General features: G+C 42.7%; 1 protein-coding gene and 1 pseudogene across 2 annotated transcripts; both read left to right on the forward strand.

Annotated features, from left to right (window-relative positions):
- The first annotated feature begins 32,947 nt into the window (after positions 1–32,947).
- Lrp12 (LDL receptor related protein 12) lies at positions 32,948–120,827 on the forward strand. 2 transcript variants are annotated; one of them, XM_075961087.1, is made up of 7 exons: positions 32,948–33,371; positions 84,858–84,914; positions 107,219–107,354; positions 110,636–110,838; positions 112,162–113,266; positions 114,812–114,944; positions 118,114–120,827. In XM_075961087.1, the coding sequence occupies exons 1-7, from the start codon at positions 32,954–32,956 to the stop codon at positions 118,975–118,977; spliced, it is 2,916 nt and encodes a 971-aa protein (XP_075817202.1). In that variant the 5' UTR covers positions 32,948–32,953; the 3' UTR covers positions 118,978–120,827. The 2 variants fall into 2 exon arrangements, with proteins under 2 accessions (XP_075817202.1, XP_075817203.1); XM_075961088.1 differs by lacking the exon at positions 84,858–84,914.
- On the forward strand, positions 69,140–69,933 carry LOC142845208 (NADH dehydrogenase [ubiquinone] 1 alpha subcomplex subunit 6 pseudogene; annotated as a pseudogene).
- Positions 120,828–121,896: the final 1,069 nt, after the last annotated feature.

Here is a 121,896-nt window from a genome sequence, read left to right on the forward strand (position 1 = left end):
TCGCCTCCTTCTTGGCCCTTATATAAATACCAGGTATTCTGCTATATCTTGCTTCTCTAACTTCATATTGTATTTTGAATAGTTTATAGATGCAAGTTGTTCACTGTGAATGGCGAATTCTAAACACGACTTAATAAAAGTTATACATGCATTCATCATTTTGGACATGTTTTCTGTTTACATTTTGAGATTTACAAAACTGAAACTGTGTGGGTATTTGGGGCAACAAAGCAGTATCAGTCAGAAATACTGTACAACACACTCAAACTCCACTGGCCTTAGCCTCTCGAAGACAGAGCAAATATTAGCACCATTGCTAAGAATATACATCTTACATCCTTGTGTATTATATGAGGAATATATTAACTCCTTGTGCATGTATCTATTTTTTCTTTTTTCTTTTTTTTTGGTTTTTTTTTCGAGACAGGGTTTCTCTGTGGCTTTGGAGCCTGTCCTGGAACTAGCTCTGTAGACCAGGCTGGTCTCGAACTCACAGAGATCCACCTGCCTCTGCCTCCCGAGTGCTGGGATTAAAGGCGTGCGCCACCGCCGCCCGGCCTTGTGCATGTATCTAAATGTGTAAGTGGTGAAGAGTTCTGTAGTCACAGGGTACACGTGGCCTCAACTTCCCACAAATGATACCAAAGTGTAATACTAACTTATACACTTATTGCAGTTCAGTAGGTCTCCATTGCTCTTTATCCAGGTCTCAGCTGGAATTTGATGTCCTGTGGGTATCCTCGTTTCAGAACACCCAAGCACTACTCCTCCAATACCGTCTTGTCTACTGCTCTTAACAATTTTCTCTGAGTCCCTGCTCCCTATTTGATATCACGTTTTTTGTCACTGTGCAATTCCAGTTAAAGGCAAGATTCAAGCAAGCAGGAACACCCTCTTGCCTAAGGAGACAAGGAGCTCACCTCGAACAAAAAAGGTTCCCTACAACTCTTTGCTAAGTGCCTGTGTAGATATTCACAATAATGCCAACAGAAAAGATGTCGCAGAATACAAACTTTGAATATCCTACTGAAAGGAGCAATACTTTTTGAATGGGAATTTCACAATCCTTGAAATATGTATAACAGTGAGCATTTAAAAATAATTAACCATTTAAAATATCCTGTAACACGGGGAGCATGAATATTGCCTATCCCGTGTGAGCAAGCAGGTGCCTGCAAATGAAGACTTCTTGTCTTTTAGAGCAGAGCCCGTAACAATCGATTGACATGCCTGCCATCAGTAATAACGTGTGGCTTCTCAAGGAATCCAGCACTTAATTGATGACTTGGTCTGCATTGTTTGATGCCTACGGAATCCTCCAACCAACTTTATTGTCTTGATTTTAGCCAGCACTTGGAATAAATATTCATGAGTTTTTATTTTCCCTTCAATCTCTGTAAAATAGAAAACTGTAGTGCATGACTCTGGCAATATGCTGAGGCCTGTCATGGCCCTTCAAGGACACAGTGACGAACAGTCCGTCAGGGAGCAAGGAGTCAGTTCCTTGCAGGAACAGGACCAGCCTCCCAGTGAGCCTAAATATTCAAGTCAGGCAATAATAAATTAAACTATAGTTGATGACAGACCACTTCCCAAAGCCCAAATCACTAAATATTAGTATGACAACAGAGTGGATGGAGATTTTCAGTGTTTGAACTTCTTGCCTGGTCCATGGTTTCCTTTGTTTTAAGAGTGTTCTGGGCATGTGACTTTACCAACCTCTGACCATGGTTAACTGGCCCCGGGATGAGTGTCAGACTGAAATCTAGTGATGGTCTTGTGTGGTGGTACCTCCACCAGCACTACCGCTCCACCCAGAAAAGTAACTAAGTCATCTCCCGTAGGGAGTCTAAACTCAGGACATAAACAGCACTAGAGGAAAAAGTGGGGGAACAGAAAGGAAACATGATAGACTCTGTGGTTTTCACTATAAAACTCAGGATATACAAATCACAGTTTTATTTCTTCTGTAATCCTACAAATATTAAAATTATTCATGAGGCTAGAAAATAAAAACAAATAAAAGCTGCGAGAATTATCTTGTGCAGCAGCCTGCTAATCTTTGATTTAAACCCTTGCACGCCAGCTGCTTTGCAGACGACAGAATCACAGAGCAGGCAGAACTCCAGAGAAAAGGGAGTCGGTAGAAACCGTGTGGCAACAGAGCCTGTGCTGTAGGAGAAAGCAAACTCTGGAGGTAGCAAACAGAAGGGCAGAGAACAAGAGCTGTGACCTAGAGAGGTGGTAACCTTGAATAAAAAGTAAAATCATTATACACTCGCTGGGATTTTATAATAATGATAATAAAGAATAACAATAATGCTAAAAATTATTGTTAGGATCAAGTGAATTGCGAGAGTTTTTATGATTTTGAGAGATGGCTAAGTGATGAACACTCATTGTCTTCCTCTTTTTTTTTAAACTTTGGTGTGAGAATTCAAGCCTGAGATTCGAATTCAAAGTGAATTACTTCTAATGCCAGAGAGTTTCTATTTTGGTAGATCTGAGGTATACCCTAGGAATCTTCAGTGTATACATCTAAGCTTGATATAAAAAAAAAAACCTCATCTCTTGAAAAACACTATTCTAAAATACCCTGTGATTGCTATGCCTTTCTTAAAACTGGAAGAAGAGTCTACCCAAAACAGACACCACATGACTCCAGCTTCTCAGGTATAGCCCAGGCTTGACGCATCCAAGCTGTATTGCTTTTAAAATTATATGTCTATTAAATATGATTTCTCAAATTGGCGTATTTTTGGATATTTCATGGTGAAAGTCCTTCTGTATACTGATCCCAGTGAAACACAGCAAGCTTATCTTCTCGTTACTCTGCTCCAGCCAAACTCATTGATTCCCTAATGAGCCAATTATGTTTATGTCTGAACCCATCAGTGCACCCTAAGGCTTTGTGAATGAGAAATGGTCCCCAAAGGCTGATGTATTGAACATTTGGTCTCCACCTGATGATGCCGTCTGGGGAGCTTATAGAACCTCTAGAAGACAGAGCCTTGATGGAGAAAGACTATCACTGGGGTGGGCTTTGAAGATTTATAACCTTGTCCTGCTTTCTTCTTGCTCCCTCAGCTTCCTGTGTGCAGCTGAAATGTCATCTTTCTGTTTCCTATCCCTACCACCATGTCCCACTGTTCCCCACTAGGATGGACTCTGTCCCTTTGGAACCAGGAGCCCAGATAGACCCTTTCTTCCTTAAGTTCTTTTGGGTCATAGCATTTCATCACAGTAGCAGAATACATACCCACCTACCCAACTTTACCCTGGGGGAAAGTGAGGAAAGAGCTCTAAAACAGACTTGTGGGGGATATTGGGTGATGACCATGCTGGGTCCTACAAGACTTGGTTTGGGGATGGGAATAAAAATTGGAATTCATTAGAGATAGTCTAAACAAAAGCCAAAATGAAGTCTACTGGTGAATATTAAGTCTTAAGACTAGAGGAAACAAACCCAAGGACCATTGCAGTAGCTGGAGGCAGGAATCAAGACCAAGATCTCAGAGATAGAAGAATAAAGCAGGAAAAAAAATAGAGTCCAAGTGAAAGGTGTCAGACTGTATCATGTCAAACGATGTGAATGCCATTTAGTGGCTGCAGCTTAAGTTCAGGAGCTGGTGAATGAAAAGTGGTGAATGGAGACTCACGTCAGCTTAAAAGTTCCTATAAACCCAGTCTTCTAACAGCTCCTGTCTAATTCTTAGATTCTCAGAGGATACAAAGTTGGCAATAGTGCCTCTTCCTAGATACTGAAGTATGTGCGGATAGAACTCCCTATGCCACTAGACTAGAAGATGCTAATGACTTGCAAATTAATATCATGATATCCTTGATAGCCTACCAAATGGGAAATATAATATCTAACCCACAAATTAATGAAGATTAGAAATATTAATACGTAAGATAATAGGTAAGTGCCTGGCGGTTGGCTGGCACTCCAACGTTCTTGGTCGTTGCCGCCACCAGTGCAGCTACAATACATCATTGCTGTTATGATTTATTATTACTTCTGATCAAGCAATTATGCTGACATCTTTCTCCTTTACGCTGGATTTCTCCTTGATGCTGCCTGCCTGCCCAGACTATGTCACGTGTTATTGGCTGTCAGTAATGAATCTGCCTTGTTCTGATGTGTACCCTATTATCTACCACCCCCCCTTTAGGGTTACAGGTCCCACCACGTAACAAATAAACAGCACTTGTGTCCCAGGTAAAAGCAATTCCTTCTCGTTTACCAGTTGTTTTGAAAGCCTAATTCAATACTTCCTCCTTCACAATGCTCTCTCATCTCCAGAATGCCTAGTACGAGTAGTCTCAATAATTAATCTGTCAATTAATCACTTAGTAAAATTCTTCCCGTCATCTCTTGAATTGTTATTTAAATCGTGTACTATTATTTAATTTATCATGCATCTGTCTTGTGTGGTTAGTAAAATAGCCCCTTTTGATGATAGTAACTATGTCTTGCTTGTCTTTGTGTGCCCCACAGCTAAGTGCCACGCTTTGCAAAGAGCTCAATAAATACATGTGATTTGATTTGAAATGCTTAGTTAGACTACCAGAAAAGACGGGACCATTCTGCATTCTGGGGCAGTCATTAAGATTTAAAGAGGCCATTGAGGACCACTCCAGTAAGGGAGAGGAGAGTAAATTGCTTACCTTTAGGATGACGTGCAAACTTTCTAGGCCACTCTAGTTCTATTTAAGCAATTTACGAAGACTAAATTACCAGATGGTCCGGGTAACTCAAAAAGTTAATACCTGCTACTTCCCACAAAGAGGTGAGCCATGCCTCCCTTCCCAGCCAAGTCCATCTGTTGTTTACAGTATATTGAGAAATATGTTTAAGTGGCCATTAGAACTGAATTTAATAGCTAAAGGAAACAATCCTGCAAACTGTAAAAGTATGGTGGTGTGCTGATATTAGGAATGACTGAGCTGTTACAATGTTGCCAGGACTCCTCTTATCCCATATTCCAAAACGCCTATAGGCACTAGGGATGAGGGAGAGAAATAATTAATTCAGTTGTGTTCGCTGTTAATTGACAGGAGAATTATGCTCAATACTAGCAACATAAAGTATGAAAACATAATGCCCACTTCATAGAGCTACTATTCAAGCTGGGAGTGAATGGGTAGAAGGGAAGCAGAACAGGAAATGCATAGAGAGTCACGACACACTCGGGTGTCTGTTACAGTAGTGATATTCTCAAGTGCTCTGGGAAGATAGAGGAGCAATGAGGAATGTCTGTGGCTTTGGGGTAGACATGGGAGCAGCAGATATCTGGGCTGTGCCTTAAGGGGTTGCTAAGCATTCTCCCAACGCTGCAGGGGAAGGGAAGACATTCCCAACAGACAGAGATGCAGAAACAATGAAACAATTTGACTGGGGAATAGCAAGAACCATGGAACTATAGCCAGATGGAGATTCCCGGAATATTTTCATCCAAACCATGGGTTTTATAAACCAAAAGCAAATAAACATGGATAATTCCAGAGCGTGTTGAGTGACAGCCACACAACTAGGGTGGATAAACAACCTGAATCTGCCTGACTTTTGTCAGAGTCTGTGAGTCTGTGTGTGTTTTACTGTCGTAAGTTTCATATTTAACAGAAAGTCAATAAAAATGCAGGCTTGGCAAATGAATTTTACTCCATTTGAAATTTCAGATGTATCCATTTTATTACCTACTCAACAAGTCCGTATTAGTATCAACCCTGTGCCAGGTGTTCTAAAAAGACTACAGGAAGCCAAGACTGCAGTAATAAGTAATTCTGGCATGCACCATGACTTCACAGAATTAGCATGTTGGTGCAGAGCACACAGGCAGTTAAGTCCGATGCAAGTGTTGTAACAAGGAAGTAGAAGAGGCTGTGGAAACACAAAGGCCTTGGGAGAAGTTCTAGAACAGAGAAGGACAATTCTCCACAGGGTAAAATCTGAAGGATGGGAAAGGGTTGGCAAGGTATTCCAAAAAGATGTGATAGGCCCCGAAGGAGTAGAATATCCAAAAAGATGTGATAGGCCCGGAAGAAGCAAAATATCCAAAGGAAAAGTCAAATTTCGATAGTCAAAAGTGTCATATTACTCTGTGTGGCATTTATAAAAAGCAGATCCCCTTGGCACCATTGGCTGTCTTCTCATTACAAACTTCAATGCTGACTTCCCTCCTAACTTTCCTATTATATCCTATGCTCTGTACATTCAAATACGATGCACTGGATCTCTGTTGCCTCTCTGGCAATGTACACATGGTTTGGTACAAGCATGCAAAGGGATTAACGTATGTGAATTGATGTAGATTGAACCATGGCTCCCCTGAAGATATGCAAGTTCTAACCTATGGAATTTGTGTCTTCTTGTGGACTAGAGGGGGGGGGGCATGGATTGTAGATGTGACTTGATTAAATGATTTGAGAGAAGACGGGTACCCTGAATTATGAGGGCAGGCCCCAAACACAGTCATGTGTGTGTTTGTTGGGATGCTGCAACCACACACACTGATAAAGACCAGTAGCCAGCACAAGCTGGAAAAGGCAAGGCATAGTGACTCACTTTTGAGGAGGACATGGAACCTTTGAGAGGCAGGGTCTGCTGGTGGCTCTTGAGGTCTGTAGCACAGCCTTATTTTGTGTGTGTGTGTGTGTGTGTGTGTGTGTGTGTGTGTGTGTGTGCTCTCTCGGTGCTTTCTGGCCTACCCAAATGTAAATAAACTACTTCATGCTCCTTCATAGCCACAAACTGTCCCTAGTGTCTTCCTGTCGCCTTCCTACTGGGCATCTGGGGAGGCTAGATATACCCTCAAACCAAAGGCCAAAGTAAATCTCTCACTTCTTTCAGAAATTTCCACACAATTAAAATAGAATACTAATACCAAGAAGTAAGGCCATTGCTTTAATAAACACAATGAAGTGGTTCTTAAGCCTTTGAAAATGTCAGCGGTATGAATGGCACAAAGAAACCCTGGAATTCTGTAGACAGTTTCATGAGGAATTCTGGATGGAACGTGGAGGATGAGAGTGTTGAAATAATGACAGTGAAGACTAGGCTCATGAGACTTCAGAAGAGAGCATGAACTCTGCCCAGAACTAGGAACGGTCACTCATGTCCCGCTCCGGCAAAAGGGCTGTTCCCCTTTATCCATGTTCTGAAAATGTGAATGAAGCTGAATGGAAAGGCAATGGGCTAATTTGTTAGGCGAAGGAAACTTCAAGATAGTGTGACCTTCAGACTGTGATGCAGCTACTGCCCACTGCGTTTACCTGGCTTACAGAGCAGAGAGATGAGAACAAAATCGAACAAAAATGCAGTGTGGTGTGGAAAGGAGCTTGAACTGTAAAAGTCGCAGGCAGGATAGACAAAGATGAGGGCATTGTTAAAGAACTTAGTCTCACTAGAGAGGCCTCAGACTTTGCACGGGGACAATAAGAGAGACATCGTGGAAGTAGGGCATCCCCCACCCCTGCCCAGGGTGTCACAATGCAAACTCATTTGAGAATTTGTCATCAGAAAATAGAGGGAGGGCCTGGACAAAGGGAATTTGTAGGGTGCTGCCTTATGTCAGTAGAGTAAGCAACTTCAGTGTTGCCCAGATCTCAGCCACGAAAGCAGACAGAGCCATACCAACTGTGGGCCACGGGGGCCCAGGTACCTATCATGTTGGCGGTTGAACTTGTTCTCATCCACATGGTGTTGGTTTGGTAGTCAGGCAATATACAAGACTTACCCAGTCATGGAAGCTCATTATGAAGCCCCAGAATTCCACTAAAGACAGACACTATATAGTAGGGTTATACTCGCTGCATGGAGGCCCTGGTGTGTCTGGAGGTGGGGCTGTAAAAGTGAAGCTTACATTGCAACAGAGACTTTAAGGTATTGTTCATGCCAACAACATGGGATACCACCGAGCAGAGTTCAAAGTCTAAGTGAATTATTACAGGACAGAGGCCACCTCTCTCAGAGGGAAAGGGACTTGTGATGCAGGGCCACCTAGGTCCTTTGGCTCACAGATGGAGTCAGCATGTGTCTGAGATGCTGGCCACGGGGCTATTGGGTTTGACATTTGTCCTGTTGGGTCTCAGTCTTACCTTGGTCTGTTCTTTCATTGATGTGAAATGTTTGTCCCTCTCGAAATGGGGGTGTTCAATCTGCACCATTGAATGTTGGAAGTACATAATAGTTTTATTTTAGTTTATTATTTTATATGGGCTTGTAGTTAAGAGATTGCCTTAAATTTCATAAAAAGTTTTAGATGTAGGGCTTTTGAGATGAGTCGGGACTACTGGAGACTGCAGACTTTAGGACTGACTTGACTATATCTTGCATCATGAGAGGGCCAGGAGCCTCTGGGGACAAGGGTAGACTATCAGGTATGAATGAGAAATATCCCCACAGGTTCACCTGTTTGCATGTTCAATCCCGTCTCAGGTGATGGTTCTTGATGTGGTTGCACTGTTTGGGGGAGATGTGGTGGCTTCAGGACATAGTGCCTAGAAAAGAAAGCGGATTTCTGGGGACAGATGTGTACAATCTGGTCCTGCTTCCTGTCCTGCCTCTACATTCTGAGCTGCTCAAATTTGAGCAGGCAGCCTCCTGCTCCTGCTAGCACAAATCGCTGGCTCCTGTGATGACCCCTTCCCTGCCATGATGGTCTGTATCCACAAACGTGAACCAAAATAACCCTTCCTCCCTCTGTTACTTCTTTCGGTACTTCATCAGAGCAATGAGAAAAGCAGCTCATACAGAGTCCTAAAAGCCACCTGTGCACAGCAGTGAAAGGTAGGAACAGGCTGGGAGCATAACCCAGTGGCGGAGCCCTGACCTACTAACAGTCAAGGCCCTAGATTAGAGCCCAGAACCATAAAATATCACCTGCAAAGCTAGGCTGATGGTAAACTTTGGTGCGAGAAAACACTAGGTCTGCATGCAAAAAACGATGTTTACTCAAAATAGTTACACAGATGGCTTTTTAAAATCTTCTTGTCATATATAAACAAAGCCAATTTTTAAAGATTATTTAAGCAGTTAAATATCACTGTGTGCATGTGTGTTGTGTGTGTATGTGTGTGCATGCGTGTGTTGTATGTGTTCTATGAACAAGTTCTGGCAATACAAAAATTAACAAGACATTGAGCGAGCCATGAAGAAGCTCAGACAGCAAGGGGAGCGACAGGTAAACAGGGAGGCCGGGGCCCTGAGTTCTACCTCACTACTCTCCAGCGAGGTCGCCAAAGCTTTCATCCTGTGGTTGAAGCAGACTAGAAACCACAGGACTCCCTTTCCTTAGCCGACTTCATTTACTTTGAAATAACAACTGACACCTCCTATGAAGACAGCACAATGGGACGAAAATTGTGACCATAGACGATGAGGACATTTACTGAGCAGAGTGTGCTTAAACTCTGTCCTTCAACGTAAGTGTTCTTCTTTGAATACAGAAAAACGACAGAGACTACTTCAGGGAAACTGACCGTGTTGCAAGAACATGGCATGTCCTGGGGAAAGGAAGTGCTTCCATAAAAGCAGAATTTCAGTTATGAACCAATGTGGGAAAGGAAAATACAGTGTGAAGGGGTGGGGGGGTGGGTGTGGCGGGGGGGAACCCTCCAAAAGTTAAGCCCAAGCTGAGTGCAAAGTTCCTGCAATGCTGTGGTCTCTGTGCATACCGCTGAGTTCTCCAGGAACTGTGCTACACAGCCCGGTCCTTTCGGGACCTTGTTAGCACCGTGTCATTAAAACCAAGTGCTTTTAAATGGTGATGCTGAGAGGTGTATAAAAAGCTGACGGAACACAGACCAAGACTGTGACAACAGAGTCACAAGTCAAGCAGGAACTGATGGGGAACTGAGAGAGAAACTGGCAAGGGCACGTTGCTTAATAGGATGGCTGGCGCAGAGAAAAGGGAGAGGTCTGTGTGCCTTGGTGAGGAACCCAGGATCCTCTAGCAGTTTCTAGCTTAGCTCGTTTACAGGATGACTTCCAGCGTTGGCGATGTCGAGTTTGAGTTGACTCTGGGTCACCAGGGAAGGCAGTTCAAAGCAGAAATGCGAGTGTTGGTTAAAACTAAGATAGGGGTTTGTGACGTGGATTTGGAGAATTTCTGAATTTGCCTGTCATTGGTCTTTCTTTCTAATCCTAGTCTTTTTCTAACCTGTAGGCTCAAAGGTCTGATCACCTTACAGCCATAATGCAAACAGACTTCAGAGTCACAAGTCGAGAATAGAGCTGGAGAACGCCTGTCACCTGATGGCATTGTCACATAGAGATGCAGTTCAGGGCATGCTTCGTGTGATTGCGATGGAAGCAAACCTATTGTTCTAAGAGTTGCATGAATCATTCACCCTACGAATGCTGGAGAGTCATTATTACTGTTTATTCTACTGATTTATGCATTAGTTATACTCAACTGTTTAATCACCAGTTTGGAGTATACTCCCACCCATTTGCAAAACGTTGGCCTTCTTGACATTTACCACAAAGGCTTGCGTGAGTTGTGTTCACACAATGAGACCACCTAATGATGCATTCCTCAGAATGCACTGTCATTGGGGACTGTGTGACTGTACCTGATTTGCGACCATCCACTATTATTATAGTCTAATTTACTTGAGTCATTCATAAAATGTAGTGCTGAGCCAGGATGCAGAGAAAGGGCTATGATCTCATCAGGACTACTCACCGTAGTCAGAAGGGAGATGGTAAGTGCTCCCTGTCACAAGCTCTTGTGGCTATGACCTCAAACGGTAAAAACACATGTTCATGTCCTTCTCTTCTATGTCTAATTGTGATACTTGAAAAGACAAATGAACTTTAGCTGAGAGAGGTATATGGGCTCAATCGGCATACTAGCACGGCTTCCACTGCCACCGCTCCATGGAAGTCATCATTGTTGGGGTCTCCGACACTCGTATTGCAGGATCAGTAGGTACTTTCTGCCCTCCTCTTAAACAACCACTCCTAGGTTTCCACAGAAAAATGCTTCTTTTTCTTGGCACATTCTTCTTGCAAGGCCTGGCTTGGCTTGCTGTTCCTCTGACTACTCCATTTCAATCTCCGTGGCCAGATCCTTCTCGAAGGCTTGACCTCCAAACAATGTATTTCTTCAGACCTGAGTTTCAGAGCTTCTTTTCTCTTATCGTAGTGCATGTTCCTCTGAGTCATCCCAGTGATTTCATGTACTTTCAATTCTTTATGACATTCAATTTACATCTAAAGGACTTGGGTACCAGGCACACACATCCATCTGCTGGCTGGATGCTGGCCTAGGCTTTGGGAACTTCCAATCTAATCCCCCATACTTCCTCTAATAAATTCAAATACATGAGCCCAAAAGGCGCCTCTTCGTTCAGTCTCCCACACCCACAACTACAACTGTTTTCTGCTCACTTCATCCATCACTTCTTCCTCCAAAATGTGCAGTACTTTGAATATCTTCTGCTCCTATCTTCCCGGCCATCTTCACTTCTAAAGCCCCACCCTTTCTCACCTGAACTAATTCTTTCAACATCTGATTGATTCTTCTGTTTTTCAATATGCGACTTCCCAATCATTCTATAGGTCAAATATTCTTTAAATGCATACATAGATGAACAGAATCTCTCCACCATGTGAGGACACATTCAATGTAAAGGATCCTCTCTGCAAGACAGGAGGAGGGTCTTCTCAAGAATCTAGCTGTTTAGAGACACGCAGAGAGACAGAAAGACATTACATAACTGTTGGGGGGGTATTATTTTAAGGTGTGTTACTTTTATTGATGCTGCCTTTGATTAACTGTGAAGCTGTCTAAAACACCTGATGGTCCTAATTAAGAGCTGAACAGCCAATAGTGAGGCAGGAGCAAAGATAGGTGGGGCTAGCAGGCAGAGCATATAAATAAGAAGAAGGAGAACAAGGAGAGAAGGATGTCAGAGGCCAGCCACTCAGCCATCCAGCCACCCAGTTAGCCATGGAGTAAGAAGGGAAGTAAGATAGAAAAACTAAGAAAGATAAAAGCCCAGAGGGAAAAGGTAGTCAGGATAATTTAAAATAAGAAAAACTGGCTAGAAAGAAGCCAAGCTAAGGCCAGGCATTCATAACTAAGAATAAGCCTCTGTGTGTGATTTATTTGAAAGGTGGGTGGTGGGATCCACCGAAAAGTCAAAAGAATAAAACATCACAAAATATATAACTCCCTATACTAAAAATGAAAACACAAACAAACAAAGCCTTTACTTTTCAGAGCCTGTGGATCTAAGCCAAACTTTCAAATCCCACCTTTTCTCTTAACCTACTCGGTACCGACTCCATCTTCTCCATTCTGAGAGTCTGAGCTCAGCTAGGACAGCGGTCGTGTCTGATTGTCCTTGCTGTGTTTTTAGCGCCAAACCCAGAGCCTGGCACATGGGGACAACAAAGGAAATGCCACTGGAAAGGTGGAAAGACAGGACGGGAGAAAAGGAGGGAGGGAAGAAGGGAGGAGCAGACTGGATGAAGGGAGTCTGGATGTCACAAACTTTCGAGCCTATTACTAAGAACAGTAACTTCAGCTTTTGTTGTTTAAACACGGCACCGGCAGAGCTTCTGTAAGCAGACATTTGGGATTTGCCTTGTGACACCAACACTCACATAACCGAGAGAATTCAAGCTGGTAATTAAGGCTGGCAATCAGGGTTTTTCAGCTCTTCTGGATTTAATAACCCTTAATTTGCAAATGCTTGTGCCAGAAAGACTGCATCTTCAAAAAAAAAACACCAGAAAACATGAAAACATAACTAATAAACAGGCACCCTCTGTTAGATTAAATATCAGAGGAAGAATTAAAACCCTGAAGGAAACATACCAATGTTCAGCACATCTGAGCATGAAGGAAAACATGGGCAGAATGCGTTCAAGAAAGCATGCATGTTTGGAGGACCATGGTGCCCCCCACTCCCACCCCGCCATGCCTCAGAGGAAGAAGCATCTTTCTTACTCCAGGCTAAGCTCTCCACCAGAGTCTGTTTCTTTATCTCCTCTGGTACCCTGCTACAAAAGCAGTGTTCTCCATTCCCTGTGTGCCAACATCAGGATCTCTCCGCGGGTTCCTGCTCTGAACACTAAACAAATTCAGCTTCCTATTCAAAATGTGATTGGTCCTCCATGCCAGCGGGTTCCACACCTTCCATTCAACACACCTCTAAATAGAAATATTTGGGGACAAATACTTTTTACCTCACCGTTGTTTTCTGGATAACACAAGGTGAGCACTGCGCATGTAGCATTTACTCTATTTAGGCTGTTCTTGGTGACCTAAGGTAGAGTGGTCTTGCGGGAGGGTGTGTGCAGTTTACATTTAATCTAACTCCGGGCACGTGCTGCCCGGAGCCTGCAAGTGTCAGTGGGTGTCTCTGGAGCCAGTCTGGCTGTAGATACTGAGGAGAAACTATACAGTTTTTATTTCTCCACGAATAGTCTATTTTCCTTTCCAGTAAGCTCCTCTGCAGAACAGTCTTCCCTTCCTGGGTGAATTGCAGCAAAGATCCTGCTCTTCCTGTCTCCTTGACACCATGCTAGCAAAGGTCAGCTTTGACATCCTAACTCTCTGGTCTTTCTTCAATCAACATCTTGACCACTGTGCATCATCTGACCACAGTGACACCTTTTTTTCTCAGAGCAATTCTTCCCTTGGTTAACCAGAAGAGCTCACCTGAGTCTTGTGTTGATATTACCAATTCTTCTAGACTTGTTGGCTAGGCCCTTTTCCTCTCTGGCCATTTGTTAGGAACGGACTGGAATCACACCTGAAGTTTTTTTCTATTCATTATGTTCTCTTAACTTATCTTACCCATTCCTGCAGCTTCAGTTGATACTGGTTTAACACCCAGAAGCATGCCACCAGGTCACACAAGTCTTCTGTGATCTATAAGTGTCAATTCTATGACCTGCATTGTTTGCGGGCATCGAAAACCATCTCCAATCTTGACATCCCAGCTTTCTCTAAATGTTCCATGTCTTAGCTGATGGGCTAGCCCTTCGTCCATCGTCTGAGACAAGATTCTATACAATCAGCCAGACTCACCCCTCTTCTTAATCCCAATGCACAACCAATTCCTGTTTGTAAATCACTTTTCCAATGTATCTCCTTCTCATCATCAGCCTTGAGACAGCCACCTTCTAAAGCTTTCTCTTCCTCCAAACTTAGCATCCCTCTACCATGTCGTGTTCAGGGGCTTTTTTTCTTATCTTTAACTCCTTTCTCTGGATCCCACCTCTCACTCCTCTATGTCGCTCACCCACATCCGTGGTCTAGAGTTTCTTAGTCTTTGTTTACCCACAGGGTGTTTGCTAAAATTCAGTCATACTTCAAGGTTAAACTCTGTGGAGACTTCTTAAGCCTCCCCACGCCATGAAATGGATGAGTCATCCCGATTCTCTCATTCCAGTGCACACAGACATCTGTCATGACACCCCAAACACTTTGTGGTACCTAAAAATAGGGTCACTATATTCTAGGTTTCCTTTGCTCTATTTTCACTTCCTTGATTTTTGAGAACTGAGACTTACTAGTCTTTCTACTCTCTGCACAGGCGCCGTGTGAGGTGCACTATTGACAATCTCAGAAGCTTGCTGAATGAGGAAGGAAGCCTTTGCACTGTCAAAAGGACCAAAAAAAATGCCATCATGAAAGGCAGTCCCTCTTGTCTGGAAGCAGTCATACGGCACATTAAAAATTTACTGTGCCCACATTCACCTCAAAATCTGGTTTTGCCTTTAAATGACAATCTCAACTGTAACCCAGTTATATTTATTGAACAACACTTTCTGTGACAGTAGGAAGCATACATAGATTTTCAAGATTGCCTAGAGGTTGGATGATACTCTAGACCATTCACCGTTCATTGCAGGGCCTCTGTCCCTAGCCCGTGTAGAGTCATAAGCCTTGCTGAATTCTCTGTGTTTTCCACACTACAGCTACGTACCTGAGCCCTGACCTGCCTCTGTGCTCCAGGTGCCTAAAATAACTGTGAGAAAAAGATCAGGAGTCATGCTACATTCCAGGGATCTGTGTTTTACACAGGAACCACGTCTGGTCCAAGCCTGCACTGGCATCCTACTGAGGTTCTTACCCAACACTCCTGACCTTGCCTTGCTGAACTTTGTCTGGCTTCCTGAATTTACTTGACTATCTAAACCTGTCCTGTGACTGACTTACTCTTATCTTTAGTTCCTTATCAGAGCTAGTTCCTGGACAACACAGACTCACTCACCTCCTAGAAGCAAAGGTATGACTAGGTAACAAGATGGATGGAGGTGGGGGTTCCTTGGACTTCCCACAGGACAGGGAACCCTGATTGCTTTTCGGGCTGGGGGGAGACTTAATTGGGGGAGGGGGAGGGAAATGGGAGGCGGTGGGGGGGAAGAGACAGAAATCTTTAATAAATAAATTAATTAATTAAAAAAAAAGAACTCATGTAAGTTGACAGGAATGAAAGGAACAGAGGCCGCACCAGGGTCCCCAGTACTAGAGGTCAGAGATCAAGAATTGTAAGAAACCAATCGCAGCTACAGTCCAGAGTTGTAAATGGCCCTATGAAATCAATGTTTGCTGCATCCAACAGGGAACACTGGTGACAAACTAAGAAGTTAAGAGGGGGGAGCAGACCTGTACAAATACAAGATGGAGCACATCAGAAGCTGGCCTGGTTCCCCAGAACAGACAGTAGTGGAGTCTCAGCACGAATCTGACTGTGGTTGGCAGCCTCCGAAGCCTGTGCTGACACACGGAAACACCCTGAACCTTCAGGATGCTGGTGGTGGCCAGTGCAAAAGCAAAACACCCACCTTGGCACTAGTGCATAGACTGTGGTCACCGTTCACAGCAATGTTGTCTTACGGTTGACCCCACAAAGGTCAGCAGCCACCTTTTTAAAACTACGATTTATTTTGTTTCACTGTCTCAAGGAGCTTTGTGCATGCGTCAAATGCAGCAGCTCCATTGTGCTTGCCTTTCGTGAGAATTTTTACAAGACGCCTATTGATTACTATCGTGACTTTTTCTTAGCTGATTCTATTGTGAGTCTTTCTCTGTATAAATAACTTCATTGTCGTGAAATGATTTCTCTGTGATTTCACCTGTGGACTTCATTCTGTGTTGATTCAGTTTTGATTTGTTTTGACAGTAAATTCATCTTCTAGCCGTACTTCTCCCATGTCCCTAACAGGCTTCTTCCCATCACTCGATCATCAACTCTTAGGATTCCAACACACACCTTCTTTACACTCGGAGTTGGGTTTATAGATTAATGTCTCATCAGAGGCTTGATGAACCTTATATATATTCCTCCTATAGAAACTGCTATTACTGTAGACTTGGGTTGAAATCCTAACATCTACATGGTCTCTAGTAACTGTTTTGGTCCTCAGCTATGGGGACCAAATTCCAGGGAATCAAACACCTACTCCTAGCCTCTACAAATACAAGGTACACACAGAGTACACATACATTCATGCAGGCAAAGATACAAAATGAAAATAAATCTTCAAGTATATTTATTAGTGTACTCAATAAAACAAATAAGTAGATTTACAGGATGAATTATTTTTACAAAAACAAATGTCTCCTAAGAAGTATACAAGGAACAAAGTGGACTTTAAAATGCAATCCCTCAGGTTGGAGAGATGGCTCATCCATTAAAAGCTAGGCTCACAACCAAAAATATAAAATGTGATCCCACACTCACCAAAGAAAACCGTGTGCATCTCAGAGAAAGCTTCAGGGAGATCTGCACGGGGAACGTCCTTCAGTTTTGGCATGTCTGTATTTTAATTTTAACCAATTGATTCCATGTAGAAGGAGAAAGATTAGCAATTTTTAAAATATACACCATGGTACAAAGAGCTGTTCAGGAATACTCAATATAAATTTAGCAGCACACATTCCTTCAGATGGGAAATGACATTAGAGCACTATGAAACCAATAGCGTTTTAAATTTGAAATTTGATCTTCCACAAGAACATAAATTTAATTTCGTTGTCATTTCTCCTTTGTTTCAAAGTCTACTGTTTTGTATGGTATGAACATGAAAACGTGGAGCTTCTGCCAGACAAGATGACGGCCACTCATGACGGTGGCTCATGACCAGTAGAGTCGGGACAGGTGCCACATTCTGCTTGAACAATAAAGACACATATTGTTGGTTGTAAATGTTTATACTCATTTCTTAAAAGGAAAGAGTCAGGAATAATTTGAAATTTAGAAATGGAGTCTCTTAGGTTCTTAATCTTTAGATTAGAAAGTCATGGTATTATATTGATAAGGTCACAGCTGCTTGTATTTAAAATGATAGGAAAAGTGACCGGAGATATTTGGCCATTACACATGGAGGAAAGGAAATAGAATATACGTCAACTTAAAAGGGTACACCTATGGCACAGATTAAATAATACCTTTACAATTGCCTGTGGCATTTGTTTCTAAAGAGCAATCCAATTTCTGATTTCTGCATGCGTGGTTGGATTGTCTCTTGGTGTAGCTTCTCAGTGCTGCATGGCTGTCTTCCTGGTCTGAAATGGGAAATGGTTAGTGTTCTCTATGTTTCTTCTGCAGCTCCCGCCTTCACATTAAGTTCAGTAAACACTTAGAGCTATTATTACATAGCTCTTGCATCCTTCAAGAACCATTAACAACTCCGCACTTAAGAGATAATTTTATGCAACTCTTGTTAAAGCCATGAACTTTGCTATCAGAAGCCCAGTGAGACCCATTGCTGACACTTAGCCTCTGCAAACATCACCAAATCACCCATCTCTGGGGATCTGGTTCTTCATCTATAAAATAGGAATCATAATACCTTCATCTTAGAGATCCAGTCTCACTGGTTGTTTAACTTTGCTACATTCCTGAACTCTCTGTGCCTCTAGTTTCCTCTTTTAAAGATAAGAGTACTTGAGGATTGAAAGAGATAGTCTGTGTTAAATGTGTACAACCAGCACGTTTCCAAAATGTCATCTATTGTGATCGCTAAAAGGACAAGATGAGCTGTAATTAGCATGATAGAGTAGGAATAACGCAGAATTTAATATTTTGGGTTCATATTAGGCTCTGCCATTTATGGGCTAGGTTATATTACATAAGTTACTCAGCAACTTCTCTGAGCCTTAGTCACTTAAACTGTATTAAAGTCAAAATTATCAATATTAAAAATAGCGTGTACGAAGAACAGAGTAGGAATCCAATATATGGTGGTAATTTTTAGTATCATGCAAAAATCACTCCAAAAAAAAACCCCCTCATCTCTCAGAAGCCTCTAGCTCAGACTTTGCTAGGAAAAACAAGAAAGCATATGCTAGATAAATAAGAAAAGTAGCAGAACTACAGCAAAATATTTTAAGAACTACAATAGGAATTTCACAAAACCAAGAAAAATTTTGTTAGATTTACAGTTGTGAATCTTCTGCTTGGTGGATGGTCAGAGAACAGCTGTTAGTAAGGAATACATAGATCTCCTTCGAAGAAAACAAGGCCTTGCCCATTCTTGGCCTTGGTAATTATCATGACAAATGTATTAAATATGTGGAGTTGAAAAAGGGAAAGGAAATATGTATATAGATGTGTATATAATGGTTATACTATATAAAAGACAATGTATATGCATAATGTAACTTCCAAATCAGTAGGGCTGACCTACTTTGACATGCCAGGCTGTTACAGAGATTATATTGGAGATGTCTCCTTCCACATGCTAAAGCAGAATTGGTAAGCATTGGCTCTCACTCCAGAAATTACACAGTCAGTCTGGATGGTAGTCATGGCTACATGAAAATCAGTTTTTCATCATGGCGACTATTCACCAATCTGGACAGCCTGAAACTGACCCCTAGGACCCATATGGTAGGCACTAACTAACTCCCATTGATCTCCACGCACGGGCCATGGCATACACCAGTCCTTCACACACCCACACGCACACACACACTCACACCACACCTACAAGCACACAGACACGAACAAACAAATACGTAAAACATAGTTTAAACACTATCAACTGTCCCATGACATTTTTTCTAAAGTGGTTTATAACTTCAGAAAGTAAGGAAAGACACAAATATCTGTTGAATAATAATAGGCATATAGAATGCATATTCACTGAACTGAGAAGTGGGGGTGTTAGCCAGTCAGCAAACCCAATCTCCCTTCAGTATCTGAGGAAATTGATTCATGGACTTCTTACAAAGGGCAAAATTCACAAGTGCACAAGTATTTCCTGTCAATGAATTAAAATTTCCCTATAACCTAGCACAGTCTCCCATACACTTCAAATCATTTTTAGATTGATGTAATACCTAATACAATTAAATGCTACATAAATCGCTGTTATACAATATTGCTTGGGGACTAACATCAGTGAATGGTCTAGCTATCCAGTATAGATGCAATTTTAAAAAGTTTTCATCCCACCATCGGTGGCATGCACAGATACAGAACTGCTGTTGGGGTGTGACTGTATATGCCACAATGCACAATTGTCTCAGTTGCCGTTCCCCAGCCTGTTCTAAGGGTTGAAGACTGTGCTATGCCAACTTACTCTCAATGCTTCCTGATTCCAGGGTCAACTATTCTGCTTCCAGAGAATAAAGTTTCTATCAGCATTAGCTCGGGTTAGCCAGGAGGAGATGCTAGCCAGGAGAGGCCTTTCTGCCTCTTCGTTTCTCTACATTCAAACTACACTACCTTGATTGTTAACTTTATGTGTTAACTTTATTAGATCAGGGTATCTAGTTATCTGGTCAATTATGTGTCTAGGTGTTGCTTTTAAGATGTTCTTGGATGTGTTTAGCATTTAAATAAATAGACTTGATTTAAAGCAGAATGTCCAATATCGTACGCGGAGGCCTTCTCCAATCAATTGAAAGCCTTAAAAGCAAAGCCAGACACTCTCTTGGGAAGGAAGAGTTCCATCTTCAAATTGCCATTTCAGACTCAAGCTGAAAGTCAACTCTTCCTTGGTCTCTAGCTTTGTAGCCTAGCCTGCAGAATTCACAGGAATTGATCTGGTACAGAGTTAGGTACCAAGTGGGCATAAACATTGTCAACTGTTAGGTTGAAATACCTGCTCTTCTCTGGCCTTGAGCCTAGCAGCCTGCCCTGCAGCTCTCAGACTTGTCAGCCTCCATAATTATACAGACAGGTTCTTCAAAAGTCCAAATTTTCCCTCTTGCACACACGCACACACACACACGAACAGAACCATGCTAGGAAATAACAGCTGCGGATAGGGCTACAGTGGTAATCAGGTGCGACAGGAGGAAGCACAGGTCAAGCAGCTCCCTGTGTGACTGGAGAGGACTCTCAGAAAGCATTCAGAAGCCCTTGGACATTTCTGAGTAGGTATGATACAGCTTGACATGCTTTTGAAAAACAGCCAGCTTGCTGAAACCAGCGCTGGAAATCATTTTTTTTCCTCTACCTTATTTCTAAAATTTATAGACTAGATAGGGACCTTTTTAGGTTGCATACAACACTTAAGAAAACATAAAAATATGAGTGGAAAAGATTTTTAAGTCTCCAGCTTAATTAAATGTTTTATAGTTTATGATAAATCAATTGCCTGACTTTTTTTTTTTTAAAGAAAACAATGAATGGGCTTGATGATACTTACTCGTAATGCGCTGCTCACCCGAGTGCTCTTCAGTGTTCGGACTCTGCTGGTTGCCATGGCCCCTTACTTTGTACACATTCTCACTAAAACTTGACTTGAAGAGCTTCTGAAAGGAAAAGTGGCAGGAATTCAGCAGGGGAAAGCTTCACTGTGAATCAAGTGTAAGCAAAACTAATCAAGCACTGGCACCAGAAGTACAATGATCTGGGATGCGTCTCCCCGCTAACACTCAGAAAAGAAATCCAAATACTTCTAGTCTCCCTAGACCAAGCTAGTTAAAAATAATAAATATAAGATACATTGGATTGCAGCTCGGTGTGAAAATAGGGTATATGTAGGGTTCTCCAGACCTGAAAAGATAGATTAATGATAGTAGATGGTAGGTGATAGATAGATAGATAGATAGATAGATAGATAGATAGATAGATAGAACAGAAATTCATTTTAAAGAATTATCTCTTGTGGCTGTGATTGTACATTTAGCAAGTCTGAAATTTGTAGGATAGATAGCAACCTGGAAATTCAAGCTTTTGCCATCTTGATTACAAATTCCACAAGGCAGAAGGATGGAAAGTTAAGCAGGGGTTCCCAGCAACACTACTCAGATATCTCCTTTGGGACAAGGCTCAACATGCTCTGTAGGTCCTCCTGCTTCAGCTCCACTCAAAGTTTCTTTCACAAACACACACACACACACACATTTATATACATATATACGTCTATACTGGTCTTCAGTCAAGCATATGGGCATAACAATCTGATCAAACTCATCTATAATTCAACACATCAATTAACCATCATTTCAAAGATGCTATTAAAGGTTTCCCTGCATGCTGAATTAATATAAGTTCCCAAATAATTCCCAAATTATCCTACTTATTTGAAAATTCGTGTTATATTCCAATCATATTTTCTTTTCTTTTTTTTCCATTATCATCATTTTGTTTTGAGGTCTCGTAGTTCAGGATAGTTCAGGATAGTCTTGAGCTCACTACAGAAGTGAGCTCCAATATATTTTCATTGTTCTTCATTTGTCTCTTCTTTCTAGAAATAAAGCCAAGATCCATAATTTGAAGATCTCTGATGAGATGCATGCATTGCAATGTGTAAGAGCTCCTGAGAACACAAATATCACTAACGTGGAAAGAGAGCACACTTCTCCATTCCTTTCCCTATCCCTCTGCTGATAATGGAAGTGATGTTTAAGAATTGGTAGGAAATCCCTAGATTCGGTTCAGCTATTGCTATAGACAAAATACTTCTGTGTTTCCCAAATCACAATGATGCTTGTGTGATTATGTGAAGGTAGAGCCTGTGGGGGATGGGATATCTAGTATTGCCTACCAACTTGACAAGCTCTAGAAACACCTATGAGACAAATCTCTTGGGAACTCTATGAGGGAGTCTCTGATTTGGTTCATTGAAATAGGAGTGCAACCTACCTGTAGACATCACCATTCCTTAGGTTGGGGGTCCCAGACTGAATAAAAAGACTTAGCAAGTTGAGCATCAGTGGCCACTGCCCCACTTCCTGACTGCGAATACAGTGTGGTGGGCTAACTTGAGTTCCAGATTCCATGAATTTCTCCTAGCGATGGTCGGTATGCTCAAACTGTTAGCCAACAGAAACCCATCTTTTACTGCTTTTATAGAAATGAGAAAAGTAATTAATACAGGAGGTAATCTCACTATAAAGAATTCATGCTCACATAAAAGGGAGCCCAGAGATCACACTAACCCCATCTCATAAGAGGTTATAAAAAAATATGTCTGCCTTCATATTTGCCAAACACTTAATCTGCCAGTCATTTGGTCTGGTGATTCCAAGCCTCTGTAACGTTGAACAATAAATTGATTGTAAGTTTTTTTTCTATAGAATGTTTATTATAGCACCTCAAGTGGACTAAGACATCTCTTATCCGATAATGCACAGAAATGTTTTACAGAAGGCAGTCTAGCATATTAGAAAGGACTTAATGTGTTTCCATAGGACATGAAGCCCCTTTTCTTCCCACAGATTAAAAAAAAAAAACAGTTAACTTTTCACAGACTGGAGTTGCTCAGAAAAATCCTTCCCTTCAGAGGAGTGCAGGTATCCCAGCCTATGAGATGATGTTTCTGTTGTCTTGCCTGGATCAGCTCTGACTGGGCTGGGCTGGGCTGGGACAGTGTCCTCCCCCACCCCACCCTCTAAGGTTGTAATATCTACCTCAAACATTTATTCTCACTTGGTGTTGATGACCGGGTCTCCACTAGAGAGCATCCCAGTCTTTCCAGGATTGGAGCCCTGTGAGGCTTTTCTTAGAGTTCCACTCTTTCTAAGGAAAGAATATTTGTCCCCGGAGTGAAGATGTAAATATTTCTCTCTTGGGACTCACTGCCTACCTCGATTGTCTCAGCTAACTGGCCTGTTACTGTTGGTTTTATGTCATCTGCACATCTTTTGGGTAACTCTTGCCACTTCAGCCCTTTTTATGCTCCATGCTTTCCCATGAGGCCACGCAAGGTCTACCATCTCTGCTGGCCTCTGTCCTGCCCTGCACCAGAGTCCACACAGCACAGTTAGCTAGTTCAAATGGGCCCAGATTTGTCCCTTGGAGAATTAGGAGGTTGGACCGGAGATGACCCCTTCTGCTCTGGCAGTTTTAGGATTCTATAAATGTCTTTCCCACCGAATGGGCCTTGACGGTACCTCAGAAAAAATGAAATCCTACCAGGCCTGGAGAAGATTATTTTGACTCCACCATGTCTGTGCCTAGCTCTTTTCTGATAAGTTTTCCATCACGATTTTGGAGCAATGCTTCTGCTTCATGGAGGAGGCTTTCCTGCAAACACATTAGTTATTGTCGGCTTCCTTCATTTTTCTAGTCAGATCATTTAAGATATGTGCTAAAGATTTTTCTTCCACATTTATTATGTCACACAAAATGAATTTAAAGGGAAAGCTTTGCTAACCAATTAGTTCCTGTCCTCAGGACTTTGTCACTGAGGTTTCTGGCCAGGACCCAAGCAGGCCTCTGGCCCTGAGTCTCTGCTGTTAGGATATCTTTGGGCTGACGCACTTCCTCCTCTCTTCTGGTGAAAGGATCTTTTTTATTACAATGCATTTATTAGGAAACTTGCTCCCAGAGGCTTATATGTAAATAGAGGATTATGAGCATAACTAATTTACATGAGATACAAAACATATTCATAAAGCATAACATATTATAAATGATACAGTGAACAAAAATTAATACGGTTTCCAGTTGCAAATCAGAATAGACAAATCCTCTTGTCACTGACTTTTGCTTTTTAAAGTTCATAACAAGTCTTTTTTTTTTTTAGTCAATGAACCAGTCTTTCTTTTTACATCAGAGAACTTCAACGGAGACTGCTTTAGAAAATAAAATATCTATACTACATGCACAAACTAGATCTTAAAAAAAATGATTAATGAGATTGTTTTCCTTTTCCCAAGCTGAATTAAATCAAAAGCATGATCAAACCACTTAGCTGCACAGAAGTCAGTCATTAATATTGCTTAAAAATCTAATAGGAACCAGCTGATTCCGGGCGCACGGCTATCTACGGCTTCTGTAAAGTTGAGCTGGTCTGTCCTGAGTCACATTTGAAGTATTCCAATAGCTCCAAACAAAACAGTGACAGAATAGCCAGCACTAAACAAGACAGAGGATATGTGCTCTTTGGCTATTGTGTTAGCAACTAAGTACACTGAAATTGGCCAAAAATAGGATTTCCAAAAAGAACATTACCAATGTAATAAATGTTTGTGACCTTTAAGTCTTCCACAGGCTCCGTATGGTTATAGGAGGAAAAAAAAACAGACATTTTAAAACATTGATTTAACCTCTTCCTTAGGCAAGGATTGCCTCATGGCAAGAGAGCGCTTTAGAGGGAGCAGTGGGGAAGCTTTCCATAACCCCAGGTCTTTCTCACACAGGCTAGAATTCCACCCTGAACCTTTCCCCAAACGCCTGCTCATTGACAAACACTTGAGGAGAGAGAGACTTGGCTCCACAATGGATGCTCTTATAAGATTCTGTCCCTGTGAGAAGGACTGCTGAGGAAGGAGAGTTGAAGGTGAGGAAAATACAAACGTATCAAGAGACCACCCTCCAAGGAAGGACTGAAAGCAAGTCTGAAGACAGAACTGACAGCAGCTCCTGGGGTGGGGGAGGAAGTTCACAGGATCCAACCCGAAACTTAGAAATATAGAAGTTTAATTCAAAACAGACAATGCATGCATGAGAGGGAGAGAGAAGGAGACAAACAGAAACGATCCCTAGATCACTCTGAGTTCCACACTGAGTTCTGAATTAGAGGCCAAGCGTATCTCTGCGGCAGCTCTCAGACTGATACAGACATCAGATTTTCTTGTAAACCATTGCTGGTTCCCGCGGTGTGTAGACTGAGCCTCTTTAGCACGGCCCTCTTGCTCTCCTGGGCCACTCCTGCATTCCCTTTCTGTTCCCTCCTGTTAATTTTAGACCCACCCCTCTAGCCTTCCCTCGTTCTTTGCTCCTGATTTCCTGTTCTTTCTAGCAGTAATCAATCACTGTATTCCGTCTCCCTTCCCACCATGGTCAGCAAGCACCACCCAGCCTGTCTCTTCAGTGACTCCTCTGCCCAGGTCTTACAAGGCCCTCAGTCACTTGCACGGCACCAAAGAACATGACATTGAGTTGCTTCTGATCTTCTATAATATGATATACATCAGCACACATGTGCACACACAACTAGAATCCTCAATACCAAACCACTTTACATCCTCAGAACACTTTTGCTCCCCTTTCCCATCTCCACTTGGTCGTTCCAGGGCTGAAATGTTTTCCCATCTCCTATGCACGTCCCCCTTCATCCTGGCAATCTCGCGTTCTGTTCTCAGATGGAGCTTTGACTCTATAAGGCCATCTCTAATTCTTTCTAACAGTTGGAGTGCATCATTCACACGTCCCTGTACTGTGGCTCTTGCATTTGTTACTGAGCAGCTCCAGCACCTGGACGCTCACCCCCACATAGCAGTTGCTCAGCGAATTCTTGCTGCATGGATGAGCGTTGTACGTATAAACTGGTATGTCTCTGACTGTAAGCTGCCTGGCAGGATAGAACTTCCATCGCTGAGTGATCCTGCCAGAGAATGTCTCCAACTGCCTCAGTCTCCACCACCTTTAACCCATTCCCATATTCGAAAATAAAATCTCAGAACTCTAGCTAGTTTTTGGAGGACTGATTTTATTTTGCTTAACAATCAACTTCAGTAAATATACATTCATGGAGGAGAAAAAGACAAGACTGATAACAGAAAATGGTGACTTAGAAAGGTAACTTGCTGAGCGTTTTCAAACTGGAAACTGCTCTGCGTCGTTAGCCTTTGTGATGGTGACTAAAGACTGAGAGACTCGTGATATCGTGAGAGCACCTTGAATATGTCCTGCTGGGTCTCCCATCTGGGGTGCCCTCTCTGCTCTTTGAACCTGACTTCATTCCGGACATGAGCTCACCACCTCTGAAAACTGACACAGGCACAGCATTTTGCCACAGACGAGAGGATTGCAATTGCTCTAGACAAGTGAAACAAGGCTCACTGATTGCTGAAGGAGGACACTTTAAAGTCCTCTGTTAAAGTCCTCTGCTGGGTTGGAGAACCAGGGTCAGATCCAGTTTAACAGCAAATAAAATGTTACACAATTTATAGATTTCAGAGGACTAACTGAGGCTATAAAAAGTTCATTTTACATAGTAGAGTGGAATTACTAAATATTGATAATAAAATTATAGAAAACAGTCTTCAATGCTAGAATGATCTTTTTTTAAATCTTGACTAAGCAGCACCTTGAATATCCACAGGGTTATGTGGACTTTGCCTTGCAGTGATGTGTAGGCCCTTCCTAAGACCAAACTGAAAGATTCCTGTCCTTTCTATTTATCCTGCCTAACAGTTTTGTTTCCCGTTTTCCCCAGGGGAACATTTCATTGCCAAGCTCCTTAGCTCATCACTCATTAAAGACTTCCTGAACATACTCTTGCCTGCAGACACTTATCTAGGAAGATTCAGTACTAAATAAAACAGATCAAAGCCCTGTCCACCTGAAAGTTTCTTTACTTTACCGTTCTTCCTTAATTGAAAGATGGGAGAATCCGAAGATTTTTATTCCGTTCCCCAGATCAGGGAAAGACACCAGCCACAGGCCACAGAGGCCAGGTCCAGTTCTGAGAGTGAACAGGTGCTCATTTCGTAGTGCTTTCTTCCCTGAGTAATACCCATGGAGGGACTGGCCAGAACAGGTCTGAAGCCTTCCCTAGAAGGAGGTTTCTGGAGCACTGATTAAGTACCCTGAGAAGGAAGAACAGCAACTGAGAAGGGGTTTCTTCAAAGTCATTACCCACTGTGTGGTAGTTTGAATGTAACTGGTCCCTATAGTCTTATAGGGAGCAGCACTAATAAATAGAAGGTGTGGATTTGTTGGAGTGTGTATGGCCTTGCTGGAGGAAGTGTGTCACTGTGGGGGCGGGCTTTGAGGTTTCCTATGCTTGGATACCACCCAGTGAGTCAGCTGACTTCCTGTTGCTTTCAAGCTGTACACTCTCAGCTCTGGAACCACATTGGTCCACATGCAGCCATGCTGTCATGATGATAGTGGATTGAACCTCTAAAACTGTAAGGGAGCCACCCCAATTAAATGTTTTCCTTTGTAAGAGTTGCCATGGTCATGATGTCTCTTCACAGAAATAGAACCCCTCACTAATACACACTGAATAGGAAAACTAGACAGGAGTGGAGAAGCATGGGCAACCCAGCTCTCTGCCTGTGAAAAATGGCAAATGTGCCCAGGAGCCTCATTCCCTGAGGTCCAGCCTGAGAGAACAGAAGGCCAGAGCTCTTGGGACTCAGATCCCAGAGGGCTGTCAAAACAGCTGTCCGCTTCTCCCAGTCACGTGTCAGCTGCTGAAACCTCTGAGGCTTCTCCCTCCTAATCACCGCTGATTGCAGTAAGCCATGCATTTCAAGGGAAAATGTATTTTATGCAATTTTGTATCTCTGAGTTTATAAATTGGAGTTACCATGTCAGGAGTGTTTGGACTTCCGCAGGGCTAGTCATAACAGAGGCCAGGGCATCTGGTGACTAAAAAGCCCTGGCGACGAGAGTCATTGGAACTAATGCTCCCAAGTGCTTAACATTCTTTTTCGGTTCCTTATTTCATTTCACTGAATATAAGAATAAAATTTTTATGCTGAAATACTGGTGATACAATTTCTCTGCCATTCCCTGCTGTGTGAGCAAGGCCAGCAGACTACGGGAATCCAAAGGCTTAGGCTGTTCTTTTCCCTTGCAGCTGGTGTGTGTTCAAAATGCAAGCCCGCCTGGGTATTTCCAAGGAGAATATTCTTTTCATGATGAAGCTGGAGTAATCTATTCTTCAGTAGAAATGACCTCTGTTTTCATGGCCTCATAACTGAGCAGTTTCATGTGAGTTGATGTATTCTTTTGAGATCAGAAATATCCGTCATAGATTTTTTTTTCCTTAAGATTAGGGCAATAAGCAACCTAGGTTCCTCTGATCTTCAAAGGGAGCTATAAATGACTCCAAGGTCACCAGGAAGAAATTAGCAAAACAGCAAAAAAAAAAAAAAAAGTCAGATGGATGCTTCATCTGATTGATTCTCGCTGCTTTCCAAAATGGAAAGAAATAAAAACAAGTTTAAAAGTGACTTTTCTTTCTCAAAATAAATCTAAAAAGGCAGATGTCTATCTAATTTAAACTGAAGATAAGGTACTGTTGATCACTTTGGTGAAACAAAAGGCATAAAAATAATCGTATAGATTTTATTTTAAATTGCATATTAGAGAATAAGGACTGCTCTGATTACATCATTTATATGTTAAATGACAGTAGCTGTCATTTACTGCCTAAGTGCCTGGCTTCACATACAACATAGTAGACTGCTGGCATGTGCAGGCTCCGGCGTCTGAGTTTAATGCTCACCATTTTCCATCTGTGTGATCTCAACAAACTACCGAACCTTTCTTCCTGTTCACTCATTTGAACATCGAGGATAATAATAGTATTGACATCAGAGAATTGTTTGAAGATTAAATGAAAGCCATGCCATAGGTGTGTGTGCACACGCACGTGCACACACACACGTACATATACTAGAAATAGTATGATTTCACTGCTGGTACGTAATCAAAGAGGCCACATTCCACTTCCATTTTAACAGGGAGAATATAAGATATAAGAATTTAGGGTTTTATCAAGGCTAACCACCCAGATCAAATCAGCCTTGTAAAACTCTTCAGATCTCTGCTTTTATCTGCTCCAGCATGCTGCATTTGTTAAATGCACTGGTAACCTCAAACTCCATTTGATTTGGGCAGAATACAAATAAGTTCTATGTGCTTGAAATTAGCGATATGTCTCTATAAAGAACCACTCGTTTGACATCATCGTTTCCAGGTTCACTGCTAATGGGCTCATGGGGACTTGGGATGAGCTCCCATCCAACAAGAATTACCAGTTCGTATCCTCAATCAGTCATGAGAAGAATTTAAATGTGAAGACAAAGACATGTTTAGAAGCTTGCAGTTCAACAACAAAAGCCCGAGAGGATTTCTAACAGTGTGCATGGCTTGTTATTCTTCTTGATGGGGCAATGGCTTTACAAAGTCTGCAGAAGAAAACAGGTTATGGCTATTCCATGCTTACACAGGGGCAACAGTCTGGCTAGACAGTCAAGAAGTTGAAGTTATGAGGGCAAAACTAAATGTGCAAGGATTTGGACGGCTATGTGATGTAGAACCAGTGTTACGCTTTTACCAGTAGGTACAATGCTAGGCTGTTAGCGCTCAGAACATAGAAAATGACCTCGATAAAGGGGCCGGGGAACTAGTATTTGAATTGCCTAGATTGGTAGCTCTCCTTTGCAACCCTGTATTATTCAACTCCAGTGAAAGCCATTTTCTTAGGAAGAGTTCTCGCTTATTTAATTACCACCTTTACTATTTTTCCTTGTATTTGTATGTATTATCTAAGTTTGTTTTTCTTTTGAAAACTAATAACTCAGTGAAGGAGAGATAATTTGTCTTTGGAAGTAAACCAAGAGGAAAACCCACTAACCTCGATTTTCTTTCTAGAAAAGATGATGCTCAGAGTTCTAGATTTAAATTCCCAGAGGAACCTCAGTTCTGAAGAGATCACCAAGGGCCACCAAATAGAAAACCGTGAGTGCTTATTCATGACAGTAACAATTAAACCATGTGACTGATAAAGGAAAAAGATCTTTAAAATTTTTAAAAAGGGGGAGATTTTGATTATTTAAGGGCATATTATCATAAAGTGGAAGGTTACAGCCCTTCCCAAACTGCACTAATGGAAAAAGTCCGCACACGTCTCTACTCATCATCTGTGCTTGAGGAGTATGAGACTCACTTGGAAGCGCATTAAGAAGCAACCCAGAATTGTTTTAATGACATTTTCTTAAACTTTAATGGTTGACAGAGTTCTTTAAGACTCTGTGGAAATAACCTCCCTATGAAAAGTACATGAACACAAAAACTTCAAGCAATCTCAGAAGGCATAGCGGGTCACTTGAAGCCTGTTTATGGATATAAGGACACGATTTATGCTTTATTGGATGCAAATCTGAATTGTCCAAGCACAATACGTACTCCACTCAATGGGATGGTTACCAAAACAAACCTCTTCATAGCTAGAGTTCTAATGGATTTCAAAGTGTTTCTTCATACAACCAACCTAACCTAGAGAGCTAGGAAGGCAGGCTGGAAAACTTGGAGGGTGCTTATCCTGCCTGTGCCTCATAAGGTGCCCACTCTAAGACGTGTTGCTTGGACTGATGTATGTCTGAGTTTAATGCCCACCACTTACCATCTATGCGATCTCAACAAACTACAGAACCTCTCTGCCTGTTCGCTCATTTGCACACAGAGGATAATGATGGTATTGACATCTGAGAAGATAAAACAAATACCATGCCATAGGTGTGCACATGCATGTGCGAGCGTGCATTCACACACATGTGCATATGCACGCACACACACACTAGAAATAGTACTTCACTGGTGGTATGTAATCGAAGAAGCCACATTCCACTTCCGTTTTAACAGGGAGAATATGAGATGTTGTTTAACAACACCCAAGATTCTACTAGGATTATTTTGCATAAGGAAGATCGTTCCCTTGTACACATTCTTCTGGGTCCTTTTCATTGACTCCTCTAAGACAGACAGCTGGAGTGATCGTCTTTAAACTTTCACAAACTGCGTGTTCTTCCATCAGAAATGTGTGGGAGCTCACATTCTTGGGAGTTTTGCTGTTATGGATTTGCTCTTTTGTCTTTGAGTTTCATTGCTCAGTGCTTTGGATCACTCCAGGGTTTCAGACTGGAGGTGCATAGCCTGTATTTGGTGGGGGATGTCCTTGTGACTATTTCAAGGAAGTATATGAGATCCTTTCTTTTTCAATTTGCAGATCTCTGTCTGGGTTTCTCAGAATACTTCAACCAAAACAACAGATTGCAACAGATTGGACGCAGAAGCAGATATGAGAATCCAGATGTTTCCAGCCAGACACAAAGGAGATTGCAAAGACAGAAATGACGGCACTTTTCTATTTGCTTTGAGGATACTAATATAGACTTGTACGTTTCATCTTAAAAGAATTAAAGATAGAACTCTCATTTTAATTTCTAAGTAGAAGCTCTTTGGAGTCCTCACTAAGATTTAAGAACATGAAAGGGACTTGGATAACAAAATGCTTGTTCATTTGACAAGTCTAAGACACGGCCCAGCAAGTGTAGATGGAGAGGCACAGATGGATAGTCGGGGTCCTATGTGGGCACCATGTGTCTTCTCTTGGGACAAGAGTTCCTTGGATGGGGGCAGGGGGAGATGGACCCAATCCAGTCTACTTTGTACCCCTGCTTGTGACATGACCCAAACACAGCTGCTGTGGCAACTCAGTTAGCAGAAAGAACTGGGGAAAAACAAGCAATCAGAGTGTAGAATAACATAAAACAAGGAACGCTATCTGCAGATGGCAGACTCAAGAGCGCCAAAGCTGGTGCATTCTCATCAGAGAGACTGGAACAAAATGCCCAGAGTTCATGGCTTTTGTTTGTTTGTTGCCACTTTGTAAAAGATTCGTAAACTTTTGTAATACCTGTCAATAGAGTTTTTATCTTCTGTAACACAATTTCGGGGGTTATTAAAAGGTTAAATCAGCAAGAGATACAGGAAAAAAGCCTAATGTGTTCCCCCAAGGCATATACTAAAATTTAACAATAAGTGGTAGGCACTAAACATCTTGCTTGATTTTCCTGTTACTGTGGAAGGGTCTTGACTTTGGAATCGGGAAACAAAAAGTTTATTGGCAATTTGATACCTCGTTCGGGACAATTTAACTTCAACAAGTCTCATTAGCTTATCTAAAACGTGGATAATATTTATCTCACGAGGTTGTCAGGGATCAAGAATCCCAGTGTACTGTAAGGGTACAGTATAGATAGAGCATTGCGGATCTTCGAGCGAATAGCGGATGGTGCCTGTAATGGGCGGGCGAGGATAGCAGTTAAGACCACGCAGACACTTTAAACGGTGGAAGGTCCGGTGTGCCAGTGTCAGTCGCTACAGACAGAGAAGCGTCACGGGTCATCCCTGTCAGGAGATGGGAAGAGGCTTGGGAGAACTCAGGGCCATCCCTCTTTCCACGCCTCGACCTCAGGTCCACTCCAGGCATACCTGTCCAGCGGCCACCCCATCTCACCAGTGACCAAGGGGGCCCCCGCTGCTTCACCGCCAGATTAGAAGCGCAGGACCCCGCAGCTCAGCGGGATGTCCCCCAGAACCTCTAGTCCAGAATCGGGCTGACCACGCGGACCCACGACCCACGCGCTGGTGCAGGGTCGATTCCAAGTGGAGCTTATGGGGTGTGTTTGTCAGGGGGCGGAGGGAGTCACGGTCAGGAACTTTCAAGTTCACAGCCTCCGACCACCCACTATCCCCTCACGACTGGGCCACCATCAACCTCAAGGATCTCCCGGGTGGACCCCAACATCAAGGTCCAGGACTGCGGAGCTTCATCCATCAGAGGACTCACCGCCCAGATCCTCCACCCCCTCATCGCGGCTCTGGAGCCCGGGAGTCTAGCGTCCAGAGTTCGCGGCGCTCGCACATCGATTGGCACTGCCTCGCTGCTCCGGCTCCAGGCGCCGGGGTGAGCGGCGCGAGCTCAACCGAGTCCAGCGGAGCGCGGGGCGGGCACCGAGGCAGGCGGGCCAGGGGATTGCCGAGTGCACGGATGAGCGCAGGGGGACAGCGGCTCGCGCTCTCCGTCTGCCGGCGGGGGGGCGCCGGCGAGGACCGAACCCCGCATTCGCCGGCCCTGTCGCCTCGCGCCGGCCCGCGCGCCCGCGCCGCGCGTCCCTGTGTCCCTCCCCTTCCACCCCCCCTCCCGGGAAAGCCGGCTCGCCTGGGGCTCGCGGGAGGGAGCGCGCGGACGGCCCCGCCCCTCCCCCCCCCTCCGCCGCCGCGGAGCGCGCAGGGAGCAGCCAGGGGCTCGGCGGCGGCGGCGTCTGGCCCCAGCTCCTCCTCCTCCTCCTCCTCCTCCATCTCCTCGCTCCCTCCATCTGCCGTGGGTATGGCCCGTCGCTGGAGCACAAAAGAGTCTCCGCGGCGGGGGTCGGCGTGGCTCTTGCTTTTCCTCACTGGGGTGTACGGTAAGTGTCCGCCTCCCCGCGCCCCGCTGACCGAACAAAGCTGGGGCGACCCCGGGGGCCACCAGGCCTCTAGGACGGGCTTTGCCTGGGCGACCCGAGGAGACCCCGGCCGCCGGCGGGACAAAGACCCACGCGGGGTGTGCGGGGAGGGTTGTCTGCTCTCGGGGATGCTTGGGTCCGTTCGCCGCCGCCGACCCCTCCGGGCGAGGGAGGCGGGCCGGTCGGGACCAGGGGTCCCTGCAGAACCACGACGTGCGGGCGGACTGCCCGGCGCGAGGGCCCCGGCGGGCGGCTCGCTCCTCTAGCTCTAGCGCTCGCCCGGCGCCGGCTGCACAGTCGTCTCGCACAAAGATGTGATCGTGAGACTACGAAGGGGAGGTCGCCTCCGGGACGGTCCTGCCGCCACCACCTTCGATCCTTCCCGAGGCAGGAAGTTCTTTTCTCGATGAAATTGCCGTCCTGTCTGTCTCTCTCTCTCTCTCTCTCTCTCTCTCTCTCTCTCTCTCTCTCTCTCTCTCTCTCTCTCTCTCTCTCTCTCTCTCTCGGTTCTCACTCCTTGAAAAAGCACCTCGCTTGCTTCCTTCCCACCCCTCCACCTCGGTGCCCCGGGCTCTGTGGGCTCCGGGCGTGTAGGATCTTGTTATTCCCCAGTAGCTGCACGCCAGAGAAGGCCAGAAAATAGTTTCCAGCCCCACCTCAGTCTTATGCTATTGGGGCGTACAAGTCTGCCCTGACTCCCTGTTCGCTTGTCATTCCATCCGTGCCCTCCCTCCGCTACTTGTCACTGTTGCCTGATACCAGTCGGTGCTCTGCTAGGGATACCAGTCTCTAAGGCTAGCAGAAGGCTGATGGGATGTGGGAACTGTGCTTTGTGTGAACTAGAGCAGTGTTCATCACTTGAGTTCTGAGCTTTGGCTCAGGTCTGACTCCACCATTCTTAGTTCTCATTAGTTAACTCTTTGAATGGGTATTGCAGGGAACACGGTTAATATTTCCATTTTGGAGCATTGCTCAGATTTCTCCAGAAAAATACTTTGAAGCTACCATTTTTCCCCCCAATAAATTTTACTTACAAAAAGTCCAAGTCATTTGCCACAAATACTGGTTCAGTAGTATAATGGTGGTGGTTTCTGTCAACATATAATTCCCCAGCATATGGTAGCATCTCTTTTGAAAGCATTTGTCTGTAGAATTGAATATGATGGTAACTTTCCTTACCTGAGAATTCATATTACATGAAAAATATAATGGACTTAAATTGCCATTTACTGGCAGCCAAGAAATAGTAGTCTTTTTAGTATAATTCAGGATGTTGCTCCCTTTTCTGAATAGTCTGTTAATTTGTTCTGGGCAGGAGGATGGGTTCATCCACATCTGATGTAGTAACTGTCAGTGATGTGTTTGTGTGGGACCAGAAAACTCAGTGCGTTTTCATTGTTAGCTCCGTCCCCGCTTGGCTGATGACTTGTGGGTTTGGGTCTACACCAACGATCAATAAGCTATTACGTTGTTTCTTCTAGCCTGGAGGTGAGTATAGTCGTGCTCTAGGTTTGGTAGAATGGCCCAGGAGAAAGGGAAACCAGCAGAATCTTTAATCTAGGGTGATTAGGGGTGTCCAGTTGTGTAAGCGCTGCACTGTAATCAGAATTGTGGTGTCTGATCAGATGAGGTCAGTAAGTGAAGTCTTTGATTAAAAACCCATACCATTAATATTTGAATGAAAAATCTTTTCCCTGTAGAGGAAAAGAGGCTGTCAAGCAGTATTGGCCTTGGTGTATTCTTTTATACCAGTACACAAAGTGGCCTTCTGGTAGGTACTTTCCAAAGGGTTATCTTTTGGGTGTTTGTGTTCTGTGGGGGAATTGAAGGCAGAGACCAGAAGTCCTTTTCCCAGCCTCGCAGGATCATATTTATAAAACTAACCAGTGATTAGGGTCCATATCTCCAGCCACTCGAGTTTCAAATAATAAGAAAATAGGAGTCAGTGAGGTAGACAAAACATTGAACTATGTGGGCAGAGCTAAAAGGAACTCTTCTCTCTGGAGTTAGGGGCATTCTCTGTACACACAGCTGTGTGGATGTGTCTGTCTGTCTGTCTGTCTCCATTCAGGTTTGGGTTTATATTAATGGCAAGAACATCTAACTGTAGTGACAGGTAAAATAGAATAATGGTGCTCGGTGTAAGTGGACTGTGTGGTAGTATAGTGAACCATTTGGGAGATGTCTCAGTAAAGTGCTTGAAGACCTAAATTCCATCCCTAAACCCACGTAAAAAGTTGGGCAGAATGTCATGCACTAGGGATGGCCGAGACAGCCAATAGATTCTCTGGGACTCATTAGCCAGCCAGCCAGCCTAACCGTCTTGGCAAGCTCCAGACCCGAGATAGCCTTGTGGGAGAGATGGACAGCACCTAATGAGGGACACCTGACCTCTGACCTCCACATATACCTACATGTGTGCATGCACAAATGTGGCTTCCATAATAAAAATCTCTTGTGCTAGCTCCGTAGGTAAAAGGTGTTTGCTGCAAAGTCTGATGACTTGAATTCAATTGCTGGAGCCCACATAGATGGAAGGTGAGAACCACCTTCACAAAGCTGTCCTCCGGCCTCTGCCAACATACATGGTGGCACACATGCCCTCATTCATGCTTATGTAGGTAAAGGAATGAATAAATAAAATTAGTTCTGTTAAAGCAAGTGAATATTCTGAATACCTTGACATAGATCTGGTAAGGAAAGGTTTTTGAGCCTATATTTAGGAATTCCAACACTGTTTTATTTGCTGGCTTGTTGAGTTGATGTTTTAGGTTACTCTTGGCTATTAACCAAAATATAAACCTTTAAAACATTTCATGTAGCTTTAAAAATCCTCACTTGGTATTCATATTCTTTACATGACCTTTTATTTCTTGGCGAACTATGATATGTGACTATTATAGCTGCAGGTTATCTTTCTAGATGCCAAGGTCTTATTTGAACTTTTAATTGTGTAAAAGTATAACTGCCAACTACAGTTAGTGTTTTCTGAGGCAGTTGTCCTAGGACCAGTAATCACCTTCCGGTTGTTCTGTCTGCAGAGCTTTGAATATACAGGAGAGCAGGAGAAAGTAAACGTTGACAGCTGCCATTTAAAAGCTTGGAGGAGTAAGAACATTAGTGGAGGAATCCCAGAGCTTAGCTGGGTTAACCCTAGCCCGCTGCCAGGGAGAACGTCCTGCTCAGCTTCTCATCCCAGGGTGCCCACCTTGTCCACTGTGGAAGTTCTGAAACCCTCTCTCTCTCCAGGTCACTAGACCCTAGTCTTGTTTATTTCCAAGACCAGTTCGGCCGCAGTAGCAGCACCTTTGCTCTGTCTTTGCTGCCTGCATCCTCAATCAGGGTTTGCCAGCCGCCACTCAAATAGAACCCTAGGTGTAAATTTTACATGGTTTTCTAGATAGATCTGGAAAAAGAAACAGAGTTCTTAAGATGACACCCGCCGGCTTGTGATACACTAGGACATACCGTCTGTTATTCGTTCTCCCCTTTCCTGCTTTTCCTTCTTTGGGCTTGTCTTTGGGCCCATGGTTTCATTTGATGAGCACTGACCTAGGTGAAGCCTTAGCTTGTAATTTAGACATTTGTTTTGCTCATCCTCGGTTTTATGAATTGCTTCGAAGGGTTATAGGTCATTAGTTTTTGCTAACTTCCTGCTAAAGCACTGAGTGGCCGTAAAAACTCATCCTGACGGGTGGATCTCGGCTGACCTGTGATAGCATTCACATTTGAGCTGACAGCTTTTGATTGCGGCCAGGAGTCTGATGTGGACCTGCTGTTGGAGATGCTGTGGAAGGGCTCACCATTCTTCTTACTCTCTCTTTTATATTTAATGGGTGAAGCTTTTCCCATGGAACACTGAGCGGTACTAAAAAATTTTCCAGTTTAAGGATAGACTAGAAGTTCCAATTTTAGAAAAGTGGTAGAAATAACTGGAACAGAAGGGGAAAATGTAAGCTGATACCAATTACTTCTGAGAAAGTCAAGCTTGATTACATAAAATATGTTGAATAAAACTGAATTAATTGCTTAATATAAACCCTTCCTTGACTTCAGAGTCTAAATTACGCCTATGTCCTAGGGAGACTGTGAAGATGGGCATCTCAGTCCACACAATTGTAGATGGTTGTGCTGAATGGCAAGCTTCAGAGGGGTAGCTGTCCCCATTCAGAGGGGTAGCTGTCCCCGTTCGTTCAGAGGGGTAGCTGTCCCCATTCAGAGGGGTAGCTGTCCTCGTTCGTTCAGAGGGGTAGCTGTCCCCATTCAGAGGGGTAGCTGTCCCCATTCAGAGGGGTAGCTGTCCTCGTTCGTTCAGAGGGGTAGCTGTCCCCATTCAGAGGGGTAGCTGTCCTCGTTCGTTCAGAGGGGTAGCTGTCCTCGTTCGTTCAGAGGGGTAGCTGTCCCCATTCAGAGGGGTAGCTGTCCCCATTCAGAGGGGTAGCTGTCCTTGTTCGTTTAGAGGGGTAGCTGTCCCCGTTCGTTCAGAGGGGTAGCTGTCCTCGTTCCGAGAGGAGCGTGGAAGAGATTTGAGTGATGTGCAGGAATGGCCTAGAAGGTTCCTAGAGAGTATCATCTCCATGGAAGAGGGACTTTCAGCTGAAAGTGAGCAGCAGTTAGAAGAACGTTAAACCTTAAATGTTTTAAAGCCAGGGTCTTGCTCTGTAGCCCAGGCTGTCCTCAAACTCACAGCCATCCTCCTGCTCCAAACTCCTCAGTGCTGAGTACAAATGTGAGCTGCCAGCCTGGGCCAAGACTTCTTCTTTTCAAAATAGAAAGTCTAATGTTTATGGAGAAATAAAGGGAATGACTGCTTCTGGTCTCAGGTGGTTTTTTTCTTTTTTACTTAATTGGTGGTTTTTCTTAAAAAAAATATTGTTAGCAATATTAACTAAAGAATGAAGTTAAGCAGGAGATGGCTGCAGATGAGATTTGTGTACATTTAAGCAAATTGAAAATGCTTTGACTTTGACATTGTAAGGTGAGCATTAATCTGCTCTTGTTGCTGTCTCTATAAATAGTGAAGATGGTTCTGTGTTCAAGACTTGAACTAGCACTAACCTCTTTACTTCTAGGGTCCCTTCTCTTTTCCCTTCTCTCCTCAGTCCTACTTCCTCCTCTTTTTTTGAGAGAAGTTGATAGATGGACACAACTTACAACCATTATATATATAACTTAAATGCTGAACTAGCTTAGTGGGGTCTCACCATCTGATCCTTAGAGAGAGAAGGAAACTGACGTTTGCTGTCTTTACGCATTCATTGTTACAAGTTCTGCTCTTGGGCATTAGTCATTGATCGCTCCAGTTGGTCTCACCTGTTTTTTAATCAAAGAGAAAATGAAGTTCTGAGAGTTGACTCTGCTATCATTAGAAAGTCATCTTTGTTACGGCTAACCATCTGTATTCATCCGGGCATCTCGCAAATGTTTGCTGAATCCTTAGCTCTGGTACCGTCAGGTGCTACCTAGTGGGCATAGCTTCTACCCCCGTGTGCTTACACTCCAGTCAATGAATTGTTGAAAGGTCTCTGGCAGAAACTAACAAGCTTGGGGATAATAAATATGGAGTGATTAGGGATGGATGTCTTTCATAGGGGACATTTATAAGACCTAAATGTTAGGGAACCGTGAGAGTTATTGTCAAGGAGCCTTGTATGTGGGAGCAATAAATGAAAGGCCTAGAATCAGCGAAGCCTGGTGTGGAAGAGCTGGAGTATTGCAGATACAGGGACTCACGTGGCTATGACCAGAGCAGAGTGGTTTATGGGGGGACAGGACAAGGTTAGTTCAGGGTAACCCGGGAGCACTGACAGCTTTGAAGAACATGGTAACTATTGGGAAGTTTAAATGACACCGTATAATTTTTATTTTGAAGTAATCGATTTGCTACACAGTGTGGAACATTTGAAGTAGGCAACGTGCTCATGAAACTTTGACTGGAAGCCTGGTGAGAGACGTGTGTGGTTGGAACAAGCTGCTGGTAGCTGAGGTGGCCGGGTGTTGTCCTGTCGATAGATAAATAAGGGGGTTTCCTCCTTCTTCCCGGGGAGAGGGAAGTTTTGGTGCGTTTGTACGTGGGTCTGGGCTGGGAAGATGTAATGTCATCTGATTGTTCCTATACATTTTCTTGACGTTGTGTAACGTGATCACGAGTTAAGAATGAAGAGGAGAAAGATGCGCTGAGGGTGATTTCCTTCCTCTCAGCGTAGCAGTTTGGACCCTTCCTTGTTCCATCGAGAAAAGACAATAGGAAGGACACTCAGTGTGCAGTGATGCTGTCCATGCCTCCTACCAGGAGGGCACTGGGATGTCATTACACAAACGACAGGAGCGGCTGAGGCGCTGGACCGCGGGGCTCGTGGAACACGCAGTTCTCGAGCTCTTTTTCCCCACTCAGTGCAGAGCATAACTTTATCAGTCTTAGGAGTATTTCAGGCAAGAATCCAAGGATAGTATGGAAGCTAGATTTCAAGTATCATTTTATCCAAATTTAAAAAGTAAGAGATCAATAGAAATTGTTTTATGTCATTGGAAGAGGCAAGACTATATTAGCAGATTGGTGAATTTCACAAGAAATTGAGAATAAAGTGACCTCTCACCTTTTTACCAGATCCTGTATCTTCTTTATAGAAGACGGAGTTTTAGCAGGTTGTAGAACATCAACATAAATGAAGCTGGCAGAACAGGTCTCCGGTTTTCTTCTTAGATATTTGACAACTCACTGCCCTGCCTAGACTCAATATGACAAAGTCAAATTGTTTTAGACTGATGCTTTCACTATTGAAGGAGTCCAACCCAATACCTCTTTTGATTCACTTAAACATTCCAGTTTTTAGAAAACTAAAAATGCCACCGACCTTTCAGTGTTGGAGTTAAGTGAGCACAGTGGAGTGTTCAGCAGTTGGCTCTTGAGCCTTTCAGCTATGAGGAAGATGCAGAATGATTGCATATATCTGATGCACTCATGACACCAAAACCTTTTTACTAATAGAATATAAACTTTCTACACACACACACACAAAGTGCCACGACTGCTGTAGTCAGTGCGAAGCGGCCCCAGACAAGCTAGGATTAGTCATTTGCTCCAGTTCTTCCTGCTCCACTTCTGCTTTCTATGTGGAGAGGCCCGTTGCTCTATTCTTAATGGTAGTGATATTCTCTTTACATCGTTACACTAGCTGCCCGCCAGCCCAGCATCAATTCAGTCATGCCCACACACAAGGCCCGATGCCTTTTCTGAAATAAATGCAGGTTTGTTTATGTAACTTTTCTGCATCAAATCTAGCAGCAGGGGCAGTGGGGTAGTTTGGCTGGTGAAGGCATTGCCACCAAACCTGAGCTCAGCCTCCAAGAGCCACATGACAGGAGAAGAGAATCAGTCCCCACACGGTGTCCTCTGACTTCTGCGTGTATGCTGGGGTGGAACACACGTGAACGTATGTACACATCCATACCTACATACTCGTAAAGAAACTGGGAGAGGCGTAGCAGCATCTCTCACCCCTGCCCTTCCTGTGCTGAGTTCTTGCCGTGTGTATATTTCTCTCCTGGCTCTTGCACACACTCTTTCTTCTGTCTGCTTGTCCACTGTCTGCACTCGGCTGCCTCTTGCTTCTCTTTCAGCTTTCCCTTAGAAGCTGCTCCCATGAGAGTCTTGGCTTCTCAAAAGCTGTTATACACATCTGGAATACACAGGCCTGCAGTACAAAGCATGTATGTACACATGCACGCACATACTCACCAGTAGCCATGCTTAAAAAGAAGAGAGCAAAGTTAATGTTAATATATTTAATCCAGCATGCCTAAAACATATTGCTTGTACATAGAACCAATAGGAAATAATTATTAATTATTAATGAGATACTCTGCATTATGTTTTTTTGTGCAGTCTTCAAATACAGTGTAAATTTTATACTTCAGGCCAATTTCAGCTCACCATGCTTAAAATGCTCACTAGCCGCTTGAAAAAGTCAGTGTCTATTCAAGTTGAGTAGACCTGTGACCCGGAAGCTTTACTATTAGGTATAAAACTCAACACAAGTACATAATGTGTGCCAAAAGGCACACGCGAGGGGCCATGGCATCCTTGTCTGTTGTAGTCCCAGACTGCAAACAACTCATCCTTACACCCCCAGTGGAAAGACGAGGGGAACAGGGGGGCAGTGTGGGCAGCGGTTCTCAGCTTGGAAGTCTCAGGAGTCACTTGTTTGTGAATCCAAAGGATATTTTTAAATTGGGGCTACATGCTTGCCTAAACCCACAATAGAAATTAAAAAGTTATTAATATGAGCCTATTTAAAATGGCAGTGAGAAACCCGTTACCACGCATACATTGATAAAGAAAAATATGCTAAAGGACACATTTTCTACAACAAAAAAGTGAGAAGACTGGAGTTGTTTTACTTTTGTGCAAGTTATGGTGGAGCTCTAGTGTGTGAAACACACTTGGTTTAATAGCAGACAATACTTGCTGAATGAATGAATTCATTTACCCATAACTAAAGCAAATTATATTCGTGGTATTTCTGAAGTTGAAGTATTTACACATTCATGAGAGTGCCATAGCAAATTGGTAATGACATTATTTTGTGCTGAAATATATTTACTAATATTTATTAGACTTTGCATTTGTAAGATCAGTTTACAGCCACCCTTTGCTTTCTTCCTTCCTTCCTTGCAGACTTGCAACCTAAGGGCCCCCCCCCCCGCGCCTGATTTTCACATCTGCTCATCCGTTCTTTTCACTGTTGACGTTAGTGGACGGAGCTGCACGGAAGTTTCTTCAGTGTTTGAGCTGCGGTTGTTTTGCCTTCTCAGGTTCGGAGAGCGAGTTGTGTTTATGAGCAGTATAGGTCCTGTGGTAAGAGCAGAAATGAGTGGTTTTGTCTTGATGAGAACGGCTGAAAAGAATGCTGTCATTCTCACTCTGATTAAACTTTATTTTACTGAACAACATACTAGAGAGGAGCCAGTAGGAAGCAGCAGATTCCTGTTGGGACTGGGTCTTGGAGGAAATGGAGTGGCTTCAAGAGAGCTGAAGCCCAGTCCGAAAGGCACAAGTTGGGAGGGAGGCACGTGGGGGAGGGGGTGTTTCCAGAACAAGAAATGTGAACTGAGCTTAAGTCAGGGGTCGAGGTCTCTTGGTACCTGTTTCATAGACTGGATGCGGAATAACAGGTTATAGGATAAAATAGCCAGTTTTCTTCTCAGCGCTGCTATTGAACTTCTCTGAGTACCAGCTAAAATAGTTGGCTATCGTTATAGGCCACAGGGCAAGCATAATGCGTACAGATAAGATTGCCTCGTTAAGTTAACTTAGCCCCACATCACTTTTCTATCAAATTGTAGCAAGGGGCTGAGTGGTTTTTTAAATTATATTGACATATACTGTACATATGGATGGAGTGTAGCATCATAATAGGATATATATGCACACACACGTACATATTTATACCATGGGTAATGATCAAGTCTGAGCAGTTAGCATTCTTTCTCACTTTTTTGTGCTAGGGACCTTTAAACTCTTCTAATTACATTAAAAATGAACTACATTGTGAGCTGTAGTCGGCCTGCTGTGCTTACGTGTGGATGTGCTAGAGAGACTTGAAACTGGAATCCAGGATGTGGCCTGGCTTTACGTTATTATTTTAATCTCTAATCTAGCCAACTGCGGTGGCACAGACCTGTGTTCCTAGCACGTAAGAGGTGGAGGCAGGAAGACCCAAAAGTTCAAAGCCAACCTGACAGCCTGTCAGAAACCAAACACACACTGAAAAATCCCTGATCTAAGCAGGGAGTTAGCTCTACCTCAGCTTTGGTCAGTTCGCTTAAATTACTTCCAGTTTGGTCTGGTCTAAATCTGTTGTGATATTAAACATTCACGTATGTTTTCTTTTGACATGAACTTTAATTTCCCTAGAGTGAATATTTAGGGGTGTGGTTCCTGTGTCTCATACACAGGTTTCATACACGTGTTCGAATTTAGGAGGAAGCACCGAGCTCTTGGTATCTTTTTATTGTCCCTCTGAAGCTTCCGTAGCAGACCCTCCTGTTTCATTTTGCGTTGCTAAGTGGCCAATAATGTTGAGCATCTTTTTCACGTGCTGTTCTGCTGTATTGGATGAAGTCATCAGTTCATGCATTTCCAATCAGTTTTCATTTTACTGTTGAGCTTTTAGGGGTCTTGTGTGTTATTTTCCTCTGGATCTATAGTTTGTCTTCTAGAACTGTCATGGACAAAGCAAAAGTTTGACATCTTACAAAGTTGAGCTTCTCGGTATTTTATCTTATGAATTAGGTTTTGTTATAATTCCCTTTACCCAGCTCAGATCAGGAAGGATTCTCTCTTTCCTAAAACCTTCTTGTTACACATTGTGACCTAAGACCCATTTTGATTTATCATTTGTGAGTAAAGTTTGTCAACAAGTTTCCTTTTTGCAAATGGTTTCACTATCACTTGTTGAAAGTATCACGCTTCCCATTTGAGTTGCTCTTCTACCAGGTTAAGTGACCACGTAGCAGGGTCAGCCTGGACTGAGTTGCTCTTCTTCGGGGTCAGCCTGGACCCTGCACTCACTCTCAGCTCTCAGTCCCGTGAGATCCCTTCCCCTATCACACTGACTTGATTGCTATGGCTTTACAATTAACTATAAGCGGGAAAGCCAAATCCTTTACTTTTATCTCCATCAAGATTTCCTGACACTCTGATCCCTATTCCCTTCCAGATGTTGTAGCTCATCTTTGTCTGGGAAATATCCTGATGAGGTTTTTTTTTGTTGTTGTTGTTGTTTTGTTTTTAATCATATAGTATTTGTTGGCAAAGTCCGCTCATTTGTTTCCTGGCCATTCAGACCTGAAATAACCACACTGATGTGCTCCCCCTCCCCCAGCCCCTGCACACACAGACTACACACAGAAATAAGTTTGAAAACATGAAAATGATAATTTTCTAGATTTGGCTTCTAGGTGTACCTTCTTTTGTGTATGTAACGTGATTGCTCACTTACTAGTTTTAAGAGGTATTTCTGTATATTTTCCTGGGATTTCTTTCACATTTTATTTTTAATTGGGAATAAAGACAGTGTTGTATTTATCTCTCCAAACTGTATAGAGTTGAGACAGGGTCTCACTGTGTGGCTCAAGCTGCCTTTGTACTTGTGATTCTGCTTCTGGAGTGCTGGGATTACATGCACGCCCCATGCCTGGCAACCAGTGTTTTAATATGGAACTTGTGGCCCTCCTGTTTCTGCTTCTGGAGTGCTGTTGGTTGGTTGAGACAGGATTTCACTCACACTCTACAGCTCAGGCTGCTGTGGAACTCACTGTAGTGCAGGCTGTCTTTGAACTCATGGCCGTCTGCCTGCCTCAGCCTCCAGAGTGATGGGACTACAGGTGTGAGCTACTGTGCCTGCCTTTTTGCTTTTTATTTCCAAATATGTTACTGTGGACATCAACCTTTAAAATTTCAACCTCTAGAGTACAATTCAGCTGCTTTTAGTATATTCACAGGGTAACCATCACCCCTGCCCAACTTCAGAAGACTTGCTTCAGCTCCAGAAAAACAAAAAACCAAAAGCACTATACCTGTCAGTGATCACTGCCTCTTCAGCACCCTTGCCACCCTGGTAGCCAGGAGTCAGCCCTGTCCTGAGATTGCCTTGTTCTGGGTGTCTGATGGAAGTGCAGTCCTGAGACACCGTCTTGTACCTGGTGCTTATCCAGCATGTCTTGTTCTTGTGACTGAGTTCCTGGTTCCGGGTTTGTCCAGAACACACTCCGTCCTGTGACTCGTGTGGTGTGGGCATTTCAGCAGTTGTCGCTTTCTGTGTTCCCTTATTTGGGTGTGTAAAGAGGGCTTAGAATTTGTAATTCATGTTGGAACTCTGCCTTTGTAAAGAACTCCAAACTTATCCAGACGGGCAGTGCTGTTTCCCATTAGCGTGACATTCTCTGCTTTCACCAATACTTCGCTGTCCATCTGGTATCATAGCTACCCTGTGTGCGTGTGGAGTGGATGCCATTGTGGTTAAAATGATGAGGAAGGGGTTTCTGGGTTTTTCCTGTGTTTGATGGCTGTTTGTGTGTATGTCTCTTGGAGAGATGTCCATTCAAATCCTGTGACAGTCCTGATTAGTTAGCTTACTTCCCTTTTCGTTATGTGAGAGTTAGAAGCTTTGGGGCCTGGTTTGGAAATATTCTCCTGTCCTGTGGGTTACCTTTGCACTTCCAAAAGTGCCCTTCGGCGTACAAGTGTTTTCAGCTTTAAACAATACGATTAATCTGTGGTCCCCTTTGTTTTCCTAGTCAGAGGCCATGGTTCATCCCTGTGCTTTTGTTTGTTGTTTTTGTGGAATTGTGTGGTCCATTTTGGCCTGTTTTTGGTTTTTACTATGGTGTGGGTAGGTCAGCTCATCCTTTGTGTGTGTGGCTTTCTGTTTAGAACGATTTGTTGAGAAGACTTTTTAATTTTCTTGACAGTTCTGCCAAAGGTCAGGTGACCTAACAGTGGGCGCATCCTTCCCGGATCTGAATCCCATTATTGCCTTCATCTGTCCATCCCGTCTCAGTTTCTCTTCCCATGCTGTGGTGAAATCCTCTGACCAATGTAACTTGAGAGAGAAGGGTTTATATGGTCTCTCAGTCCAAGGGCACAGTATGTCCTGGTTGGGGAGCTGTGGCAGATAGCAGAGACTGAAGCAGGTGGTCACACTGCATCTGCAGGCAGAAGTGCATCCTTCTGCCCACAGTCCAGGGCACAGCCAGGGAAACGCATCCCTGAAGTGATTGGGCATTCACACAGGAGGTGAGTCTCCCCATCTCAGTTAATGAAGATGTGCCCAAAGTCCATCTCCCAGGGGATTCTAGAATATGTCAAATTAGCAATTAACTCCTGTATCAGTACGCTGTCAGTATTCACCTTCCTAGTAAGTTTTCAAATTAAGAAGTATGAATTCTCTCAATTGTTCATCTTTTCCAAGGTTGTTTTGGTGATTCTGGATTTCTTAAATTTTCATATGTATTTTAGGTTATTGTGGGGATGGGAGCTGGGGTTTTCCTAAGGATCACATTGACTGTAGAGCGGGTTTGCTGAGGACGATGTCCTCCCAGCTGTAGTGATGGCCCCTGAGCAGCCGTTCTCTTCCCATTTCCGTCTTCAATTTATTCTTGTGATGCTTTGTATATAGATTTTACTTATTTGTTGTTGTTAAATATATTAGTACATTGTTTTCCTTGCTTTTGTAAACTGAATTATCTTTGTTTGGTTTTTAAATTATTAGTGCATAGCAAATATACTTTTCATACATTCTCTGACTTTATCCAACTTATTAGCTTTAATAGACTTGTTTTTTTTAATCCCTTGGGATTTTTGTATACAAGATCATGCTATATCTTTAAACAGTGAGTCTTATTTCTTCACTAGTCTACTAAATAACCTTTTGTTTTTGTGTCTTTCACCAATTGTCTTTAGCAAACCAAACCTTCAGTTATTAAAAAAATGAATAGAAGTAGCAAGAATAAGGATCCTTATTTTTACTTATAGTTACATTTAAATTATTGTAGCAAAGATTGTATTACTATGGAGACAGGAGGAGAATACATGTTATAAATTTATACTGCTCTGTTTTGCCAAAAATGATTTTAAAAAGCCCCAACAACAACAAACTAAACAGTGCTCACACCGACTGCATTAAATTAACCACTCCGTTCTCAATAGTGTTTTAAGTGTTGAGGCTTCCCTTTCCCTTGCTGTGGCCTTGTTTTGGCCTCAGTCTCCTTGTAGGCAGAATGGTATTTGTGCTACAGAACTGTTAGTGAGCAGATGATTCTGTGCCATTTGTGCAATCTGAATGCCAGTGTCTCCTCAAGTTATTACCCTAAGATCCTAATCCCAGGGGCGATGGTGTTAGGAAGTCTGGGGCACTTGATCATGTGGTTCTGTTCTAATGCTCGGAGTAGTTGCCCTTAGAAGAAACAAGCAAGAATTTGGGGAGACACTAGCATTCGGGTTAAATATACAACACAAAATCATTTGCTTATTAACAGTTCTGTCCACTTAAATGCTTACTATTTACATTGTATCTGTAAGGAAACCAAGGCACAGGAAGTTTGTCATCTTAGCCTAGGCCACATAATCACAAACAGGAAGGCTAGGATTTGAACCTAGATAATGTTCAAATTATCTAGCTGCAGATTCTCTGCCCCACCCCGTCTTTACCTAATGCTTTGAAGAAGAGAAGCTCTTGTAAATAGATAAAAACGCATTCATAAAGGTCCTGTGAATGTATACAAATGCATTCATAAAGGTCCTGTAAATGGATACAACACATTCATAAAGATTCTGTAAATGTATACAAACTCATTCATAAAGGTCCTGTAAATGGATACAAACACATTCATAAATGTCCTGTAAATGGATACAAACACATTCATAAAGGTCCTGTAAATGGATACAAACGCATTCATAAAGGTGGTTATAATGATGGGGCTGTGCTCAGACAGTTATACCATATACCATAGGCTATCAAATAAAAAGCCCAATGCCACGTTTGGGTTATTGCTTTTCAAGTTGTTGGTCAGTGAGGTCCCATAGACACATCCCCAAAACATTACAGGCTGTTCTTGTTCTTAGTGATCCTCTAGAACTCGATGGTAAGACCCTCCTACTGAAGACACCACATACTTGAGGTATAGAACATGAAGATGTCAAGCTGGTACCAACCTGGAAGACTCTTTCCTATGCTGGACAGTTCTTTACACACTGTTGTTTTTTGGTTTTGGTTTTGGGGTTTTGTTGTTGTTGTTGTTGTTGTTTTGTTTTTTGAGACAAGGTTTCTCTGTAGCTTTGGAACCTGTCTTGGAACTAGCTCTTATAGACCAGGCTGCCTCGAACTCAGAGATCCTCCTGCCTCTGCCTCCAGAGTGCTGGGATTAAAGGCGTGCTCCACCACCGCCCGGCTTACCATGTTGTTATACACTGTTGGAGAAGAGAAGTCACCAGCAGCCTCACCAGCTGAGAACCCTGATAGCTTCAGTGGCAGCTGGTCTGGCAAGACCAGCCCACTGGCGCAGTAGTACCCAGTACCCTTCAGTGCCCTTTGCAGTGTTGCTTAGAGACCTCCCTCCAGTCAGTGCCTCTTTGTAAACAAGCTGATTTAATTCTTCTTGCATTATCCATTTTAATTTATTACTAGGACTTATCTGCTTGTGAGCCTACTAATAGATGAGCCAGAGATGCTAGATTATTAATGTTTTCTGAATTTATCCCAGTTTGCTCTTAATTGAAATTTCTAAGAGGCAAGATGCTCGGTTATTGGATTTTTATGCTACCCCCTCAGGGTTTGTTGTAAGGCTATTAAGTGACTCACACAAATACTTGGTGCATCAAATGTTAATTTTCTTTTTTCTTTAGTAGATAGACAAATGACAACATATAGGAACAGTAATTGGATAGTTAATAAAGTTAAAAAGATTAACTTCAGAAGCATTTAAAAATACCACCAACCAATTTAACAAATAAGTAAAAATCAAACTGTTCTAGCAAATGTTCTGAATCATTAATAAAGACAAAACAAGACTTGTTAGGGCTCAATGAGATGAGCATTCATGCTTAGCTAACAGAAATACTTGAGGTATTACTTGACATAACTTGGACATACCTTCTCTCCATAAATTATTTTCTAGATATTTATCATATTATTTATAATTTTGTTCACACTAATAACTAATGCTGTAATTGATGCTTTTGTTATTTTTGTGCTTTTTGTGTTTCTATAATTGGGCCATAAAAAGTACAATTACTGAGTCAAAGGCTGGAATACTTTCAAAGTTCTCAATAAAAATAATATCCTATTTGTATTGAATGCTTCTCTTTTACTAATTATTATTTTGAATCCTTTATATATAATTTTTTAATCTTTCCCCCAAACTCAAAATGGATCATATTTTAGCCCCATAAGTAAGCCACAGAGAAAATTTTTTATGCAATTGCAGCCAAGATTTGTTTTCTAGAAGAATTTGAGCACATTAAGCCTTTGCTCATAGATGTTAAGATTATAAGTCTTTTAATGCCTTCCCATTGAACTATTACAATAATAGCACCATAGCAGTGAGCACAGCCAGAGCCATAATTATGGTCACTAAATATGATTTGTCCCTGAAAGGATTCAGGGGTCATGGGACGGATGATTGGTTCCAGTGTGGCAGGCTGGATTATCCTGCATACAAAGCAGGGAAACCACCAGAGACCAGAAGTTCATGTCCAAACGACACAGGCATGAGTTGATCTGAGGGGTCCCCTGGCTGACAGTGAGAAAACTGAAGCATCACACCAGCAGTGAAGACAGGTGATGGGAACACCGGGTGTGCGTAAATGTATCCTCCATACAGTAGTGTCCGCTTACAGTAAGACACACACTGTTGTGACAGACGGATGAGTGGATACCAGGGCAGACAAATGGCTGGCACGCTCTCTGTCCTCCAAAAATAGACCACTGTGAGAAAAGAATTAAACATTTATATGTTTTCTCTTTATGAAACGCTGTTTCAGGGTAAGCAGATACCTTAGCGGGAGAGGGTTTTACTGAAGGGCAGTCGCGTTTGTGTGCAGATCGCCCACTGCTTTTGTGCTGCAGTCTTTGCTGAGCGCTCGCAGCAGACTTTGACCACAAAGCCTGAAATATTGAAGCTCTCCTCTCACAGAGAGTGTTTGCTGATCCTTGAACCAAGTGGACAGAATTAAATGAGCTAAAAAGGACGTGATGCAACAGAAGGTGGACATCGAGCAGCTGGTCAGTCCAGTGGATGTGAGACTGACCAGTCCAAGTTCAGAGCTACTGGAGCAGAGTAACCAGACGGAACGTTGAGGCTTGACAGAAGGCTGGGTATGAGCACACCAAAAGAACAGAGCTGAGATAATCAGGCAAATCTGATTATGGCCTAGTTATAGTAGATGATATCAAGACTCTTTAAGATCTTTCTTTGTTAATAGCTTTATGGGTTAGTAGAGCTGTGCTTTGAGGCACAAGGGGACCCATACTTAGTGTGTACTATTAACACAGCCCATGACAATGGAGAAGGTAACAAAAGCAGTAGCCAAATGCAAGACTCTTTGGCCTACAAGACTTATACACTTCTCTACGTGTGGCAGGCTTTCGGGTAGCCTGCTTTTGGCAGCTACTAACACCATCTGACCTTTGAAAATGCCTTCATCCCTTGGCTTTGTTAGTATGAGCATAGTCATTCTCTCTTGCTCCACTGAATCCAGATGTCATTTACAGAGAAGCATCTGTCCAGAAGGAATCTGTATCCTCTAGTGCTGGTGACTCCAGAGCCAGCATTTCATGCCTGCTTCGGCTCCCCAGTAAACAGATGAGTGTTGTCCGTTTAATTGCTGCACTTGAACCTCCTCAACTTCAGAAGGGGCATGTCAGCTATTCCCAAGATGGCTTTGAAAGGAAAGATACATCATAGGAAAGTGTTGTACAAATGATGACACTATTGTATATTAGGAGGTATCATGAGAGCGTGTAGTACATGATTTTTGTAGTAAGATAGACCTAAGCTTGGATATTATATCTTCTAGCTGTGTTATTGTGAGCAAGTTACTATTATCCTTAACATTTAATTTCTTTGTATATACTGGAGGCAATACCCGTTTCAGTTGTTTGTCATAATAAGTAAATCAGCAAAATCGAAATCAGCAGAACATCGTTTTTGTAAAGCTGAGATGTTAGCTCAGTTGGTAACGTGTCTGCCTTGCACCTAAGTGTGATCCCTAGAACCCATGTAACAAAAATGCCCTGTGTGACCTTGCACACTTGTGATCCAAGCCCCAGGGAGGTGAAGCCATGGGTGGATCTCTGGGGCTCACCAGCCTAACATACTTGGTGTATTCCCATCCGGTAACAGGTTCCCCCCAAGAGAAGTGAAAAGATAGGCAGTACCTGAGGATACCCAAGCTCCTCTGGCTCATGTGTGCATGTGTGTGCATGTGGTATTGTCTCCAGTACACACACACACACACACACACACAGAGAGAGAGAGAGAGAGAGAGAGAGAGAGAGAGAGAGAGAGAGAGCGCTTTACAGATAGATGTGAGGTATGTTCTTGTTACGGGAGGTCCTCCCACTCCTCCAGCCTATCGCCGCTGAGATACCAGCCCCTTGGGGCGTGGTCTCTCTCCCTTTAAAAAAGCGGCCACTTCCCTCTCCTCTCTCTCTTCACTTCCTGCTCCGCCGGTGACTTGACTTCCTTCCTGGTTACGCAGAGGGCTGACAGTGATCTGTAAGTTTTTTCCCCTTTAAATAAATACCACCCTATTAATCATAATTCCAAACCGGTGTGGCATTGTTTGTGACTTACGCCTTCATTTGGCGCCCGACGTTTGGTTTTAGAACCTCTCCCGGCTCGCAGCCGCGAGTTCGGCTTGGCGGCCGGAAGTTCGGCTTGGCGGCCGGAAGTTCGGCTTGGCGGCCGCAAGTTCGGCTTGGCGGGCGCTTGTTCGGCTTGGCGGGAGCCCTTGCTTCCTCAGTCGCTGCCTGTGGATTTAAACTCCACAGGCCCGCGTAGTCTCTGCCCGCGTGATTTGCTCTTTTCTGAGTCGTTTTCAAATCTCCCTTGCAAGCACAGCTCTTAAGTGGCGCGAACCAGAGCACGCGGTTGCTGAAAGCTGCAACCCCTCAGGGTGACTCTGTCACGTGGAGGCATAAGTAGCTTCCAGATTGCTCTTCTCTACCCCTGGATTCTAGGTTTCTGGTTCCATCTCTGGAATTGATTTAATTACATTTACTTTGTTGAGCAACTTACATTTTCCAGTTTTTAACAAATACTAGGCGGACTCTGAAACAGGACCGTGTTTTCGTCGAGACTTGGCAACAGCGCCACCTGCTGGATAATAGGTAATATGGCAGTTCTCGTTTCCAACGCGAATTTTACTGTTCTGGTTACCAATACAATGGGTTATATCATGCAAGGTTTATATGACTATGGGGATAACTTAATTTACTGGTTACTAGGTTTTAGTATTCTTTTGCATATTCTATCATTTAGGAAGATCATGGCACTCCTAAGAACCATACAATCTTTACTAGAAACTCATGCAGGTCAGGAGATTAAGGATTCAAAAGAGACAATAATAAAAAGACTTGAAATGATTGAAGAAATGATTGGAGCTGGTGAACAGAGTAATAAGGCACAAGGACAGGATACAATGCCAACACCAGCTATTAGAACTGGCTTACCAAAGGTTTTAGCAGCATACCCTATACTTAATTCTGACAAAGCGTCAACTTCTAAAGGCTCAAAGGGAGTCAGAGAAGCTAGATGGACGCCAATAGCAATGAATGATCTAAAAGAAATTAAGCAAGCTATTGTTAATTTTGGCTTGCACTCTGCATACGTAAAGGAAATGATAAGGACTTGGGCTTCTAATGCTAGAGCTACCCCCCATGATTTCCATCAGTTAGTGTCTGCAGTTTTAGATAATGGACCTTCCTTGATGTTTGGAATTTATTTCAGAGAAGAATCCAAACATATGGAACAGCAAGGAAGAGCAAAAGGTATTGAGGTTTCCCAAGATCAAATTCTTGGTGCAGGAGAATATGCTGATCCACAGGTCCAAGCTCTTTATGATGATGAAGTACTGTGTTTATGTCACCAAGCAGCTTTAAATGCTTGGAATAGGATACAAGATCCAGCAAAAAGGGTTGAATCATATACCAGAATTAGGCAGGGACAGAGAGAACCCTTTATTGACTTTTTGCAAAGATTAATTAAGGCTCTGGACATAGGGGTAACAGACCCAGAAGCTAGACGAATACTTCTTGAATCTCTAGCTTTTGAGAATGCAAACATAGAATGCAAAAAGATAATTGGGCCTTTAAAGTCTAGATCAGCACCTATGGATGAATGGATTCAGCATACGATGAATGTTGAGACGTTTAGCTATAACGATGAATCTTGGGTAGGAGAAGCGATTTCCACAGCAATGAGGAGACATCAAACTGCCAGGTGTTTTAATTGTGGTAAATTAGGACATCTGAAAAGGGATTGCAGGCACAGAATTTCTAGGAATATTATCTCCTCTGGGAATGACAAAGATAGGAGACCTAGGCCTTCAGGTATATGTAGGAGATGCGGTAAAGGCCGACATTGGTCCAATGAATGCAGGTCAACAACAGACAAACAAGGCAACCCGATACCGTCGGGAAACTCCTTGAGGGGCCTCTCGCAGGCCCCCAAGCCAACAGTGGCCCAGTCATTCCCAGTCACAGTGGAGAATGTGCCTCACCAAGAAAATTAAAAGCTCCAATTTCTGCTGTAAAAAGTAATACTGGTCTAAATGATGAAATCCATGTGGAGGATGAGTCAAAAAACCCAGTTGGACAGAGTAAACGTATATTTTGGCAGACTTCTATTAATGATCAAAGACCAAAGCTAAGAGTCTGTATAAATGGCACTTTTATTGAAGGCTTATTAGACACAGGTGCGGATGTAAGTATCATTACCCCAGAATCTTGGCATCCGAATTGGCCTCTTCAAGAGGTAGATGTTCAGTTCCTGGGAATTGGAACCCTATCTCGTGTAAAACAAAGCACAAGATGGGTTGAATGCATAGGGCCCGAAGGGCAAATAGGAAGACTAAGGCCATATATAGCCAATATTGCCATAAATTTATGGGGCCGTGACCTGCTACAGCAATGGAATACCCAGATTAACATTCCTGTAGTTCCAGGAACTCATAATTCTGGGAAGTATATGATGAGGTATTATGGAAAAAGGTCACTAGCCATTCAGGCTGTACAAGAACATACAGCAAATACCAAACCTTTAGAGGTACCAACAGCCCTACCTTTAAAATGGCTAACTGAGAAGCCAATATGGATCAAACAGTGGCCTCTAGCTGAAGATAAACTACAGGCATTGGAACAGCTGGTGCAGGAGCAACTAGATGCTCACCACATTGAAGAATCAACCAGCCCTTGGAATTCTCCTGTGTTTGTTGTAAAAAAGAAATCTGGTAAATGGAGAATGGTGACAGATCTAAGAGCTGTCAACAAAGTAATTCAACCTATGGGCTCACTACAATCTGGAATTCCTTTGCCTTCTCTGTTACCAAAAGGATGGCCTCTTATAGTTATTGATTTGAAAGATTGTTTTTTCACTATACCGTTACAAGAAAAGGATAGAGAAAAATTTGCCTTCACAGTGCCTACTTATAATAATTCTCAGCCCAATAGGAGATATCAATGGACTGTCCTCCCACAGGGTATGCTCAATAGTCCTACACTGTGCCAATATTTTGTAAGTAAGCCATTGGAAATAATTCGTAAACAATTCCCCAAGTCCATTATTTATCATTACATGGATGACATCTTGTTATCTGATTCAAATAAAGATACTTTAGAAAGGATGTTTGAAGAAGTAAAGAAAGTCTTGCCTAGGTGGGGATTACAAATTGCCCCTGAAAAGATTCAAAGAGGAAATTCTATTAATTACCTAGGTTACAGAATAGGGTTAGAGAAAATTAAAACGCAAAAGGCACAAATTAGGAGAGACCGGTTAAAGACTCTTAATGACTTCCAAAGATTGTTAGGAGACATTTCCAGTCTACGACCAGCTGTTGGGATAACACCTGATCTAATAGTTCATTTAAACAAAACCTTAGATGGTGATAAAGATTTGAATAGTCCAAGAGAACTGACAGCTGAAGCAGAAAAGGAACTGACAATGATTGAGGAAAAATTACAGGAGGCACATGTGGATAGGGTGAACCCAAATCTTAGCTGCATCCTAGTCATATTGCCTTCCAGAATTTCTCCTACAGGGATTCTAATGCAGAGGGAAGATATTATTTTGGAGTGGATATTTATACCTAATAAACCAAGTAAAAAATTAAAAACTTATGTGGAAAAAGTCTCTGAATTAATTATAAAAGGTAAGCTGAGACTTCGTCAACTAGCAGGTATAGACCCAGCAGAAATTATAGTGCCTTTTACTACTGAAGAAATAAAAAAGTTATGGGAAGACAATGAACCGTGGCAAAGAGCTTGTGCTAATTTTTTGGGAGAAATTAATAGCAACTATCCCAAAAGTGGTAGACTTAACCTCATAAAAAGAACTTCTTGGATTCTTCCTAGAATTGTACGTGATGCTCCAATAACTGGAGCCCGTACGTTCTATACTGATGCAAATAAATCAGGGAAAGCAGGTTACAAGTCAGATGAATTGAGTAAGGTGGAACAAAGCCCTTATAATTCTGTCCAGAAGGCAGAATTATATGCCATTCTTATGGTGCTAAGGGATTTTAAAGAACCTCTTAATATAGTTACAGATTCACAATATGCAGAAAGAGTTATCTTGCATATTGAAACCGCTGAATTTATACCAGATGACACAGAGTTGACTTCATTGTTTATCCAGGTACAAGACATAATCAGGAACAGGCTTTGTCCGATGTACATAACACACATCCGGTCCCATACAGGTCTGCCTGGTCCTCTAGCCCAAGGCAACGCTGAGATTGATCAATTATTGATTGGAAGTGTGTTGCAGGCCTCAGAATTTCATAAGAAGCATCATGTCAATAGTAAAGGCCTAAAGAAAGAATTTTCCATTACTTGGCAACAAGCTAAGGACATTATAAAGAGATGTCCTACTTGTTCTTTCTATAATCAAACACCGTTGCCTGCAGGGAGTAACCCAAAGGGCACTAAGAGAAATGAAATCTGGCAGATGGATGTGTTCCACTTTATAGAATTTGGTAAATTAAAATATGTACACCACACCATAGACACGTATTCAGGTTTTCAATGGGCTACTGCCCTGAGCTCAGAAAAGGCTGATTCAGTAATCACACATTTATTGGAAGTTATGGCCATCATGGGTATACCTGCGCAAATAAAGACAGATAATGGTCCAGCATATGTATCTAAGAAAATGAAACGCTTTTTTGATTATTATAATATAAAACACATTACAGGTATACCAAATAATCCTACAGGTCAGGCAGTTATAGAAAGATCAAATCGTACTATAAAGGATATGCTGAACAAACAGAAAGGGACCGAAAATACCCCCAGAAATAGATTACATAATGCTTTATTAACCTTGAATTTTCTTAACGCTAATGAGAAAGGAACGACAGCAGCAGAGAGACATTGGATAATGGAAAAGTCTGCTGAACTAAATCAACCGATTTATTTCAAAGATGTGCTGACCTCTCAGTGGAAGCCAGGAGATGTGCTACGTTGGGGAAGGGGTTTTGCTCTTGTTTCCACAGGAGAAGAAAAATTGTGGATACCATCAAAATTAATAAAGTTTCGATTTGAAGAAGAGAAACCTCTTGGAAAGGAGAAATGACAACTCATCCACAATGATTATATTCATACAGGTGGTAAGAAAAACATATAGAATGGGGGCAGGGTTCTGTTCTTATCTCCACAGGAAAACACTCATCTTTGAGAAATTCAAGGGACCCTGGATGTTTGGATACTGACAGATGGAAAAATACCTGCCCGATAGGAAATATCAAGAAAACTGAATGGGATGTGTAAGTAATATTAAACCATATTTCTAAATTTATAAAGCTGGTTTTGAAGTTGGACTCTGGCTCAGTCCCTCTCCAATTCCAAGCCTGTTAGTAAGAGAAAAACCCAGAGTTTCTGGAGTTTCTGTCTCATGTCAAGAGCCATGATGTGGGACAGAAAGAAATATGAGTTTAGAAAACATCTTTGCTTTTCTTCATATCTATCATACTTTTCATTGAATATATCTATCATGTCTTTCATTGAATATATATATATATGTCTATATGATTAATGCTTAAGTTTTTCATAATGAACAATGAGTTTTTCCTGAAGTGACATTTGAAGTTTCCAGGAAGAAGATGGGGCCCCATAACAACAACTCCACCTGGTTGATATGACGTCATGATACTGATAGCGCTACAACAAGACCTGCTTTGGGTACCAGCTGCACAAGACAGTTCCAACTTGGTTAGCTGAAATGGTGCACATCTTATACAACATTTTGGCCAGACCTGCACAAAATACTCAGAGACTATTGGCAATATTAAAAGACTTGATCTTGAAATTTAACCATCATTTTACTTTCACAGGATCCCCCAGAAAGAACGTCGCCCCCATGACAGCTGGAAGTAATTCTAGAGGACGACGTCCCCTCTCCCAGTAAAGTTTGCCCTTGGGTTTAGGGACATCATTTAGGGGTTGATTATAATTAGTATACGATTGAGGGTTGGGGGAGGAATTTTATAAGCTCAGGGATCATTTTGAAAAAAAAAAAAAAAAAAAAAAAAAAAGAGGGATGATGGGATAATAGATTTGTAATTGTGAGTTACTGTTTTTAGACAAATATATTGGTATAGATTCTTGTATATTGATACAAAGTTAAATTATATTGACTATTGTATGCATGCATGTTTCTACCTTGTTTAAAACATTTTTATGTATTGACATATATTGTATTGTATATATTTACCATATTGCTGTGTACATTTCTACCTCTGATTAAGATACTTATATAATGTTTGTGTATTGATATATATTTACCTACTGCAATGTATATTTGTACATTGTTTATATTTGGAGGTCATTGTCCTCATTTGTTTCACAGTTGTTTATTGTCTTAATCTTTAAGTTAGATAGATATTGAGAATTATATAGACTAATAGTCATCTAAGTTTGTCATTTATAATTAGACTAATCAGGTTCTTTAGATATATAGAGATTATACTCAGTATAGATAGTCTTCAACTTCTTCAAAGAGCTGTAGAAAATGGCCTTTAATCTAACTCAGAGTTTTGTGGTAGTGAGACACAATTGCTCCTGGCAACACCACTCTATTCCCGAGAGAATGTTGAGCACCAAAGACACTCCACCTGGAGCCTTTCCTTTTGGCAGAACTGGCCTTGGGGCAAAGAAATGCCCATACCTCAACCACTGACAAAGATACAGAGCATGCATCAATGGATAAAACAGGGCTGTCTTATCCTGCCAAGACAGGGTAAGATAGTTTTGAAAAGTTGCTTGCCTTTGAAAATGGTGTGTCAGTTATGTTAGGCCTTAGCCAAAGTTGGTTGCTTCAACACTGCTAATGTGACTTTGGGTGATTGCCTAGGTAGCTAGTTGTCTCTGTGATTTGTTGCATGTTTTGGAAGTTGTTTTACTGAACTTCCTAATTAACCAGGTAACATTATTTCCCTTCTCAGATCTTCGATGGGGTTGAAGACTATATAGATGTAGTTACTTTTCTCTCATGACTTGGCCAATTTATTTATTAAACAAGACCTAAGCTAGTTAGAATAGGATATTTGTACTTATTGTATATAATTTCATAGTAGGTTTAGAACTCTCTTATTTAAACAAAAGGGGGAGGTGTTACGGGAGGTCCTCCCACTCCTCCAGCCTATCGCCGCTGAGATACCAGCCCCTTGGGGCGTGGTCTCTCTCCCTTTAAAAAAGCGGCCACTTCCCTCTCCTCTCTCTCTTCACTTCCTGCTCCGCCGGTGACTTGACTTCCTTCCTGGTTACGCAGAGGGCTGACAGTGATCTGTAAGTTTTTTCCCCTTTAAATAAATACCACCCTATTAATCATAATTCCAAACCGGTGTGGCATTGTTTGTGACTTACGCCTTCATGTTCTCTTTCACTCGGAGAAGCACCTGTACACAACTGATGTAGGTACATTTACATGGGATCATTTTTAAGAGTTACATAACAATGAGTAAATCCCCATGTGGTATCTCTGTAGGGTTTTATTGTGCGTGTATACGGGTGTGCTGATGCACATGTGTCGGAGTGCAGGCATCCATAGGCCACAGAACTCTGCTGGAGATGAGAGGCTAACTCTCATGAGTTGGTGCTATCCTGCCACCTTGTGGAACCCTGGGATTGAGTGCAGGTTGTCAGGCCTGCCTGCATGCCCCTCTACCCACTGAGCCATCTTGCCAACCCGTAAAGGTTTTAGACTTACAAAGTGAGTAAGTTGTGAAATAAGGTTTTTAGAGGTAAATGGGAAACTAGCTGTTCACTGGGAGGAAAAACAGAAGGAACATATTTATTGAGATATAGTCTGTAAGCTAAGGGTGTGCCCAGGAGTGGCTGGAGATTAAAAACAGTAGCAGCATGTGCTCTCCTTAGTGCCTTCTTCCAGCTCCACCACAGCAAGTAAACACTGATGCAAAGACAGAGCCATTCTTAAAGTGTGAGCCTTTCTTAAATTGTGTTACCTAGTGCTTTACACTTCCAGGATCTTTGCCACACCGTGGTCTCTAACCTTCAATTAGGGGGGCAGCCTGAATTCTCTTCCCTGTGGCTTTCATACATTCAGCCTTACAGAATACCCATTCCGTCCTCCTTCCTTGTCAGGCTCTCCTATTCCTTCCCTTACCATTCTCTACCCTCTTAACAACTAACTGTAACCTAAAACCAATGTTTAATTATGCCGAGGGTTTTATATGCCTTATTTCAAAACCTGGTCATTTGAGCCATTGAATCAGTAAGCATTTGCAGATCTTACTGTCGGAGACCAGGGTAGGTGCTCTAGGTGACAGCGAGGTGGCAGAAGTGTGCCTAAGGTACTCAGGGCTCTGCTGAATTGAATTAGCTGTATTAATTATACAAATTGTGACAGTTGATTGCTCACCCCCAGAGATGATAAATGTCGTGGTTTATGTTCAGAAGTCAGTACTAATCTGATATTCTGTATAAACAGGAAGACCCTGCCCTATCCTAAACACAGACATATGTTTCCTGAGCTGGGAAACAGGGCCTAACACACTAACTGATAGCAGTCCAGTAGACTGCTGCAGGCAGAGGGACATCATGCTGAAAATGTTGTGGTTTCAGACCCTGAATCCAGATGTATAAGGTAAACCAGAAAAGGGAAGCCAATGCTAAAGGTTAAAGGATAGGGACCAGCCAAATCATGTGGGCCTTATAAGTTCTTATGCATAAAGAAGTTGGAACACTTTTTAAAGATTAATATGAAATGTGCCTTTAAAAAAAATGTCTTGTAGCAGTTCAGAGAATGAGAGGAATGAGAACAGTGCCAAGGATCAGAGAGCTGCAAGATCAAAAGTAGGAAGCCAGCATATGGGCCGATTCCTCTCGCCCCACACTTGTGGGTACTCTTCCACTATCTGAGATGAGCCGGGCACTGCTCAGTGTTTTCATCCTCGTGGAGGTTATATTCAATGCAGAAAGATGGAGGAAATGCATTAGGGGCATGCAATCAAGAAATATCAGGAGGGTTACAAAGAAGGGTGTGAAGAGTCAAGAGAACTTACCATATACTGCATGTGGGCGGGAGATGTTGAAAGACGATGGAGTGACTTAGGGGGTTCTGGCTGGACAGATCGGAGATAGTAATGTGGTTCACCAGGAGATGTAAGAGGAAGGGCAAGGGGTCCAGAGAATTTCAGTCTTCTGTAGGTAATGTTAAGTTACAGTGGTACAGAGGCAAAACAGAATCTTTAGGGTAAAGCTATTATAGTACAGTGCTGGCAGCAGCCCAGACATGGAGACTTATTGGAGCAGAATAGAAGACCCAGAGTCAGAACACGTAGCCATAATCATCTGGTCCTCAGCAGAGGCGAACAGGGGGAAAATAGCCTCTGTGGTAAGTGGCGCTGGCTGGGAAAACTGATTATCCAGATGTTGGCTGAAACTGTCTTCTCAGCCCTCACCCTGCACAAAGGTCAGCCCAAACTGTACTCCAGACATTAATACAAGACCCGATTTGAAACAAGTAGAGTAAATGCTCCAAGGGTACACATAAGCACAGACTTTCTGAGATGGACTCCCGCAGCTCAGGAAATAACCGAGCTGACACAGATTGCATGAACTCAGCCGCATCTGCACGGTAAGAAGGAAACGCACACTGAAAAGACATGGGGGAAGAACAGGGTCTCATCAGCTACGGCTGACAGATGGTCAATATCCAGATTGTGAGGAGAGAATGAATCCAGTCAACAGAACTACAGATGACTTTAAATGAACCAGTACAAGTACCTAATAAATGCAAGAAAAAAATGTCCAGCCTCTTAAGCCATCAGGGAAACACCAATCAAAAGTACACCGAGATTCTAACTCACTGCAGTCGGAATGGCTGTCATCCGGGGCTCCAGCAAGAGGTTTTGGCAGGGATGCCAAACCTTAGATGGTTTCACTGTGTAGCCCTCACTGTCCCGGAACTCACTCTGTAGACCAGGGTAGCCTTGAACTCACATAGATCCATCTTTCTCTGCCCCCTGAGTGCTGGGGTTAAAGGTGTGCACCACCATTGCCTAGCAAGTTTCAACATTAAAAACCTGAAATACCTCTGAGACTGGAGGCAAACTTTTAGCTGTGAACAGGAGTAAAATGAAAAGAAAGTTATATACAATATAACACAACATGACACCGAGTAAACCCATTCCAAGGGGAGAAATGGGCATAGTGAGAAAAAGACTAGACCAAAGCAAGATTGAAACCCAGTAGGACAAATATTAAACCCTACATGCCCCATGTCCATCATCTCAGATCCATGGGAGCATCATCTGAACTCCAGTGGCCCCACCCCTGTGCAAGGCCTTGCTACCTGTAGCTGACATGGCTTCTTTCTTAGGTAGGCTTCAGCCCGTGCAAGAGTTCTTATTACTGGAGTCTCCAACATCCTGGGGTCTTTGCAACTTAAGGTTCACTCTTAAAGCTTTCAGCATAGCTTCTTAGGGGCTCTCTGACCCTACCACACATTTGTCTGGTCTTCCTCTGGAACCTTGGTGTAAACATCAGTGACCCTTCTGCAGTCTGCATTTTTACAAAACTAGCTTCATGTAAACAAGGCCAAGCTCTGCTGCCAGCTTGAGAAATAGCCAGGCCTGGTTTTAGCATGAGTTCTGTGGTCTCTGAGTGTTTGGGCAGTTGACCTTGTGGTGGGGGAATTGTGGTTGTGTAGTTGGAATTTTCTTTGGGCCACCAACCAGCTCCCAAACAAAGACACAGAGACTTACTATTAATTATGAATGCTCGGCCTTAGCTTAGGCGTGTCCCACTAGGTCTTTAATCTAATTTAACCTATTTGTGGTCATCTGGCAGGCTCCAGACATCTCTCTTTCTCCCTTGTTTGCTCTCGAGCCTATATTCCTCCTCCTACTTATTCTCTCTGCCCGCCAGCCCTACCTATCTCTCTACTTCTTAGCTATTGACTGTTCAGCTTTTTATTAGACCTATCAGGTACCTTCAGCAGGCAAGATGAACCAAATGTAACACATCTTTACTTAGTTAATGTATTTTTTTAAGGGCTGAACGCTCTGTCTGCATGTATGCCTGCAGGCCAGAAGAGGGCACTAGATCTTATTATAGATGGTTGTGAGTCCCCATGTGGTTGTGGGAATTGAACTCAGGACCTCGTGAAGAACAGCCAGTGTTTTTAACCACTGAACCGTCTCTCCAGCCCTACTTAGTTAAACTAATATTCCACAACATAAACAAGTGTAGCACACCTTTACCTAGTTAAATATCCTGCAGAACTTCCCCTTTGTGGTCCTTTTTCAATAAGATGCCCTCAAAGCTGTTCTCAGTTATTCTTCTTTCAAGTGGGTTTGTGTTTTTATACCTTGGACGGGAGGGCTCTCTATCCAGGAGACTTCCCTATGTCTCAGTGCAGAGTTGTGTCCCTGTAATGTATCTTTTTATCCACTACTTTCTCCAAACTTGCTTTGTCAGCAGCTCTAGAAGTTATTTACTCTTCTTTCCTGCCCTAACAGCACACCTTACAGATCCTGCTCTGCTTTTTGGCTTGTGCTTCCCACTGTAAAACTGGCTAAAAGCAGCAAGCAATAACTAATCCACAGCTCGTGTGTTTTACTGCCTTGACATTTCCTCTGCCATGTAGATTAGCCCATTACTCTTTTATTCAGCCTCACACAGATCTTCATGGACACAATGTAGCCAGCTTCTTTACCAGAATGTAGCACTGATAGGCTCTCATGCTGTTCTCATTCCTTTTTCTACTGTGGAACTCCATGAGCACGGTGGGTGTGCTGATTTACTGGCTGTCCACTGAAGGAGGTTCGAGTGTTGTAAACTTCCTTAATCCACATCTCCAGAGTCTTCCACATTCCTCCTACAAACCAGGTCCAAGGTCTAACCACACCGTTCAGTTTCTTATAGCAGCAGTCTGTTCTCGGTACCCTTTTTAATGTATTGGTTGCTTCTCATCACTGACACAATACCTAACATAAACGACTTAATGGGAAAGATCCTTATTTTGACTCATGGTTTCAGAGGTTTTAAGTCCCTCCTAATGGGGAAGGCTCGCGACAGCTGGAGTGTGAGGCGGAGGCTGTTTCAATCATCGGGAAGCAGAGAGCTAGGCAGGAACCTATGGTAACATTCAGAGACTCACTTCTGGTACCTCCTCCCAACAGCCCAACCCCATCTCATAAAGTCTCTATGTGCTTAAAGAAGCAGCAGAAGCTGGCCGCTAAGTTCTCAGAACATGCATATTGGGTATTTCACATTTAAACCATAACCCCAATTATATCAAAAAGAGTTTCCAGAAAAGGAAAGATTGGTATAGTACGCCTCAAGATCCCTGACTAGTTGGCAAGAGTATTAACAATTCACAGAGTTTTAGTTAAGAAAGTTGGTTGAAGCTTTGAAGAAAATGACAAAGGACTGATGTGGTTGTGAAGAAAACAGGAGCTAGATTTGAATGTGGCATCATTAAAAGATTAGACGACCACACTGAATGTTCAGACATGCAACCATGAGTCGGTGGGGAAACTCTCCTGTTGTCTGTGCTTCCCCACCTGTCCGAAACCAGATTCAGAACCCACGGTTTTTGAGGATGAGGTGTTGTATATGTATGATGTTGGTGATCTTTTCTGTTTAACTTTGTATGGGGCTCCTTGTTAGGGGTAGGAAGGTACTCAAGCAAACCAGAATCTTGAGTGTGCCAGACAAACTCTACCCCAGGTTTGCTAGGAATGAGACCTAGAGTAAAGGACGGAAGGGGGCGCTCTACTAGTAACTGCCAGTTTTCCTTTCGAGACCTTTGAAATACAACAGAAAATAAATACAACAGAAAGAATTTTAGACTGAAAGGGGAAAGATAAAAATAGAGAAAAGGAATGCCTTCTGAAATGAAAGAAGTTCTGTTTTGTTTTATGCAAAAGCATTAACAAATAAGAAACACGTGCATATATACGTAAGCAGAAACAAGGGGTTGGAAAAGGAGAATGATAGTTGATGAAGGAAGGACGCGGCATCCAGTGTAATCTTAAACATGGCGTTTGCTTGCATGACAGCGTCTGGTAAATGAGAGAACCAGCTTTCTGTGTGCAGATACTGTTGTGTGACAAAACTCCTTTGCAGGAAACACTGCACTTATCCTCCCACCCTGGAGAGGGAGCCCATGACAGACAAAGTCTGGGCACCACCAGAGTCCAACTTGGTTCAGCAGTTGAGTTTTATTGGGGTTGCTTACAGGAGTATGGGTGAGAATGATTCCATCACCAAGGCTCACCCCAGCGTGAGTGACAGCTCACAAAGTGGGAAGCTGGAGCTCACTGTTCAGCCTGTCAGCAGCTCAACAAGTTAGGGGTGCCCCCTCCAGGGGTCTCTGTTGGTCCAGACCTCCTTGCTAAAGCTCAGCTGGGTTTGCTTCTCCTGGCAGTGAGTATGGCCACAGTCTTTGCAGCTTGACTAGTCAGAGAGAGGCCCAGTGATTCTGGTGAGTTTTAGGGACTTACTGGACTTGTTTTGAGTTGGTTACTTCCCTGCATAAAGAGCTTCCCTGCGGGATGGAATGTCTCTGTCTCAGAGGAGACTGTTACTCAGCAAATACCCACCACACACTATTTACGCTTTGTGTCGTGGGTAGAAGTTGACATAGACGGGTCCTCATTTTCCTGCATAATGAAGGTAAGAAAAATATCACATATGTACTGTGAAATGAGAAAATGCTAAGTTAAAGTTGGGGAAATTAAATATATATAAATGTTATTGATGATTTAAATAATTTGGTAGTTTTTTTAAAATGTATACTTCAAAATACTGATTTATAAAGTTGATTTTTAAAAATTCTTTTAAAGGCAGGTTTTCTGCATCCTGATATATTATAAATCACATATTTTTATTATAAAGCCAGTACTTTTTCTGGTTCTTTTATCAGTTGAGTATAAATGTCAAAATGTTATTATTGATGTCAACAAACATAGGAAGGCTGTCGCCGCCTACTAGTCTACCTATGGTTGATTCTCATGTATATGAAGTTTTTAAAAACAACCCATCTTTTTTTTAAATTTATTTATTTATTAAAGATTTCTGCCTCCTCCCCGCAACCGCTTCCCATTTCCCTCCCCCTCCCCCGATCAAGTCCCCCTCCCTCATCTGCTCAAAGAGCAATCAGGGTTCCCTGACCTGTGGGAAGCCCAAGGACTTCCCACCTCTATCCAGGTCTCGTAAGGTGAGCATCCAAACTGCCTAGGCTCCCACAAAGCCAGTATGTGCAGTAGGATCAAAAAACCCACTGCGATTGTTCTTGAGATCTCAGTATTCCTCATTGTCCGCTATGTTCAGCTAGTCCGGATTTATCCCATGCTTTTTCAGACCCAGGCCAGCTGGCCTTGGTGAGTTCCCGATAGAACATCCCCATTGTCTCAGTATGTGGGTACACCCCTCGTGGTCCTGAGTTCCTTGCTCGTGCTCCGTCTCATTCTGCTCCTGATTTGGACCTTGAGATTTCTGTCCGGTGCTCCCATGTGGGTCTCTGTCTCTGTCTCCTTTCATCGCCTGATGAAGGTTAATATAAATAAATAAATAAATAAATAAATAAATAAATAAATAAATAAAACCCTTTCACAGGGGTCACATGTCAGATATCCAGTATATCGGATATTTATATTGCAATTCATAACAGTAGCAAAATTATAGCTGCGCAGTAGCAGCAAATACAGTCGTATGGCTGTTGGTCCCCACAACATGGGGAACTGTATTAAAGGGTCGCAGCATTAGGAAGGTTGGGAATCACCACCTTAGAGCCACTTCCGTGCCCTGAGGAGGTGATGTTCGAGTTGAGACTTGAGTGTGAAATTAAAAGCTTTAAAAGCCTGAAAAAATAAATAAATAAAAACAACCCATCTATAAAAGAGGGTATCAAAAAAAAATAAAAAAATAAAAGAGGGTATCACTGGATATCTTAAAGAAAAGCTTAGAACTGCATAGCTACATAATTTTATCTTAGGAAAGCATTCAAGTTCATGTATTCTACAAGCCAATTAGGAAAGTAATAGATGCCTTAACACGGCAATCACAGAAATGTACTAAGAATAAAGCCAGCGTGTTTACCCTACCTTGACAGTGGTTAAACTCTTGACCATCCACTTTATCCACATGTATTTCTTCATGTTTAATCTGTTTGTAGTGGGGAGGGGAACAAAACAGATGTGCAGTACCTTGGGAGTCACAAATTGAAATGCTGATGGAGGCCAGGAAGGTGATGGCAAATCGATAAAAGAGGCCTCGGGCCACTGTCAGAACACCAACATGGCAGTGGGTTTGGGTCACTGTCAGAACACCAACATGGCAGTGGGTTTGGGTCACTGTCAGAACACCAACATGGCAGTGGGTTTGGGCACCTGGACGTTTTTGTTTAGAACAGAGCAGCCACAAATGCTCAACAGGTGTATATACAGAAATTCATATAGGCAGACAGTAGAAGTTTTTCAACAAAGGCAAATTGCTTATTTTAGGAAAAACATTTGAATGTTGAAATTAAACAGATTGGAATTTCATCCAGCCCTACCACTTGCTAGCTGGAAGATCTTGGGTGACTTCCTCCCATGGGTCCTTAGCTGCCATGTGTAGGTAATGATATTCTCCCAGCTTCAGGAGGCAGATTTAATAGTATATGGCAAGTTCAGCACGGTGCATAATGATGCTCACATTATGGCCAGTGGCTGCTGAACGTGAGCGTGTAAGATGGGGTTGATGGCAGAGGGCAACTAGAGAGCTTTCAGGGTCATGGAGCTGTTTTGTCTTGGCTTAATCTTGGCTGCAGCATTGTGGATACTTATCCGAGCATACTGATCACTCTCTTGAAATCCATGAAGTTTTTCAAATAGCTTCCTTGTTAACGCAGCTGATTTCTAACAAGCGACTTACCCTTTCTCTGCTCTTCAGTTGCGTTAGGGATTGGTAAAATAGTTTATAAAAGCCCTTTCCAGAGCTGTCACTCAGCTCTTAGGGTGGAAGGGGAGGTAGTGGTGGAGATTCTTCACTAGAGATGTTAAAGCCTTCCTTTTTGTTTAAACAAAAAAAGGGGAAATGGTGTAGGATGTGTTGCTTTCATTGGTTGAATAAAGAAATTGCCTTGGCCTTTTGATAGGTCAGAAACTTAGGTAGGTCAGAAAGACAGAACTGGATGCTGGGAAGAAGAGCAGAGTCAGACAGATACCGTGAAGCTCCAGCCCGAGACGGACATAGGTTAGAATCTTTCCCAGTAAGCCACGACCTCGTGGTGCTACACAGATTATTAGAAATGGGTTAGATCAAGATGTGAGAGTTAGCCAATAAGAGGCTAGAGCTAATGGCCAGTGATTTAATTAACACAATTTCTGTGTGGTCATTTCGGGTATAAGCTAGCCGGGCAGCAGGACACAGCCCGCCGCTCCTCGTACTACACTTGTAGAAATAAAATAATTGTAGAATACTAGTAATTCCATGAAATAGGAATATCGAATCTAACCTTTTTTGGTATGCAGCATCTCATTATAGCCATCTTTTGTTGGTGGTGGTGTGGTTTTGTTGTTGTTGTTGTTTTGGGTTTTTTGTTTTGTTTTGTTTGTTTTTGATGCTAGGAAATCTTTCATCAGAATAGTGCACTGAATTCTTTATACATTTTCAAAGAATTCATAAGTAGGTCAAATTATGTCTGGGGAAATTGCATACAGTAGTTTGTCTGAACACCCACATCAAAATGCCTCCGACTTGCAACAGCAAATATTGTATCTCTGAAGTTGTGGATGCTGGAGGTTCAAAATTTCCAGGGTGTCAGGCTGAAGTCCTGTGTGCTCTCAGGCCTCTTCCCTGTACAAATGTCAAGGGAGAGCTCCCTGCTACTTCTTTCTCTTAAAGGGATGCACAGATTGGGGCTAAGATTGTAGGACTTCATCCATCAGAAAGCCAGGACTCAGGGTGGTTCTGAAAATTTTATGGCCACTCTGCACATATCCTGTCCTATGCAACACAGGCAAGAAGAGTGTTCGCTGTCCAACCGCTCTTTCTGACAGGCCACATAAAAGGTTAGTTTTAAAACTCTCACTGGGAGTGCGAAGATGAGTGTGTATTTGCCTTTTCTTTCTCTTATTTTTTGTGTGTATTATATGCATGTGTGTATGTATGTATATGTACACACACACAAATAAAAGATAGTGGATGGATCAGGCTACAGCATGTCAGAATTGAGGATTCTAAGACTAGGGTTTGAGCACTTCTCCCTGAGGTGTTCTTACACAGTTCAGCATAATTATCTATGGAGCTTTGTACAGAAAAGTCACTAGGAATCATACTATTAAGTATCTACCTAAAAATACCAATAATACAAGTATATTTGTGTGCAAACATACAAATAGTTTAAATGGAAGTTTAGGCTGACTGTTCCCTCCAAGAGCCAAATGTCATTAACACTAAAAAACAAAACAAGAAATAAATAGGGATTTTCTTGGTAGGATGGCAGCCAGCAACTTGCAACAGGCTGCTGCCTTAGCCAGTACCTCCATGAAGCCCATTTTCACAGTCGTGACCTTAACGAGGCCGAGCAGAGGATGTGCGAGCTCTTGCGGGCTGTCTGGGGAGGTGCCTAGCACTGCAGTGTCCCAGCCGGACAACACCGTGAAACAGGGACGGGATGAAGTCCGAGAAATGCTTGTGAAGGATGTTCGTGTCCCAGCCCCAGAGTGGTTGATCTCCCGGTCGCTAAGGGAAGGATGGCTCTCCAGGAAACCACTGAAGTGTGCAAGCAGTGAACACATTATGCAGTTCTTCCGTGAAACAGGAACACTAAGGCCAAAGGATTTCCTGTCCGAGTTCTGTATTGGCCATGACCCAGGAGGTCACCCGATGGGAAGGTGCTTGTTAATATTTAATTATTTTAGAGTACAAAGAAACTTATAATTTGATGGTTGCTTTGTGATTAAAAAAATAAAAACAACAGCCAAAACACCCCTTTTGAGTTGTTGGTCACGCTTGCCCAAGAGACTCCTCTGACATTATAGGCTATTGCTATTGCCCTGGGTCAAAATTACCATTCACTTCTGACACCCTGCCCAGGCACCTCTGAGCCGGCACTAACCCGAAAGTCTCCTCCCGGAGGACTAGCTTTTATGGGACCAAAAGGTGCCGTGCACACTTTCAAAGTAGGGAAGCAACCAACAGTCCTGCCCAGGTATGATTCCTGCCCCGTTATGATTCCCATTAACCGCAGTGCTGACCAGCATGGCACGATAACCCTGAGGCTGCAGTAGTGGCACACATATGCTCAACAAGAGGAAACCATGCCTGGTACTGGAAACCTAGCCAGCTACCCAGGGTGAGTGACGTCATGGGTCTTGGAAGAGAACCAGCAATCACCACTTTATTAAAGCAGCACAGTCCCTGACTGCTTAATAATTGTTTGTCTTTGTATCCACAGATAACTGCAGGAGGAAGGCTCACTGTGGATTTACTTGGCCACGTTGGTGTGCCAATTTGTAGGAGGAAGACCCGCTTGTACATCCCGACCACCCAGCTAGCTTAGCCCCAGAATAATCACACAGAAACTATTATTTAAAACACTGCTTGGCCCATTAGCTCTAGCATCTGTAGCATCTGATACTGTAGTCGTCACCCCTCATCAAGGAAAACCTTTGCAGTAGCTTTGCAACAGCTGGAAACCATTCGAGACAACCACTGCCAGTCCAAATATAGAGCTATGGAGCTCCCCCCCCCCCCACAAAAAAAAGTAAGAGCAAACACTATAAGTTGTCAGAAATGTTTTAGTTTACAAATCTGAGACAGTGGATTAAAATACCAAGAAGACTGAAATAATACCTACATGTTTTAAGTCCTTTGTACAAACCTGTCACAAGAACATTTTGTGTGCCGTATACTAAGCATAAACACTACCAGGGTTTTTGTGGGGGGGGGGGAGGTTTGTTGTTGTTGTTTTGCTTTTGTTTAGTTGGGTTTGTTTTGTTATTTCATTTTCATGTTTTTCAGTGGAGACCTTAAGATAAAATAGTGAGACCCTACATGTTCCCCAGAATTAAGCCCCAGCAACCATTAACTCAGACCTAGCTCCGTGTCCTGCCCATTGCCCTGGTGATGGTTTTCCTCCACCATATTTTAACACAGATAACAGTCGTCATTGTACACACTGTTTTTTAAATTTATAAAAGATCTATTTTTATTTATGTGTGTGTAGGTGTGTGCCACATATGTGTGGGTTCCCACAGAGGTTGTGTGACCCCCCCTCAAGCTGTAATTACAGGAGGTTCCCACCTTGGTGCTGGGATCCAAACTTGGGGCCTTCTAAAAGAACAGTACATATGCTTAACTGATCAGCCATCTCTCAGGCCTCGTCCATCGATACATATTTTTTATTGAAAAAATAGATGTTTTTTCTCACATAATATAGCCTCATTACAGTCTCATCTCCCTCTGTTCCTCCCTACAGCCCCTCCCACCTAGAGTCACTGCCTTTCTGTCAAACAAGCTTCTAAGGGACAATAATAAATTAAAATATGTAAAATAAGTTAAAACAAAACTAACACACTGGAATTGGATAAAACACAAAAGGAAAAGAGCCGAAGAGAAGGCACAAGAATCAGAGACCCACTCATTCACATACTCAGGACTCCCATAAAAACACTAAACTAGAAGCCATAATATATATGCAGATGACCTGTGCAGGCCCCATGCAGACACATGCAGGCCCATGCAGCCCCCATGCACACCTGTGCATGCTGCCTCAGCCTGAGTTCATATGAGCTTTGCTCATGCTGATTTAGAGGGCCTGGTTCCCCTGGTGTCCTCATCCCCTCTGACTCTTACGCTTTCTGCCTCCTCTTCAGTGGGGTTCCCTGAGTCCTGACAGAAACATCCATTTAGAGCTGAGTGTTCCAAGGGTCTCATTCCTTACATGATGCCTGGCTGTCTGGCTGTGGGTCTCTGTATGGTTCCCATCTGCTGCAGAAGGGAGCTTCTCTGCTGGCTGAGCAAGGCACTGATCTATGAGTGTAGAATATTGTTAAGTCATTTTATAGCTACTTCCTCTTTTTCTTTCAGTTTTCTTTTTTATTTCATTGTTTAGAATGGTATTTGGTTTTATCCTAGCCCCTGAGCTATCTAGGTTCAGGTTCTCGGTCACCCAAGTAGTGTTACATACGGGTTCTATCTCATGGGGCAGGCTTCAGTCTAATCACATGTTGGTTGGTTACTCCCACACACCTTTGTGCCACCATTGTACAAGTGGTGGTCAGGACATCCTTGTAAACGGAAGGGTTTTTGTCTGGGTTGATGTTTATGTTTCTCTGTTGATAACATGCAGAGTACCGAAGACACTAGAACACAGGGCGGAGGCTGTGTGTAGACACAGCTCTACTTCATAGTCAGTGAGTTGTGTAAGCAGGCAGTGGAGCCTTGCCAACAGTTTGTGGAGAGCAACATGTTGACTTGGGAACAGCCTGGGTTGTTTGGTGATTCCCGTGGGACCCCTTTGGCCAACACCTACTGGAACTGGTGTATCTACCTGCTTCTGCCTCGTGGGAGCTCTGTAGTATAATTGGAGATCAGGGGCAAGATCTCCATCAGTTCTTTACTTATTCAGGATTGTTTTAGCTATCCTGGGTGGGTGGGTGTGTGTTTCCATATGAAGCTGAGATCCTTTTAAGATTTGTCAAGAATTTTGATAAGGATTGCATTAAATCTGTGGATGGCCATTTTTACTCTATTAATCCTATCAGTCCATGAACATGGGAGGTTTTTCAGTCTTTGGACATCGTGTGCCATCAAGTTTTTATCATACAAGTCTTTCGCTTGCATGTATGGTTAGAATTACTCCAAGATATTTTATATTATTTGAGGCTATTATGTGTTGTTTTCCCGATTCTTTCCCTCTCTCTGTCATCTGTATATAGGAGTGCTGTTGATTTTCATGAGTCAATTTTATATCCAGCTACTTTGCCGAAAGTGTTTATCTGCTGTAGGAGTTTCCCAGTGGAATTTTTGAGGTCTCTTGTGTATAGTATCATATCATCTGCAAATAAAGACATTTGGACTCCTTTCCAGTTTGTATCCCATGGTCTCTTCCAGTTGTGTTTTGTTACAGCTAAGACTTCGGGTGCTGTGTTGACTAGGTATGGAGAGACTGGACAACCTTGTCTTTCTATGATTTTAGCAGAATTGCTTTGAATTTTTCTCTAGTTAAGTTGATGTTAACTAAAGGCTTGTAAGTTGTCTTTATCATATTTAGGTATGTCCATTACATCCCTAATCTCTCTAGGAGATTAAAAGTATCAAGAAGGGGTGTTGGATTTTGTTCAAAGGCCTTTTCTGCATCTAATGAGCTGATCTTGTGGTTTTTGACTTTCAGTTTGTTTGTATGGTGGATTACATTTATCAATTTATGTATGTTGAACCATCCCTGCATCTCTGGGAAGAAGCCCACTTGATCATGGTAGATGATCTTTTTGATATTTTCTTGGATTCAGCTTGTAAGTATTTTTTTTTTGAGAATTTTGCATCGATATTCATAAGGTAAATTGGTCTGTAATTGTATTTGTTTGATCTTTATGTGTTTTGGGTGTTAGGGCAACTGTGGCCTTGTAATATGGGTTGGGCACTATTCTATTTTGTAGACTAATTTGAGGAGTGTTGTCATTAACTTTTCTTTGAAAGTCTGGTAGAATTCTGCACTGGAACCATCTGACTCTGGACTTTCTTTGGTTGGGAGACTTTTAATGACTTTCTATTTCACTAGGAGTTATAGGTCTGTTTCAGTTGCTTATCTGTGGCACCTATGGAGAAGATCATCCATTTCTTTTTGATTTTCCAATTTGGTAGAGTACAAGTATGGGAAAAAAGTATGTCCTTATAATTCTCTGGATTTTCCTCAGTGTCTGTTATGTCTCCTTCTTCCTTTCTGGTATTAATAGTTTGACTCTTTTTCTCACCACCTTTTAGTTAATTTAAATAAAAGTTTGTCAATCTTATTTTTTTCTAAAAGAACCAACACTTCATTTTATTGAAACTTTGTATTTTGTTTATTCATTTCTATTTTATTGATTTTAGCCCTGAGTTTGATCATTTCTTGCCTTCTACTCCTTTTGGATGTGATTTCTTCTTTCTGTTCTAAAGTTTTCAGATGTGCTGTTATTTTACTACTATGAGATCTTGCCAATGTTTTTATGTAGATACATAATACTATGATCTTGCCTCTTAGAACTGACTTTATTGTGTCCCATAAGTTTGTTTTGTTTGCCTTTTTGAGACAGGCTTTCTCTGTGTAGCTCTGGCTGTCCTGGAACTCACTCTGTAGATGAGGCTAGCCTCGAACTTACAGAGATCCGTGTGCCTCTGCCTCATGAGTGTTGGAGTTAAAGGCATGCGCCACCACTGCCCGGCTTGTCCCATAAGTTTGAATTGTTGTGTATTCATTTTCATTTGATTCTAGAAAGTCCTTAATTTTCTTTTCTTAGTTTCCATCTTGACTCATTTTTCATCCAGTAGTAAGTAGTTCAGTTTCAATAAGTGTGTAAGCTTTCTGTTGTTTCTGTTGCTGTTGATGTCCAGCTTTGCTCCTTGGTCAGACAGAATTCAAGGATGAAAACAGAGACGGCACTTTTCGTTTCCCAGCCACCCAGACCCAAATAACCACGCAGAAACTATATTAATTACAACACTGTTAGACCAAAGGCTTAAGTGTATTTCTAGCTAGCTCTTACATCTTAACCCAATTCTATTATTTCATATTTTACCATGAGGTAAAATATGAAGATATTTCATATTTATGGTTAACTCATGTCTTGCTTCTTGGAGCTACATGGTGTCTGCCTGACTCTGCCTTCTTTCTCCCCTGCATTCAGTTTAGTTTTCCTGCCTAGCTATATTCTGCCCTGCCATAGGCCAAAGCAGCTTCTTTATTAACCAGTGGTAATAAAATATATTCATAGCATACAGAGGGGAATCCCACGTCACAAGGAGTTATTTCAGTTTTCTTGTATTTGTTGAGACTTGCTTTGTGTCCAAGTATGTGGTCAATTTTGGAGGAAGTTCCATGAGCTACTAATATGAAGGCATGTTCTTTTGGGTTTGAGTTAAATGTTCTGTGAGTATCTTTTAGATCTGTTTGGTTTATAATGTGGGTTAACTCCATCATTTCTCTCAAGGTTTTATCCAGATGACCTGTGCATTGTTGAGAGTGGAATGTTGAAGTTGCTGCTATTAGTGTGTGAGGGTCTGTGATTTAAGCTGTTGTTGTATTTTCTTTTATTCTAGCCCCACATTGGAACGCCAGAATATAGTTGGTTGTTTTTTGCTCTTTTGGCTTTGGGGGGCCTTCCACCCAGCTCCCAAATAAATCATATAGAGTCTTACTGTTTCTTATGAACTCCTGACCTTAGCTTGGCTTGTTTCTAGCCAGCTTTATCTTAACTTAAATTATCTCATTTATCTTTTGCCTCTGGACTTTTACCTTTCTGTATTTCTGTATATCTTACTTTGACTCTTGTTCCATGACTGGCCCCTGATGTCCTCTCTCCTTATTCTCTCTTGCTCCTGCTGCTGCTTCCCAGATTTCTCCCATTTATCCTCTCTGCCTCCCAGCCCAGCCTATCCTTTCTTCTGCCTCCCTATTGGCCTCCGGCTCTTTATTAGACCATCAGGTGTTTTAGACAGGCAAAGAATCACACTTGGCAGAGTTAAACAAATGCAATGCACACAAAAGCAGCACAGCCTTACGTCATTAAACAAATGGTCCACAGCATAAACCAATGTGACACACCTTAAAGTAATACTCCACAACAAGCTGTAGTCCTGTTTCTCTCACAGACTTGAGTGCCCTTGTGTTTGGTACACAGATGTTAAGAATTTCAGTGTCCTCTTTTGGATTTTCCCTTTGGTGAGTCTATACTGTCCTTCACTATCTCTTCTGATTAATTTTGGTTTGAAGCCTATTTTGTCAGACACTAAAATGGCTACACCAGCTTGCTTTTTGCACCCATTTGCTTGAAATATTCTTTTTTATCCTTTCACCCTGAGGTTATGTCTGTCCTGATTTTAATATTTTAAAATGTACCTCTAAAGGACAAAGTGCTTTCATTTTTAATGACTGTAAATGCTATATTAATTTATTATTAGTTTTAAATAAAGCCCCTCGGCTTTATTAAAGAATTCAGCTAGGTTCAAATTTACACTTGTTTAAGCTTTTGTTTTGTTTTGTTTTCTGTTTGTAAGTTCATTCACAGCCTTTTGAAAGTTGTTTTTTGTAAGCAACCAAATATTTTTTAAAGAAACTAATCTTTCAATTTCCACTCTGGAGTTTGCCACGTGTATGTCAGTAATGCAATTGAAGATGCTTCCTGTCCTCTGCCTTTCCAGTTGGAATTGGATTTAGAACCAAGTCTACATGGCCACAGGAGCTGTTTCGAATCTATGGTTGAATTAATTACAATTAAATCAAATTAACTTATTTGTTACAGTACAGTGCCCTCATTTCAGATGACCAATATCCTCCACATGTACCAAATGGCTGCCGAGTGAGGTGGTGTGTCTGTGCTGTGTGCTTATCTACTGGGAGGCAGGCAGTGTCCCCATGCCTCCTGCCTCCTTTCTTGACTTTCATGGCTAATGCCCAAGTTCGTTATGTCATTAAAGGGCCCAGAACGCTGACCATGTTCTAAAGTCACTTGCCACTGGCATGATCCCCGAACACTTGGCTGCTGCCTTACCTTACTTGGGCCGTGTCATTTCTCAGAAGTGCTGGGAAGTGAAGATACAGCAGAGCTTGTGTGCGGGTTAAAGGGACAGGAAGTTACAGTTAAAAATGAGCCCCAGGTACGTGGATCCTTAGGTAAGGGTAAGGATCGGATTGATTCGAAAGGAAGGAAGACGCTGCAGCTATAGCTTGCCCTTCGCCAGCCATCTGCTTGTTCCTTTTCTCTTCTTAATAATGTTTTAAATTAACACGTCACCCTCAGCCTGGGACCTCTTTCCATTCATTTTCTTGTGAGAAACTTGTCATGGAACTTCAACAGCTGTCAACAGAGAGACAGGACTGGCATTCTGTCTTCCTGTGGGTGTGACGTCTGGAACCACTGCAGCTGCTTTGTTAGGCTGAGGATGACAGCAGCCAGCAGGATTAGCGCCAGGAAGCTAAATCTCCGAACCAAATCTTGTCTGGAGTCCAGCCTGCCTCTCCTTTTTCTGAATTAACTTTATTAAGGTAAAATTTGCATGCATTAATATGTGCTCTTTTTGACCATACATTTTGGTGAATTTTGCTGACATAAGTGCACACGAGACACTTCCCAAAATACAGGAACCACACGATCATCTCAGACTGTTCTTTCCTTGCTTCCACAGGTCAGTTACCCTCGCTACCGATTGTAGAAACTACTGATCTTTCCTGTCTCTCTGTGAAGTGTTTCTGTAACTGGATTTAGTGGCTAAAGTCCCACCTCCAGCAGCCCCGACAGGCAAGGCTGGGCCACGCATGCCCATACCCCAACTAAAGAGAAGAGGAATGGCAAAAAGGCAGGAAATGCAGTTGATGCACCAAGAAGAGACACGAAGGGTCCAGTACCTCCGTACATCTTTGGGGTGCTGACATGAGCTTTGGTTTTAAGTGAAGGAAGGATTAGGACAAGGACAAGAAGGCTCAGAGCACATCTGGATGAGACATAGTTAGCTGTCTACCCAGGATGGGGTCTGGAGGCCTCAGCACTGTGGATGTACATGGTAGTCTAAGGAAGAAGGGGAGCAGTCTGGTTGTGTGAGGTGGCTGCTGGGGTGCTGGGATCCAGAGTGACAACAGGCCCCGTGCCTTCAGCCTGGAAGGAGGGTGACAGGTTGGCAGATGCCCTGCAGTGATTCCCGGGCTCGTGCAGACTTGAAGCAGACAGACACACAGCAAAGGCGGGGCTTTAGGGCATAAAGGAGGACTTGGTGCTGGCTGCTGTTTCATAAAGAATTTCTAAGTGCTTGCTCCTTCTAGACATTTCCTGGCTTTTTTAGATTTGTTCGCTTGTTTAATGTTTTCATTTCCCTTCCATAGGTGTGTGTTTGGTAGTGCATATTCATCGTGAAAAGAAATTTCCTAAAAGGTTGTGCAATTTTGTGTTCTCACTAGCAATTTTTAAAAATATTTTATTATACTTTTATTAAGTAATGAATTTATCTATTTGGGTTGTGTGGGTGTATGTGCGTATGCACATGCATTCTGTGACCCACCTGTAGAGTTCAGAAGACAACTTGCAGAAGGCAGTTTTCTCTTTCTACCGTGTGGGGGTCCAGGGATAAAACTCAGGTCATCGGGGCTGGTGGCAAGCTTGCTTACCTAACACTGAGCCATTGGGGAGGTTCCAGAGAAGTTTCTGGAGAGGGATAGGAGTGGTAACCATGAGTAAAGCACTCAGTCAGCCCCACTGCGTTGTGCATGTTCTGATTGCTGGTGATACCCAGGCGATCGTCTGCAATACTCCGCCTGAGAGCTTTTCCACACCTGAAAGAACTTTAATTGGGTGAACTAGAAGTGTAACTTTTGCCTTGTAGCAAGGCTTGATCTGTCTGCTTGGGAAGACTCATGATACACTCATGCGGGTTAGTCTAAGGCCAGGACCCTGATGGCCTTGATACACATTTGGGGAGGTGGGTAATTGTTTTTGCAAGGTTTCAGCCTATCATGTACTTAATATTACTGCTACCTCTCAATCCCAGTTTGTTCCCTCGGCCTAACAAGTTTTCCCTGCTCTGCCAGGATGTTCCTGGTCCAGGAGCTCTCCGGGCAGAAAGCCTGTGCAATAACAGAACCCACCTTGTTGTCCCTTTGGTCCCAGCAGTCGCCGTCTTACATCATCGACTACTGTCTAGACCTGAGTTTTAGTCACCGTTACCCCAGCTTTTTTCAGCGGGGACTTGGTGGATTATTCCAGTTCTTGTCATGACCTGTAGGGGGAGGCTTATGTGTGAGTTTCTTATTTTCGCTTATTTTCTCTGTGTGTGTGTGTGTGTGTGTGTGTGTGTGTGTGTGTGTGTGTGTGTATGCTCATTTCAAGTCCCAACCCTTCACTGGTTTTCCCCATAGCTATTTTTCTTTTTACAGTCTAGAATTTTCCAAATAAATGTGCAGTTACATAATCTACAGATACAGGTTGGCATTTCTTTTGCAGTTCTCAGTGTCTGTGAATTACCAGTTGAATTGCCTGATATGGGAACTAGATAGAGTGTGCACACTATCCCCGAGTCTTACTTTTGGCAGAAAGTCCCTAACATTTCCCTCTATGAGTAGGACACTTGCATTCCTTGCTTTTATTTCATGTATTGTTGAGTAATTTTCTCAAGAGACTGCCAGCCCCTTTGGGGCCAGTACTTGGTCTAACTCTTATTCCTATGTCACGTGTTCTTTATATGAGCAGCTAGAGAAAGACTGCATATCCCTATTTATGTCATGTTCTGTGCATGGAAAAATAGCAGAACCCATCTTTATACCATTGCTGCCCACGACTCTCCTCCCAAGAGTAGGACCTCGTGGAGGTGTGTACAAATGGCTGCATGTTCAGCAGTGTATTAACGTCATAGAAGCCCACTGCAGATTGGCCTAACCCGGTGCAGGGAATCAAAGTCACCTCCATCAGGTGTAAAGTACAGCAGGACCTCTGATACGGTTCTAGAGCAAACTCATTACTGCAATTGAAATTTCAGGCAGAATGAGGATGCAAATCAGATGAGATTTTACAGGTAGAACCAGTCTGGAGAGCTTGACGAGCCTAACTAGGTATTTAAACTTTTTCTTTAAATATAGTAAAAGACAAACTATACTGGTTTGCTTGTTTTGTTTTTGCAAGTGTGTGTGTGTGTGTGTGTGTGGTTAAGTCTCATAACTAACTGCTCTGTGTGTGTGTGTGTGTGGTTAAGTCTCATAACTAACTGCTCTGTGTGTGTGTGTGTGGTTAAGTCTCATAACTAACTGCTCTGTGTGTGTGTGTGTGGTTAAGTCTCATAACTAACTGCTCTCTCTGTGTGTGTGGTTAAGTCTTATAACTAACTGCTCTGTGTGTGTGTGTGTGTGGTTAAGTCTCATAACTAACTGCTCTGTGTGTGTGTGTGTGGTTAAGTCTCATAACTAACTGCTCTCTGTATGTGTGTGTGTGTGGTTAAGTCTCATAACTAACTGCTCTCTGTATGTGTGTGTGTGTGTGTGTGTGGTTAAGTCTCATAACTAACTGCTCTCTGTATGTGTGTGTGTGTGGTTAAGTCTCATAACTAACTGCTCTCTGTATGTGTGTGTGTGTGGTTAAGTCTCATAACTAACTGCTCTGTGTGTGTGTGTGTGTGTGTGGTTAAGTCTCATAACTAACTGCTCTGTGTGTGTGTGTGTGTGTGTGGTTAAGTCTCATAACTAACTGCTCTGTGTGTGTGTGTGTGTGTGGTTAAGTCTCATAACTAACTGCTCTCTCTGTGTGTGTGGTTAAGTCTTATAACTAACTGCTCTGTGTGTGTGTGTGTGTGTGTGTGTGTGTGGTTAAGTCTCATAACTAACTGCTCTCTGTGTGTGTGTGGTTAAGTCTCATAACTAACTGCTCTGTGTGTGTGTGTGTGTGTGTGTGGTTAAGTCTTATAACTAACTGCTCTGTGTGTGTGTGTGTGGTTAAGTCTCATAACTAACTGCTCTCTCTGTGTGTGTGGTTAAGTCTCATAACTAACTGCTCTGTGTGTGTGTGTGTGGTTAAGTCTCATAACTAACTGCTCTCTGTATGTGTGTGTGTGTGGTTAAGTCTCATAACTAACTGCTCTCTATGTGTGTGTGTGGTTAAGTCTCATAACTAACTGCTCTCTGTATGTGTGTGTGTGTGTGTGGTTAAGTCTCATAACTAACTGCTCTCTGTATGTGTGTGTGTGTGGTTAAGTCTCATAACTAACTGCTCTCTGTATGTGTGTGTGTGTGGTTAAGTCTCATAACTAACTGCTCTGTGTGTGTGTGTGTGGTTAAGTCTCATAACTAACTGCTCTCTGTATGTGTGTGTGTGTGGTTAAGTCTCATAACTAACTGCTCTCTGTATGTGTGTGTGTGTGTGTGGTTAAGTCTCATAACTAACTGCTCTCTGTATGTGTGTGTGTGTGGTTAAGTCTCATAACTAACTGCTCTCTGTATGTGTGTGTGTGTGGTTAAGTCTCATAACTAACTGCTCTGTGTGTGTGTGTGTGTGTGGTTAAGTCTCATAACTAACTGCTCTGTGTGTGTGTGTGTGTGTGTGGTTAAGTCTCATAACTAACTGCTCTGTGTGTGTGTGTGTGTGTGTGGTTAAGTCTCATAACTAACTGCTCTGTGTGTGTGTGTGTGTGTGTGGTTAAGTCTCATAACTAACTGCTCTGTGTGTGTGTGTGTGGTTAAGTCTCATAACTAACTGCTCTCTGTATGTGTGTGTGTGTGGTTAAGTCTCATAACTAACTGCTCTCTGTATGTGTGTGTGTGTGTGTGGTTAAGTCTCATAACTAACTGCTCTCTGTATGTGTGTGTGTGTGGTTAAGTCTCATAACTAACTGCTCTCTGTATGTGTGTGTGTGTGGTTAAGTCTCATAACTAACTGCTCTCTGTATGTGTGTGTGTGTGGTTAAGTCTCATAACTAACTGCTCTCTATATGGTGGAAAGAAATCGTAGGACGCCAAGAATGCACTATTATGAGCTTTCAGTCATTAACGCTGCTTGTCCATCTGGACTGGGGTAGCTGTTTCCAATGGGTTTTAACTCCAAGAGCTAAGCAATGTTTCTTTCATAAACAGGAAGTGCGTGCATGTCTGGATCCTTTGTTTTTAAGTGAGAAATACACCGTGGGAGTTGATATAGAGTCTGAGTTCGTCTCTAAAGTAAGCAATATAGATGTTTTAGTGACTAATGACTGCGTCCAGGGTTCTACGCAGTTACTGCTCTGAAGAGAAAGCTACTAAAATGTAAGAAGCTGTGGTTTCTTCATACGTAAAATGACTGTTCAGTGTTAAGGGCTCACTTAACGGATGCTTGCAAGGCATTTAGGAGTTAGCTGGCACATAGCTGCCAACCCTTCGGTGTGGTTTTTATTCAAGAGCTTTAGCTACTGAATGAAGAGAGAACAGAAAGAAACCACCAGATGGAGAGACCATAAATATAAGCATTATTTATAATACCACCACTTTATACAAGTGAACAAGCCAGGCTTTCAAGAAGTCATCCAATTAATGTCAGTGTCTAAATGCCACAGAGCTGGGGTCGGATCCCAGCAGTCAGTACTGGAATTTATGCCATCACCACACACATACCTGAGCGTCACACAACTTCCCTCCTGGTTGTCACAACTCCAGAAGCGTACAAAGTGTTTAGTTAGGACCATTAATCCTGTCTAGTTTGTGAGGTGGGGACCATTAACCCTTCTTATTATTTAGTGAAATGAAGACCATTAGCCCCTTGTAGTATTGAATTAGTGATACTAGAAACAAAATACGTCAGAAGACTTAGGTACCAGTGAAGTTTACATTGAAAACCTTTTAGGTGTCACCCGCTCCATTGGCTGGCATTTTAACTAGCCGGCTGCTGACATGTGGTTAGAGAAGTGATATTTATTACAGTGCTTCCTTTTTCCAATATTTGCTATCAGTAAGGCTAGCATTCCGTGAGACTCTGTAGAGACTGTGAGTCCTGCTGCCACAGTAAAGAAGGTAGCATGTGTGCGTGTGTGTGCGTGTATGTGTGTGTGTATGTATGTGTGTGCGCGTGTGTATGTGTGTGTGCGTGTGTATGTGTGTGTGCGTGTGTGTATGTGTGTGTGCGTGTGTGTGTGTGTGCGCGCACGCACATGCAAACACGCGCATCTGTGGTGTTCATTTCCTGACGTGGGAGGACCCAGAACTTTTTCCTTTGGGTTGTCACTGATAACATGGAAGTTTAAGTGATGCATTTGTTAAAATATTTTTGATAGCAGGACACCTAAATTAAGTTATCAGGTTCAGCTGATGTGAGTCAGAAACATCTGAGGTAATAACAACAAAATGTTCAATGTGAACAGAGATTATCATTTTTTTTTTGACTTCTGGGAAGAACTGTGTCCACACAGGAATGAGTATATAGGAAAGAAACAGGACCAGTTTTTCTATTTGAGGGTGTTAGCGGTTTCTGATAGCACGATGCTTCTCTGAAATCTGACGTTTTCAGCATTGAGCAATGCCACGTACTGTTCACCTAGAACGAAAGGCGATGACATTTGCTCACTTGTCTTTTGGTATTTTACATAGCATGAATAACATTTTTAAAGAAATCTGTGCCTATATATGGCAAATCCAGTCCTTGTTTAAACGTGCAGAGCATGCCTGTCTAACCCTGTTCCTGGAGTTTACAGGTTTACACACTGTAGACCTGTCAGAGTCTGTGTTGACGTGCACATGTATGCAGGTAACACACTAGCCTGCACACCAGGTGCTGGAGCTGGTGGTAGACGTTTGGCCACCTCATCTGAAACCCACAGTGTGCCACTTTTCTTCCTTCAGCCTGTTCGTGTTTACTGCTCTGGAAAAAGACTTCATGTAACTTAGGTCTAGCATTAAAATCCACAGTTTTCTATCCTCCTTCAAGGATATCAGAAGCACGGCTGTAATTTGTACATGTGCCCAAGCCCACACCACAGTGCTGCTCCAATTACACAGCTTTCACTTGGGTCCCTCTGCTTGGAGTGCGAAGGTCTGGGCAGTGGATGCTGCCCTTTGACAAACTGTGGTTGCTTAGCAAATGTGTTTCTTGTTTTGTTTCTTTCCCTTTAAAATGAGTAAGTTGTGTGTGGTGAAGAAGTGGACAGGATCTTTCTAATGGTTCTAGCTTTCCACGTGTATGATTTGCCTTGCTGGGCAAAAACAAATGGTGCTCATGTGGTATGAAACAGTGATTAAAATAAGCTGGGCCAGGTTTGCTCGTGTATTTAATGTCTCACGCCCCTGCTTTCTCTCGTTCTGTTGCGTTGTTTCTAACCGAGGGGCCGAAGCAGTCTCTCTCACTTGAGAACACAGCTGTGGGGACTGAGCTGGCTCTGCTGGGGTTGTTTCACTCTGCAGTAGTAGTTCTGTGCTCTGCCCAGTTGGGAAAAAATGAGCAACTGTTCAATGTTATGTGTCATGACATGGCTTCATCTTAGGAATCATGACATCTCTTATGTATTCATCTGTCAATGTTTTGAGCATCTGCTCTTCTGATCTAGGATATGTTAAAAAAAATGGTTGCCAGGGTTGCCAAATAAACAGACTCTCTTCTTACACCTCTTAATGAGGTAGAGATGGATGCTGGGTGATGATCCCTAATCCTGGAAGTGTAGTATATGAGGTGGGATGTTGGGCGATGATCCCTAATCCTGGAGTGTAGTATATGAGGTAGGATGTTGGGCGATGATCCCTAATCCTGAAAGTGTAGCACTCAGAAAAGGAAGGTTATCGGTTATAGTCTTGCAGTTTTGTTTTCTCCATGTTCAATCTGAAATAATTCTCCTTCCACATCCTACGTTTTACTCAACTGGCTTCAAGAAAGAGCTGGGCATGGCTTAGTGGTAGAGTGTTTTCCGTGCAAGCACAGGATCCAGGATTTGTCTCCAGACAAACAACAGTGTTGGGGAGGATGATATTGATGGAAAATGATTTATAATAAAGTGAAAATGTCTCCTACCACATGAATACCTGAAGGGACTCCATGTGCTCTAATCCCTGGGAGCGGACACCTTAGTAGGTGGCAGTGGCACTTGGCAAGTTCCTTCCGCTTCTGTGGAAGGAAGTGTAGAAATCAGTGGCTTCCAGAGTGAGAAATAAAACTATTAAAACCATGAGAAAAAGGTTAAAGATATACAAGACAACAGAAGACCTTTGATAAACTAGAGCACCGGAGCATCACGGGACAGGCTCTGAACAGTGTGTCTTAACTCCATCACCTCTTCAGTCAGCTCAGTTCCTGCTGATCTGTAGCTGATGGCTCCTGCTGGTGCACTCGGCTCTCTGGGGTTGAGAGATCTCTACATTGCACTGTATTGTGATTTCCAAAATGTTGTGTCTTACTCTTTCTTGTACATTGTTATAAAAATTGAGTTTCTGATAATTGAAAGTCATTCTGCATAGTTTTCTCTTAAGAATGTGAATTTTTTCTATGAGTTTTACCTTGGAAATTAGTTTATTTATTATGTTTGATTTTAGGAAATGGGGCTCTTGCAGAACTTTCTGAAAATGTGCATATTTCAGGAGTGTCAACTGGTAAGTCATCTTTTGTAATGTTTAAATTTCATGCATGACTTATATGGTAAATACTGAAAGCCACCTGGTATCTTATGAAGTGATATTTGGCTATAAAAATTATTGCTGCTTTCACAGCATGTAATAAGGAAGGAAGGAACTGGAACATGGAGAAATTCTCATAAGATAAAGTGATATTGCATGCCTGAGGGTTGGTTATACTTTTCCAAACAGACTATGTAATTATTTTCATGTGAAAGTTAAACCAAGAGAAAAGTCAGCTCGAGTAGAATTAGGTATTTTCTCTCCATGCAAACTTGTGTAAAATGAAATTAATTTTGAATGTTATCCTTAGAATTTACAGCCTTAGCAATGAAGTGTCTGGTTAGATGTTTTAGGTGAGATAAAGAGATACTCCACAAGAACCTGCTTACTTGTGTGCCCAGTTGTTAGCATCCTTGGCTCTGTGGAAGCAGAAGTCAGTGAGAGGAGCAGAGTCTTCACCCACCTGAGCTACGGCTCCGTGACCACGGGCCATGGCGGCACAGCCGTCAATTGTGGATGACTTCCAGCGTCTTACTGCATTTGCCCCATTAACTGTAGTTACCACATATCAAAAACTATCTCTTCATATATGGAAATAGCTTACTATTAATAATTACTAATAACTCTTCATTTCCCTCTATTATTGATAAGATTTGGGTAGTTAAAAGTCACACCACACTATCAGTCCACTGAGTTTCTATTATAAATTTTACAGTTCTTGTGTTTTTTTTCTTCCATAAAGCAGAATTGGAAGTTTGTTGTTGGTTTTATATCTCTGACTTTGTATTCAGGACATTAGTGCTCTTACCATGCGCTCTGGTCTTTGTCCTCACTAAACACTCAAACACACCTGGTCTCCAGAAATCAAAGTCGTCTTCGTCATTCGTCCACATTTTTTTCACTTTTTCACAGGCATTTAATTGTGTATCGATTTTATACCTCAAAAACAAGGTTTTTAAATTTTATCTTATCTATTACTGTATGAGTTTGGCACCCGTGAGGAGGTCAGAGAACACCTGTGGGAGTCGGGTCCCTTCCACAGTGGGCTGCAGGTGAAAACCAAGCAGGGCCTTGAGCATGGCAGGCAAGTGTCCTTCCTACCCCTCAGCCTCACCTCTAACTCTGTTATTACTGCTGTTGTCGGGTGGGCAGGTGGGCACTAAAGACAGGAGCTCTGTCACCCACACTTTCTTCCAAGTAGCTGTGGCTAGTTGACTAATCCTCCTGCCTCCACCTTTCAAAGCTGAGATTATGAGATTACTGGTCTGTGCCCCACACACACACACCCCTTTTTGTTGTTTTTGAGACGGGATGTCACTGTGTAGCCCAGTTGTCCTACATTCTTATCCCCCTGCCTTGCGAGGCTAGTATGGAATCACTGGTTCACAGCACCGTGCCCAGTAAGAGTTGGTGTGTTTGATCACTACCAGTGTTTACTGTACTAGAAATTAAAGCTGAGAAGTTGCCTTAAAACTTACAAGTTTGATTTACAATAACAAGAAAGAGTTTATTGCAACCTTGTGACTATAGCAGAGTTTTATTAAAGTAGACTTTTCAGGACAAAAGAGTCAACAGTATTGTTGTTTTATAATATTGTAAAGCCTTTATTGATGGATTTAAAGCAGCTAGGTTCTCAACATCTGTTTCTGCATTCAGTCTTTTCAAACATAAGGTTTTATTTGATACGTGAAAATAATCTAATTGATATGTAACTAAAAACGTAAAGGAGTATTTTAACAATCTTTTTCAGACAACTGTTACAAAAATCCAACAGATGATAGCTTCTCAAGGTTAGCCACAGTTGGAATCTGAATTCATGTGTGAGCTTTCTGTGTTCTGTGACACTGCAATCTGTTCGGCTTTGGCCTCGGAATACATTTTTATTACCGTATATGATTCTATAGAATGTCAGTCACAACTGTTTGCTGAGTTGTAAGGACTAATATGGAATGTGAAAAGCCACAGAAATTTGGACATATTTAATATCAAATTGTAAGTTTATTATCAATGCATCAGGACTAAATTATACTTCTTACTTTGGTCTGTTTGCTTGAGATCAGGGCTGCTGGACTCTTGCTTAGCCTTGCCTTTGCTCTTAGTAAATTCCTGTTGGAGAAACATCAGCAGAAAGTCATGCTTTAAAAGGAGTCAGCTGTGTTCTCTCTGTGAGCCTTTCCCCACTTAGGAATCGCAGACACGTGTAGACGGACCTATTGTTTGCCAGGGCTGCCATAGCACAGCACCCAGACTAAACAACGTAATGTGTGTTCTCCTGAGCCTGCAGGCTAAAAGCCCACAATCAAGATGTGGCAAGAATAGTTTCTTCTGCATTCTCTCTGTGGCTTTTAGATGCCATCTTCCTACATCATGCCCTGGAATCTGTCCTAATGTCTTTTGAAGTTACATCATAATATCCCACCCATGTGACCTCATTTTAACTTAATTACCTCACCAAAGAGTCTCCATGTAATTACAATGGCTCTCTGAAGTACTAGCATTGAGACCTTAAAAAATGAATTTTGAGGACAATACAATTCACCCCATAACAATGTATATTTTAATTATGTGGATTTATACATCAATAAAATACTCCATTTCAGAAGACAGCAAAACCTTATTAATATGGAATATTTTTTCTGAAGTTTAGTCTCATAAAAATTATTTTTATATGAAGAACAGCATGTAAGACCCATCCCTAGTATACATTAAAGAGGATAAATGGGTGTTTTCCAAAGGCTTTGCCCAGTGAGGGAAACTGTGTGTACACTGTTATACCTTGTGTGAAGTGTTTCCGGTTTGGAATGCTTAGGGACTGGAATGTTCATCATATGGTCTATTAATTAGAAATCTCAAAGATCTGAAATCCAGAATGCTCCAAATCTATAATGGCAACAACAAAACCTTTCAGATTTCAGAGCATTTTTGGATTTATATTTGGAGATTAGCAAAACACATGCTGTAAAGGTTTCTGAAATCCTGGCGTCCCTGCAGTGCTGGTCCCAGGCTGAGATGTCTCGCCTGAGCAGATTCCCTTGAAGAATCAAAGCTCGGGAGTCTGTGGTGCTGCCCGCTCTGCCCTCGGCCTTCACCTTAAGTTTTTCTACTCTGTTTAGTTCTGCAGCCCCTGTTCCAGCTGTCCACACTGTAAATCGACTGAAGGTTTTAAGTTAGGTTCTACTTTATCCAGTTAGTACGCTTTGAAAATGATTTAAAAAAAAATTTTCCCACAGGAAAAGTCAGGACCATCTCAGGCAAATCAGGGTGCATTGCACCCTGTATGCGGTGACTTTGTTTTATTCTACAATAAAGCACTGATGTGGACCTTGTGCCCCATAATAGTGGGAGTAAATGCCTTAGTTACTTCTCCACTGACAAAAGGGGATTACAGGAAGCCATGGCAGCAGCCAGCGGGAGCTTGAGGCAGCCTGGCCAAGGGTGAAAGGGTACTCAGCCAGCCTCCACTCCTTTTACACTCTAGGTCCCCTGCCCAGAGAATGGCCCCTCCCACAGTTCAGGTGACTCTTCTCACTTGAGTTAAGCTAGATCATGCCCTATAGGCATGTCCAGCCACCTAGCTCCAGGTGATAGGTTTTGTCAGGTTACAGTTAACAGGGACCCTCAGAGTAGGGAATGGGTCTCCAGGACCTACCTAATGGGAGAAGTGAGCATGTGCGAAGGGCACCTGTAGTGTGTCCTACTGTGAGAGACCCTGTGGTGAGTCATTAGCATATTAGCCAGATTTACAGAAGGCCCTGAGATGGCTCTGGTGGAGAGGGCATCAGTCTACTCCGGAGAGAGAGGTGTCTATGTGTGGCTGGTGGTACTTGGTCCCCACGCTTGCAGCATTTGTTTCTAACAGATTATTCCTTTCCGTCATTTTCTTCCTCTGAAAACTTGCAAGAGATATAAATTTGTCCTTTGCTCATTTTAAGGCTACAAGTTGATATAAAAGATATTAAATTATAAAGTCTGGTGACTGAATATGATAAAAAATATTAAATATCATATTTTAATATTTTTCCTTTTAATTTAGAACTATTTATCTTTTTGCTTTTTCATTTTTTTAAAGTTTAATGAAAGTGCAATTAATGAATAAATAGGAGTTTTGAAAAACACCCTAATTTAGAAGCAATCAAAAGTAAGAAAAGAATAATCAAATATTAGTTGTTTGATTCAAGTCAATATTATAAGTTAGAGTAAAATTTAGTTTAAATAAAATAACATCGTTAAAAATCAAATACACTTGTTTACTGTGTTCAAAGGACTTGTTATAATCAACCTGACCTAAAACATGGCCCCTTCTATGAAATAAAGATGCTATATTTTGACTATTTTTTTTTTAATAAAGAAATCACGTATAGGTTGAATGGATGACTTGGGTTAAGAACACTGACTGCTCTTCCAAAGGTTCTGAGTTCAACTCCCACAAGCATTCGGTGACTCCCAACCATCTCTAGTCGCATCTGGTGCCCTCTTCTGGCCTGCACGTACACATGCAGAGTACTTACATATAAAATATATATAAATTAATTCAATTCTTTAAAAGAGAAAGAAAATCACCTGTTCTCCTTAGACTCTAGCGTATTGCACTGAGAAGAGAAACGAAAGCATTTTCCTCTGGGGTCATTGAACCAAGAACAAGTCCAGATGTGAATTCTACCTTATGTTCTCTGTGTTCTCTGTTGCCTGTGAGTCAGTCTGCGCCTGCCTGAAAGCTTGTGAACCATGTCCCTCTGTCCCTGTGTCTGTTCATGTGTCTGTCCCTGTGTCTGTCCCTGTGTCTGTTCATGTGTCTGTCCCTGTGTCTGTCCCTGTGTCTGTCCCTGTGTCTGTCCATGTGTCTGTTCATGTGTCTGTCCCTGTGTCTGTCCATGTGTCTGTTCATGTGTCTGTCCCTGTGTCTGTCCCTGTGTCTGTCCCTGTGTCTGTTCATGTGTCTGTCCATGTGTCTGTTCATGTGTCTGTTCATGTGTCTGTCCATGTGTCTGTTCCTGTGTCTGTCCCTGTGTCTGTCCCTGTGTCTGTCCCTGTGTCTGTTCATGTGTCTGTCCCTGTGTCTGTCCCTGTGTCTGTTCATGTGTCTGTTCGTGTGTCTGTCCCTGTGTCTGTTCATGTGTCTGTTCATGTGTCTGTCCCTGTGTCTGTTCATGTGTCTGTCCCTGTGTCTGTCCCTGTGTCTGTTCATGTGTCTGTCCCTGTGTCTGTTCATGTGTCTGTTCATGTGTCTGTCCCTGTGTCTGTTCATGTGTCTGTTCATGTGTCTGTCCCTGTGTCTGTTCATGTGTCTGTCCCTGTGTCTGTCCCTGTGTCTGTTCATGTGTCTGTCCCTGTGTTTATCCCTGTGTCTGTTCATGTGTCTGTCCCTGTGTCTGTCTCTGTCACTGTGTCTATCCCTCACAAAGGGCCTCCTCTGTATTTAATGAACAGCACAGAAAGCTAAGGAAGGACCCCAGGAATCACATGGAGAAGCAGGAAACACTTTACAGAAATCTGTGCTAGCATTACAAGGGATTAAGTCACTTTCTTCAACTGATCCAGATGGCAAAATCATTGTTTATTCACCAGTATCCAGCATTCGTGGTGGATACTCTCCGAGATGATCCCTTCAGCATCTCTATCTATACTTTCCGTAAATGGCATGTAGGCATTGCTCTGGGCTGGGGCCTGGGAGAGCACATGATCTAAGACTGCAGCTATGCATTCGCTGTCAAAGCTACTTACACGGGAACTCCAAGGCAAGAGAGGTGGATGTAGCGAGCTGCGTGAAGCCACACCTGATGGAGATGTATAATCAACTCCTATGGCTAAAGTCTGGCTTATGCTATTATCACGCAATGATTATCAGCTGCTTGCATATGCGTGGGCCTATGGGCAATGCCCACCTGGTAATCCGGGATTGGCAGCCCATGCCTACTTAAGGGCTGGGAGAGGTTTGCCTGGAGAGAGGGGAGGAGAGAGAGAAAGTGAATAAAGTCCTGGAATAAACTGCAGTGAGAAGAGCTCCGGTGGTCGCGTCATCCTTGCTGGACAAGTTGGGGCGTGACAGGTGGATTGCTGCATTATTCTCTTAAAAGCAACTTAAAGAGCCAGGCTAAGCATACAGCAGACTAGCAGTCTTGAGTGAGCTCAGGATGTGTTGATAACTCTGCCTATGTGGTCCAGCAAAAGTTCAGTCTCTTGAGATGTAAGATGGTTTTGTCATTAGTGATCCTAGAGAAGCTAAATAAGGAGAACCCAAAGAAAAACATATAGGCATCCTCCTGAATATTAACCTTCAGCAAGCGATGAAAGGAGACAGAGACAGAGACCCAAATTGGAGCACAGGACTAAAATCTCAATGTCCAAATCAGGAGCAGAAGGAGAGAGAGCACGAGCATGGAACTCAGGACCGCGAGGGGTGCACCCACACACTGAGACAATGGGGATGTTCTATCGGGAACTCACCAAGGCCAGCTGGCCTGGGTCTGGAAAAGCCTGGGATAAAACTGGACTCTCTGAACATAGCGGACAATGAGGACTACTGAGAACTCAAGAACAATGGCAATGGGTTTCTGATCCTACTGCACGCACTGGCTTTGTGGGAGCCTAGGCAGTTTGGATGCTCAACTTACTAGACCTGGATGGAGGTGGGGGTTCCTTGGACTTCCCACAGGACAGGGAACCCTGATTGCTTTTCGGGCTGGGGGGAGACTTAATTGGGGGAGGGGGAGGGAAATGGGAGGCGGTGGCGGGGAAGAGACAGAAATCTTTAATAAATAAATAAATTAAAAAAAAAAAAGAAAACACCAGAGTGAAGAAAAAAATTATAAACTGAACCAACATGGTAAAATGAACCAGGAAAACAGTTAGTTTTTGAAAAATATGTTTAATTCAAATACTAGTAAAAGAATGTTTTCAAATAAAAAAAAAAAGATGGTTTTGTCATGATGTCACATGTCCCGGTACATGTGGGACTTTGATTTATATCATCTGTGCCTTTTCTGTGCTTACCTTAAAAACACATTTTCACTTGAATTATAGCTGATCTTAGTTTAAAGTTTATAGACTACTTGTTATTTTTCTTTGTGTTTATGTCCATTATGAATGCACAAAGTTTCCACCATGCAGGGCTTGCAGTTAATGTCTGGAGCACATCACTGGCTTTGTCCAGTGATTTCCCCAGCGAGATCATGCTGCAAAAGATGTATCTATTATTAGGTAATACATTGTGATATGAGCCTTATGCTTTTATTTCTAAGACTGTACTCACAGTCTGAAATTCTGGTAGAATTGCTGCATCAAAGGGGGTTGCAGCAGCTGGCGCAGCTGTGTGCAGCATATGTAAGCATTTACATTAGGTGTGATCATCATTTCTTGCTTAATATTTTTCCTTGTGCTATTTTTATCAAGTCCTAACCTTTTACTTCCCCTACTGTTTTTTAAAGAAGAAATTAATTGTTCCTCCTTTTGATTCCTAGCCTAGAGATGTACTGTTGTAAACAAAAGGAGTAAGGTTGACTTCTTTTTATAATTAGACAAAAACTATGCTCTTTTTAAAATTCCGATTGTTAATTAGAACAGATTTTGGAGCTTAATCCTTTTACAGCTGAAAGGGTTTTTGTTTTGTTTTTTCATTTAATTTTAATGTTAGGACTGACATGTCATATTCGATTCAACAGTGAGACAGTTCTGTGTTCCTACCTTTTAATATCAATAGTCAAATGTTCTAAATGAGGTTAGTTTATCTGGAATCTATTCTGCACTTGATATGAAATCTTTTATCAAGCAGAACGAGCATATGATAGCTAATAAAAGAATACTGCTTCCAAAATTCTTTAATCCTTGCTGATACTATTAGGTTTAAAACCTGTGACAAATGACTTGGGCAACTATTTAACATATCAAAGCAGACGCTGGCCACTAGCTTCTCCCAGCATCCCTTAGCCTATACCTGTCACAGGGCCCTCCTGGCTGGCATACCCCTTTCCCTGCCCGAAACTTCTTCAGCCCCGGGGCTGGGCTGCCCTTCCACCAGCTACCCTCTCTAGATCATCCAGCTATTGGTTACCTGCCTGTTTTGCCATTTTTTGGGCCTCCTGGCTGCTGCACCTTGTCCCCCTCTCTCCCCTCTCTCTACCCATGCCCCCTCCTCACGCGGCCCAGGGTCATGTCCACTCTGGACTCCCCCAGATGCCGCTGCCTCTGCCCACGCTTTCCTCCACCAAACCTGGGACCAGTCATGTTCCTTTCCTTTTTATTTATTTCTGTCATTCAAATATTATTAAATAAGCGTGAACTTCAAATAGTTTTTAAGCATTATTTTTTTAATTGCCAGAACTGAGTCTTTCAAAATCACCCTCCTGTATGGTGTATTTGCATTTTCTACCTACCTGTTCTGAGGGTTAGAGGTCCAGCACGCTGCTGCTCCCAAAGCCTCTTACAACTGATGCTTCAGTTGTAGCCTTAAAAAAGAGGGGCTGGGGTGTGGACTTAATACTGTCTGAATAGCAGGTGATTCGCACATGAGCTAATGATTTATGATGGATGCAGCATTATGGTCATGTGACATGTTTTTAGCCACTGCTTTAATTTTAAATATCATAATGTAGAATTTTACAGTTTCACTGAAGAACATTTAGTCTGATGAAATATTAATTCTAAAGGAATCTAAAATAAAACTTAACTGGCGATTATCTGATAGTGCTGTATGGTTCATTTTAATACAGAAAGTTACGTGAGTGAACCTTGGTCTTTGTACCTTTCCTGAGGGGTTTTAATGTTTTACAGTTTTTCAATCAAGTACCTTGATCTTTTGCTGAAGCAACCAAGAAGAATTTCACGGTTTCATTTGACCAGTGCCTTTTATCTGTTTCAAATAAAGACATGAGAAGTTACTGTGTTCTTTTTGATAATGAATCCACTAAGATTTTAAGATTAGAGAATATGAAGTAGAACTTAATGGGACCCAGGAAACTCCTTCAGACAAAGAAGGGGGTGGGGATGCAGGACCCGTTTTTGAGGAAGGCAGCGCCCACTACTATAGAATGCTCTGAGTTGCCCACCTTCCCGGAGCCTCTGGATGAAGCGCTCCAGAGGCCATGGTGGAGCTCCCCGTGAGCCTTAGGGAGTGGAGATGCCCCACCTTTTATAGTCTATGCTATGTAACTTCATCTTGTTACTATTTTACTATGCAATAATGTATTTTAATATGTAATGTAATTGTGTTTTATATATTCTCAACCATCTATTAAATATCTGCTTTAATAAGATTATGTGTGTTTTCATGTTACATTGTCATATTGAACAGTGAATAAAGTCAGTGTTAGAACAGTGGGGTGAGTCCCTGGAGTGCCGTTGAGAGGGTGTGATGCTTGGAGGGTGGACGTGAGGTGTGCAGCGTGCATCCAGCAACAGGGCCAGGGCACTGAGTGGGCGTAAAACAAACATGTTCACATATGGAGGATTTCTCTTCTACTCTTATACTTTGAGAATAACTTTTCCAAGTGTGATGCTCATTAGTTAACTTTAATTGCGCTAAATCTCCTGTGTAGTGCTGTACACAGTCAGCCGCTCAATGGGTACTTTAGTTTGGACATTTCAGAAGGTTGGGCCTCTTGTGGGGCTCCTCACAGTGGGGAACATACATTGAAGGCTTAGGTCACTAGACAGTTCCCAAGGAGGTGGTGGAGCATGGGAGAGGTGGAGGAAGACAGTGGGGGGCCTTGTGGTCCACAGCTGCAGCCCGCCCCTCAGTGGTGATCGTAGGACCCCGCCCCTTCTCTTACCTAAGGCCTAGAGTAGTGAGGCCATCATTTGACCATAATTCCAGAAGCGTGAGCCAAAAGAATCTGTTGTTGTTGGTAAAATGATTAACTCTGGGACTCTTACGAGTCCCAGCCGCAGGTGATGAAGTGGAAGTGGACGTTCACTACCAGCTTGCTGAAATGGCCCAGGATAAGGGGATTTGTGGTCTTCAGTCTCACAGATAGAATGTGGTGTCCAGAGCAAAGGAGGGATAGTTTTTAATCACGCTCCTTCTGCACTATTATATTCATTTTTGTTTATTACACTTCAGAAAGGACATAGTGGCTTAGCTATGAATGGATAGTGTGTCATAGCTGTTTGAAAAATCATGAACTCTGAAGCCATTGTTTGCCAAGTACTGCTTCCTGCCACTCTCTTCTAGGCTTCCCGCGAAAGTCTCCGTAAGCTCCAGAAATGAATAGCTTTGCCCATTCGGGGACAAGGAATAATCACTTGCTCAGCATTTAAATCTCCAGTGTATAAATTAGAAAAATGTAGGTACCATAACAATAGTTCTTATGCCCTCACAGGGAAAAAAAAATGCCCTCGTGGCTTTAAAAGTGGAATAAAAAGGCGAGTCTTCCCCGTTCGTCTTATCTTATGCTTCGCCAGCAGTTTCGGAATTACTCCTAGTATTTAGAAGCCTCCTAGGGAAGGGTTAATTTCTTACAGTGTAATTATAGTCAGCTTCGTTGCTCTCCTCATTCCATATTTTGCCCTATGTCCAGAGCTCTTCAGTGTGTTGTGCCTCTTGTGACTACTGGGCGTCTGATTTTCCTGCCACGTAACGTTTTCTTATTCTTTGTCAGGACCACTAATGATCTTCACAACACCATGAAATCACCTGCTTTGATTAGAGCTGATGTCCGGGCAGAATAGCATGGTTCTTGAGGATTACCACTGAGAGTGGCAGGAATGAGTGTGTTGATGTATCCGTCCTTGCATGGCTGCGCCAATGCAGGAGAATATCCTGTGTGTTAGAAACGCTCGGTGCAGGATTTCTAATCATTGGTGTGAGGACGAGAGCCGTGTGGGAGACGGAGTACTGTATTTTCCCACTTATACTCATTTTACCTTTAGATTACAGTGTAAGATTTCCCACTTTAGAGTATTAAATAACGTTGCCAGAATCCTAGTAATCATTTCCACTGAAGGAAGTGTTTGGTTTTCCGAGGGGGAGGGGCATTGCACACCAAGGCCTTCTAAACCACCTGCAACCACTCTACCACCGAAAGACTCTCAGCGGTTCTGGTTTCCCTTTTAAAAGATTATGGTGTATTTTAAATTAGGCGCATTTGTGTGTGAGTGCAGGTTCCCATGTTCAGAGGCGACCAGTCCTCTGGAGCAAAAGTCAAGGCAGCCACAAGCCAACTGCATGGGCGCAGAGAACCAATACAGAACAGGAAGCATCTCTCCAGCCCCTGCCGACTCCTGACTCCTTATGAAGGATTACGGTTAGCTTTTGGAGCACTCCTTAGGGAGTACTTCACATACTCAGTCTCCTTCCCTCCGTTCGGACTGCTCATCCTCAGTGTTGACATTTCCATGAGGACAGAGCTCTGCTGGGGTACCACATGATCAGACACTCACTTCAGGAGTCTAGACAGCAGAGGCTCAAGTGAAGATACTAGGTATGTGTGGCAAAGTGACAAGGTAGAGGAACTGGACTTGGAAACCCATCTATCCAAGAGCTTTTGTGCTTCCAGTTCCAGTGCAGGCTCCCCTTCCTTCTCACAGAGGGCCGTCCTCCTCCTGACGGGGCACCTCACAGAGGGCCGTCTCCCTCCTGACGTGGCACCTCACAGAGGGCCGTCCCCCTCCTGACGTGGCACCTCACAGAGGGCGTCCCCCTCCTGACGTGGCACCTCACAGAGGGCGTCCCCCTCCTGACGTGGCACCTCACAGAGGGCCGTCCCCCTCCTGACGTGGCACCTCACAGAGGGCCGTCCCCCTCCTGACGTGGCACCTCACAGAGGGCCGTCCCCCTCCTGACGTGGCACCTCACCTCACAGAGGGCGTCCCCCTCCTGACGTGGCACCTCACAGAGGGTCTCTCCAGTGCTTTCACTCCAGCAAATTCAGCACAGCTGATCATTTGCTGTGCTCTCAGGGGCTCATTGGTTTAGCATGTTTGCTTTTCAGATGGAGTCTCGTCCTCTGTTACCATCTTTGAGAATGCTGCACCCTTCTTTATTCTCCCAGCCTCATCTGCTCTCTCCTTCCCTGTTTCTCTTCAAAAGAACATTTTATTCTTTTGTTATTGTTTTAAGAACCCAGAACACTTTCTCAGCTTCCACTTAATCTTTTTATGGCTGTTTTATCCCATGCCATCTGCACCTTACCCATGCATATCCATGTGTACGTTCTCTTTATCATCAAATGTAGATTCTTGAATGTTGTCTTAGTCAGCATTCTCTCACTGTGACAGAATACCTGTGGCAGTCATCTTACAAATAGAAAAGATTATTTTGGCTCATAATTGCCTTTGATAGTCACTGGGACCTGTTGAGTTGAGCCTGTATGGCAAGACAGCATTTCACAGAGGAATCTGCTCGCCCGTGACTGCCAGGAAGCAGACAGGGAGGGATGGTATGCTGTCAGAGTGTCTCCTCGCTTCCTAAATGTAGACTGGTTTGATGGGATGGTTGGTATTTGTGAATTACTGTTTTTAGAAAATTGTATTGGTACTGTTTCCTGTATATTGATATATTAAATATTAAATGTGAGTGCTCCTACCTCTATTTTTGTATGAGTATGCTTATAACTTTGTCTATATTGTATTGATACATCTACCATATTACAATGTACATTTCTACCTCTGATACTATTTATATAATAACATTGTTTACATTTGATATGTAATGACATTGTTTACAGTTGAAGATCATTGTCTTCATATATTACACAGTTGTTTATTCTTTTAGTCTTCAAGTTAGATAGGTATTGAGAATTATGTGTTTGTCATATTTATTTTTAGGTTAATCAGGTCTTTTAGATACATAGAGATTATATTTAGTATAGATAGTATAATCTTCAGCCTCTTCGAAGAGCTGTAAAAAATGGCCTTTAATCTAACCTAGAATTCTGTGCCAACGAGACACAATTACTCCTGGCAACGCCACTCTACTCCCGAAAGAACGTTGAACACCAAAGACACTCCACTGGGAGCTTGTCTTCTTGGCAGAACTGGCCTTTGGGTTAAGAAAAGCCCATACCTCAACTTCTGACAAAGATACAGAATATCCCTAAGTGGATAAAACAGGATTGTCTTATCCTGCCAAGACAGGGTAGGATAGTTCTAAGAAAGTTCCTTGCCTTTAATAATGGTATGTCAGTTATGTTAGACCTTAGCCAAAGTTGGTTGACTCAACATTGCAAACAAGACTTTGGGTGATTGCCCAGGTAGTCAGTTGTCTCTGTCAATTGTTGCACATTTTGGATATCTCTCGTTTGTTAAGTAATATTTATTCCCTTCTCAGATCTTTGATGGAGTTGAAGATTATATAATTGTAGTTACTCTCTACATTATTTAGACTCCTTGAGATAGAATGTCTAGCAAAACTTTTGTTCTCAATATTGTTTGTTATATTTATTATTTGTTATTATTGTATATAGTTGTATTTGGTTTAGTTCTGTCTTATTTAGACAAAAGGGGGAGATGTAGGGTTAAGCCCAGCCTTAGGGGGAGTGTTCGCCTCAGGGTAATGTTTACCTATAAATCTGCCGGGTGTGCGCACACCCTCCTCTTCTGCTTCCTGTTTCTGCGCGGGAACCGTGGTACTGTAAGTCTATTTCTACGTTAAAGCTGTATATATTTTTTATAATCTGCCTGCATTCATTTTACGTTGGTACACCTAAAGAACCCCAATTTCCCAGCCGTGCCACAGGCTGGGAGAGTGCAGAGACACTTGGTGCAAGCGCGATGCTTATTATTAATTCTGAAGAGAACAATTTATTGCTACTTGCTATTCCTAGATCGGTTTTTATGCAGATAGGGCTCACTCTTCAGAAACTGTAACCACACTTATTCCCTGGGCTTTAACATTATTGTAGCCATGAGAGCTTAGCTGAACTCTACTTACTGTTCATGCTGATGCCTTTCATGGGCCTTATGAGCTGTAAACTTTTGACTTGGAGCAGAAGTCTTATCCTCAGCTCTGTGAACTGTAACTTTTTGTAGCTCAAATAATAAAACCCAGAGACAGATATTGGGGTTCAACATGGAGATCAGAAAAACAAAGCAGCTAGCCTCTAGACCTTTTACCTCCACCAAATCTTGTGACCAAAGGGGTGAGATACTGTCTCCAGGAATCCTCAGACTCCAGACTCCACTGAGCTCCTGTCTCTTCCCCTTTATATTCCTCTCTCCACCCAGCCCTGTTGCTCCTGTCTCCACCTCCCTAGTGCTGGGATTAAAGGCCTGGGATCCCAAGTGCTGGATCACCTTTGTGTGAGCTCTGTTTCTCTTTTAGATGACTCAATCTTGTGTAGCCCAGGATGACCTTGAACTTACAGGGATCTATCTGTCTCCCAAGTCTGGAATAAAAAGTGTCCCACCACTCCATGGTCTGTATGTCTATCTGGTATGGCTGCTTTGTCCTCTCATCTTCAGGCAAACTTTATTTATTAAAACACAAATAATTTACCATTATAACTTTTTAAGAAAATTTTAGTTTAATTTTTTTCATACAATATTTTTAACATATTTTTCTGCCCCAACTCCTAGGATCTCCCCATTTTCCTACCCACCAACTTCTTGTTCTTTCTGTCTCTCTCTCTCAAAAAAAAAAAAAAATGGAACACACACATACCAAAAAAATCAAAACAGATGAAGGAAGGATAAACACACAAATGTGGGGTTCATTTTGCAATGACTGGCTACTCCTGGGGCCTGCTCTGGTATGTAGTTTATATACCCAGTGACACTCCATGGCAATAGCCTATGATGTTTGGGGGAGTCTATGGGATTCCTTCAGCAAGCCACCCACTAAGATATAGCCGGTTCTTGGCACTGGGGATTTACTTTGTGTCCTAAGATATCTAGTTGGGGCATTTGTCTCCCCCATTATATGGTGACTCCTCAGCGATGAGACTGAATGATTGCACACCACCACCCCTGCTGTCTTCACATGGGCACTAGAGATGGAACTCGGGGCCTTCTGCTTACAAAGCAAGCACTTTACCAAGTGAACTGTCTCCCCAGCCCCAGTGATAGCCTTTGTTTTTCATTTGCTTGGTTTTGTTTTTTTCAAAATACATCTCTTTTATTGGAATTGACCCCTTCTTATTAGTGTTTTCTTACATGTTTTCTTTGTTGGCTTATCTTTTTTCTTCCCACACATGGAGTTAAGTACATGGTATTATTGAACTATGTAAGTAGAGAAAAGGGGAAGGTGTAATAAGAACAAAGGCGTTCTCTCTTTAATGTGTAAGGAGATGTAGGAAAAGCACGTGCTGAGCCAGCCAGATGAATGCGTGACTTCATTTCATCAACACTAGCCAAGACTACAGACGGGGGAAGGTGTGCTCAAATTGTCCTGTGGAGATCTTTTGAAGTGCTGTATACCACATTTATGTATCTTTCTTGAAGTATGTTGTTTGCTGTAAGTTACTTTAAACACATATGACATCATTTAGCCCTGTATTTATCACATTTTTCCCCCAAGACAGGGTTTCTCTGTGTAACAGCCCTGGATATCCTGGAACTCCCTTTGTAGGCCAGGCTGTCCTTGAATTCACAGAGATCCGCCTGCCTCTGCCTCCTGATTAATCCTCTGCTGGGATTAAAGGCGTGAGCCACCACAGCCGCCTTATTACATATTTCTTACAATAACTGTTGTGTTTCTTAGATTCAGCTAATAATTATACATCCTTTCTCATCTGTTATTTCCTTGAAAATACCAATTCTTTTTCGTGCCCTTCATATTTGTCTTGTGAGGTTTAGTAGTCAGTGAGTGTCATTTACTAACTTGTATTTCAGTTTCATAAAACCCAAACCACATACACTTCATATGTCCTTAACCTCAGCTACTTATTGTCATAAAGTATCAACTCTTGTCAGTTCTGAAAAGAAACCTAGTTTTTCATCCTTTGAACAGGAAACTGTACATTTTCTTTTACAAGTAGTTTAGGTCCAATCATAAATTTCACTGCTAACTTCTTTTCTCCAGGCTTTAAAAATGTTGAACTCTGAAACTGAAGGATTTATTTGACATGGTTTTGACATGATCTCTTCTCTCCCATCCTCATCTTAATAAAAGTCATCTGAAGCCTTCCACTTTGAAATGATGGCTTTTAAAAATAGGCCGTAAGTTTTACTCCTACTTTTACAACCACAGTTCTGTGTTTGTACTGTAAGATTATTGAAATAGTAATAGAAACTTGAAGTCTTAGGTTTGTATTAGTTTTGCTTAATTTTTAATTCATGCAAACGATATCTCTATTTTAAACTGGGAATCTAATTCCAAAATCTTATTAATAAATCCATCAAAGGACCTCTCCACTATTCATTCTTTAGCAGATTCTCTCCTGAGGAGCAGAATACATGATAAATAGAACAGTTTTTAGTTAAACCCTTTGGTGAACTTTGTTCCCAGGGTTGGACATGTGTCACTGTTTTCTGTAAGTCATTGCAGATGTCCTGACACTAGATCCCCTGTAAATAAATGATAGACTCTGAGGGATCTTAACCAGGTCACCCTGTGCCCGCAAAGACGGTGCTGCCTGAGATGGAAGCTGACATCACTTCCCTCTTGTTGCTGTTTCTTCTTTGTTCGGTTTAGTTTTCTGCACTTGGTCTTGCTATGTAGTCTAAGTAGACTTCAGTGTCTCAGTCTTCCTGCCTTCACCTTCCAGGTGCAAACAGCACCACCTCAGCGATTTGCTGTCTTTTTAATGAACAATTAGAAGCCATTTGGTGTGGGGGCAGGGTTCTACTCCTACAGTTAATGAAGAATTTATAAAAGCTGTAGATGTGTGTCATCATTCATGCATGAATTTTGTTTATGTCTAAAGGTGCCCACCAAAGTAAATTAAATAAATTTGGGGGTTTTTTTAGTTGTTGTTTATGTTCAAAGAACAAACACTTGATGTTGCTAATTAAGAAATCGATTAAGAAACAAGATGAGTTCAGGGCCAGCCTGCTGTATAGAGCGAGTTCCAAGACAGGCTCCAAAGCTACATAGAGAATCCCTGTCTCCATAAAAAAAAAGCAAAATGAACAAAGACTAAATATAGCAATTTTTGATATGTTATGTGTGTACATGTGTGTCTCTTTGTGTGTTCTTGGAAACCTCATGCCTTACAAATCACACACTAAAATAACAGGACTTTTGAAAGAAGTGGTGTTCGTACTGATCTTTTAGATGTATTTTACTGTACAGGTATCGAGAACAAATAAAATACCAGTCAGAATACTAATGTGGACAAATAGCAAGGACTTTTTGTGCCTAGAATTGGTCTGTACTGGGCAGTCGTGTAGGCCCGATTTATGCTTGTCTCTGCAAGACACTTGTTTCAAACAGAGACCAGTACAATCAAAACAAAAACAAGCAAACGTGATTCAGACAGATCCTTCTCTGGAAGGTGCTTGGTTTACACATGTGCTGGCTTTGCTACTTCCTGAGATGAGCATCCAGAAGAAAGCGGGCAGCTACTTAGGTCCGCAAAGGAGCCACTCCGTGTAATAAAGGAAGGTGCTTCTAGGCTTTTCTTGAAAATAGTTTTCCTTAACTAAAAATTCCTACTTTGGATGATTTGCATGCTAGGAAATTTTTCATACAATTTTACATTACCCTAACAAAATTTCCCCCATTGCCAATTACACATACTCTTATTGTATGTCAATCCATTAAAGAATGAACTAGACCATAGCTAAAATAATTCTGTATAAGCAATAGAGAAGGCATAAATTGAATGAATGTAGGAAACGAAGGTCAACATTAAATGCTATAAATTGGGAGTTCTGTCAAATTCTAGAAAGGTGAGGTTTAAACGAGCTAAAAATACAAGCATTTTGTTTTAAAACAAAAAAAGTTATAAACATGGGGCTAGAAAGCTGGCTCATTAATTAAGAGCATTGGCTGCTCCTCTAGAAGACTCGGGTTCAATTCCTAGCACCTGCATGGCAGCTTATAACTGTCTCTAAGTCCACTCCAGGGGACCTGACATCCTCACACAGACATAAATCCAGGCAAAACACCAATGCACGTAAACGTCTTTTAAAATGAATGGGCTCTTTAAAGAGCTATAAATAGAGGTTTGGGGTATGTCCTGCCTGTCCTCACCCTGGCCTCCATCCAGCCGCTCACTTTATGTCGTACTTCTTACTCCTTCAGGGGCACAGCTTAGCCTACCTCTGCCCTCTTTCCTGCTGAGCCACGCCCGGTCCTGGAGCAGGCCAGGCTTTACTGTTCGCCAGTCTGATTTGTCACGTGTGATATTACTCATTGACCATTCCTTTATCAAAATAATTGTGTTTACACCTTCAGTACCCTTTGCTTGCTGTTCATGGCTTAAATACCCATTTAAAAGCAAGAAAATAGCAGCTTAAATTTGATCACATTAAACACAGTAAACCACTGCAAATTACAGTTGAGGTTAAACATGAGAGCTGAAGTGTTAGGATGAAAGGGGTTGGGGCGTTTATAATATGCTAGTGTAATGAAAGAACTAGGGTTGAAAGACACTGTCAGGCTGGGCTTTGCTGACAGGTAGTAAAAGCAAGCTCGGCTCCCAACTGAAACTTTCAGTTCTCATGACCAAATCTTGTTTCTGAATGTCTGAGGCGACCTGTGACAGTCTCGAAATGAGTTTCCATTTTACTCACCTGCCTTTCTCTTAACCAAATGGTGCCGGAGCCAGTGAAGATGTCGAACATAGAATAAAGAGGACTTGGGAGCACATAGTTCTGACCACGTTGAATTTGAGCTTGGAATGCCCAGTGAGCATTTGACCGTGCAGAGTCCCTGGCTAGAGAGTTTAAGCCCTGACCTGTGGATTGTAGCTGAGCCTGTAAGAGGGTGGGGTGCACGGAGAGTGAAAAGAAGGAGGCTCTGCGTGAGCACTGCCTGATAAGAGTGGCTGGGAAGGGGGACCAATCCCGGAAAACCTACAGGGCAGTTGAGGGCGGGGAACACCAGAAGACACGTGTCAGCCAGTCAAGGTAGTAGACCCTAACACGAAGCAAAAAAAGGCAATGCCAGGGTCTCTAGAGAGATCTTGGGAACTGCGGACCAAGTGAGTGGTGTGTGTGTGTGTCTTTTCTATGGCCAAGGTTAGAACTGGGAGTCTGAGTTCAGTAGATCAAAGGACAGCAAATCAAGGAAAGAAAGAAACGCTCTGATGATCCTGGATAGCTTCTGGAAATGCACCCCAGATGAGCGTGATGAGGGCAAGCGGGCTGGTGGAGATCTGGGGGTCGTCAAGGAGTACCCCCTTGTTTAACATGAAGAAATTAAAACTTAGTAAAGCCTGAGTGGTATATACTGCAGCCAAGCCAGTAATGCGGATGAGAGCCATTCCAGTTCGCCAGTGCGGTACAGACAGACTCTTAACCGAAACCAAAAAGACGGATTTGAATAGTTTGTTTTTGCAGTTTAAAGCATTCTTTCACAGCTATGGGAGGTTATGTTATGGTTGTGCTAGAGTTTATTTACATACCCAGCCAGTACAGTGCACTTGGGTGAACTGACTAAAGTGGCGGGGATCACCATAACGAATAGTGAGTATTTGAGATTGATGTTTTAACCCTGACTTTATACAATGATATGTTTATTTCCGTGGAATCTCATTAGCATACAGTTTTAATGAGTCTGTAGATCACCTGAAGGCTCTTTTAAAGCCTCTGCCACAGAAAGCCAGATTCTAGCATGCTGTAGATGGGCAAAACAAAGTCAGAATATCTAAAATGAGTTCAAGGAAAATCTTCGATATTATAATTTAGTTCTATACTTACTAAGAGGAATGAGGTATGCCTTAAAACAATGTCACTAAGAATACAGATAGAAATATAAGTGTAGTAAGTCTTAAAATAACTACTCCTGTCTATGGTGACATGTCTCAGCCCTGTACAGGTGTGTACAGTGTTCATGTGTATTCAGGTGTGCTCAAACATGTTCATGTGTGTTCGTGTGTGTTTATGCACATTTACATGTCCTGTGTTCACGCAGAAGTTTTATTTTTTGGTATGTGAGCACCACCTATTGGTTTCTCATGTACTGGAATTCTTTTTTCTTAAAACATAATTTTAAAAAAACTAAAAATAATAATCTTTCTAGTCTTTCCCTAGAGTTAGTCTAGTGTTTATTTAAAAGTTGGCAGTTTTATGCTGCGTGATAATCTACTATGGTAAAAGTGACCAGAATAATGCCTTAGACTTTTTCCGTGAGATCGTGGCAGCTGTCTAAATGAAGCAGAGACAAAGCAGTGTGTTATTTCAATAAATCTTTATAAGAGAATTACACTCGAAGAAATCAAGTCTTTTTCGGAACCCATGAGTAAATTGGGAACATGGGGATCATGTGAGAGAGGGTAGAAGGGGAGGGGGAAGGAAGGGAGGGAAGCAGATAAAAATGTATAGCTCAATAAAATCAATAAAAGAAAGAGCAAAAAAAAGGATTGACTGTAAGCGGTTTGGCTTGCTTTATTTTGAACACCGTTGATGACATTTCTTTAACTGCAGTTTATTTCCTGTCCATCCTTGGCCTAAATTAAGTGGGCATCAACCTCTGTTTAAAAGGAAGGATTTTTACACACACACACACACACACACACACACACAGAGAGAGAGAGAGAGAGAGAGAGAGAGAGAGAGAGAGAGAGAGAGAGAGAGAGAACAAGGAATCTTTCTTGTTGAGTGCATCTGTGATGGGAAAATTGTCCGTTTGTGAAGATGCAACTAAGATTCCTCACCTACAGATTGATGTAAACACATCAGTAGAAATGGCTAATAGGAAAACAGTCTTTCTGTGTGTGTGTGTGTGTGTGTGTGTGTGTGTGTGTGTGTGTGTGTGTGTGTATACATATATAGATACAAATATATATGGTTTTTACCCAGTTGTAACTGCAGTGAGGGCATTTGCTGCCTTCAAGTCTAGCCACCTGATCTTTTAAACTGCCAGAGTTCAGACTGTATGTGGTGCCAAGTGCGTCGCTTACACCGACTCGTTTTGTCCCTCAGCAATATTGTTTATAGGCATATATACTGATTAGTTAATTCATTAGGACATAGTGCTCATCTTTTTAATTTGTTGTATATTTTTATTACCTTTCTGAAAATTGTCCCAAGAGTTCTAATAATTCCTCATGTGCCCTTGTCAGCTGCTCTCCCCACTACTTTAAAATCAGCAACGGTAATTGATGAAATAGTGTGAAGTAATAGCTTCCAAGGTTTAGGGTCCGCTAAAGCCTTTAGCCTTCTTTCCTTTTTGTTCCTTTCTTTGTCTTTTTCCTTCCTGTCTAGCCAAGTGTTTTTATTTTTAGTGGGAAAGAACACATTGTCAGATTATCTGCATGATTCTAGATAAGAAAAGGTGTATAGGCATGAATGTTTTCTTTTGGGGTGTTCAGATACTCAACCACATTGTGACATTTTAAGCATTACTTCAGAAGTTTATGGTTCAGTGGTTTAGGATTCTTTCAACACCCTTGTCTTTATGATTTTTTCTGTTATTCTGGTAAAAAGCATCGTGACCCAGGCAGCTTATAGAAGGAAAGGGTTTGGAGGTGCATGTGGTCCCAGGGATTGAGGGCCTATGGCAACCAGACAGTAGGCATGGTGCTGGAGCGTAGGCTGAGAGCTGAGGGCTCACGTCTCCACGCACAGGAAGGAAAGGGTGAACTGGGACGGTGCGAAGCTTTTGAAATCTCAAATCCCCACTCAGCAATAACTTCTACCAACAAACACACCTCCTCAACCTACCCAAGTAATGCCGCAGACTGGGGTCCTGGTGCATCTGTAGAGTCATTCTCATTCAGACCACAGCCCTGTGATTATGCCAGAGAGTATTAACGCAGTAGCGCAGGACAGTTCGCAGTGTTTTAATGTCTTACCGTCTGTATCCAGTGGCCTACTTCATCAAACACTGCAGTTCCATATTTATGGTTATCTAAAGCTCACTGAAAACAGCTTGATGATCCTAAAGATCTAAGTACATTTACTGAATAGATATTCACAGTAAAATGAATTTAAAAGATAAACGTGAGAAAAGATCAATGGGAAATTGATTGATATCTGCACTTAAACCTAAAAATTCTGATGCCTGAGTGATCTAATTGGAAATTTTCCTTGTCTGCCAGTGAGTAAGGATAAGGTTCTTTTTCTAAAGGGGAAGAAAATAAAATACCAGAGTGGAATAGAGGCTTTCTAAGCCGAACCACGTCTTCCTGCATTTGATTTCACATCTAAAGTGTTTGGGTTTTGCTTTTGTTTTTTTAAAGAGATACTGTCTTTTTGTTAGGATGTAATGATTAGCTAAGGTCGCTTTGGCTGTCTTCCAGCTTGTGGAGAGACTCCAGAACAAATTCGAGCCCCAAGTGGAATAATCACGAGTCCGGGCTGGCCTTCTGAGTACCCCGCCAAGATCAACTGTAGCTGGCTCATACGGGCAAACCCAGGGGAAATCATTACTATAAGGTAATTCTGATCCTTTCACATGGTTGGTTTTTTATTTAGAAATGGAAATGGTTTCCAGATATCATTGTCAGAGGTACAGCAATATAAAAATATTTTGCAGAACATAAAATAAGTTATGGTTACCAGTGTCATTTAAAAAGTAAGACAATGACCTAACTAACTTGGTTTTCAGCATTTTCTGATGCCCATAGCATGTATGCTGATCTGGAACTCATGTGGCCTCAGCCTCCAGAGTGCTGGATTCCCTCTTCTGAATCCAGGATAAACACATCATATATAAAGTATAATCCACTACACCCAGCTATTGTAACTGCTTCTTTTTTTTTTTTTTTTTTTGGTTTTTTGAGACAGGGTTTCTCTGTGGTTTTGGAGGCTGTCCTGGAACTAGCTCTTGTAGACCAGGCTGGTCTCGAACTCACAGAGATCCGCCTGCCTCTGCCTCCCAAGTGCTGGGATTAAAGGCGTGCACCACCACCTCCCGGCCTGTAACTGCTTCTTAACAAAAGCATAAATTGCTAAATAGCTTGTTAAGATCAAGAGTGACCTTTAGCATTGTGTAGACAAACAGAACCCACCAATCAGCTCAAAGATCCAAGCCATGACTTGAGCCTCGTTCATTGTCTCCTGTTCTTTAAAGAAGTTACAGTAGATTGTCAGTGGACATGTGTGTCCTTATATAACTAAACATGCTATTGAACATATCTTGATTATTTTTTTGCTTTCTTTGGTGCATGATTGCATGTGTTGCAGGTGTGTTTACCCATGTTTGCACATGTTGAGGCCAGAAGCTAACATTGGGTGTATTCCCTTTCTTTTAGAAGGGTCTCTCACTGAGCCTAGAACTGTCTTTTAGGTAGACTAGTGGACACGAGCCTATCCCTCGCCCCCCCGCCCTCTGTGCACTAGGCTCACAGACATGCCACCACGCCACATGTCCTGGGAAAGCCCTCTCCTCGGCCCCCCTTTTATAATTTAGAAACAAAATAACATGGCTTAAGAATACAGAGTGAGGGCAGAGAGACTGTTCAGTCACCTCCACATGAAAACCCGGGTCTGAATCACCTGTCAGACCACTCATTTGACAAACTCCAGTCCCCACGAGAGATCTCATGGTGAGTGGAGTCTGAAGGAGGAACACCAGGTGAAGTTGACCTTTGACCACCTGTACACGTATGTGCACATGCCCCCCCAGGAACGTGTGTACACGACACACACACACCTAGAAAATGATTGAAAACTTATTACTTGTACAACCTGCACTAACTTAAAGTGAAATGGTTTGAAGTAAGGGCTGCAGGTGCCGCTCAGAGTAAGGGGTTTGTTTGGGCAAAGGTGTGGGCTTGACCCTGACCCTGTAGACAGACAAGCACAAGCATGAAAACATAGGAATATGGACGTGCGCTGGGTTTTGTGTGTTTGTTGAGTATTTTAAGAGCCCGAACTGACCTTCAACTTGACACGTGGCCAAGGATGGCCCGAATTCATAATCTTCTTGCTTCACTTCCTTTATTTTAACATTTATTTATTATGTGTGCATTGTTGTACCTGCATGCCTCCCTGTGACAGCAGAGGGCACCAGACCTCATTACAGATGGCTGTGAGCCACCATGCGGTTGCTGGGAATTGAACTCAGGACCTCTGGAAGAGCAGCCAATGCTCTTAACCTCTGAGACGTCTCTCCAGCCCCCTGCCTTAGCTTCCTTCAGAAACATATTTTCAAACAGTTGAATTCAAGTGGGGAAGAGTGATGTAGAATACGCAAGTGAGAGCTCCCTTCATAGACGTTAGAGATGGAGGCATCAGCCACTTCTCCTTCACTCTTCAACGCCGGAGTCTACCTGTTTTGCTTAGGAAGGCTGTGAAAAAAGCCGCTCGTAGCCATTGGTCGCCTCCCAGCAAACATGGATGACTTTGCCACATATGGACTCCATGGGAGAATCTGCAGGTGTGTGAGCCACCACTTGAGACCAGTTGTAACAAAAGAAACCTGGGTAGGGAACACAGAGGAGAGGAGGAAGGGAGGGAGGTCCATCCAAAGAGCCTCCCACAAAGTAAGCCCACACCCCAACCTCCAGACTGTATGAAAAAAAGTAAGTGCTGAGATAAACAGCCAACATAATCCGCCTGTAGCACAGCTACCGAGACACTGTAATGTTTGCCATGTCAGGACTTTCTTTTTAACCTCTTTGTCCTCTCAGTTCTTGGTAGTCTGCTCAAACCAATGAACTAATTCCAAGAATGTTTCTTAATTTATAAAACACAGCACATTACAAAGTATAATCGCATTAAAACATAACTGCTGGGTATATCTGAATATTTATAATATAGCAATATATGTTTATTGGCATGTTCATGAAAACAAATCACAGTTCTAATAGCTTCTGGTGTAAATGGTATCTTTAGAAAGTTAAAAACTTACATGTAATATGAAAATCTGACTTGTAAGAGAGAGGGCGTGTACACAGAGATCTCTGGAAGTGTGGTATGTGATGCTGTAAGGGCCGGGACAAGCACAGCCTGACATCAGCCCCGCAGTTAACGCCCTTATCACTTGATCTGAAGCGGAGGAGAGAGATAAAGTCGAGTTTTCATTTGTTAGGGAGCCATGTTCAGATGCGGGAAGCAGAATTAGATTTCTCATTTGTACCAAGCAGTGGCTGCTGCCCTGTTCTTGTTTGACTTTTTTCCCATTTTCTTGAGCCCGTATTTTAGGAACTGTATGATAATGATTAACTATAAGGTGATTTATATGAAAGATTATTCCCAAACTCGAGGGCCAGTCACAGCACATGTTACTCTTGTTTGTTGTCCCCTTCTCCTCCTTCCCCTTCCTCTCCCCCTCTCTCTTTATTGTTCTGATTTGCTGTCCTGGAAACTTAGCTGGAGCTGCCCTGAAGAAGTGGGTGACCTAGCCTAACTGAAGAGAGAGGAGTTTCTGTAGGGCACCTCCTCCATGCTTGACCTCGTGACTCAAGCAGGAAGAACTGCAGGAGGTCAGGATTGGAAAGGGTTTCCCTGAACACAGACAAGGAGCCTGTGCTGTCAGCTGGCGTTCAGCACGGTTCTGGAGTCTGCTGTTACCTTATGAAGAGCAGAGCCCTCTGGGACCTGAGGGAGCGATGCCTGCATAAGGCCCTAGCAGCTGGCGTGTGATGGCTGACAGTGTGGCTGTCAGCTGCTGCGGACATCTTCCGTTATGATGTCTTCCGTTACATCTCGTTTTTATGAACATTCTTGTCAAATTATTTTAAAGCCTCTTCCAACATTCTCTTGTTTTTTAGTTTTCAGGACTTTGATATCCAGGGATCCAGAAGGTGCAGTTTGGACTGGTTAACAATAGAAACATACAAGAATATTGAAAGTTACAGAGCTTGTGGGTCCACAGTCCCGCCTCCATATATCTCCTCACAAGACCACGTTTGGATCCGGTTCCATTCAGATGACAGCGTGTCCAGGAAAGGCTTCAGACTGGCGTATTTTTCAGGTGTGGTGTTAACTGCTCTTCACTTTTACTTGGTTTTCTGAACAGTGTGTGTTTAATCATGTGTCGGCCCTCAACGGTTAGAAGCTGAAGTCAGCTGCCTTCAGATTGAGTATCCAATTCAGTGTTTCTGCAAGCATAATGAAATGTCTAATTTCATAAAGTAGGGTCTGTCTTTTAAAACGTCCTAAATATATTTGTCTTGAAAGTGTGCTTTTCTCTAAGCTTTTGCCCTTATTGCAGAGATCTTATGAAAGTGTATTTTCTGGTGTGTGAATTACTTCTCATTACATCTAAAGCAAAAGACAGCCCCTCCCACCAGCACAGTTCAGTCTCCGAGTTTTTGATGTTTCTTTTCCTAAACCACTTCTGAACATGCGCGGGCCACCCACATGTGGAAAGTTTAGAGCACTGGGTGCCTTTGTCACGTTCACGCAGCCTGGAGGACTCCTGCCACCTCCTCATCCATATGTAGTTGTTAGTGGACAGGCAACAACGGTTCATTCAGCGCGCCAAATCTGCTAGCGTGGGAATCAGCTAGGGTCTGGTTCGTTTCTGTTGCTCTTGTGGAATATTTAGCATGGCATACTAAAATAATTAGAATTCCCTAAGCACTTCTTCCCCCGTCCTTTATGAGCAATTCTCCAAACTTCCCAGACTTCTACCCTCCCGGAAGTGGAACTGTACCCGGTAATAGGCACTAGCGACGTCGGAAAGTCACTCTGTGAACTGTTTGCAGTTTTGTTAAAAATAAACTGTAAAGTGGAAGTATTTCATCATGATTACATGGGGCATGAGCAACTTAAAGTTAAGATGGCAGTTCATGAAAAGCAAGGCTAAACTGTAAAGCACACTGCAGTGTGCACAGCAAAATGCTGCTTTGTTTGAGGACAGAGCAAGAGCGAGAGGAGAGTGTGAAAGATTATTTGCAAAGTGCTGGCCTGGGCAGTTTTTCTTCCTTCAAACATGTCTTCTGTTTTAGTGATGTTGATAAAATGTTAAGCTCTTAGGCAGTATATCCTTTGGCTCGCATGTCGTACGTCATTCTCTCCGTGTTCGTAGTGAAATAGCATCTACAAAGTAGAACTGATCCCTTCTCCCATCGTTAGGGAAACCTGCAAGGAGCAAACAGTTAACAGATGCAATTGCCGGGCGCATGATGCCAGTGCCGATGTCTCACCAGGACTTAACACACTTTCCACAGGGTTTTAAACCCTATTGCTCGAGCTTTGTCATCATCATTATATAAATATGCCTGTCTTGTGTAGTGTGGCTGGGTCTGATTTTCCTCTTCCCTCGCCGTTTCCCTTCCCCGCATTCTCCCAGGGAAATCTGAGGAGCCAAACTGTGCCTGTGATCAGTTCCGCTGTGGTAATGGGAAGTGCATTCCAGAAGCGTGGAAATGTAACAGCATGGACGAGTGTGGAGATAGTTCTGACGAGGAGGTGTGCGCCAAAGACGCCAACCCCCCAACTGCGGCTGCTTTCCAGCCCTGCGCCTACAACCAGTTCCAGTGTCTGTCCCGCTTCACCAAAGTCTACACTTGCCTCCCCGAGTCCTTAAAGTGTGATGGGAACATTGACTGCCTGGACCTGGGGGACGAGATAGACTGCGACGTGCCAACATGTGGGCAGTGGCTAAAATACTTCTACGGCACTTTCAACTCTCCGAACTACCCAGACTTCTACCCTCCCGGGAGTAACTGCACCTGGCTGATAGACACTGGTGATCACCGGAAGGTCATTCTCCGCTTCACGGACTTTAAACTTGATGGTACTGGTTACGGTGACTATGTCAAAATATATGACGGGCTGGAGGAGAACCCTCGAAAGCTCCTGCGGGTGCTTACTGCTTTCGATTCCCACGCTCCTCTCACCGTCGTTTCTTCCTCTGGACAGATAAGGGTGCACTTCTGCGCCGATAAAGTAAATGCGGCAAGGGGCTTTAACGCTACTTACCAAGTAGACGGCTTCTGTCTGCCATGGGAGATACCCTGCGGAGGGAACTGGGGGTGTTACACGGAGCAGCAGCGGTGCGACGGCTATTGGCACTGCCCAAACGGGAGGGACGAAATCAACTGTACCATGTGCCAAAAGGAAGAATTCCCGTGTTCTCGAAATGGTGTCTGCTATCCTCGCTCTGACCGCTGCAACTACCAAAATCATTGCCCGAATGGATCCGATGAAAAAAACTGCTTCTTTTGCCAGCCAGGGAATTTTCACTGTAAAAACAACCGCTGTGTGTTTGAAAGCTGGGTGTGCGACTCCCAGGATGACTGCGGTGATGGCAGCGATGAGGAGAACTGCCCGGTTATCGTGCCCACCAGGGTTATAACCGCTGCCGTCATCGGGAGCCTCATCTGTGGCCTGCTCCTCGTCATTGCGCTGGGCTGTACTTGCAAGCTCTATTCTCTGAGGATGTTTGAACGCAGGTCAGTACCAAGACAGACTGGTTTGTGGTTTCTGCAGTAAACACGTGGGGTCAGGCAAAATGAGGAGCTGCATGTGTGCCCGATATTAACCCACAGAATTAAACATGGTAGAGAACAGGTGTGATTCCAGTGCTAGTAGAGACACGAGGATCCCTGGGCAAACTCTGGGTTTCCGTGAGAGACCTTGCCTCTGTAAACAAAGTGGATGGTTACTGACACCTGAGCTTGGCTTCTGGCCTCCACAGGAGCTTACTCGCATGCGCACCTGCGTGATTTAAAAGTGTGGCCCAGATGTTTGCCATAAGTCCTTTTAATGTGCTTTAGAGATGTATAAATGTTTAGAATATATAAAATTAGGGTGAAAAGCCCAATAGTCAAAGATTAATATAATACAAAATAATATTTAGCTTTATGAGATAAGAAATATATTTACTAGGTTACTGTCTGGGGGGATTTTGCAAACTTTTATTCTCAGTTATCTTGTCTTTATAAATATGCAATAATTCCACATATCAGAGCCTCCAGTGTTTATAGCTTCCTACAAGTGAGGAGAAAATAAATGAGCCATAGTTTCACCAGGCAGGCTCACAATAAGAGGAGAGCGGTGAGCCTTCCGTGTAACTGGAGTGAGCACCCTCGTGGTGGCGGCATGTGGAAGCCCTCCCTCCAGAGGTGCCTGTTGCAATATGTGAGCGGGATATGGAGAAGAGGTACCAGAGGGGCTTCTCTGCGGAAGTGTGTAGAGAATAAAATAAAAGCCTTGCTCCAAGAATAAACACGTAATTCACTGGGTCTGGAGCCTTGGAAACACACAGCAAACTAACAGCACATGAGAGGGGAACTCAAGGCCTGGCTGTGCAGTTCAATGTGAGATAGGATCTCGGCTGAGCCCCAAGGAGGCTGGACTCCAGGGAGAGCAGCTTCCAGCGTGGTTGAAGATAAACTGAAAGAAGTTAATGGCAGAGATGGCTCCCAGGAGGCTACTGTGGGGACAGCTGCTTCAGCTCTAACAGTTACAGATTATCAGTTAACGGAGAGCTAAAGGTCACAGCTGGTGCGCAGGTGCACAGGGCCGTGATGGAGTTGCTGCATCTTCCCTTGCAGCAAATGCAGATAGCTGAAAACCTTGACCATACTCCAGCGATGGTGTAACACGGTGCAGAGTCGGGCCTCCAGTTCCATCTCGCTACTGCCGGAAGTAGACTGGGGGCTCATTTCACTCCGGCCTGAAAAAAACAATGTGTGGGTCTTCTGACGCCTTTCAACAGTTGTCTTCTAAAGACTAGGGCTTGGGGTTTTGACATCTATTATCCTATCCTGTTCCTTTGACAGAGCTTTCCAGTCTGCTAGAACACAGTCACCTAGGTTCTTGCTAGCATGAAGCTCCCCTGGACACTCCGCTCTCCTCAGCCTTGCCGAGGGCAGCGTTTTCCCTGATAGGAGTGGTTCGTTGAGTCAGTTAGCTGAGAGTCAGCTGGTCTTCAGCACTGATGGGGGAACACTGATGCGCACCTTCTTTTGACCCCTTTATTCCCGTTTACAAAGGTCGTTTGAGACCCAGCTGTCCCGAGTGGAAGCGGAACTGCTGCGAAGAGAAGCCCCTCCCTCCTACGGACAGTTGATTGCTCAGGGCTTAATCCCACCCGTGGAGGATTTTCCCGTTTGTTCACCTAATCAGGTATAATTCTGATTTTAATGCTTCATCATTTAATACTTTTAAAGTTTCTGTGTAGTAAAACAGGAACCCTTAGCTTTAGGAATTTTCAGTCAAGCAAGTATTAAATATATGGAGAAATGAATTTATAAATTTTTATTATATTTTAAACAGAATCTATAAAATTGTAATTCTTATGATTATGATATGATTGTTCTTAGACATTTTTCTTTTTATAATGAGTACACTGAAATTTAAAATTTTCCAATTGAACCGAACACTTAGAGATTTAAGAATGAATACTTAATACTAACAATACTAACAATGTTGTTAGCCAGTTTTAAGTGAAAGTAACTCGAGAAGTTCTTTGCTCCTCATTTGAGGGAGAACTTCTGGCTGAATTTTGCACTGTTTAAAAATTTGGTCCACTTTCTTTGGGTTGTAATTCATGTTTCTTGATTCTTCAAATTTCTCAGTAAGTTTTTTTAAATATACCAAGGTTCACTTTAGTCAGGATTTTATGCATTTAGATTTTAAATGTGTTCACAAGTGTCTATAAAAATGATGCTCAGACTTAGAACTAAAAAAATGGTATTTTCTCAAGTGATCTAACTCTTTAAATACAGAACACCATTTCACTTCTGCCACCTTATTTGAGTGTTCAGCACATCCTTGGTAAGAATTTGTAGGTTTTGAACATTTTTCCAGGTGTAATTTATAATTCAGAATTTATATTGGTCAAAATTTAGGGTGTAAGATGGAAAAAAACTATAGTTTCTTTATATTGTTGGCCCTGCCGCAGTCAGAGTTTCTTTGAAGGTTGGTGAGGGACGTGGTTGACTAGGTTCACATCCTCCCATCCTCCTCCCGCTGGGCCTACAAAGCCACAGACCCTGGGACTGCTCACTGCTGGGACCATTTGCAAGTTCAGGGGCTTCCCCAGCTCCCTCTGGTTTTCTAGCTCACTAAGAGGATTTGAAAGGCTCACTGCACTGGGCGCTGTTTGCCCATGAGATTGCCATGATTCTGTTCTGTGGGAGGACGTAGATCGAAACAGACTGAGGGAAAGTGAAGGGCAGAGTTCAGGCAGCCCAGCTGGCGGCATTGCTGTTTGCCCCTGTGCGACAGTATTGCGTGTTTGTTACCAACCAAGGACACTCCCCTGGGCCCCCATCCAGACACACTAGTCACAACACTAATCTAAACTAATCTGCGTCTGTAGCCCTCCTGCAGCCGCCACCCCGCCCTGACTCTCCAGAGCCCTACCCTAAGTCACATCATGGTAGCTGCGGGCCAGTCTCCAGGGAGATGCCCCTTTCTGTCAGCCATGAGACTTCAGAAGCCAAGTCAGAGGCGTCCAGGAGGGCTGAGTTCTTTGTTCCACATTGCTCTGTTCTCTAGAGCTACTGATTATCTTCGTGAAGGAATTCTGTTTAAACAACATTTTAAATAAGATAGTCCTTCAACAGTAAACTAGGCTTTGTTTAATAAAACCAAACTCTCAAGTTTTCTGGCAACAAATTATCAACTTTGCACAAGTTTTTAAAAAAATAAGTTTGTAATTTGCCATCTAGTATAAAATAAGAAATGTTTTCGGGGAGTTACTGCTGCTTCATAGTCTAAGCTCTAGGCTCCCATCCACCCGACCCCCCTGAAGTGTCCTGTAGAATCCAGGGTTAAATGGCAGCCTTGTGAGCAGGCTTCTGACTGTGGCAGAGGTGACGATAGAGTTGGGGTCAGTGTGCTGAGGGTCTGCCCGCCTCTGCTCCCCGCTGTGCAGATAACCTGCCCTGCTTGACTGTGGCTTGAATACTAGGTCTGCGGAGAAGTTCTTTCTAAGCTTAACTACTGTTCCTTTTTATTGTGTAGTTAGATGCTTCTTAACTGGTGGAAAACTTAGACATTTTGTACTGAAAGTCCATGAGTGCTGTTAGGCGAATGTCTTACTGGGGGTGTATTGTCCTAAAGCTAGGCTAGGTGGCCTCTTAGCATTTGCTGAACTGTTAGGCGAATGTCTTACTGGGCGGTATATTGTCCTAAAGCTGGGCTAGGTGGCCTCTTAGCATTTGCCGAACTGTGTTCAGACTATACAGGCATAACTGTATGAGCAGGACAAACACGGGTGGGGAGCGGAAGCTAGTGTGTCCCCCCCCCCCCCCCGTTCTCTTCCTTCTTGTTTCTGTGAGAGGAAGAGCCAGAAGCTGGGCCCTGGCAGGATAGACCATTGTGTAAGGAGTGTGTCAGCTAGCCTTTGCAGAGATAGGTAGGGTTTGAAGTGCTCGATCCAGGGTCTTAAGCTGTGTTTGCTCCAACTCCATAACCACCAGGTGGAGCTTAAAGACTACTTAGTGCTGCGTTTTTAAAAATAATCTAACACTATCATCTAGAACAAAAGAATATATCTTTTAATTACATTTATTTACTGTTGTGTCTGGAAGAGGGTCAGGCTTGCTATGATGCCATCTGTGGCAGTCAGAGGACAACTTGCCTGGGTCCCGTAGGCTCCAGGTATCAAACTCGGGTGCCAGGTGTGGGGCTCATGCCTTCACCTGATGGGCCGTCTTGCTGGCCCCTAGGTTTCTTTTAGTTGAGCAAGATACTTTTATTATGTGCAATTAGTTTGTGAAGCATTTCATATTTTAAAGTCTATAATTCTAAATTATTCTTTTATAAAACTAATATGGTTTAATCCTAAACTGAAAATGAAGCTAATTCTTAAAATTGAGGAGTCCAAATGTATACTTTTGATTTCTAGTCTCTGTTACAAGCGTGCTCAGTCCTTTATTTGTGGCAGTGTAACTGGATCCTCAGTACTCATTGTTCGGTCGGGAAACCAGCTCTGAAGTGCCATTCCACATGGACAGGACAGTTCAGCCTGGTAAAGCAAGGCTAACTTATTAACTTATTTAAGAGGGTAAAAGATGGTAAACATAAATGATGCCAGGTCACCTAGTGAAGTATGCTAGAGATTTATCAGTCTTCTGGTTGTAAATGTATTTATCTTCCTACACTTGGTACAATTTCTTATTGACGTTTGAAATAAAATAACTTAGAATTGACATAGCTATTACTGTAAAGTTGAGATTGCAGTCAGGTCATCCCCAGCCCCCTGAAACAATGGGCCAAAGAACGCTCTTCATCTTGACACTTTGTTATTAATGGTCTTACTTTTTCCCCTCTTAATTTTTTGCAGGCTTCGGTTTTAGAAAACCTGAGGCTAGCTGTCCGGTCTCAGCTGGGATTCACGTCAATCAGGCTTCCTATGAGCGGCAGATCCAGCAGCATTTGGAATCGTATTTTTAACTTTGCAAGATCGCGTCATTCGGGATCCTTAGCTTTGGTCTCGGCAGATGGAGACGAGGTTGTTCCGAGTCAGAATAGCAGCAGAGAAACGGAAAGGAGTCACCTTCACAGAAGCCTGTTTTCCGTGGAGTCTGACGACACAGACACAGAAAGCGAGAGAAGGGATACGCCGGGAGCATCTGGTGGGGTGGCTGCGCCTTTGCCCCAGAAAGTCCCTCCCACGACAGCCGTGGAAACCACGGTGGGAACCGGTGGGAATTCCTCAACCCAGAGCACCCGAGGTGGCCATGCAGACGGAAGGGATGTGTCAGGTGTGGAAGCCCCTAGTGTGAGCCCAGCCCGCCACCAGCTCACAAGTGCTTTAAGTCGTATGACTCAGGGCCTGCGCTGGGTACGGTTTACATTAGGTCGGTCGAGCTCTACAAATCAGAACCAGAGTCCTTTGAGACAGCTTGATAACGGGGCGAGTGGAAGAGAAGACGATGATGATGTTGAAATGCTAATTCCAGTTTCTGACGGAGCTTCAGACATTGACGCCAGTGACTGCTCCCGACCCCTCCTTGATCTGGCCTCAGACCAAGTACAAGGGCTTAGGCAGCCTTCCAGTGCCGCGAACCCTGGAGTCAGAACCGGTAACCGCGATGGCCCCTGCGAGCGCTGTGGCATCGTGCACACCGCCCAGATCCCAGACACTTGCTTAGACGCAACGATGAAGAGCGAAACGAGTGACGACGAGGCTTTGCTGCTGTGTTAGGATGGCGCACCAGAGAGACTGTGCGAGCTGGAGCAATATCCGTTCATTGTTTTGTAGCTTCACTATTAAACTAGTTTTAGTTTAAAATGAAAAGATGCAGGGTGATTTTTTTTTATTATTATATGTTAGCCTGCATGGTTAAATTAAACACCGTGTAACTCTGTGAGCTGGAGTTCACTGGGTTAGCAGCTAACAATGCATTGTGTATTGGTACTCCAGTCACGTTCTGCCATTTGTTTTTACTTGTTTTGTTTTAAATCCTGGTACTTTAGTTTAATAGTAGAAATATGGCTGCTTTAATTCCCAGTCTCTTTATCTCTCTTATGTTAAAAGGTTTGTTTGTACAAAATAGTACCTTCTTTTAATTGAATCTTTTATGCTCTTTGACACTATGTAATTTATTATACTAGATGCTAAGGTTATTAATGTACAAAAAAAAGAAAACCCTTGCAATCACCTCTTTATTTGGATAACATTGTCTGCTACTGGATTTCATCATATGGACCTGTCAAAGGGAAAAGAATTTCCTCTTACATTTAACACACAATGATGTAAAATTTGCGTAGTTATATAAATTGCTGTCAGAAAACAAACTTTTATAGATTTTCTAATGCTGACTTTAATACTCTCACATGGTACAGACCAAATGGTAAAATCCCAAGATACTTCTGTTTTCATCTTGATGTAGGGACAGAATTAAGCGGATGAAGATACTCTACTATGCATTAAACTTTGAACTTTATAAACTGTGTACAGACATTGTACATGCTAAGTTCCACCTGGTAATGTCTCTCCAGTACAGGGGTGTGCGTGAGTTGGGGAACTTTATAAACTGTGTGCAGACATTGCACATGCTAAGTTCCACCTGGTAATGTCTCTCCAGTACAGGGGTGTGCGTGAGTTGGGGAACTTTATAAACTGTGTGCAGACATTGCACATGCTAAGTTCCACCTGGTAATGTCTCTCCAGTACAGGGGTGCGTGTGAGTTGGGGAACTTTATAAACTGTGTGCAGACATTGTACATGCTAAGTTCCACCTGGTAATGTCTCTCCAGTACAGGGGTGCGTGTGAGTTGGGGAACTTTATAAACTGTGTGCAGACATTGCACATGCTAAGTTCCACCTGGTAATGTCTCTCCAGTACAGGGGTGCGTGTGAGTTGGGGAACTTTATAAACTGTGTGCAGACATTGCACATGCTAAGTTCCACCTGGTAATGTCTCTCCAGTACAGGGGTGCGTGTGAGTTGGACCCTTGGGCTTTGCACTAGTGTCCTACAAAGGTCTCAGACGAGCTTGGTGCCAGGCACTACCACTTTAGATGCTATCCTTTGCTACCACAGTGACTATATATTTCCATAGCTTTGGGGATGGGGGACCATTTTTATTACAACTTGAACTTGCTTTGCTGGTTTCATATTTATTTGTTGTATTTAAAAACTGCATTATTGTAAGAATGATTTTTTTTCCAGTATGTTTTATTATTGGGGTTGGGAGGGAGTCACCACTGTAACCTTGAAAAGCAAATTAAGTTGTTCAGACTGCCCCCCTCTATAAGTAGAGTGAATTACAAAACCCCATTTAATATTTTTTTTTAGTGTCAATTCTTGTTTATTTATTCTTTAGCTGTCTGTTTTAGTAGCTTAATGATTGGGTATGAAGATGTGTTTGTGTGTGATTATTGCTATTTATTACATTTTGGATACTTTGCTGAATGTCATTTTAAAGCATGTTTGAGGTCTTGTGTATCTGTCCTGTTATGCCGTCAGGGATACCTGACTAAAATGTTTTAATATGTATCAAAAATTAAAATAATTTTTTTTATTGCCTTGAGGTACTTTTTAAAATCAAAGTTGTTCTTTACTTTTGTTGACTTTCAGTTCATTTGCCAAGTCAGGCCGCATATAAGACAGCTGAAGCCATGAAAGGAGCCAGTCACCGGAGATAGGGTATTCCAGACAAATTTCCCTAGGTCAGGAGCAATTCCCCTTTAAGAAAGCTGCCTCCTGCTTAATAAATCTTGACCAGTCTGCTGATGCGAGAATTCAACATAGCAAATTAACCTTCCAGTCCTAATGATGCTACTAGTAGCTGGAACTTTGGGGTTGGTTTTCTGAATTTTGCTTCAGTTTTGGTTAGGTTTGGTTTGTGGTTCCGGAGATCAAGCCTTGTCCATGCTGCTGACATATGTTTTAATTTATTTTTAATTGGCTTGTATAACTTCCTGGTTCAAGAAGTAAAAATAAGTCTCTCTCCTACCCTGACACCCATTCTTTAGTTCTGTTTAAAAAGATACACACCAGCACCAGCGTCTTGTACATCTCTCCAGAAACACCAGTGCCGATCTGTGTATTACCTCCAAAGACCGGATTGTAAATCGCCCATGTGGACATCCTGTGCCCTTTCTCATGTACAAGTACTTCATTAGAGTTGGAATACACAAGGCTAGATGTCTTTTATTTGATTGTTTTAACCTTTAAGTCAGGGATTCCTCCTAAATTTAGGCTTCAAAACTGATTCCCCTCCACAAGGCAACTGCCTTCTTTCCCACAGCTACTAATCATTGTCTCCTAACTAGTTTGAAACAGAACTCTTACAAAGAATAGCTCCACTTTTCTAGACTCTTCTCTGCAGTTGGTCTGCCTGCCTTTCTGTACCAGTACTAACTACGTTGTTTTTGACAACCACCATTTTAAAGCACAGGTATTCCTCTTTTCTCTGCTCCTCTTCTCTCCCCCCCCCCCGCTCCCCCTCCTCTTCCTCCAAGCGTCAAACCAGAGGATGATGATGGACAGCATTCCCTGGATGGCTCTTCTGTGGCCGTCGCTAACTGTCATTTTCCTCTTTCCTTTGTGCCAGTGCGTGAGCCACCTGCACAGTGTTCTCAATTCTTTAAAAAAAAAAATTAAATTTGAGAATTT

The sequence above is a fragment of the Microtus pennsylvanicus genome, chromosome 2, assembly GCF_037038515.1.
Source record: "Microtus pennsylvanicus isolate mMicPen1 chromosome 2, mMicPen1.hap1, whole genome shotgun sequence".
Lineage (NCBI taxonomy): Eukaryota > Metazoa > Chordata > Mammalia > Rodentia > Cricetidae > Microtus > Microtus pennsylvanicus.

Excerpts from the sequence above, each read along its gene's own strand:
- Lrp12 (XM_075961087.1), top strand. The coding sequence starts at position 32,954 with ATGAGCGCAGGGGGACAGCGGCTCGCGCTCTCCGTCTGCCGGCGGGGG. Across the intron at positions 107,355-110,635 it reads GGGGAAATCATTACTATAAG|TTTTCAGGACTTTGATATCC; the intron begins GTAATTCTGATC and ends CTTGTTTTTTAG. Across the intron at positions 114,945-118,113 it reads CCGTTTGTTCACCTAATCAG|GCTTCGGTTTTAGAAAACCT; the intron begins GTATAATTCTGA and ends AATTTTTTGCAG.